General features: G+C 49.4%; 1 protein-coding gene across 1 annotated transcript; it reads right to left on the bottom strand.

Moving 5' to 3' along the window:
• Nucleotides 1–23,363: 23,363 nt before the first annotated feature.
• FNDC1 (fibronectin type III domain containing 1) lies at nt 23,364–92,233 on the bottom strand. The gene is given in 24 exon segments (XM_070417394.1): nt 23,364–24,490; nt 26,304–26,426; nt 27,788–27,949; nt 28,664–28,693; nt 30,775–30,854; nt 34,262–34,370; nt 36,919–37,149; nt 39,356–39,499; nt 40,842–40,910; nt 45,738–46,235; nt 47,086–47,197; nt 49,308–49,408; nt 51,011–52,632; nt 52,634–53,279; nt 54,644–54,832; nt 57,996–58,103; nt 59,044–59,231; nt 61,253–61,370; nt 63,074–63,172; nt 64,432–64,638; nt 70,592–70,660; nt 71,109–71,195; nt 73,885–74,079; nt 91,967–92,233. Coding segments are annotated over 24 exon segments (5,412 nt in total). The 5' UTR covers nt 92,076–92,233; the 3' UTR covers nt 23,364–24,374.
• Between the last annotated feature and the right edge of the window lie 51,946 nt (nt 92,234–144,179).

Below are 144,179 nucleotides of genomic sequence, written 5' to 3' on the forward strand. Positions count from 1 at the left end.
TCGACAAGATGCCTATCACTTGCCTACCGTTGTCAAGTAGAAAAATCGTTAAGTCAAACCATTATAAGTCAGTGACTGCCTGTATTACAAAGCTAGAGTAACAATATCAAATGGTAATGGCATAGAAATGGGCATATAGACCAATAGAACAGAATCAAAAACCTGGGGATAAATCCAAGCATATATGGTCAAGTAGTATTTGTTAAGGGAGCCAAGGATAGTCTCTCAGTGAATGGTATTAGGAAAACTGGATATTCACATGCGAAAGAGTGAAATTGGAGCCGTATCTTACACCACTCACAAAAATTAACTTGAAATGAATTAAGGACTTGAACATAAGACCCAAAATGGTAAAACTCCTGGAAGACAACACAAGGAAAAAGCTCCTTGACGTTGATCTTGACGATGTTTTTCTAGATATAATACCAAAAGCACAGGCAACAAAGGTGAAAATCAGCAAGTGGGACTTCGTCAAGCTAAGCAGCTCTGCACAGCTAAATAATCAAAGTGAAAGGCAACCCACAGAACGGAAGAAAATATTTGCAAACCATACATCTGATAAGGAATTAATATCCAAAACATATAAGAAGCTCATACAACTAAAAAACAATCAAATAATCTAATTAAAAATGGGCAAAGAGCCTGACTAGGCATGTTTCCAGAGCAGACATACCAGCGATCAACAAGCACAGGAAAAGGCCGTCCACATGACCAGTCACCAGGGAAATGCTAATGAAACCACAGCGAGATGTCACTTCTCACCTGCTGGCATGGCCTCAGAAACACCAGATAGCAAGTGCTGCGAGGATATGGAGAAAAAGAGCCCTCGTGCACTGTTGGTGGGAATGTAAATTGGTGCAATCAGTGACAACAGCGTGGAGGTTCTTAAAAAATAATAAACCAACTAATAGAACTACCATATGCTTGAGCCATCCCACTCTGGGTATGACGTATGAAGGAAACAAAATCAGTGTCTCGAAGAGCTGTCTGCACCCACGTATTCATTGCAGCATCATTCATATCAGCCAAGATATGGAAGCAGCCCAGGGTTCACTGACAGAAAAATGAATAAGGAAAATGTGAGATACACACACAACACACAACAGAATATTATTCATGTGGGGAACCGGCACGGCCATGGCATACTCAGCCCCACGGCACCTTATGTGCCAGGCCAGCTCAGCCTGGTTCAGTGACCCTGAGTGGGGGGCGGGGGGGTGAAAGGATTGAGAAAAGACAGACAAGAGAATGAAAGCTGGGTCTCAGTGGGACGCTGCTCCCTGATGAGGAGCCAGTGACAGCGCCCACAAGCCTCGTCTTTATTTTATAGCAGATGCCACGAGGCAAAGTAGGGGCGTGATCACGTTGTTTACAGCATTCTCGTGAGCTCCAACCCTACTCAACTACATGCACCTGAACTCTAGCACAAGGCACGTGGGGCCACGTGTTTGGATCATAGGTTCAAGCTTACAACCACAGCCGATGGCTATAATTGTGCTGGGAGGGCCCTGCCCTTCCAGCTGGGACTTGCACGTGGCAATGAGAGGACCCTGTCCTTTCATTAGTCCGAGGCTTGAACCTGACCAAAACACCATAACCGCGCCCCACAATTCAGCCACAAGAAAGAAAAGATCCTGCTGTTTGTGACCAGGGGATGGACCTTGAAGGCATTATGCTAAGTAAAGTAAGTCAGACAGAGAAAGAAAAACACTGTATGATCTCACATGCGAAATATTAAATAACCAAACTCATAGAAACAGTAAATGCCATTGCCAGGTGCCGGGTGGTGGGGGAAATGGGATGTTGGTCAAAGGATACAAACTTCCTGTTTCATAAGGTAAGTAAGTCGTGGGATGATGTACAACATGGTGGCTATAGTTAACAGTAGTACATTGTATACTTGAAAGTTGTTAAGAGACTAAATTTTAAATGTTTTCACCACTGTCACCACAATAAAGTAATAGTGATTGTGTGAGATGATAACAAACCTTATTGTGGTAATTACTTAATATAGATGAGTATCAGATTACCACATTGTACACCTTAACCTTACACAATGTCATTGTCAATTACATCTCAGTAAACCTGGAGGGGAACAGTGGTGTGGTGCTGACCTGTGGGTTTAGTTACAGGGTTAGAGGCGTGTAAGGAATTTGGGGTTAAGATGCCTATTGCTGTGGCTGGAATAGGGGGCAATCTTCAAGGTTCTGAGGCTTCCTGGACCCAGAGGTGTGCTTGGAAGGTCGAGCAACCCAAGTGCTAGCAGGTGGGGATCTCAGTGGGGCCGGGAGGAGTTCCTAGTGCAGCCAGCGGGAGCGGGAGCAGCGTCTCCGTGGGCTGACTATACGTAATCTATACATCCCGGGGAGGGCAAGTTGAAAGCCTGTTGATATAACCCTGACACCATGTAGACCATAACAAATGGAGCAGGCCAAGTAACAAAGGCAAGTAATTCCACGCCTGAACTTGAAAAGCATATTCTAGGTATATAAACATACAAAATACACATGTTTATAGGACTGCAACGATGACAATAATTTATCCACTTTTCCTGAGGACTTAAGAAAATAAATTGGGTCATCTTTTGTGCTCATTGTTTTTGGTAAAGTAACATAGATGTGCATAGATAAATATACAAGTATTTGCAGCAATTTGAGGTTTGCTACAATAGCCTAACTCTGTAAAACTTACATTGGTTCTGCCTCGAGGGCAGCATATTGACCCTGAGATGATGGTGTCTACAGCAATGCATTGGCCTGGCGGGGGGGTGGGGGTGGGGGGCAGCGCATATTCTTCAATAGGAGGACGCCACCCACTTGGCCTGGCTCTTAGGTGTGTCGGTTCTTCCCGAAGCCGGGGACTTGGACCCGTGAAACCCTCTTCCAGGGCAATAAGAGCCCTTGCACACGGGATACTCTTAACAGCTGTCACATTTGGAGAAGCCATTTAAGACAAGTCTAATAGAGCTGGTTTGACCCCAGTTTCCAATAACGTGAGAAGAGTTGCGATTCATGTGGTTCTGCAGAGAATTAGTCTGTTTCTCTGTTAATTCACTTTCTGTGGATCACCCAGTATTTCACTTCTCCTCTAAAACCTTTGAGAAGTTGTCCCTGATATGTATCCTCCATCAGCATGCTCATTCCCAAATGAGGCAGGCCAGAGTGAAGAGTCTGAGGTCAGCTTCACGCTGGAGTCTAGGCTCTGATTGCACCAGGAGGTAGAAAGGACCAGGGCCTACAGAGAAGGTTTGGTTTAACTGCCCGATTCTACTGCTAGAAGCATCAAGCCAAGTCCCCAATGGAGGGGGTCCATTACTCCTGCCGTGGCCTCAGGTAGATGCGTCCGGACGAGGATTCCTGTGTGCAGAGCTGAGGACTGTAATGCCCTGGCTTTCTCCAGACCTGGTGCCCAAGCTCTCCAGGGAGGAGGAAGCCCAGGGATCCAGGCAGGTCCTCAGTGGGGTTCAGGGTTCTCTCCGGATGCACGCAAGTCGACAGTCTGATAAAGAGTGCTCACTTCTCTTGAGAGACCCAGCGTTGCCTCGTCTGGCTTCAGTCCTTTAGAGTCACTGTGCAGGGACAATTGAATAGCCTGCTCTGAACCTTGGGTAAAAGGCTCCCGAATAAAGCTGACCCCCGTCAGGAGTCTCTCTTAAGGCAGCTCTTCTCGCTGATCCTCTCATCTGTGGAAGGTTTGCTGTCCTCCCTGATCCTGTCCCTGCTGGTCGGCTGGCTAGCGTCTCTGTCCCGGTCTACAGCCTCTCCGGGACACAATGCCCTCCGTGGGCCAGCTCACCCAGGGTGGCCTCGCCACCGGTATGATCAACTCTTTTGGATACTTTCAACCTAACAGCTTCCGAGTAGCTCTGGGTCCACCCTTGACTGACAAGTTGTTGAACCAACCAAAAGGAAGAGCTAAAAATTCATCTATAGGATCACACTCAGGATGTGAACAATGGTTTCTCTATCAGTTAAGTTAAAACACATATTTTCACATTACAAAGAAGTTCTTGTTTATTGTCCTATAAGGGAGAAAGTCTACATCATTCACACTCCTGAGCATCACTGGGTAAAGACACACCACAGGGGAAGGATTCAGTAGGTCCCTCTCCGTGGCTTCTCTTCAGTCACCCTGCTGCGTCCTGAGAGCTTGTTCCCAAGGAAACAGTGGGCAGGGATGTTCATGTCTTTAATGCTAACTTACCTTGAGGTTGTCCACACGAATACAGCCACCCCTGGAGTAAAGAGCTTTCTTCTAACAAGTTTCCATTTAGTGAGTGAGGGAAAAAAGGCATTTGATAATTGCTAGTCTGGTTCTCATGAGGTCTAAATGCTTGAGCTCAAATGTCCTTTTCTTACCTCACATGGTCTCTCTGTTCTGTTTTGTTATGAAATGAAGACTGTGCTAATGAACTTCTAATTGTGGGAAAATTCCGTGACCAGTAGGGATATAGAAATGGCTTTGGTAACTCATAAGAGTTCGTATTTATGAAGCCCTAGCCTGGTGCCAATGCAAGTCCTCCCTCCACCCGTCTCCCCATAGCTCTGGGAGGGGTCCTGTTTCGTCTGCTCTGCAGACAGCAACTGAGGCTCAGAGCAGGTAAAGAGAACCTTGGGGGTTGGGTAGCTGCTCAGTGGCAGTCACAGAGTTTGATTCCCAGTCAGTGCCAGACCCCAAAGCTTGTGTCCTACCCCTCTCCTTGCCGGGTGAAGCCATCACTCCCCACAAGTAAGCAAGGAACAGCCCCCAACCTCCCAGCCCGCAGTGTCGTGGTGCCACATGGATGGGGGTAACGTGGCCAAACTGGAATTTGCCAGCGCCAGGGCACTCCTCACAGAATAACCCAAGCCAGGGAGCAAGAGCGTTAAAGGGAAGAACAGCTGCTCGAGGAGCTTTAATAGTGACTATTAAGATTCCTGTTTGAAACCCAATCCGCCTGACAAATGGGCCTGGCTTCAGGCCTCTCCCAGTTTCCACATGGCTGAGGTTCCTTCAACTGCAGTGACCGTTTAGGGATCAGAATTGTTCCAAGTGCACTGTGAAGTGGAAAGTTTGTGGGACCCTCCCCCCCAGCCCCCTGCCCTGCCCCATCCCCATTCCCTTCCCTGTTTTCCCCAGTCCTGGCCCAGGACACGGGCAGGAGTCACGGCCACCAGAGCAAGCGGGCGTCTTGCTGGTGTGGCCGTGGGGAGAGACCCCGGGCTGTGTGAGAGCCGGTGGGGACGGTGGCGAGCCCAGCGCTTTGCTGGCTTCTGCGCCCTTGCAGACCCTCGCTCTTTCCTGCGGGATTCCGCCTACACACAAGGCCTGCCCGCTGTCAAGCTTGGACGCAAAGATGCAATTGGAGGCGAAGATAAAAACTAAGCTTAGTTAGGACTGGGGCCCGCCTTCTAGCATCCTGCGAGGAGGGAAACTAGTCACTGAGGTTTCAGGCAAGAATGTGCTGGAGGCTGAAGTGCAGGTTCCCTAGGAGGTGTGGCCAGGACTCGCTTTTATCGCTTTTATTAGAGTAAAGTTTTTTACTTTGCTCTAAGACTCATGTACGCTTGTGAGATTGCGGTGTTTAACATGTGTGTCATACAAAGCCTACCTCACCTTTCCCCCAGGCTCGCGGGTGCTGCTCCAGGGTCCTGTCCCCCCTCCTCCCGCGTCCAGTCAAGCCGTTTCCTCGGGTTCAGTGAAGCACATGTTTTCTTACCAAATCCTTTCACAACTGTGATTTCCTGCTTGTGGTGCCCAAAGACTAAACACACAAGGAAAGAGAGAGAAATACATGCATGAAAATTAACAAAAAAATCGGACCTTTTCAGTCTTTAAGGCTTTGAGTTTTTTTTTCCCCCAAAATGAATATTCTAGTTATTGTTGTCCAATTAAGGTAAAAACCGAGATTCAAGTGTTTCCTTATTCAACAGCATATATGTATCATGTCAGCCTGTGCTCTGCCCCGAGGACACTTGGATACACGCCCGGTGCTGGCATGGAGAGGGGAGCACATATGCAGGCACGTAGAGGAAAGGCATGACGAGGAGCCCGCGGGACACTGTCTGCAGGATGGGCACCGATGCTGAGGCTCCCAGCAGCACCCACCCGTGTCTGTGTGCCGCCCTCCGTCAAGAGTGGAATCGATTTCCTCCCTGGCTTGACCCACAGGATGTGGCAGAAGTGATGACGTGCTACCTCTGAGCCTGGCCCTCAAGGAGCCCCCAGCTTTCATCTGCACCCTCTTCAAAGCCAGCTGCCAGCTTAGGAACTCAGGCCAGACCGTGAACGGTGAGCGGTCACAGGGAAAGACAGAGGCCCCGTGGACTAGAAGGAGCCACCCCACTGACACCAGGTGAGGGAAGATTTAAGCTTCTCGTAAAGTCCTGCCCAAACTCCCCAGCACAGGATCGCGGGCAGTGAGGCGGCCGTAGTTTTGAGCCCCTGAGTTTCCGGTGGCTTGTCATTGAGCAAAAGATAACTGAAGCAACAAAGGTGCTGACCTGTAAATAGGGAGTGAAGGGACCAGGCAGCTAATGCTGCCTGCATCACCCGGGCCGGCGTCAGAGGCTGTGTGGTGACGGAGAACCGCCTCCTCATGGGTCATTCCCCAGCTCCCAGCTCAGGAGACAGGCTCCTGAGTAGCCACAGGCACACCCGCGTGATGCTCTTCCACGCCAGCCGCTGTGCCTGCACTCACTCACTCACTCAGCCTCACCACCACCTCCTGCGGCAAGGGCCCTGTCTCCAGTGGGAAAACTGAGGCTCGGAGAGGTGGAGAAACCTGTCCAAAGTCACACAGCCAGTGAGTGGCGTTCTGTCCGTGGCCCTCCAGCACCAGTTTGGGCTTTGGGCCTCCATGCATCTCTCTGCCGGGAGCCAGGGGTCAGGGAGGAGCTGGCCTGGTCCCTTCACTATTAGGAAGCTGTTGAGGGGGAGGCTGGCTGATGAAGATGCCGACCATGCCCTCCGCCCCGCTGCTGGGGGTCCCTGAGCGGAGGCCTCCTCTCCCCTCTCCCTTTCCAGCGGCTGCCTGGCCAGGTCTAAAAGCTCAGGCCCCGCGCCCGCATGCAGCCGGGTCACCCGGTGTGTGGGACCCTCATGGAGGCAGGAGTCGGGACGAGGTCTCTGCCAGTGACTTGCCCTTTACTATTCCACCAAACCAGAAAAGAACCGTGGCTGCAGTGCAGCCCTGCTATTTAGAATTTTGACGTTTTATTCAGATTTTTCCAAGAAAAGATAATTTTTAAAATTTAAAACATGATTTTAAAGTTGTTACATGCTTAGAAGTTTACTTTTAATTATTCAAAAACCATATCCATACTGGTCGGTACAGTTTGATAAAATTTACTTCTAAAGATCATACTGATGCCACAGAGTGAGGCATCCCCACGCACACGTGTGTTCTCTATATTTTATACCCAGTAGAGACTCTGACGCAGCTGAGTGCAATAGGTTTATAAAGCTTTCATTTCTCCTTGTCGCCTGGAGGCGGGTCCAGCGGGGAGACTGCGGCCCTGCCTCTCTGGACCGACGGTTGAGAGGCTCAGTCTCATCTGAAGCTGGTCAGGAACCACGCAGCCCCTGGGGCCCTGGGGTCAGGCCTCCTTGCACAAACACGTGCACACTGCCCCCTTCTCTTGGGGATCCCGCCTCCTCCCTGCTCTGGTCCTTCCCCCTACGTTCCTGCGGCAACGCGGTCCTGTCCTGTTCTCCATTAGGCGGAGGACCAGCCGCCTTAGATCCTCACCACCATCTCTGCAGCGAACCAAGAAAAACAAACCGCGGGTTGGCCACGGGCCGGACCTGGGCTGTGGAACACAGTCCTGATCATCTGACCCTTTACAGCATGAAATTACCCTTCTGCTTGCCTCACATTTTCCCCTCTATAATGTACTTTAATATTCATAGAGCCACCTTCGGGGTTTTTTTCTGATTAGTGTGAGCCTGGTATGTCTTCGTCTAGACTTTTACTTATGACTTAGTCGTGTCTTTATTATTAAAGTGTGTTTCTTGTAGACAGCATGTAGTTTGGCCTGACAGCCTCCGCCTTGTGGTGAGGCAAGTCCCTTCTGAGTACTCGACCCAGTGCCCAGAGGGGCGAGCGTGCCCAGCGGGGCTATTGGAAGGGTTTCCGTACACATCCCGTGTTAATTCCGGGCGCTCTCCTTGCATCTTTTTGGAGGTTTCTTTTCCTTGCCTCCTGTGTTTTCTCACGTGCATGACTTGATCCGTTCTTTGCTGAATACTCAGGCGTACTCTGCAGACCTACTAGGCCTGTCTCTCTGTGTGAAGTCCTTTCTCTTTCTCATTCATTCTCATTCTCTCTCTCTCTCTCTCTCTCTCTCTCTCTCTCTCTCTCTCTCTCGCATTTTCACTGTGAGCTCTCCCTGCCTTGGTCTCCCTGGACTTTAGCTCCAGCCTCTTCACTCGGGCTGGCTCCCAGTCCCATCCAGGTTCCCCTCCCTGACCTGCATCCTGGAGACCCAGGCATAAGCTGGGGCAATTGTAAGCCTTTCTTCCTTTGTTTCCCATTTCTCAAAGATCCCTGTCTGTCACTGCCCGAAGCCCAGCGTCTTGGGAAACATTTCTCATGTGTTGTTTCTGTTTTGTTAGTTGTTTGAGGCGGGTGGGTAAGTCTGTCCCTGTGGGAAGTGGGCATCCCAAGATAGGGAGGTCCCTCCCCGTGTAGTGAGCAGAGGCTGAGCTCAGAGGCAGATGGTGAGCCTGGGAGGAGTTTGATGAGTCTCCCACTATTCAGCTATGAAGAACAGTATGCTCTTATTTTTTAAGCAATTTATAAATCCAACAGATTTATAAATTGAATTAGGCCACTTAGTTATTCGCTATTTCCATCTTTTCTTAGACTTTTCACACTCTGTGATTTCCTTTTCTGTGGAACTTAAAGATATAAAATCATGGGAAAATAAGTTATTCTTGTATACAATTCCCAACAAACAAACAAACAAACAAACACATAAGACCTCAAGGGTATTGGGCAAACACTTGGGCCAACTCTGGGTGTCTGTTTTCACCTTCTAATCATGAGTCAAAGTCACTGATTGCAGAACTGCTGTCACACCTCACAACAGAATGAATCACCTCATCTAACTCTGAAGTGAAGGGACATAACTCTGTTGTCAATTTTCTTTATATATAAGGACTCCCTCCAAGTAGAAAACATACAAAGTTAAATCTTTCTGCGGGAATAATAGAAACTAGATTTGCTGCGGGTTTCATTCTTGAAGGAGAATGACAAGCTTCATGATTTTATCAGCCTGCCACTGAGAAGGTAGCAGGACCTCTCAGACCAGGGAGGCTTCAGGTTACAGACGCTCCACAACCTTCTTGAGAGGTCAGACAGATATTCCAGGGAGAGAATTCGGAGCTCAGGAAGGAGGAGTCCGAGAAATTGGACATGAGGAGAGTCTTCACTGGAAGAAGTGACAGGAAACCCGAAAAGCAAAGACTGAACTCTGAGAGGACTCCCGAGCTTGCTGATGGCAATGCGGCCCAGACGTCCAATCTCACTCACTCAGTTTCCTTTGTTGTTAGAAGAAAGACATGCAAACATAGTGTCTCTAAGGGTGTTTTAATTGCTCAGAACATGTGTTTGATTTAATGAGGCACCGGAACCCAGACATCTTCCAACTCAGCCTTCCACAGAGGATGATGTTCATACCTCGGATCTGGCTCACTCATTTCAGGTCCAGACAAAAGAAAAGATGAAAGAGTGGGTGGGACTTCAGGGAGGTCTTTATCTGAGAGAGAGGGGACATGATTCCAGCAGGAAAATACTTGCTGTTATCTGTTGTTTATCAATATCCAAGACAACCTTCCTTCCCTGACCCACAAAATACAGTACATCCAGAACTCGGCATTTGTAGAGGCCAGTTCTAGATAGATATGAAGTTGTTTTGGAGGGGTGCTTTACCTTTAAATCTTAAAAACAACAACAACAACAAAACCATGAGTGGCTGGAACATTAAAATAATTACAGGGAATTAAAAAGAATCTGTTTGGGGGTAGATTTTTTATTGCGTTAGCCTCCTGGAAAAGTCTCTTTATCTTCCTGGCAGTAGCAGTGTGTGTTACCTTGAGCTGCTCTATGCTGGTACTGTTAACAGTGGGGATTTGTAACCTACCCTACCATTCTTTTTTGAAAAATATATTTTTATTATTGATTTCAGGAAGGAAGGGAGAGGGACAGAGAGATAGAAACATCAATGACAAGAGAGAATCATTGATCCGCTGCCTCCTGCACGCCCCACACTGGGGGTTGAGACCACAACCCGGGTATGTGACCTGACTGGGAATTGAACCGTGACCTCCTGGTTCATAGGTTAACCCTCAACCACTGAGGCATGCCTTCCAGGCCCTACCATTCTTTTGACCTTGTTTCTGTAAATGTGGACTCTGACTAAAATGTAGCTTGCAGATAAACGTAAGAATCCTAGGAACTAACTTCAGAAGATGCAGGCTCTGACTTTCAGTCATCCCTGTTCCAGGAGATTTGCTGACCTTCAACAGAAAAACCAGGATGACCTTGGTTCCGGCTACAGTACCTTCAGAAAAGCTTCCAGATACACCTTGTTATGGCTCAACTCACACCTAATCTCCTCCACCTGCTTTTGTTCCTAAATGTTTGTCTGCACAAGTGGTTTAATCCACAGGCGACCACCCTATCAACACCACAGTGATGGCACCACCAGCTGCTCTCAGAAGCAGCGCTCCAGTAACTCCTGCTGGACTTTGGGCCAGAGGCATGCTCATCAGTGTAATAACTTAGCTCATTTCATAACAGCAGTTCAGGGACGATGGGCCAGGGTAGAGGTTCAGGAGGGAGAGCCCAGGTGCCTAACAAGGACAAAACTACAGGCCTGTGCACAACCACTCCCTGAAGCAGGAGCCCCTGGAGATGAGATGCAGGTGTCAGCTGTGGGTCCGCTCCAGGCCTAGCAAAGCAGCAAGACCAGGCAGGGCGACGCTATGGCTGACATTAGGACCAGCTGCCCTAACTAATGACCCTCGTGCCGACCAATCAGTGGAGACTATGACCCCGAGGAGACACACCAGGAGAGCTGGTGAATATAAAAGCCTCAGGATGGCCAGCCCTGTGGTTCAGGAGGTCAACCGTTCGATTCCCGTCAGGGCACATGTCCCGCTTGGGGGCTGCAGCCGATCGACAATTCTCTCTCATTATTGATGTTTCTGTCTCGCTCTCCCTCTCTCTTCCTCTCTCTGAAATCAATTTTTTAAAAATTTACCAAAAATAAGGCGTCAGGATGGAGGACCCAGCTTTCTCTATGGAACACGCCAGCACCTTTTTCACCTCCTTTCCCCAGGGGTGCTCCCCCCTCCCCGCCCCTGCGACTCCCCGATCCTCTCCTCCCTCTTTCATCTCTCTCCCTCCTAAGCTCCCAGCATCCATCTTCTGCTATAACTTGTTCCTGAGCTTATTTCTCCAGCTCACTTCTTCCTCTGTGACTTTCTAAATAAACTTTCTCCTATAATTTGAGTCTTGGCTCTGAATTCTCCCTTAGCCAGAACTCAAGAACTGAGGTTGCTGAACCGAGGCTGACGCCGGGTGCTGCTCCTCTGCTGACAGGGCTCCCCTTCTTCCAAATCTGAGCCGATCCAAGTTTATCTCTGTCTAGACAGCGCTAGGCCCTTTTGCTAGCACCGCCATCAATATTTTTGCATGTGAATTGCTCTTATGAAATAGGCTTTGCCAATTATTTAAGTGTTTTTTAAAAGTTAAGACATTTGTTTTACTTTTTAAATTTTAATACCTCATATTTTAATTTCCCATCGAGCACCATTATTCAAATGCCCGAGCATCCGTATTTATGGAGAAGGCACAGCACACTTTGGTGTTGGTTTGCTTTATGGGCCATATTAAGCCGAACATAAATGGCGGGCACTTGCAGTAGCTGCCCTGGGCTCTGGGGCAGATAAGACATCTCCCTGCAGGGCCCGGAACAGGAGCCCGGCCTACCTGCCCCACCACTGCCTCCGAGGTCAGAGGCCACCGAAGCTGGTGTGGGACCCTCTCCCGGCACAGCCACTGGCCGGCCTCAGGGGAGGGGGTCTGGCTCCAGCAGCCGCGTTGGCAGGAAGTGGGGCCTCTCGGCGGGTTAAGTGGCCCCATGTAGACATGATCCCTGGGAAGCCCAGCGAAGAAGGCGCACTGGGGGAGAAACACATGTCAGCATGTTTTCCCTCTTCAGTCATTGGGAGAAGTCGGGGCATAGATGACCGAGGGTGAGAACAGACAGATCTAGAATGGAGGGAGCTGAGAATGGAATCAGAGCAAGCGAGGCAGAGAGGAGGGGGAGGGGCGGGGAGGGGAGACCCGCCCATTCGTGATCGCACGTGCGCACCACTTCCCGTGGGAAGCGAGGCCACCTGAGTCCACCTAAGCTCTGCCCGGGCGGGAGTGGGGAACCTGGGCGTGATGGGGCGGCACGTGGACCGGCCTGAGGCAGGGCCAGACCAGACGGGGTGCTGTGCCCACAGCGCTTCTTGGTCCCCACCGGCCCTCACCAAGCCACCCCCCAAGTGGGGATCCTGGGCCCCAACAGCTGTGCCAGGAAGCCGCACCTGTATGGCGGTGCTGGGGGTCCCGAAGCCGAACACAACCGCACTGTCCCCAGAGAGCGGGGAGGCAAGGGCATTGTTTTCCTGCCTGCAAGCTCTGAGTCCCCGCGGGAGGAGCAGAGCAGGCGCAGCACCCTCGTGGATGAGAAGGTGCCCCTCCAGGTGGGTGGATCGGCTTGCGGGATGAGTGAGGAAAAGGCCACGGCTCCGTGCTCCGTGCTCCGTGCCTGGGATGAGGGGAGGCGGAGCTGGCCTTGGTGGGGCCTCAGCCCACAGGGCCCCTGCTCTGGGCACCCTCGTGTCTGGTGGAGTCTGCCCAGAGCATGCGGACCCCTCAGTGACAGTCCCTTCCTCCCGCCCCAGGAGATGGGGCAGGAGAAGAAAAGCAAGATGGATGGGTGTAGGAAGAATCCAGGGAAATGAGAGAGACGGGAGGCGATGGTTTTAAATTACAACTCAAGTTTTCCAAATCAGGGGATACACTTTCCACCCCGTTCACACAAGCGTCCCCTGAGCTGGTGGTTGCGACAGGCGGCTCGGCTCAGTGGGCCACACAGTCTGACCCGGCAGGAGAAGCTCCTGCCCACAGGCCATCTGTGGCCCTGCCGCTGAGAACTCAACCCGTGACCAGGCCCTTCCCTCCTTCAGAAACTGCTCCCTCCCTTCCCTCCTGCCTCACAGCCTCACGCGTGCCTTCGCCCTCCCTGGCCAGGCTCCTCCTCTGGTCCGTTGCCCAGCAGTGGGCCGGGGTGCAGCCTCCTGCATTTGAACACGAGCTCTGGGCTTCCCTGCCCCACGGTGTGTGCAGCCAGCGGCTGGCTAGGCCGTCCCGTGAGCGGGCAGTGGGAATTCCGCTGCCGAGTGGAGGGCTTCCGGGACCCATTCCCCTTCCCACCAGTGTCACAGAGATGCAGCAGCTCCTCTGCAGCCAGGCTTCTGAAAGGAATCACACCTGTCTAAGCTCTCAGTTTCTATGCTGTTGTTTTTAATGGTTTGATCAGTTACCCAGCACACGATGTTCCTGTAACCCTACCCTGTGCCCTGAGAAGAGGGTGGAATACCTGTCAGGCTTTCAGCAGAGTCTGTCGGCTGCATCAGCCAGAGCTTTATGTGACTCACTTCCTGTTCAGGAACCCGCTTAGCACATTTTCTCCTGTGTTCTCAGATTCAGACTCCCTTCCTTCCTTCCTTCCGTCCGTCCTTCCTCCCTCCCTCCCTCCTTATAGATTTGGTCACCCTGTCCATTGCGTCCCCACTGCGTCCCCACGATCCTGGTTCCGTCACACACTAACACTTGATTGCACGTAGAGTCTTACACGTGATTTCACTTTCCCAACCAGTGTCTCTCCATCTCTGCACTATTGACATTGTGGGCCAGATAGCTCTTTGCTGTGGGGGGTGTCCTGTGTGTTGTGGAATATTTAGCATCATCCCTGGCCTCTACCCATTGGATGCCACCAGCACACTCCTCCCTCCAGGGGTGACAACCAAAACTGTCAGACAGATGTCCCTTGGGAGGCTAATGGCCCTCCTGAGAACCATTGTTCTAGCCCAGCCGTGGGCAAACTACGGCCCGTTTGAAATGAATAAAACTAAAAAAAAAAAGACCGTACCCTTTTATGTAACGATGTTTACTTTGAATTTATATTAGTTCACACAAACACTCCATCCATGCTTTTGTTCCGGCCCTCCGGTCCAGTTTAAGAACCCATTGTGGCCCTCGAGTCAAAAAGTTTGCCCACCCCTGTTCTAGACTCTAAGGTCAGAGGGTGGTGACAAGGTTATACTTACCTTTAACTTCCTGGCACCTAGCAGAACCCCAGCTCTGAGAATCAAGTGAACCAACCCATGTCCATATGGTATTAATATTCAGTAAATGTTAACTATTCTATTAAACTCTGCTCTCATTGAGTTTTGGTCGGGTGGGAAAGACAGATAATAACAAATAATCATGCAAATCTACAATCAGCCGCCAATTCTATAGCAAAGTCAGGGAAGGCTACCTGAGGAGGCAAAGCTTAAGCTACATCCTGAAGGACAGTAGGAGTTCACTAAGCAAGTGTCGGCACACACAGGCAGCTTAACCACTTCCTTCTTTCTAGGAGCTGCCTGCAGAAACTAGTTCAGGAGGCCTGAGGCGGGCCTGGGAGTGGGTTTCCTAAGACTCTGTCCATGGGGCTGCAGAATTGTCAGCGTATCAGGGTGGAGACCAGACAAGGAAATGCAAGTTAGAGGAAGTCTGATCTGTTCTCCAGCTCCAAAACCCTCTTCCTGAGCTGGGAGCCCAACATATTACGATTCTCTCGGACTCCTCTCCTTTTCAAGAGACTTCTCATTTAAAATAATCTCTAACGCTCCTCACCTCCAGCTCAAGCGAGTGCTCCTGACACTGGTTCCCAGTCCGGCTGGATGTTGGCTAAGCTTCCTTATCCTCATGCTCTTTTTGCTACTTACTAGGATCTGTGTGAGGCCCCGGGTCCCCTGTGAACAATCCACTTTCTTCAGAAACGTAGAGCTTGCAAAATTGTGAGTTTATACCAGGAGGGGTGTTCTAGAGAGGTCTCGTTAGCTATTTATGAGTGAGCGATCAAAGAGCAGGATTTTGTGAACTGACTTAACTTGCCTTTTTTTTTTTTTACCTTGTGTGAGTTCAATTTCAAATCCAGCAAGACTGAATTCATAAATGGGATGGTGTTAGGAACCTGTAAACGCTCTCCAGCACTCCCCTGGCCCAGTGGTCGGCAAACCACGGCTCGCAAGCCACATGCGGCTCTTTGGCCCCTTGAGTGTGGCTCTTCCACAAAATACCACGTGCGGGCGCACACATACAGTGCAATGGAAACTTCGTGGCCCATGCACAGAAGTCGGTTTTTGGCCTGGACGAGTCTATTTTGAAGAAGTGGCGTTAGAAGAAGTGGGGGTACGTTCGCTGAGGTCGACCCCTCAGATTGAGGACGTTTTTAGCAAAGGCCAGCTTAGGAGTACCCTAATTAAGTTAATAACAATGTACCTACCTATATAGTTTAAGTTGAAAAAATTTGGCTCTCAAAAGAAATTTCAATCGTTGTACTGTTGATATTGGGCTCTGTTGACTGATGAGTTTGCCGACCACTGCCCTAGCCGGTCAAGGCCTGAGCAACTGGAGACCTTGAATGCAAGGACCAAATCACCAGACACCTACTATGCTTCATTAGAGCACAAACCTTTATAATCATGTATGTAATTACATATGATTTAAAGAAGGTATCCACACAGCACGTTTCAGAGGCCCTGACTCTTTGATAGCCCAGTGAAGCACAGGACCCAGTGAGTCTGTTTGTGGCATTACAAATACAGCCCCTGGAAGGTCTTTTAATTTGTTTTTGAACTGGTGTCAAGAAGAAAATGTCAAGATACTAAAGACAGAGTGAAGTTAACAATCTGGCCTCCAAGTCCATTAGAAGATTATTCATTCCTCTGATTTAAACACACAGAGGTGACCGCCACCTGTCACACGCAGTGGGAGCAGAGGAATATGAAAACAATCAGATGGCTGCACAGAAGGTCCCATATGGGAACCTTATGAGTGAGTGTGTAGAGGTGCGGGGCCCGCAGCAAAGCAGAGGCCTGGCCATGTGCTCCGTCTGCTCACCTGCCCCCAGACCCAGGAGTTCCGGAGTTGATTGCCACCCGTGCCCGGCACACTGCATTGAGTCGGATCTAGCTGATTTATGTTCATTAACACGTACAGAGTTGGAACAGTACTTAAAGAATCTCTTGTGTAGTTATCAAAATGTGTTCCTTAATTGCTAACATTCCTTGCAGAAATTCCAGAGGATTCCATAAGTTTGGGGTGGAGGCTGAGGGGAAGATAATGGGGGTCAGGGCCAGGCTCCAAGCCTCATCTTCAGCCAGACACTTTGCACTTTTATCTGTTATTTATATTAAGGTGCCGAATTCAGATCATTTATTTAAAAATGCTGTAAAAACATTACACTCCCTAATGGTGAAGCTCAAGTGCACAGAAGGGTTGAGAATTGCCCAAGATCACATGATTAATTACTGGAAAAGTACAATAGGAGCTTGCTCATCTGAGTCTCAATACACTTTGCAGATTTGGAAATTACAGTCTCCATTTCAGATTTCAAAACTCTCTCATTAATCTCCCAAATGCTTCTTTGTAGTTGTGTGTATAAATTCATGCTCGTGAGTCGACTAGAAAAAATTCAGTAAAGATTCATTTTCTTCTAATTCATTCTCAACCATCAAATCCTTGAAATTACCAAGCTACTCTGTTGTCTCAAGCACAGAGCCTACAGACAGAGGCCCAAGCGAAGTTCTCCCATTTTGGAATCCATCTGAGCATTTGTGTCATTTATTCCAGGGATGGATAAGGGCCTCAGGTACCATACCACTGCTGATCACTGGGTAGTGACTGACTGAGAAAGATCCTGGGACTTCACTGGCCACAGAGCTGATGCAGCGATGACCAGCAGTGTCTGCCACGGACGTGGAAGGAGAGTGAGGTGAGGCTGCTCGTCTTTGTCGGCCCTGTCCTCTCCTAAGCACCATGCTTTGGCTTAAAAATTATCTTAGAATTTCCCCCTCTTCCCAATTAGACTCTGAGTTTTCAAATTTGGGGACTGGGACTGAAATGCCTAGCAAATTGCTATATGTAAATGTAGGTATTAATAAATAATAAGTGTGATGGAATTTAGCTGAGTTGAACTAACTCAAATCAAATTGAATTAAATGGTTTATCTCCAATGAAACATCAAAGTAAACACTCAACAGGGAACACACATCCACTCAGAGGCCAAAAATATTTGCAGCAAAAATAAAAACATTCTAGATTTATTTGAGACTATCTCCCAACAAGTTAGTTTAAATTGGCACAGGGTTTCCAAAAAATTTCTGTCTGTAGGGTGTCAAAGCACAGGGTCTTGGAGCAAAATGAAATCTAAGCAAAATGAAATGTATTCTGTGGCTGTGCTGTCCTTGGCTGCCGAGTTATCAGCATCATGAAAAGCTGGGAAAGATCATGAGAAACTGATCCTCAGACACTTGGAAATGGATGGTTAGAAACAGGAACAAATTAGCTCACAGAAAGGAGCTGGCACCACAGATCTGCAAGCATCACGAGGGTGGGGTTTCTCTTCCCAAATGTCATTTCTGAGTTAACTGTCTCTTTCCAGAGGCCTTTGCTCCCAGTTCTCCTCAATAGCTTCCAACTCTCCACGCAAAGCAGAGAGGAGATGTTTTGGAGTCTGCTCTGGCGGCTCAAGCAGAATCCCATGGACCTGGGGCTTGAACATCAGACCTTTGCTAGTATTTCTCACCGTCTGGGGGCTGGAAGTCAGGGTGCCCACAAGTCAGGGTGCCCACATGGTCGGGTCCTGGGGAGACCCTTTTCCCGGTTCAGCCGCCTTCTGGCTGCGTCCTCCCAGGGCAGGGGAGGGAGGGAACAAGCTCTCTGGTGTCTTGTCTTCTAAGGGCTCCACCCTCACGAACTAATCACCCTCCAAAGGCCCTGTCTCCTGACACCTTCACATTGGGATTAGGGGTTCAACATGTGAATCCTGGAGGCACACCCACAGTCAGCCCACGGCCGAGTGTGGGAAGAGGGGCAGTCTAGCGTTTCTGACCCTTTTGAAGAAGGGACATCAGCAAAGGAGCGGAGGTGAGGTCGCAGAGCTGAGAGTCATTCACAAAAGTCCCTCTTGTCTCTCGGCTGCTCCAGCGCCTTCGCTCACTAATTCAGCCCATAAGACATTGGGGCCATCCATTCCCATGTCACTCAGCACACACTGTTGCCATCTGGTTACCTCTCTTACTTTGCGCCTAAGAGTTGTGTTGGGGAGCCCAAGGGATGGGCAAGTCTGTGACTCCTCCCACTGTTCATGGTTTTCCTAAGCGTATTCGTCAGGGTTGTTCTGTTTCAAGTCTCAAAACTCACCTCAACTTGATGCATGCACAAAAGCTCAGCATTTACCTGCGTAACTGTAAATGTGAATCATTAAATGTAAGTGTCTAGAAAATTCTCCTGGAGCTCAGGCCTGGCTGAATGCGGGTTGACAATGTTGAAAAAGGGTATACAGGCAGTCTCCACTCAGGGTTTTTTCCAAAAGACATGTATAGTGACGTTGGTTTTCCTGTAGAAACAGGCATATATAACGTTATAACCCCTCTCCTATATACATACTTTATTCCCACATGGAAGAAATGTAAGAACTCATTTTATGTCGGTGTCAAAATTCAGGGGTTTTCTTTGAGGAGGTACCATTGGCCATATGTGATGAGACATTGGAAAGGTCTTAGAGCATCTTGGTGGCTTTTGGGGGCGGGAATGAATCTAGAGATGTCTGTTTTGCACCAGTTATCGTAGCAGAAACAGAGGAAGTATGAATATTTTATAAATTGAGAGCTATCCCTTTAGGCCCAGGTTAGAAGCCTCTGAAAAGTAGTGAGTTTAGAATTTCAGACTGAATTCAGATCTTTGTTACTCCTCCGTTGCAAAAATATGGCGTTTGCTTTTATCACAAAGAAAAGGCAGTCTTCTTTGGCTCCAACTGAATAGAATTCTAGTCAATGAGATATAGGTGGATCATCAGTGTAGGGATCCAGTTTCTATTACCAGGTGGATGGCATTGAAACTGCAGAAAGAGGATGTGTAAATGCACTTGAATTTTAATCAAACCCCGAGCATATGAACAATGCTTTCTGAACAATTAATGAGCCCATAACAGTCTAAGCCAGTGGTCGGCAAACTCACTAATCAACAGAGCCAAATATCAACAGTACAACGATTGAAATTTCTTTTGAGAGCCAAATTTTTTCAACTTAAACTATATAGGTAGGTACATTGTTATTAACTTAATTAGGGTACTCCTAAGGCTTAGGAAGAGCCACACTCAAGGGGCCAAAGAGCCGCATGTGGCTCGCAAGCCGCAGTTTGCCAACCACGGGTAAGCAGTTCATCCACCATAACATGGCAAGTGAAGGAGACCACATGCATTTATGAACATGTGGTCGGCTCTTTGAGACCAGAGAACTGAGGTACACTGCCGTTCATCAGATAATAGTTGCAATTTATTGAATATTGACTACATGCAAGGCACTAAGTACCTTAAACAAATTATCTTGCTCAGTCCTCACAATGGTCTTCTGAGTAATTATCTCAGTTGCACCCCTGTCTCTCCTGCGTTGGGTTTAGAGCATGGGCATGGCCCAGCACGGAGTCCAGCATTCCCTGACCTGTGAGCCGGACATGGTCCAGGCGCTCAGCACGCCACATCCCCGACCTCTCGGTGTTCCAATTCACGATGGTGTTTCACGTGTCAACTTGACTTGGCTTTTGGCTAACATCATACTTGGCGGTGAAACACCAAAAGCTTTCCTTCTGGAATCGGGAACAAGGCGAAGATGTCTTCTTTCATCAGTGTAGAGAGGTCTTTGCCAGAGTGATAGGCAAGAAAAAGAAATAAGATGCAAATGGATTGGAAAGGAAGAAATAGAACCGTCCTTTTACATGACATCTAGATAAGGCAAGAACAGAGACAGAAAGCAGATCAGTTGATGTCAGGGGGGGCGGGGGAGGAATTTGTGTGTGTGTGTGTGTGTGGGGCGGGTAATGGAACTGTTGTCTGTTTTAATTATAGTGGTGCTTACATGACTATAAATTTGTCAAAATTCAGGAGTGTGCACTATAAATCTTGGTACACACACACACACACACACACACACAGTGGAATATTCAGCCTTTAATAAGAAAAACCCTGCCAATTGTGACAACATGAATGAACCCAGAGGACTGAGTAAAATGAGCCAGTCACAGAAGGACACATATCACATGATTCCACTTACCTGTGGAATCTAAAACAAACTCTTGAAGCAGCGAGGAGAATGGTGGTTGCCAGGGGTTGAGGAGGGGAAATGCAGAGGTGTTAGTTTTGGTCATGCAAGACGAGTAAGGCCTAGAGGTCTCCTGTACAGCACAGGGCCTGTAGCTAACAATACTGTATTGCACACTTAAAACTTGCTCAGAGGGCAGGTCCTATGTTCCGTGTTCTTCTCTCTCTCTCTCTCTCTCTCTCTCCCTCTCCCTCTCTCTCTCTCTCTCTCTCACACACACACACACACACTAATAAATTGAGAGGGTGGGAAGAAACTTTTGAAGGTAATTGGTATGTTTCTGGTACAGATGGTGGTGATGGTTTCACAGGTATATACTTATCACATTGTACACATTAATTGTATACAGCCTTTTGTATGCCAACCATGCCTCACTAAAATGGTTGGTGTGTGTTTTTTGAATTTTTTAAAAAAACACCAAAGAATAAATCTGTACTCAGAAGGGTCCCTGACACTTAGGAAGGACTTAATAAAGTTGTCTGTTACAGATGTACTAGTATATACATGGATGCATTGGTAATATTGACCTTGTATTTGAACCATGAACTAGGTTACAAGTTATTTTCCACTCACTAATTACACATTACTTCAGAAATATCCCTACTACAGAGAAAGCCCTAAATGTACACCAAGAGGATCTTCTGACTAGTCAACAAGTTCCGTACCTCTCAGACCACCATCTGTTCTTCATTAACTAGAACATTCCCAAAGGACAAACAGCATTTTCCAATTCAGCATCAAAAACAGAACGAAGCTGTGGTCACCAAACAAATATTTCCGATACAGCGAGGCAACCCAGAAATGCTGTGAACGGAATTTACCAAGTCTCCGAGCAGCTGTGCTTCGATGAAGCTAGAACAACAGAGATGTCAGCACCCAGAGCAACAAACACACACAAAAAGCCCATCACGTAGGTATCATCCTCCAAGCTTTCAAACCAGCCCAGCTTCTCAAGTGCTGTTTTAGTGTAGACTGTGAACGCTGAGGTGCACATGGACTCTTCGTATTCGTCATGCCCACACACTCCCTGGCACGGAGGCCACTGACAGCTGTGGAAGTCGAGGAAGGGTAGAGAAATGCTGGGCCACGAAGAGAGCCTGCCGTTGCTTCCAAACATCCCCACGTGCTGAGGGCACGAGCTGGCTGTGTCCATGCCCCCACATCCTCTCAGTCTGAGTTGGAGCCCACAGGTGCTGAGCCAGACTGGACACGTGGTGCCAGGGAGCTCTGAGCACCGCCCCCCGCATGAATCTCGAACGTTTTCCAGAGCAGGACTAGTTCCCATACAGAGCTTGCAGATCCACCTTTGAATCTGCCCCCCGCCCGCCCTGCCCCCCCCCCCCACACACACTGAATTCCTCGACATTTTTATCCTAAGCATATCCATCAATTTCCAAACATAAGTACGAGGAAAACAAACATCTATGAAGTCCTATGTGATGTGATAGTTTTTAATTAGGACTTTGCTTAAACCGTCTTTAAACCCCAGGAAAACTCTAACCTAAGGCTGTGCAAACTTTTTCTTACAGGGTAAGATGGTAAATATTTCAGGCCTGTGAACCACATATGGTTTCTGTTGACTAATACTGAGTTTTTTGCTTGTCCGTTTGTTTGGTTTACAGCCCTTTGAAAAGCCATTCTGGGCTCGCAGGCCACGTGAACACAGGCCGGGGCCTCCAGGTGCAAGTTTAGACCTTTCCCGTGCCATTTCCGGCTTCTCAGGGACGGGCTTCTCCCTGCTTCCCAAGGAGGCTCGCTCCTCGCTGTGCAAGTCACGTGTTCTTTTTCTTGAATCCCCACCTGTGCTACTCCTGCCTCTAGAGCTGGCAAACTCGCTGCTTCTTTGAGCCTTTGAAATAGACAAAGGCTTTAGGAACACGGCCCCATTAATGTCCTACTGACCTGACAGGATGTGGTTTTCAGGCCCATGGCATCCTGACACGTGGCCTCCTGAGTGGACACGGAGCCGGAGCTGGATGTGGCCACGAGCACTCATGTGAACTGTGACGTAACCACGTTTGGACAGAATTTTGGTAATCGTACCACCTTGGCTCAGAGCCGGTGTTTTTGTTTTGGCTGCTCTATCATCTGGGGTTTGTAGTAATTTCCATCAAAACTTGCAAACACTTTTTTGTTGTTAATCCTCAGCTGAGGATATTTTTTCCATTTCTTTCTTTTCTTTTTTTTTTTGAGAGTGGAAGGGAGGGAGAGTGGGGGCAGAGAGAAAAAAAACACATCGATGTGAGAGAGACACATCTATTGGTACCTCCCACACGTACCCCCATCGGGGGCCAGGAATCTGCAACCCAGGAACGTGCCCTTGACAGGAATTAAACCCACAACCCTTTAGTGCGCAGGCTGATGCTCTGACCACTGATCACACCGGCCAGGGCACAAACACTTCTTTCTAATAAAAGTGCAGATTTCTATAATGAAATACAGCCTCCGGTATCACGGGGCTCGGTGTTCATTGTTGAGTGAACGCCAGGGGATTCAGCGTATTTCTGAGGAGTGAGCAGGAAGCCCTTAGTGTGTGAAAGGAGCAGGGCACACGCCGTGTGGTTATGAAGAGTGTGGATGGCGAAGGAGAGAGGCGCCTGCTCCTCTGCTGACCGGATCCCCATCTCTCCCAGAGGAGGCCGCCACCAGGCCGGCTGTGGGACAGCCCAGCACGCCTGCTTGAGCGCACTGATGGCTAATGAACAATTCATACCCGAGGGAACACTCAGGAAATTGCAAACTGCAGGCTCTTCCAGGGGCCTCAGCCTGGAGCCTCTCTCCCTCCGATGGCGATGGTGATGGCCAGCTGGTGGGTGCCAAAGCCAGTTACCTGCTTATTAGAAAAATTCACTTATACACCGTGTTTTAAATAAACTCACGTGAGCTGCGGCGAAGAGGGGTAAGGTGCTTTATTTCAAGAAGCAGACACTGAGACGGGCAGGAGAGGGAAAGGAGTTTCTTTAAGACTGGATTTTCAAATCATTCGGGACCTAAACTCTTAATCTGCAAACATGCTAGGTCTGTCCCCACAGAGACAGCCGTGCGTTTCCACATGGGTGTGGGAGATCGAAGGCACTCAGTCTGCAATGAGTTTGCCACCCGTGCGGCAGTATCCCCGCCACCCACAGCTCAGCAGCACTCACAGGAAGGAGGCGTGGCTCTCCACTGCTGAGTGCGCATGCTCTGGACACTCAATAAGATGTTCGTAAACAGCACCTTTGCTCCCAAAAGTCCCACACACGTTTCTCTAGTAAACAGGTACAAATTTAGCGATTTTAATCAACGTTCTTGCAGACAAGTGTGGATATGTATATGCAAATATACATATATATATATCAAAATGAGATTTACCAAGATTTGATACATTTGGTCTAGCAGTGGGTGAGTCCATGGGATAAATCTTAAGCAGGATATATTTCCTTGGTGATGATTTGAGTAATTCAGTTCTCCTGCAGAGAAAGAGGCCAGGAGCATAACGTCAGCTAGTTTGGGAGGAGTCCGGTGAAAAAAGAGAGCGTGTAGCATCCCATGAAGCCAGCTTCTGCCGTTCTCTGGAGATACCGATGGTCTGGATATTGTGCCTAAGAAGTGTGAAAATCACCCTGAATCAGTGGGCACCCCGGGTAGCTGTGTGCTTTGGTTGTCTCTGGGATGTGCTATTATAAGCAAAACGTGTGGAGAAGCAAACTTAACAGCAACACTGAATCCCGTGTGTGGTCCAGGCCAGGAATGGGGCTGAGTCCAGACTGAAGATGCCCCAAATATCCAGTGTCCACCTTGTGGCCTTGCTGACACGGGGCAGAGGGGCTTGGGACAGGCGCCGTCTTCCTTTTCCTGCTCAGCCCTCAGTGCGAGTTAGTCCAGGGGGCCGGGCAGGGCGAGCTTTCCGCACGCTCGTCCCGTGGTTACCACTTCCCTGGGATGGAGACGCCACACTCATACCAGCCCACGTAGTAATAGGGGGTCCCAAAGCCAATGTTGCCAAAGCGGACGGGCTCCTGGCGATACTGGCGGTAGTAGCCTGGAACAAGAAAAGGAAAAAGAGGAGAGAAATGTATCTGTGATACTGCCATTTATAGTAAGAAATATGTATTTGGTCTTTATCCCTGTTCCTGGCACAGCGTTCCTAAAATCCATGGGGTTTCCTAAGAGATAACAGCAATAAAGGAGTCCTGATATTGGTAACAAACCCCTTTCCACCACACCTGTTGATGTTAGTAAGGTGACTTTGGAAAAGCACTTATACCTGTATATAGGGTGTCTCCCCAAAATGTGTACATGTTTTAACAGCCGATAGCTCAATTTTGAAAATGGGATGTATTTTAATAAACACTGCCTTTATAATTATTCAAAGTGTGCGTATACATTTGTTGGGACACCCTATATTTAATATGTTTATTTTGATGGTTAATTTTCTGTATTCAATTTGGTTAGGCTATGGGACCCAGATATTTGGTCAACTATTATTCAGGTCTTTCTGTGAATGTGTGTTTTAGATGAGATTAACATTTAAGTCGCAACACTTTGAGTAAAATAGATTACCCTCCATATTGTGGGTGGGCCTCATCCAATCAGTTAAAGGCCCTAAAGAGACTTCCTTCCCGTGTAGAAGACAGTGTTCTGCCAGCGACTCCCACGGAAACACTGACTCTCCCGGGTCTCTAGCCTGCTGGCCCCTGCGGTTCTGGGCTTGCCACCTCTACCATCACATGAGGCAATTCCTTGAAATAAGCACCTCTCTCCCTTCCCCCCGCCCCCACTGGTTTTGTTTTTCTGGAGAACCTTAATACACTTATTGTTTTATGTATTTTATTGTATTTTACTTCTTTGAAAATGAATAATTTTGTACCATTTTTTCCCCCGGAGCTAAAAATGTCGATGGATCAGAAAACATCTCATGTCTTGAAAATGCCAGATTGTTGAGAATTGAGTGCATAATGGGAAAAGTGCTGGACTTCGTTCAGTTCTGATTATTTGTTTGTTGGGGGAGTAACATATCGCAAGGTGTTCACCCTTGAGGTGAATACACTTGTCCCACCTTAAAACAGCCATCATCAAATAGCTGACAGACTGTCTCCGGAAGCAGGTCACGGTTGGTTTGCACTTGTTTATTTTTCTCTTCCTTACTGTTCCTGCCATTCTCCCCACAAAGGCCCTCCACTCTGTGTGTGTCGAGGCCTCTTTTGACTCTGCCTCTTCTGAAAACCTTCCCCAACAGTGTCCGATGGCCGGCCTCCCTCACACTCAGACGGTGGCTGTAACCTGCTCAATCGCCTGACAACAGGACGACCATGTGACATGACTCTTGTCTCTATCTACAGCAGGGGTCCTCAAACTCCGGCCCGCGGGCCACATGCAAATACAAATATTGTATTTGTTCCCATTTTGTTTTTTTTTACTTCAAAATAAGATATGTGCAGTGTGCAAAGGAATTTGTTCATAGTTTTTTTTTAAACTATAGTCTGGCCCTCCAGCGGTCTGAGGGACAGTGAACTGGCCCCCTGTTTAAAAAGTTTGAGGACCCCTGATCTACAGTTTAAGTTGTATCTGTTAGTTGCCTTTCAGATACTTAGCTTCTCTTTATGGTCATGGACCATCTTCCTGAGAGTAGGGATGAGGTCTTATATTCCATTGAGCTCTTCTTTCCCTAGGCGTACCCAACTCCAGCACACAGTAGGTGTATTTTGTTAATGTTTGATTGTCATGAGCTATAATGCTACCAACAACCTGTGATCAAGCAGTACACCAAAGGCAGGGCCACGGTGCATTTTCTCCCCATATCAGTCCTCCTCTCTCATCCCCAGTAGAATATGCCAGGTCTGTGTTCTCATTACCTTGAATGCTAGGGAGGGCCTCTATGTAGGAGTGAGGCCCCGTTCTCCCATCCAGGTGTGAATCCACAAATTGGCAATGGTCTTCGCCTCTTCCCCAGCTGTCTCCGATGCTGTAGAATGTGTCTTTGTGGAGGAATAAGATAAGTCAGTGACTGTTCAAAAAGTGCCGCAGCTGGTTTAGGAGTCTGCCTGGGCTTCAGAGACTATTTGAAGTGGGTACATTACTAAACTCTGTGTGTCATACTTTCCATGTTTGAAACTTGGTGATAATGGCACCAACCCAAAAGTGTTTAAGGTGTCAGAGATCATGTATGCTAAATACTTAACAAGTGTTCACTAAATGGAAACCATTAATATTACAGGCAGTTTCAGACTATAAATGGTATACTTTTTAAATCCTTGGTTTTTTTTTAAAAAAAAAAGGACAGATGAAACTAATCTAGTCTAGGGGCTGCACTGTGAAAGGTACAAAGAACTATAGAAATAGAAGAACCTATTTTCATTTATAACTAGTAGAGTGTGTGTCTGGGCCATGAGGCACTGTCCGTGGTGCTGAAACACAGCTGCACAGTAGGACAAAGTTGTTTTTCTCAACCCTTGGATGCTGAAGGCTGTGCACCTCTCCTAGGAATTCTGAATCACAGGAGGAGAAGGGCAGAGAGAGACACAGTGAGTGTTGGGAGAGGCATATACACTGAGGAACTGCCAGCGTGAAGGACTGTAAGGGAGATTTTGTTTTGACATTATCTTGAAATGATGCCACTAGCAAGAAAAAAACAACAACAAACCATAATAAAATATAGAGCAGCTGAGGAAAAATTGAAAAATGTATTTACTAAAATTGTGCAAATTTTGAAATAAAATTGGGGTCTGGGTGGAGGCAGGCAAAGGGTGGGGAAGGGGACATCTGTAATAGTGTCAACAATAAAAATAAAGGGAAAAACTCAAAAACAAAAACAAAAAATAAATAAAAACAAATTTGCGTAGGTGAATGAGGCAAAGCCAGCTGGGTCAGATGGCATTTTGGAATGTTAGTTGGTCAAAGTGTGCGTGTAATCCTTTGTTTTACTCCCCACCCACGATGAAGACGATGTACTTGTTATTTGGAAAAGATGGTACTGATAATGCATGTTTTACCATCTGTGTCTTTTTCTCTGTAAAGTTGTGCCAGTAGCAGGAAATGAAGGGAGTGTTTTCCTCAATGCTTCCAGCTTATACTCATACCTGTTATTGCGTTAACAGCAAAAACTGGCCTTCAAATTTATGTCAGAATTTTGGACTTCATTCCTAAAAGGTAGATTTAAAATATGTATCTTTCTGGGTGCCAGTGTAGGAACGAATCACCCTAAAACAGAGCCTGCCAAGCTGGTTTGTATGTGAGCTAAACCTAAATATATCCTCACACACCTGCTATGTCAAGTGAGTAGCTCATAAAATAAAAATTCTTCCTACCCTCCCACAGCCAACCAGCCTCAAAGACCTACCTTTCAGGTTGTCACTGAGGTAGATCTTGTACCGCAGTGAGTTACAGAGAATGACGCCCACAAACTTTCTGTACCACGTCCGCTTCACATACTGCCGGCCGTGGCAGTCCGTGTAGTCAGGGTTGTGTTTGAAAGCAAATGGGATCCAGATGGGCTCGCCGCCTTGACAACAAAAACACACCAGGGCATGGTGCTCCAGTGTTTATTCTCGCACCAAGGACCAGAGATCTGACTTATTTGCTGGGCCTTCCTTCTCAGGGCTTCCCTGAGCCAAGCTTTCCCACCTCCCAGTGGGCATCCTCTTTCTCTTTCCTTTGCCTTCTTAGGGCTGAAACACAGTTGTGGAGTTCCTTTTACTCAAACATAGTGAAGAGATTCTCAGAGCAAGAAAAAGGCATTATGCCTCAAGGGAAATAAGCTATAGAGGCAAAGTTGATCTTGCAAGGCATACCATCCTACCCCCCACCAGGTCCCTCTGCATAGACTCCTACTGTTCTTGTCACTCAGAAGACCCATCCTGAACTTGAGCAATAGAGCTTTCTCAGGTTATTTAAAAACAAAGTAAAATTTTGTTATACACTTAATGCATTTTGCTACCTTTTCAAATATTTAAAATATTCAAAGGGGGTTGAATGAAAATAAACTTATCTATTCTCAGAGAGCTTGGCCACCCATAATGGGTTTTTTTCATCAATATTGGCTGCTATTAAAAAATTCCCAGATCACTTTTCCCTGGATTAGGATGAAGGGAGTAAAGAAACCACTGATGTTGTCCTAATATAAAAATGCAAAAATGGTCCAGCACTTGTAATAATCTCATAGTCAGTGTTCGACATGATTACTCAAATATGGAGTTTATCAAGAAGACAGACTTACCTGGTGGCCTCACAACAAGCAGAGGGTTGTCTGTGGAATGAAAAAAAAAATGACTCCATTATCACATTTACAACCATGCCAGTGCTTAAATGTGTATTATAACCGAGAGGGCTAACCCAACTGGAGTAGCAAAGAAAAAATATACGGTTTCTTTGTCAGAGGCCAACATTTTTGTTAGTTTTTATTTTCTGAGCACTTTCTTTTGAGAAATACTTCATTATTTTTATAGAAGTTGTGGGTCTCTGAATACTTTGACACTGGGTACCACAAAATAATGAAATGAAATACTCATTATGTTTTAAAACGTGTCCATCTTGGGAAAACAGGTTGGTGGTTTCTTAAAAAGGTAAACATGTACCTACTGTACAATCCACCCTTTGTAGCCTTGAGATCTTATCCAAGAGAAATTAAAACATGTCCCGGCAAACACTTGTATACATGAATGCTCACAGCAGCTTTATTTTTCATAGTCAAAGAGCAGAAACAGCCCGATGTCTACCAGCAGGTGAGTGGAGAAGCTCACTGTGGTGCAGCCGCCGTGCAAGGAATGCTGCTGAGTAATGAACGAGAATGAGCTACACATGTGCCTTCCTGCCCTCAGATTTCAGACATCAGGTTCTTGATAGATGCTTACATGTGAATAATTTGGTTTTCTTCTTATAGATTTTTATCATGTTGATTCTGAAAGTTGCCAAAAGTCCATTTTCTTTTTAGGAAATGTAGCCATAAATATAGACACATTCCCCACGTTAGCACATTAACCACTGATAATGGCTTCTTCTTAATTACTAATGAGAAACACACTTCTTAGATGAAATAGGTGAAAGTGCTATTGAGGTCCTTTGCCTACTTTTCCAGTATAGAGCATATTCTCAAAAAGATTTCATTTTCTTCCCCATGTTTTGATGCAGTAGATTTCAAGTCATTACATTTAAAAAAATATCTTCCAATGACATATGTTCTGGGACCAAGCTACATGTAGGAAATAATATAACCAAATAGAAGCCAGAGTCGCTACCTCGGTGTGCAGCTGGCTGGGCTGAGCTGAAGGAGGCTTCCCACATGGAGAGGCTGCCGACCCAGGAACTGTCTCCAGGGGCAGCTCTGTGCGCTTCAGACCATGAACACGGGCACATTTAATAGGAGGGCCTCAGAGCTCTGCACACCAGCACTCCCGACACAGGGACACCCTCTGAGTGATGCTGCTTGTAAGAATGAATAGAATTTTATTTATTTGAGAGAGAGAGGGAGAGGGAGATCTATTTGTTGTTCCACTTATTTGTGCAATCATGGTTGACACTTGCATGTGCCCTGACTGGGGATTGAACCTGCAACCTTGGTGTATCGGGACGATGCTCCAAGCAACTGAGCTACCTGGTCAGGTTCTGAATAGCATTTTGATTAAACTCTCCATGTTAGGTCACGTCATCTTCATCTCCTGGTCTAAAAAAGCGTCTTCGCTCTGGCTGGTGTTGCTCTGTGGATAGAGTGTTGACCTGCGGACTGAAGGGTCCCCAGTTGATTCTGGTCAAGGGCACGTGCCTGGGTTGCAGGCTCGAACCCCATTAGGGGGCATGCAGGAGGCAGCCGATCAATGATTTCCTCTCATCATTCATGTTTCTCTCTATATATTTCTCTCCCTTCCTCTCTGAAATCAATACAAATATATTTTTAAAAAATAAAAGAAAAATCTTAAACAATTAAATAAGCATCTTAGAGACGTAACTCATTGTTAGAAGCAGCTGCCTCTCAGGCCTCAGGCTAGTTATGCTCTTCAGCTGTTTGCAATGAAAAAATTACCTCTGCCACGAAACCTTTTGCAGAGAGATTCAGACTATCTTTCCTGCATGGCTGAGAACTAGATCCCCCCTTTCACTGGAATTTGACCTTTCCATTTCCAAGGCAGTTCCAAAAAAGACTACTTTGAATATTATTGTCCAAGTTTTAACCTAGCAGAAAGTGATGTTTATTTAATAAAGCAATAGCCAATATGAATTCAGTAAATAGAAAAGTTAGGATTCTAATTTTCCAGTTTTTATTCTATTGCAGTCATTATTCCAAATTATTTGTTTTTGAGAAAAGGGAGAAATGAGAAGTGAAGGCAGCCGTACCTGACTCCGTGACAAATGAGACCGACGGGCTGATGGGTCCATAGCCCTGAGGGTTCTTGGCTTGAACTTTAAAATAATACCTGAAATGGGAAGAAAACGCTTGCTGAGAGAGACGCTTGTTTAAGTTCTGTAATAAGACAGACTTCCCAACTCCTTACTCTGTGGCAGACTTTGAGTCCTATTTTTTTTTTTTTTTTACTAATGCACACATCCCTGCTATTTCTTCATCGTTCTCTGAACTTTCTCATTTTCTAATAACTTTTCAAAACAATACAATGAACAGCATAGACCTGTGGCCACTGGGAGCAGACGGGGCGTCACTGAGAGAGTGTCCCTTAGGGCACCCGGTGGTTCTGCTGTGAGACTCAGCCCTGGGAGGAACCTCCTCTTGTCCTGCTCGGGCCCCGCTGAAGGGCCAGGCTCCGGAGGGCGCCGCTGGGCTCCGCCATGACCGCGGGCAGAGAGGGAGAACTGGTCCAGAGGCGGGGTCCAGAGGCGACCAACGTGTTTTGGTTGCATGACAAGCGCTGTGGTTGGCTCGGAAGCCTTAGAAGAGTTTCGAGCTTCTGCGCCTCCAGGAGAGAGGAGCGAGTCCAGGAAGGGATGGGGAGCAGGCCTGGAGAACTTCTCGAGATTCTCCTCGGTCTTGGAACAGAGAATGGGCAGCAAGCACATCGCTCGTCCACGTAGGGGGAGGCTGCTAGGCCCCCGGGGGTGGGAGTCCCGGGACACCTTGCTTTGCTCTTTTGGGAGCTACAGGAGGAATGCGGTGGCTGGAGAGACTGGGGCCCAGCACCACGGGGTACCCACTCAGTCTCTGTGAAGCTCTGTGTGTCCACCCCCCCCCCCCCCCAATGCCCTCCTGGGCCACTGCAGGCGAGGAAGGGGTACATCCTGCGAGTGTGGCTCTGCACCGCTTTGGAGAGTTCATGGCGAGTCTTTCCATGTGGCTCTGACCAGAGGAGTCACACTTCGTTCCAGAATTCTTCATCAGGCGCACAGATTACATGCGTTGACGAAAAGGCACTGGGTTTTAAAGGTGAGTTACTGACATTTGGAGAGCAAAGGCTGTGTCCTGGCGCCACGCTTCCGAGCATCCGCGATCACCAAGGAGCCCGCGGCCTCACAGTTACAGACAGGACGTGATTTTGTGTCTGATGAAACAGAGCTGGTCGAAATGGCTGAGCTGATGAAGCCACCCAGTAAAATTAGTCTTCTTTGAAGCCTTTTAAGAAAGTCATTCACATCTCATTAAGGGGAGAATTTTTTCTAAATTTCATTTGAGAAAAAGGTGCACAATTGAGCACACAAGTCTCCAGATCTCACGCTGCTCAGTTCACGCTTTCCCAGCGGCGTGCACTTTCGTGGGTGGCTGGGGAGGAATCAAAGGCGAAACTGCAGCTGGTCAAGTGGTGGGTCTGGCTGTTATGATTCTGGTCAAACTTTACAGATACTTTCTCTTTTCCTTAAGAAAAAGGAAATGAAAGCCCAAGGGATGACACATTCTGAGGCTACAGGGGACATTCCTCCTGACTGTTTCTCGAGCCACCACTGGAGCCGCCTGATGCCCCTTCCCCAAGCTCTGCGCTCAGCCGTGCACCGAGGAGACGCCAGTCCCCGAAGGGGAGCTGGTCCAGCGTCTCTGTTGCATCAGCGGGTCTCCCTCTGACACCTCAGCACCTCCAGACCCACCGTCCCGGCGCATCATCATCCCATCCTCCGCAAAGCCACGTGGCCCAACTCCAAGGACATGCTTCCACTTGAACTTCACCTAATGTGTCCAAGTAAATCTAAATAAGCTGCGCTGAAAAGCAACCTGGAATTATGAAGAAAGTGAAGCTCCTGTTTTCAAAAACCACATGAAGCTTTTGCTATGAGCTAAAATATACATTCATACTCTGAAGAGTGTCTGCCTCGCCCGAGTAGCAGGTGCGATCCATGCCTTGCCGCCTTACATAGGCTCTGGCCCTGCTTTTGAATCGACTCCACAGTGACAAATCATCGGACTTTGTGGATTAAAATACGCACTCCGGAAAGTGAGCTGGCAGAGCTGGGTGATATGCTCACGCGAAGTCAAACCCAAGACTCGCGATGAAGAGCCACAGCTGCATTTACACTCTGGCTCCTCTGCATCCATGGCTTCTTGTGTCTCTGATTCAGGGGGACCCTGAGGGTGGCGTCTGGGAAGCCTGGGGACAGTGATGAGGTAGGAAAACCTGGACTCCATGGAGGAAGCATTGGATTCCTAAAGGGAGTCCCCAGAGACTTGCTAGTCCCCCACTTCTCCTCCTCCTCCTCAGGGTCACACAGGGGAAAAGCATCCTCCCATCACAGCGTTTCCCTGGCCCGGAGAGTTTGGCAGCTGTTCAGAGCGGTTATGAGGAACCCGTGTGGGAGAAGGCACGGTGCTCGCATCCTGGGCAGCACTCCCCATCAGAACGAATGGCCGGGAAGGCACCCTGGGGAGGCCACAATAGCAGCTGCTGTTCCGGTCTGTCCACCAGGCAGCTGACGGTGGGTGGACGGTAGGACAGAGGCCCCCGGGGGCTCCGCAGGCCCTCTGGGACCAGTGTCTAGCCTCCAGCCTTCTCACCCCTCCTGCCTTCTCGGCCTCCTTTCCTACCTAGAACGCACCGTCTTTTTGAGCAAACTTTCTGCCTGGAACAACCTGGCCTTGCCCCACCCTCCTTCTCCTGGTTAACGGCGTCTTAAACCGATTTTTAGACATGAAAACCTCTGGCCCAGGTGGGAGCACTGGCAAACACCACGCACCAGGGAATGCTGTTTTCCCCAGAGAGCTGGTTCACAGGCACTCCACGGCTCGGCCATCCCGTGCCCGTGCTTCACCGTGTTCACCCACCAGGGAAGCTTTCCTGACAGTCATCACCTTCAAAACCAGATCGTATAGAAGCGGAAATGCAAACTCCCCCACTTTGGACCCTGGGGATGCATCCTGCATTTTTCACACCGAGGCTGTACACTCTGGCTCCCAGATGGCCCTCTACCCAGCCAGCACGTGCCCGGTGTAGGAAGACGTGGTGGTAACCTATTTTAATTCCTGGAATGATCTAAACTTTACATCATAGAGTTTGAGTACCAGCGAATTAAAACGTTTAGCAATGGCTGCTCCACTGACGTCATATGGGGAGGGTGTGCCGTCTAACGCCGCCACACGGGTGACGACAAAAGGATCACTTCCTTTTCAATACAGAACACCTTTGCTTACCCAGTGGTAGGCGGCGTTGAGTCTCTGGAAACCAGGGAACAAAATGTCCACACAACAGACTAACAATTGCAGTAACCACAGTAACTGCTTCCGAGGAGCTACCTGTGCTGTGTGAGTGTCCACGGCTACGCTACAGAACTAAGGAGGCAAAGGAAATCATAAAAACATTTTGGTCGAGCTTCTTCCTTTCCAGCCCAAGGAAACCTGTCACTGTGTCCACGGGCCTCATTGTTTGGTTTTTCAGTGACCGCCACGCCCTACCTTGTGTTTGGCTTCAGGTTCTCAATGGGCAAATGAGTGACCGTCGAAGCCTGGGTGGACCACTTGTTCCTGATGAAGTCTTCATAGGATGCGCTGTAAACCAAGTAGCCTGCGTGTGGGAAGAAGGAAGAACCCAGTGAGCGTGAAGGAACCACGCCCCGCAAAAGGTGTAGTAACCCGTGGAGGAGGGCGGGGGTGAGGCGACGGCCGCCGGCTCTGCGGGAGTTTCCAGAGAGCACACTGCGTGTTGGGTGAGGATGGGGGGTAATGTTGGGATCTTCTGGTGACTCCAGATGCAGGTGACAAAATTAAAGACACTTCCTGAGACTTGCTAGCCTCCCACTTCTCCTCCTCCTCCTAGTCTCCCACACCCCGTGGCCCCCTCATCTCCTCAGAACTAACCCCACCTCATCTTGACTGCCCAGGAGAAGCAGAGGGAGAGAGGAGTGACAGCCACACAAGTGGTAAGATTATTTCCTGGTAGAGACACACACAACCGTCCCTCACACGAAACAAAGACACTGTGGAATGCCATGTACGCGTGTGTGGCTGAAAGACCCTGGAGTCATTGAGGTCTTACCTGACTGGTGAAGGCTCCCCTACGATTTCTCGTGGTGAATACCCGTGCTTGCCCTTGACCTTGATGTCTAATGACAGCAGTCAGGCAGCTCTTCTTTCTGCCTCATCGCTATTCACAGAGCTCAGAGGGGGGGCCCTCGGCCCTGACACCTGCCCAGGCTGCCTCAGAAGGCCGAGCGAAGGTCATGGCACAGCTGCCCGCATCCTCTGTTCTAGATCTCTTATGTTACACACAAAGGGAGAACCCACTTGTCAAGCACTTCCTATGTCCCGAACATTATGCTAAACACTTCCTGTTTCTCTCTGGTTAATTCTCCTGGGCCTACTGCATGGGTATGAGTAGCCACACTTTGACATGAGAAAAGTGAGTCTTAGAGAGGGCTAAGTATCTTGTTCAAGTTCATTCATTAATTCATTTAACAGATATTTATTGCATGTCCACTATTGCTCAGACACTATACTAAGTGCTGAGGACTCAGGGAGCAGTAGAGCAGACAGACAGACCAAATAACACAGCTGTGACTGGAACTATGAAGGATCTGTCCACGTGCTCTCAGGGGTGTGAAGGGAGACCTAGTCATGGTGGACATGGAGAGCTTCCCTGGGGTCCTCAAATGGGGCGATCCCCGAAGGATAACTGATAATTCTCATCCTGCAGCCGTGTTTCTCAAATGCCCCAGGGCTCAGGGAGCAGTGGTATACTTATGTTAAGTAACCTCTGTTGTGCAAGAGGTCAAAAGCTAAACAGTATAAGGTAAAGTTTTCAATGATTCTTCTGTATGCTTGCTTGCTTGATTTTCAAAATTGCCCTTCATAAAACCATATTCAATGAAAAGAATTTTCTGGATGTTTTGACTGCAAGCTTTCCTTCTTCCATTGATTTACTGCTTCCTATTAGAAGCATGTTGGACTTTATAGATACTGGCTGCAGCAGCCCACGCAGCACGCACACTGGAGTAACCAGCACTGTTAGTTACACCTAAGGCCCAGACTCCTTGATCCTGCACCATCATGGCTCCTCTGGGCCCTGCAACCTCACCTGGCACAATACCCGGGCCATTCTTTCCTGTGTCCCTTATCCTGGCTTTTGCGCTACTGTGCAAACTCCATAAGAAAAGTTGCTTTTTGGATGTTCTTGAATACTTTTTTTCTCATTTTAAGAGATAATATTAGGGACATAAAGCAAAAGTACTATGACTTTGATGAACTACATTAGCATAATAGTGACAGATAATGTCAAACTATACCACCATCACCCATCTAGCCCGAGACACACACACATACATATCCCTTCCTCTTACACAACTTGCAGGCTCAGAAGAAATCATTCACAAAGGGTCTCTTCAAAAAAAATATCAATTATCTTCGGTAAAAACTTATTTCAATATATTTCTCCTCAAATATATCCTTGGCAGAGTCAGATGAACTCATGATCATCTCACAGGCCAAGAATCTAGGAGGCTCAAGATGCCTGGGCCTTTTTCCATCGCATCCAATTCCCACATAAGCAATTCAGAAGCACTAAGACTGATCTGGAAGCAGGCATGGAAAATGGAAGAGGGAGAGTCACAAGGTAGCACACGGTAGGAGCTCTTCATCATCCATCATACTGTAGGATCTAATTTTACAAGTGGCTACATGGACTCCCTGGCTATTTTGCAGGATTACAGAATGCAAAAGATGTAACAATGTTTTGCATAAGAGGAAACAAATGTCCAGGGAGATGAAGTAGGTAGCTCAAGGTCATGCAAATCTATCTTGGACTAGGATTCTGGACTTCTGACTTCATCCAGTGCTCTTCATACTGCCCCACAGGACTTCCCTACCTGCCTATATTTCATCCTTTTGAAAGAAGACATCTGCATTTATCCATCCAGTCCACCCACGCACCTACTCATCCATTCATCCAATCCACCCATGTATCCATCCATCCATCCATCTATCCAATCCATCCATGCATGTATCCCTGTATCCATCCATCCATCCCTCCATATACTCATCCTCATCTGTCATCCATTATTATCTGTATGTCCCACCTACATGGTGATGGGAACTCTGAACATCTGCCTTGGACACACCTGTTACCACGTCTCCCGGGGTGGCTTTGTCCCAGTCCACAATGACAAATGAGTGGCAGCCTTCCATAGCAACAATGGTGATATTGCGGGGCGCGTGCTGCGGAGGCAGGTCATTCTTCCTCATGTCAGTCGGAATGATTTCATCCAGGCTCTCCACTTGGAAGTGATCCAGAGCATCGGTCAGAGAGCAAGGGGCGGATGGGTCTTTACTAAGATACGTCACATAAGGAGCTGTAAAAGAACAGACACCCAGTCGGGTTGCTGAAGGCTTTCTCTGGAGGCAGAAACATAAGGTCTGCTCCATGGAGCAGACCAATCGTTCAGTCTCTCCCTGCTAGACAGAGGTTCCAAGGTCATCGGCCCTCATGGCAAACCCAGAAGCACATCCCTAGCTCTCCTTAACGGACCCACCCATTTCTATCTGTTAATCTCATGGTTTCAAAAGATGCTATTGCCCCATGAACATTGATGACTATGGCCTCACAGCTACTTTGAAAGATTCCCAAACTGCAATTCATTTAACATAAGTTAGATCTGCAGCATTTTACCATTCCTATGCCCAAACATTTGGAAAAGTGTGAATCAGGCCCAGAACAAAATTCATTCCTAGACAGTCTTGGGACCAGAAAGGAATATACACTATTCAAGATATACAGCCTCTGGCATCAGTCCTGGGAGGCCTTCTCTAGGGCTTCCATGACCCCCCATCCCCATCTGGAATGTCTGCAAAGGCCAGGCCTGAAAAGCCTTCTGCAACACTCTGCTCAGCACAATAATAGCTACCCACATTTATGAACAGGTTCGAGGTTTTTCTACACTAACCTCAGCGGGCACCAGGGCACCAGGAATAAGGCAGGACTTGGACTGATGTCCCATGCCCTGCTGAGTCTGTAGACACTGAGGGGGGGGGGGGGGCGGGAAACAAGGGCCCCAAGAGGAGGCTCTCCCTCCAGCCCACAGCTGTTTGAGATGCGCCCTCTATAAGTTGGAAACGCCAGGGACACAGGGCCGGGCTTTATGCACACAAAGCTCCAGAGTGCTCTCATTCTAGCACTTCTTCTTTTGTTCATCCCCACTCGAGTATATTTTTCCATTGATTTTTAAAGAGAGTGGGAGGGAGGGGGAGAGACAGAGAGACATCTATGTGAGAGAGCCACATCGATTGGTTGCCTCTCGCATGCACCTGACCAGGGCCAGGGATCAAGCCTGCATCAGAGGTATATAGGCCCTTGACCGGTATCGAACCCAGGACCCTTTAGTCCAAGGGCCAATGCTCTATCCGCTGAGCCAAACCGGCCAGGGCTCTAGGACTTTCTAAGTGTTCCATTGCATCTTTTGGTGCGGGTGCTCATTCCCAGTGGCCATTCCAACCAAAGGCAGTTTTTAGCTCCTCTATTTCCAATAGTTTGTATAAAATTGGGCCTTTAGGGCTTGTCCATGGATCTCATCTGGAAGTTTTGGAAAGTAATCTATGCTGTATAGATTACGGACACACAGAAACAGCCAGACCATGGCAGCCTCTCCGTCTTCAGCGGAGTTCTCGGGGACAGCTGATAACAGCGCTGACAGGAGTTCCGAGTCCGGCGTGCAACGAGAGAGTCGGATTTGGTGAATTCAGCCGGCTGCTGCCTGCCACGGGCCAGCACTGGCATCTCCCGCAGGAATGCCGCCGCACATTAATTACGCTCACTCTTCAAGTGCGTGTCGTCGAGACACTCAGAACTACATCTTGGCTGGCAAGAGCTGTTCTCTGCTTATAGCAGAGCATTTGTTTTGGAAACAAAAGAGTGTGATATTAGTTTAAGCTGTTGCCAGTCTACTTAGTCAGATATTATTTTTTTCTACTTAGTAAGATACTAATCTAAGTGCCTCGTTAGTGCAGTTCATTAAGGACGTGGGAAAAGAAGACTCCCAAAGGGAGTGGAACACAGTTTAGCAAAACAGTTTCCTCTCAAAACTGTCTCCGTAGCTGCCAAAAAGGAGGAGGATAAATTCATGGGTCCCAAGGCCTCGAGGCTAATGAGAGAGAGAGGCAGTGGCTCAGAGGAAAGCCCTGGCTCTGGGCGACCATCAGTCGGTCAGTGCTCATCTCTGTGAGCCCCGAGGAAGTCCCGTCTCAGACACCGGCCGCGACAAAAATACTCGTGTTCCCGACCTGATACTCCCTAGTGTCCCTTACTCTCAGGCCACACAGATCAGCCCATCTCTATCTACTCTGTCCAATTCCAAGTCCCCCGCATGCGCCCCTCTCCTGCTGTCCGCAGAGTCCCTGTGGTCGCAACAGGAGTGACTCGCTGGTCGCCCCAAGTGGAAACTTCACTCTGGGAAAGTTTCTGCTCCACATGGGCCTCCTCGGCCAGGCCAGGGGGCTGGCCATGCGCGTCTTCAAAGGGCCCAAGCTAAACCCCGTTCCTCTGGTTAAGAAAGTTCTATTTACCAACAAATCGCTTCTTCCCAGCCAGGTCGAACTCTTCCTCGGGGAAGGAGCTAATGGTGCCTTCTGCCGGGATGACGGCGGGCGTGGCGGCCGTGGTGGGGGGCCTGGTGGAGGCCGGTGGCCTCGAGGTCTCAAGTTCATAATCTGAAACGGGATGAAGGCTCTGTAACTGGGCTCACCCTGCAAAGGAGCACTGTTTGCAGCCAAAAGAGACTTTCTAAGATCCCACTCTAGATTAAGGCGTGCGCGCACACACCCCACTATAAATGCCATGCCCAAACATAATTTATTTCTAATAAAACAGTATTTCCCCCCATTTCAGTCCCCTCAGAAAAGCAGCTGCAGAGGAAAGAGAGGACGGGAAAAAAGAACCACATCTGACCAGAAAAAATGAAGTTTTTAAATCAAAGCTGAGCGAGCCTTAGAATTCACCCAGTTTAGCATGGTCCTGGTCCCTGTCCAAGGCCAGTCTCTACCTAAATCAGTTTCCCTCCTAGAGCATAACAGATTCCCATCAGAAAATAAACTTGATTGTTTTCCATTTATCATCTTTGGCTTTTTTTCTGAGGAGGAGGTGGGATTAATTCCACTAAGAGAAATAATCTTTTAACATTTAAAAAAGAAAATAAAACTGCTCCCTTTTCAGCTGCTCAAAGGTAATGGGAAGCTGCATAGTGTTTGCAAAGGTGCTAAGGAACCTTCCTCTGCGTTCTGACATTGATGTTTTCTCTGAAGTTAATTTTTGTTTGCAAGATTCAACCCTGCATCAAACTGTATTATGATTGCAGCAAAGGAGACACTGCTCCCACATTTGTGATTTCAGACCATTGAGCGATGGCTACTAGCAGGCAAGGTGAAGGGCAAAAGTGAGAACCTCTGAGTGTCAAAGGCCGGCACCCGGGTGGGGACAGGATGCCGACATGAATTTCTCCAACGAGCGCAGGGTGGTAAGTATAACAACACCACTGTTACCGTTCATTGAGAAACAGTTCCAGATCTACCCAAGGCATTTTGTACTCTTAATCTTATATGCTTACCCTTAACTAGAAAAGATTCTATGATTTAAAAAATCAACACATCTGTAGCATTGCATTTGCCATGGAATCAGAAAAAGAGAGAACAGGGAAGAATGTGAAGAGCCAAGAGAGGAAGCAGAGATGTTGGTCAGTTTTACAAAGAGCGGAGGAGGGGGAGGCTCAGACGGGGCAGCTGAGAATTCTGGAGGAAGGAGGGGCTGGAAGGGAGAGGTGGGGAGCAGAGGGAACTTGTTTGGAAGCTGTATTTTCAACCACGCACACTCTTCCTTTGGATCAAATATGTACTGGGGGCAACTCAGAAGTGTGGGGTACACACCTTCCCTAAGGCCGGCCACCGCCCCAGGGCTCTGAAGGAAACTGCAATTCAGAACATCCACTTAGGGATTAAAATAAGGTCCTCCCACCAGGAAAGAAATTATACAAATAATGTGCTTAAAACCAGTTAATACCTGCATCATAGACAACGTACGCCTCTTCCGTGGGTGTGGCTGTGTCCGTCTCCAATCCTGAGAAATCATCTAGGGAAGAGGAGGGGAGAGAGGGTCACCGGGGCTCCAGGCTCAGGATCGTGTCCAGGGCACAATGGTTCTCCCCCCGTAGCGGGTTCATGGGCGTAAGTCCTCAGAGTCAGGGCCTCCTGCACTTGCTCAGAAGATACCTGCAAGGACTCACACCCGCTTTGGCAGCCACGGACACCAAGGACTTACATGTGCCTGGGGCCCCACAGCTGGCACACAGGGTTTGAACTTCAAACCCTCTGGCTCCAAAGACTGTGTACTTTATCCTTCATAACCTGTCTCCACTTTTTAAATGTTCAACTAAGCCATGAAGTCGCTTGTAAACCTTAAGCTGCGCTACTAGAATCACCATTCCACAGCTTAATACAGGGGCAGGTGAAGTGGAAGGTGTAGAAGCCCCTCCCCTAAAAAATTACAGGCACCAATTTGAATTTTTCATTGTGAGACACTCATTGATCATTCCCCAGGATTCAGCCCACTGGCCTCCTTTGAGGCTGGTTTGGATAACATCATGAATGCAACGGCGCCAAAACAAACCCCGCCAGCGGAGGACCTTAGCCACCGGCCCTTCCGAGGAACACAGGGCAAAGCCCGAAGCCACCAGGGCCTGGGGGACGCCCAGCACCCACTTCACCCTCTCGGCGCTAACACCGGGCATGCTCTGATGGGGCCCATGGGTGTCCGCAAGAGAGAAGCGAATGATCCACCCTCAGGGCTCACAATGGTCGTTTCACGAAAAACCATTAGACATGATTTCCCTTCGGTCATTCCAATGTCAATACGCCTGGATCCAAGAGGAATTACTCCTGGGCTGGGTCAAGTCGGGCAGTTTTCAAGTTCAGGGCACCAAGCGTTGGAGGTCATCCTGCCATTGTTTCCAGGAACGCCTCTTTCTTTCCTTCGTCCACTGAACTGTTAAGAACAGAGTCTTGTTTTTCCTCATTATCGGTTCAGACCCGTTTTCTTTTCACTGTTATTTTTGGCCAACTCACAAATGAATTAAGTCATATAATTTTTGAATCTCAGACTGAACAAGGGAAGGGAAAGTGTAGGGTTTCCTTTGTGGATGCCCAGGGTGAAGTACAATTCCTGGAGGCGCTGAAGCACCCCAGCCCGGCAGCAGGTCACAGAATGGTGCCTGGGACCCGCAAAGCAGGGTCACCTATTCGGGCGAGCAACAGCTACGTCTTCTGGCAAAAGTAATCATCATATTGAGTAATGCAGTGCTCCTTCAAACAAAGTCAGGCAGCTTTTTCCAAAATAGCACCATCTTGATTCCAAGTAAAAGTTACTTCCAAGGTGGAATCAGTGTATTTATTTTTTAAGCTGACCGTCAGAATTTGCCCCTCCGGATGCCTTTCAACCACTTGGAACTACGTAAAAGTGGATGTTGTATGAGTCAACCTGCTCCAATGTCAAAAGCTTCCACTTCTTCGTGTACAAGTAACTGCCAGCCACCAACCATGGTGGAGGGTTTATTCTCTTGAGTGACTTACTCAAATGGCCATTAAAAAAACGAGTGCAAAATATCTCCAAAAATGAGGCCTTAGCTATATTTTTGAAAACTATAAAAACGATTCTCAGTAGAAGTTCAGAGAGGAGGTGAATGACGGTCATTTGAAACCAAGGACATTTGCAAAGTGTACGGTTGGTCCAGCTCCAGTGAATTTTTTATTATCCTCTTCGTCTTTTCTGTCTTGGGAGCGAGCGTGGCCAGTGGGGCCATTCCGACATGACTGTGTTTCTGAAACAGGCCCCACAAATGGTCAAAGATGCTCAGCTGGCGCCTCCCATTTCCAAACACATGACCTCATCAGACCCGCTGCAGAGAGGGAACCGGAAGCAAAGGGCACCGGCTCTGCCTCCGCAGGTAGAAACAGAGAACGCCTGTCGCTGAAGGTGGTGTTTAGATACCAAAGAGGAAGGATCCAGTACCGGGAGGAAGGCACTCTCTCTACTGCAGTCAGAGCAAGTAAAAAGGATGTGTGTGTGCGCGCATGTGGAGAGGGGGAAAGGAGCAGAGAAGTGGAAGCAGCAATACGCCGGAAACAAGCGTGTTCTGCTTCCATGGCCACAGGAAGACACGCAAGGACGGCATCCGTGACAAATGCAAAGGGACATAAACACTTGCATTGCTGGGATGGCTGCACGATACAGGTTATTCCAGAACGTCACTTGAACGCCGTGTTTCCAGGAAAAGGGGGCATGCTTTAACCAGGGGAGCCACGACCTGAGACTGAGAAGAAGATTTTAAAGTTGGAGGCCTAGAAACAAAACTTGAGGACTTTGCTAATGGCGTATGACAACTGTCCACCAGATGAGGGTCGGGGGGTGGGGCTTGGATAAGCAGATACGCATTCCCTGATCACTAATGCTGGTTCTAAACCGTAATTATCACAACAATAAACAAAGTGCTCGGTAAGTACTAATTGTGCCCACATGGACCCCAGGCCTTAGAAGTACGCACTGTATGCTCAATACAACAAAAGAGAAGGGTGTGAGAGAACACAGACTCGGAGCAGAGGAAGCAGAGGGAGCCGGGGCGGGTGGTCCTTCAGGTTCGGCCAGGAGGCCTAGGACGTGGCTCTGCTGCCATCAGCCCCTTCCTGGAAGCGTCTCTCCGCTGAGTCGGCACAGCGCGCACGGGTGTGTTGGCACATCGAGGCCACCGCAAGGTGTTCAGCCAAGAAAGGGAAAACGACTGCATGTTGTAGACAATGCACAGGATTTCCTAGAGGATCTGTGACTGATTTTCAAATTGCAGTTGATGCTTGAACAACGCAGGGGGTGGGGCACCGACCACCCATGCAGTCAAAATCTGAGTATATTTTGACTTCCCCAAAACGTAACTACTGAGAGCCTACTGTTGATGGGAGCCTTATCAATAACACAAATGGTCGGTTAACACACACTTTGTATGTTATATCTGTTACATACTGTGTTCTTATGATAAAGTAAGCTAGAGAAAAATGTTAAGAAAATCATAAGGAAAATACATTTATAGTTTTTATTGAAAAAAAAATCTGCATATATAAGTGGACCTGTGCTTTCAAGCCCGTGTTAAGGGTCAACTGTTTTTTTAAAGTAATGAATTGTAATACATTGTAATCTTATCTAAAGATGCTGCACTTTTTCCCTTACATTTAATTTTTTCCCCAGAACTTTGTATTTATTTGTACTTATTTTGAAAATGCTGCCTAGAGGCAAGTCATTATTGACACTTGAATATCAGGGAATCAGAAGGGACATGGGTGCAGAAAAGAATATACGTACAGGGGTGGGCAAAAGTACGTCTACAATCGTAATACAAACAAATAATACAAAAGTTAATAATATAAGGATAAACTGTGTTTTGTGTACTCACAATTGTAAACCTACTTTTGCCCACCCTGTGTATATATGAGGATTTGCAAAGAAAAGGAGAAATAACATGCCAAGAAAAATATCCACTTTCATGCCAAATAAGAGGCCAAAAATACAAAATAAATGAGGGAACAGCAATAAAGCCTATAAAAGCAACAAAAGAAAATTCAAAATATTGATAATGGCAATGAAAGCGAAATCCAAAGTAGTCACTCTTCTGCTTACAGCTAATTGTTAAGTCAACACTCTAATTATAGCTCCGTTTTTAAAGATAAGACGCTAATGCATGCAGACGAGGTCAAGGAATGTACGGAAGGTGCTGGTACCAGGAACCCGAAGGTGAGTCTAGCTCGCATGCCCTGGGCAAATGGACAGGGAGGTCGCCTCCGGATGCTCCTCCTCCTCGGATGCTTCCTGTTCTTGGGGTGGGCTTTTAGGTGGGAAGCAGTCCGGTTTATTTGGAACTTGTTCGTGCAAAGACGGACTTCAAACACAATGCCCCCCTCGGGGACGGCATTCAAGTCGACACTGACTGGACCCTGGCATGGTCAGCGGTGCTGTGAGAGAATCCCAGGTCTGCGAATGCTGGCTGAAAGGAAGGTCCTCACTCTGCAGCAGCTTAAAAAGACATAAGCTTTGCAGCCGACACGCAATCCACCCCTCTCAGCGGGGAGAAGAGGACTTCGCCTCCTCCAAGCCTGATGTAGTGGGGCGACCTCCACAGCGGCACAGACGACGGCGTCTCAGCTCCACGTGCCCTGACCCTGAGGGTCCCAGCTCCGTTGTCAGGAGGAAGACACGCAGGGGCAGAGCACAGCCCGAGTGGGTGTCCCAGAGCCGGGAGCTGGTGCAGTCCCCTCCCCCAGTGGAAGCCCCTCCTGCTGATCAAAAAGTGTCCCCCTGCCCAACGTGCTGGGGAACAACTTTCCCCGGAAACTCACAATGAGACTGAAAAACAGTTTGAATGGCCCAACAGTAAGACAGTCATTTAACCTTGTTTAAATCACATGACTACTCACAGAGCCATAGACATATAGGTTACATAGCTCTCTCTATCCATCCATCCATCCATCCATCCATCCATCTTTCTATCTAACAAATACTAACCTACTGATACCCAGGGACACACTTTGGAAATGCTAGTCCAAACTAATAACGTTCCATGTTTTAGCTAATTTTTTGACTTGAGCTGTGGAAAGGGCTGCCCGATAAAACACAGCATGCCCACTTACACTTGAATTTTAGGTAAATGACAAGTAATTTATAGTGTAAGCATGTCCTGTGCAATATCTTTATTTGCTAACTCTGACAACTCTGGCTGTGGCACAGTGCTGTTGAACAAACCTTGTAGGATTAGAAACACCCCCAGTTTCTGTCCCCCTGCCCCCCACCCTGCAGCCTGGGGGACCCCGCTGACAGGCAGCGAGGCAGTGACCTGGGCCACCGTTAGAAGTAGACAGTTACCTTCTTCAGGGAGGCACTCCGGGGCCCCACTGGAGCCCGTGACCAGGTTGCCGTCTTCATCATGCCGCTCCAGGGTCCCGGGGGGACAGGTGGGGACGGCTGTGGTGGGCTCGGGGGTGGTGGTGGTAGTGGTTGTCGGGGTGGTGGTTCGGGTGGTGGTGGTTGGGCGGGTGGTAGTGGTGCGGCGGGTGGTGGTGGTAGTGGTGCGGCGGGTGGTGGTGGTGGTGGTGCGGCGGGTGGTGGTCCTGGGCCGCAGGGTTGCCGTGGTGGGCCGAGGGGTAGTGGTGGGTCTCTCGGTGGTGGTGGTGGTGGTGGTGGTGGTGGTGGTGGTGGCGGCGGCGGCACGGGTGGTTGTTTTGACGACCTCCAAGCCCACCAGAGGCTTCCCTCCAAGACTCAAAATGGGCTTATCCTGGGCACTGGCCAGGGGTTTGCCATGTCGCCCCTGCCCGAAGAGGGGGAGCCCATCAGGGCTCACCACGGGGGTCCCTCCCAGATCTGAAACAAGATCAAATACAGTCTGTGCAACGAGGGGACACAATCAGAGGAAGTAAAAAGCAAGTGGAAATGTCTCCTGAAAGCTTGTTATTCTTGTATTTTAATCAGTAAAAAGGCAAAGAAAGGGCATTTGAAAGGCTATTCGCTGAGGCAGATATACCTGCTGCTACCCAGACATCCCTGGGCTCACCATCTTGCCCATTACTCTGTGCTACTTCGTCTAAATTAATAACATGCCCCATCACCCGATACAACGCTCAGTCTTTAGTAAGGAGAGTGATTCTCTCCCCTCTCATCCCTACACCGAGGAGGAAAAGTGCTCCTTGAGGCCCGGGGTGGCAAATGCTTTCTCTAACAAACCAGAGAGGAAGCACCTGGAGTTTTATGGCCAGACGCTGCCTGTTGTGACCGCTCAGCTCTGCCCTGCAGGGGACAAAGGCCACAGGCAGTGCACAGGCGAGTGTTCCTATGTCCCACGAGCCCCTGTGGGTGAACACGGAAGTGTGAATTTCATGTCATTTCCACATGTCACAAAGATTATCATTCTCTGAATATTTGTGCAATCATTTAAACATGTGAAAACTCTTCTAAGCTCACAGGCCATACAAAAACAGGCAGCAGGCAGGGTTTGGCCAGTGGGTCGGAGTTGGCTGACTCCTGCTCGAGGCTGCCAATTTCCAGAACAAAGTTGAGTGCCACCTTTCCTAAGAGGGTGGATTCCATTGGAAATACTGCTGACAGTTATACCCAAGGAAAAGCACGTGGTCAAAAGTAACTAGAACAAGGGCACCCACTAAAAATCAGGGCGAAGTCAGGACACTTTTGTTCTGTAAGAACCATTCTCACTTACCCACAATGGTTCGACCGTCTCCTCCTAGTTTAACCCGAAGAGGATTGCCATGTGAATCTTGGAGGTACCTTCCTTCTGCATTCAATACTAACCCACGATCAAGATCCACCACCTAAATCCACGACACAGATCAAAGACTATATTGGACATTCAAAACGGTCACATTCATCCAACTACAGGAATACATGCATGAAGCTGCCACAGAAGGAAACACTAATGTGAGCAGGAAACATTATTTTTGTCAGCATCCTTCATAAGGGTGAATGAGAATAAATGGTAAAACAATTGTATTTCCTATTATAATTGCTTACCCATACAGCATGTAAATTATTTTGTTTCTAGAATATACAAAATGTGTACAAACTACCATTTAGTACGATGATGTACTGCTGAAAAGTAGGAAACAACCTAAGTGTCCACTGATGGAAGGCAGAGATAAAGACACTGTGGCACATCCATGTAGCGGAATACTATGCAGCCAGTGAAAAGGATTGAAAATTTCTACATATAGTGGCATATACTGATATAAATTCAGGTTACAGGGACGATTATTTTTCAAAAATAAAAATATATTCATTGGAGTCTATAAGCTTAAAACTACAGAGAAAATAATCTAAAGGCTACATCCCAAACCGCTCACAGTGATGATCCTTAAAAAGTGATTTGGAATGCTTATTATGTTTTCCACATATTTCTGAATTGTTTCAACCTCTTGCAATGAACATGTCTTGCTAATATATTGAAAACATGATATGCTTCTATTTTACTGTTAATGTGAAAAATCAAGGTTACTATAACAAAAACAACTTAATTTGGAATTAAACTGCCCAATATAGAATGAATGCAAAAAGCTACTACCCAAAGGAATTATAAAACTTGAAAAAAAGGTATTGCTATCTCTATTAAGGAACAAACTCATGCTCCACACTAGCGGTTCTCAAAGTATGGTCCCAGGCCAGCATACTCAGTGTCACCTGGGAACTTGTCAGATATGCAAATTACCTGGCCATACCTGAGACCATATTTGGTAAATCCCAGGGATTCTGACACTAACGTTGAGAACCACGACTGTGCAGGCTCAGACCAGTGAAGGAGCCCCTGCCAGCAGGCCACTTTGTTGGGTCCTGACTCAGTAATTAAAGTAAGGCTCATTGATATAAACCAGGGGTCCTCAAACTACGGCCCACGGGCCACATGCGGCCCGCCGAAAACATTTGTCCGGCCCGCCGGGTGTTTTTGCCGCCGCTGCCTGTCCTGCTTAGCAGCTGACTCGTCCCGGGCCCGCAGTGCGCATGTGTGGAATGTCTGAGGGACAGTGAACTGGCCCCTTGTTTAAAAAGTTTGAGGACCTCTGATATAAACCCTACTTTTGAAATCTACCCATACAGTTCAATTCAAAATTGTTTACATGACATTTGCTTTACTGTGCATTTCTTCCTGGAATAAATATCAGTTCCTTTGAGAAATGAGAAGATCTATCTTTAAATAACCTGTACTGAACATTTCATGAAATCCAGTATGTTTTCCTAAACCTTATTGTTATAAATGGGAAGTGCTGACTGGGAATTCCACCATGAATACTTTTCTGATTCTTTGAAAAAATATTCCAAATCTCTGAATATTATAAAGTGTTCTTCTCATTACCCTCAAGCCACCTAAAATCCCTAAACATTTATCTTAAACCCAAGAAGTTAGTCATTTAACTTAAACGTACATCAAATACTGATATCTATTTGTTATTTTAGACAAACAACAATTACTGGAAGATTCAAACGGTGATCTGATCAAAATTGCCTGTTTGATTCAGGGTTTTCTTGCTTGTTCATTTATTTTCACTCTAATCCCTTTTGACAAATGGTTTGAGACAATTTGCAGAAAATATGTGTACTTAACTAAACAATAAACAAAAAATAAACTGGGAAAATAGAAGTTCATTTGAGAGGCTGTGCCGCAAGTTCTGTGTCACGGCTGTGGTGAGCCATGCCTTTGTCTGAGTGCCCTGGCCTCATCGTATTAGCCATGAGAAAAAAACTAGTTACTCAGGAGAATCATAGATCTCTGTGGTCGCTAGAAGAATGCATATAGTACAGCATATTGACAGATGAGTGGTTAAAACCAGAGAAAAAGAGGGGAAAGACTGCTTCGTTATTGGCACACAACATCCACCATTTTTCTCTTCCCAACAGCATGAGAACTGAGATGTGTAAAGAAGTTCACCCTACCCACTTTGTTCCTTGAGGGCCATTGATAATTCTTTGTCCGCTCGGTTTCCCATTAATGCCGGGCAGTCCTCGCCCCTCTACACTCGGCCTGCCATTATAACCTGCACAGGAAACAAGTGACAGAACCTGGTCAATGCCACCTGCCTACAGAGTTGGCTTCATGCCCATCTATAAGCGGTAACATCATTTCAAACAGAAACACGACCAGAACTTTAAAGCAACAGCTCATGTCCATGAGAAGATGATAATCTAAACTGTGACTTCTACATGACCAATACGAATGTCAAGAGCACAGTAAAGTCATGGTTTTCTGGCCGTATTGGAGGGATGGGAGTGTTCAGCATAAGTAAATTATCCAGATGAAGATTAAAGGCCTTAGGCGCTGTAGCTTTATGTTTCCGGTTGGAAGTTGGAGGGAGCGAGGGAGGGTTGGAGAAAATTGTCTCTGAAATGTGCTAGCTGCTGTCCTGCTCTCCTCAGCGGGGTTACTCAGCACAACTAGCCCCGGCCGACTCAGGTCCCCACCGTCAACCGCCAAGGACAAATGCACGGGGCTGACTCGGCTTGCTGAGCTCTGCCGGCCGCTTGGGAAGTACCTGCTCGGAGAGGAAGTACAGGGCCCAGCTGGCGGCCCTCTCGGTTGCTGTGTCCGCCTGTTCCTGTCTCCTGCCCTTCCTCTCCACCTCCTGCTATTTCTCAGCCGCAGGTCCCCTCGGCTCTGCTGGGAGCACTCTGTGGTCCAGCCCCTCCATGGGATCAAAGGTTTGGGCTCCCTGACTATGACTTATTTCTCTTGCTCAGATGGTTAATGAAAATTAAACATTTACTGAGTACTTTGTACAAGGGCATGTGAGTTCTGTTACCGGGGTCTTAGGCTTAATGGACCCTGAAGTCAATGTGAAGCACGTGTTCCGTCTTTCCATTGAGCTAAACAAACAATACCTTGTACAGATGAACAAATGCCAATACGTTCACTCAGAGAGGCTCTGTCAAGCCCTGACTCCATGCAGGGTGAGTGCAAAGTGCCACGTAAATACTTTACTTAGGTCCTGCCCTGGGGTCCATGTAGACTCCGGTTCACAGCTGTCTACCTTCCTCCTCAATGTAAGTCACACACCCGCCTGTTCCAACTCTAGATGACAACTGTCTTGAACATGTACTTCCCACCAGTTTTAACAACATCACTGAGTGCAACGTCTAAGCAGTTCATGGCCAAGACACCGGAGTTTGCGCGCGTGTTCAGTTGAGGGCTTTGCATGCAGAATCAACAAGAACACGGCCCAGGCACAGAGGACCACATTTCTTACTGACGCCTCCAATGTGCCGGGCACGGGAACAGCTCAAAGTAGCCCCAGTACAGGGACCTGCTTGGGGATCCTGGCTTTTCACGGTGAAGAGCAGGGCGAGTGGTCAGGGGCGAGTGGGGTTGTGCAGCGGCCAGGGCTGCGGGACTCAGTGCTGGGTTAGGACTGCCACTCAGCCCTCCTGGCTGTCTGACCTGGGCCAGCCGCACAGACCCCGCAGCCCCAGCCGCCTCAGCTGGAAACCAGGAGAAACCCTGGAAACCCCACCAGAGGGTCAAGAGGATGGGATCCCGTCACATCTGCAAAGCTGCAGCTGCGTACCAGTGCCTGAGCATCGCAGACGCTGGAAAACTGCGCACAGCACTGAAAACCACAGTGAGGATGAGACAAAACCAGTACCTTGTCTGAAAGAGGGCCGGGCGGGTGCGCGGGAGAACGGGTTCCGGAACCGCGAGTGCATCATGCGCTGCCGCAGCGACAGCATGGGCGTGGTGGAGGCGTAGGCGGGAGGGGCGCGCGTCGTGTACCCGGGCCGTGCCGGGGTGCCCACCGGGGCGCTGGCCGTGCTGGGGCTGCGAGGGGGGTGTCTGGGCGGGAGGTGTGAGGCTCTCGGGGCGCTGCCTGCAGGAGGAGGCCGCTGCGGGGGAGTGGGGCTCTCCTCCCGGGGGGAGCCCCCTCGGGGGGCAGCAGGCGCGCTGGCAGAGTCCGTCTCCGCGCTGCTCCTGTCTGCGTATTTGCTGCCCCTGGGGGCGGAGGAGGGGGGCCACTTAGAAACAGAGGCGGACAGCGCGTCCTCGTCCTTCCCTCCTTTCAGAAACCACGTGTCTTCCTCCTCCTCCTCCTCTTCCGCCTCCTCCTCGGCCGAAACGGACTGCGGAGACTTAGCGGTCAGGGCCTCCTTCTTGGACGCCCCGTCCTTCTTCCCCGCCGCCTGGGGCTCCGCGCGCCCGGGGACCCTGGCGCGGGCATGGGCATGGGGGTGGCCGGGCCTCGGCGAGGCGCCCGCGGGCCTGCGGGGGTGACCGTCGCCCGCGCTCCCCGTGGGGGCCTCCACCTGGCGGTGCTTGGGCAGGGCCGGGGCGGCGTCCTTGGCCCGGGCCGCGTGTGCGCTGGCGCCGTGGGTCTCTGCGTCTTTGCTGTCCGCGTGGCGCCCGCCAGAGTGGCGCTCGGAACCCTCGGGGAGGGACGACTGGCTGCCCCTGGACCCGTAAGCGTAAGGGTCCAGGTGGGGGCGCCCCGCCGGGGGGGACGCGGGCTTCCTCCTGGGGGCGCTGGACACGAGGTGGTGCTGGGACTGCGCCGTCCCCGAGTCCGCGCTCCGGGACACGTCCTGCGCCTTCGAGGACAGAGGTTTGTCCGGCAGGTGCGCGGCGGACCGGGCGCCGGCGGACTCGGGGTTCCCCGCCAGGGGGTCCCTCGGCGCCAGGCTCGCCCCGCGCTGGGGGCCTCTTCTCGGGTGGTCCCCGCCCCGGAAGGCGGGCTGCCTGGAGGAGGAAGGCACGTGGCCCTGCACCGCCGTGGCCGGAAGTGGCTTCTCGTCTTCCGCTTCGCTCCCCGGGCCCCGCCCGAGGGCAGGAGCGGAGTGGGCGCTCCCCCGCGCGTGCGCCCGGTGGGTCCCGGTGGGTGCCGGGGGGCTGGAGGCCTGGAGGCGGGGGCCTCGGCCGTAGCCAGGCCGGCTCGGGTACCTGCCGTGGGCGGCAAAGGGCTTGTTTCTGTGCGGACTGACGTGGCCCGGGACCGCATCGCCCGCGTCACTGTCACCATCCACCGTCCGCGCGGCCTGGGGCCTGGGAGCGACACGCGAGGAGACCGGTGAGGACGTGGTGGGGCGCGAGGGCGCGTGGGACCTGGCGGCGGGGGCGTCGTGGCCGTCCTTCCCGCCCCGGGGGAGCGGGGGCCCGGGCTGGGGCTCGGTGGGCAGCAGCCGGGACGCGCCCCCGTGGGGTGCGGCCTCCGAGTGGGGCGCCCTCCGCGCGGGCAGGGCCGGCCTGGCGCCCTGGAGCGCGGGGGCGCGGGGGGCGCGCGCTGGAGGTGGGGTGGCGGCCGGGCCCCAGGGCTGGCCGGGCGGGCGCGCTCTCGGGCCTCAGGCGCTCGGAGGAGGCGTCTTTGGGGTCCAGGGAGCCTGTGGCCGGCTCTCCTTCTTCTCCGTCCAGCGAGTCGTTGTCCACAGAGCTGGACGGCAGGTGGGCCGGGCGGCGAGAGCTGCCCGCGGTGGGCGTGTGGGGGACCCACGGGGATGCCCCTCGCGGGTGGGAGGGCGGCGAGGAGCCGGGCTTGTCCACGCCTTCCTGTCGGGGCAGCACTGGCGCTCGGACTCTCCCCGGAGTCCGTCCAGCAAGGCCGGGGTGGACGGGTCTGCCCGGCGGCCTGGGCTGGCGCTGCTGGTCCTGGGTCTCAGAGGGCGAGGTCGGGGGATCCCCTTGGGGGTCCAGTTCCTCCGCGTCCGTGAGCTCTGCCGCCTGGGGTTTCCTGGGCACCCCACCGTTGGCCGGTATTTTGTTCTTCAAGTCAGGAGGGTGCTTGGCATGTCTGCCTTGGGGAGAAACGGGCAGGTGGGCGTGCTTCGAGGGAGCTGCGGCCCTGGGAGGCGAGGCAGGCTGCGCGGTTTCTTGCTTCCAGTTCTCCATCGCGCCTGCTCTCTGCCGGGCATCGGGCTCACTGGTCCTGCCTGGAATAGATGGGAAAGAATTTGCCATCAAAGACGAAATTCAAAAGCTTTGCAACACAAAGTGAGTGTTAAAGGTGGCAGTGGAGGCGTTTCAGAGGAATTTGTAACTGACAAGTTCTCATTCTTAAGAACGTTGGACACTTCTCAATTACAGCCATCGCGTTGAAAGTCCTCTTTTGCTTTAAGCCATAGATACAGCTCTAAACAATGTGTGAGAGAATTTCTATGAATGCAGTTAGGTTAGTCACAGCTTAGTATTTAAAGAATTCTCAAATGAGTACTTTGACGTCATCCATTGGTTTTGCAAAGGCAAGATCTTACATGGGCTTTTGTAATACAGTAAAACGAATTCTCGGTATGTTACAAATGCGCCATAGCCCTTCTTGACAATGTAGGCAAGAAATTTATAGGGACCTGGTATGAAATGTTAAATGACCTCTACACACAAAGGCGTGGGGATGTGTTGCATGTCTGGGAAGTGATGGGCGAGCAACACATTTGTAATTTTTGAGCATTACAAAGAGTGCCTGTCCCCCCTAACATGTCCTTACTTGCTTTCTCCTTCTCTATTAAAATCTCTTTAGTAATAAATACATTTGTAATTCCAAAATAGAGCCCAAAATAAAGACTCCTGAGGTAGGCAGCACATTAAGTGCGCCCTATGCTTTCCCCTTTCTTGTGAGCAGAACTGAAGGAGGAAAGGGGTGCTGTCAGGGCTGGGAATCTGTATAGCAAAGGGGAGTCCAGCCGGGAGCAAACATCTATTTCATTTGCTTCCAAGACAGACTGTGACTTTGGGGTGCCCTGGGGATCCTCAAAGTACATCATGGAGGAGAGAGCCACCAATATGGTGTGAATGGGGGAGGCAGACAGGAGTCACCATCCAGAACCAGTCCGCTCCATTTCTGGGTTTCATTAACTTGCTTGGTTCTGATCCCGATCAGATAAACAAGGTACTGAAGTTCTTCTGAGTCAAGCTGCACTCCCAAGTAATGCAATGCAAACTAGGCATTTCAAATGCTATTTGGAAATTGAAGAGAGCTGACAACTAACAACGCCACATTACACTTGTAAAAATGCCCTTCCCCTGTCATCATAACCCCCAGTTACAGTGATATAAGATTAATCACAAAACTCATACTTTCATGTTTGTGTAATATCGTAATAGTGATTGATGTTATTAGCAATCAGTAACATTTTAGTCTTTGGTATGACTACTTTCTAAAGGGACTATCAAACGTTCTATAAATCACAGTGCAAACTTAGCCTAAAAAAAATCATGTAAGCCCAAGCAAGAGCCATGATTCGTGAGGAATGCACTGCATGAAGCAGAAAGAGAGGGAAGAGACACACGCAATGCTTACTTGTTGGCATAGCGACGATGAAGGCTTTGGAGTGAGGCCCCGATCCTCTCCTGTTGGCCGCCCGGATTTTGAACAGATAGCGCTCCCCAGGCTGCAGGCCGTCCACGAGGGCAGAGGTGGTCTCTCCGGGGAAGGTGAGGGACTTTGCTCCGAAGGGCTTGAGCGCGGGGGCGTAGGAGAGAATGTACTCTGAAATGATTGGTAGACGGTTGGAAGGAGGAGAGTGAAAACAGTGCTGTGTCCCGAACACGGACTGTAGGGGCAGGATGGACTGCAGCGCGTCACTGGGTGAATGGACCGTCACTAGGTGAATGGACCGGAGGGGCAGGATGGACTGGAGCGCACGTCACTAGGTGAATGGACTGTAGGGCGGGATGGACTGGAGGGCAGGATGGACTGGAGCGCGCGTCACTAGGTGAATGGACTGTAGGGCGGGATGGACTGGAGCGCGCGTCACTAGGTGAATGGACCGGAGGGGCAGGATGGACTGGAGCGCGCATCACTAGGTGAATGGACCGACAAGCACGCCAGGGCAAGTCGGAGCATAAAGGCGCGGGCAAGGGGTACTGTTCGCCCAGCTGCGGGACAGACTACCAATTAATGAGCTGGCGTTACCCATTCTCAGGACATTCAGCGTAGGGAACCCAAGAGGCCAGTCTTCATACAGTTTACAAAAGACATTTATGCCGTGTTTGGGTTTTCTATCCATCGTAGTTCTATGCTAATTTATTATGACAGAATTATCTCCTGAGTGGAAGAAGCTGTGGGAAAAGAAATGACAGCTTCTAGGAACTGATTCTGAATAGCTACTGACATCTCCAAGGCCTCCAATGAATTCATCTGGGCAATTCTGGTTTCGTTTAAGCCAATTAAATTTCATATTTGGAATATGATTTTACCTTTGTATGGATTATAAAAGCTCTGAATATATGCAGATAAGGATAGTTCACAGTATTTAAAACTGTAAGGAAAAGGTGCTAAGTAACAGATTTATGCATTATCTAATATTTCTATCTTCAATTGGCTACATCTATAAGCATTTAATGCCCTTTATTGGACATCATAGCAAATTCAGTCCAAGGATCTTATATATCTCTATGCTTATATGGAAATACTGTCCCATAAGGAAACCAAGTTTTAAAGCACAATTTTCACCCTCAACTAAAAACTGCCATGCCTATTCCTTCCAATGGACTCAAGATTCACAAAACTTATCAAATTAATATGACTGGGAGCTAACAAAAAACTGAATTACAGAAAAACCAAGCCATTGTCATACTTCCTATGGAGGCATGTAGGAGCTTTCCTTTTACCTAAGATCTAACCTTTAAAAAGTATTTTTTAAAGTATTTGTAGGACAAAAAGAAGTGTTCTTGTTGAAAATGAATAAACTGGTCATTTGTGGTGGTTAAAAGTCAAAATTAAAAGAATGCCTGTCTATGAAATTTGGTAATTCAGATATTTTTGTTTGTTTGTTTTATTGATTTTATTGATTTTTTTAATTTTGTTTTATTGCTTAAAGTATTACTAAGAGTATTACATATGTCTCCTTTTTAATTCAGATATTTTTTTTAATATATTTTATTGATTTTTTACAGAGAGGAAGGGAGAGAGATAGAGAGTTAGAAACATCGATGAGAGAGAAACATCGATCAGCTGCCTCCTGCACATCTCCCACTGGGGATGTGCCCGCAACCCAGGTACATGCCCTTGACCGGAATCGAACCTGGGACCCCTCAGTCCGCAGGCCGACGCTCTATCCACTGAGCCAAACCGGTTTCGGCTTAATTCAGATATTTTTATGGATTCACTTCATTTGGAAAAAAGTTAACCATGTCAAATTATATTCTATTGTGTTTTATATTTCTCATACATAAAAAATGTCCTGGTATAATTTTGAATTTTCAATCCCACTACCACACCTTTATGAAAATCTGTGAGTTCTTTTGGACATAACTCAGTAGCAATTATTATTTCTGGTAATATTGAATTGACTACCAGGGAGCTTCTTTCACCAGAGAGAGAAGTATAAACCAAGACGTGGAAGAGGGAAAGAAAATAAAAGTACCATGGTAATAATGTCAGGAAAGGAGCAATGATTGATGTTTTTATAACTAAAAAGAGTACTCTGCCAAAAACTGTCCTTATTCACTTCCCAGCATTCAATACTTAGTCCAGAAGGAGCCAATGTTCAAACTTTTATAAAAAGAATTATTTAAAAGAGCCAACTAAATATTCCTTCTCTTCATTTGTTTCTAATTTATTCCACTAGAGAAAAAATGAGTAAGAATAGTACAATATTTTCTTCTTTAAAAAACTAGAAAGTGGGAAAGCCTTAAGTTTAGAGAAGACTATCTCATGTCTACCTTCCTTCTATTGTCCCATGAAAAGGTTCTTACAGATCAACAAAGATAATGTACAGTTGTAAACAAAAGAGAACAAGTTATTTATTTCAGTTAAGAGATTCTCAAGGAAGATTGGTGGTAATTTGCTGGATTTCTTTAAGCTTACACAAACTTTTCATAGTTTCTGGACACGAAGTTTCATAGTTTCTGAAGACTTAAATTTGTCTTCCAAGATTGTGTAACAATAAAAAGTGCCCTTAGGGTACATTTGTATAAGTGATGTCAAGGGAAAAGTTCAGTACGCCCCTTCACAATATCTCCTACAGACTTCTGGAAGGTTCTTGGATGTTTTTACATTGAAAAGAAAAGATTTGTGCTTCTATTTAGTATTCTCAACAGACACTTTTGAATTTAACTATTTGTTAATATTTTACCCTATTTTTAAATCTACAGTATTATTATTTTAAGGACATATTTTCCTCAACTCCCCCAAAGTAATTAATTTTAAAAGCTGACAAATAGGGGGAAAAATTTCCATTTGATTTTAATACTTGAGTTCTCAATCCCATTAAAAAGATTTTTGGTCCCATTCAAGACACTCATGGTCCCATGGGGTTCCTGCTCACTCCTACTTTCCGGGATTTTACTGGCACAATGAAAAGACCCGAAACATGAAAAACCAGGGTCATTTGTGTGGGTAAAGGTTAGGATGTCACTCCCATACAATCAAACACAGAAAACCCCCTCCTGATAGCAGTACCCAGACCCTTGCGCATACAGAAGGTGGAAGTCACCTTCGTGACTCCCTGGATCTCACCGACAATGAAAACGCCCTGCGTGAAATCTCCTCGTCCGCTGGGTTAGCACCGCATAGACGTGTGTTGCTTCCCTATTCCTAGTGCAGCCACCAGGCCTGTGATTAGAACCGGTTCTTCTCAGAGTCAATACAGTGTCTGGGGGATTTCACTCCCACGTGCACCTCGTGCCCTCAGTCGCCAGGTTCCTACCTTTCACTTTGCCCTCAGTCTCAGGCAGCGCGTCCCAAGCTACAGTGACAGCTGTGGTTTTGCCATTGACTGGCCAGACTTTTAAGTTCTCCGGAGCCGTCGTAGGAGCTGCAAAAGGGAGGTCAAGGGTCTAAGGTTTGAAAACACACTTGTGCATCTTCTAAAGTAAACGGCACGGGGTCCTCACGTGCACAGTTTATTGCAAAGCCACCTGGTAACTTTTATCATAATGAGAGAAGATTCTACATTCACTCTCGTGTAACAGGGTGATTTCTATCAGTTCCACCAACCAGAGAGTGAGTGTAGACAGAGTTAGCGAAATGCTTTCCAGAATTCGGAATTTCTCTCACTGCTCAATATTGAAATATTCCAAGAAGATTAAAATCAAGGCTTTTATAGCCCTAACTGGTTTGGCTCAGTGGATAGAGCATTGGCCTGAGGACTCAAGGGTCCCAGGTTCGATTCCGGTCAAGGGCATGTGCCTTGGTTGCAGGCACATCCCCAGTGGGGAGTGTGCAGGAGGCAGCTGATCGATGTTTCTCTCTCATTGATGTTTCTAACTCTCTATCCCTCTCCCTTCATCTCTGTAAAAAATCAATAAAATATATTTTTTAAAAATCAAGGCTTTTATAACGTAAAGACAGTTTAAAAGGACATAATTATAACTTTGGATCCAGAACAAAATTCTCCCTAGTTCCTCTGGCCCCAGACTCAAATACAGCCTCAGCCTCCAGAAAGACATCTCCCTACACGGCAGGGCCATGGACGGCTCCCGCGTCCACGCGGACAGCGGTGGGTCAGTGCCCCACACTGGGATGTGAGGTGCTGCGCATGTCAGGATAACAAGCTCATGGAAACAGCCAGCGGAGGATGGGACATGGACCCCAGGAAACAGTTCCCTAGCTTCTCAGTGTTCAGACATAGACACACCACCAGGATTTAGGGTTGATTTCGCTTTTTACAATACCACTGCTGGCTGAAAGCATCTTTGAATCTTACTTTAGGGGAATTCCCAAACTGACCATCCACAAGCCATTGCGATACAGACCGGATTCCGGAGTCCTCTGGAAGACGGAGGTGCTCCACTTGCCATCTCTGTCCCCCTGTGAGATGCGGACTGCGAATTCATACATGGTGTCGGGGAGCAGGCCCTCGATCAGCACGCGCCGGTTGGAGCCCTGCCGGTAATCCCAGCGGGCCAGTTCCCCCTTCTCTCGGTAGCGCACTGTGTACTGCCTGTAAGGAGACACAGGCAGCATGCACCGGGGTTCTCTGCCGCGGAACGCGGATTCCTGATGCTCGTCCTGCCCGGGAAACGATGACTTGGGAGGGAAACAGGGAAATCAGAGCACAAAGACCTACACCTTGTACTATGGGGCTCAAACGTGAGAAGGTTCTAAAGCAGACAGGGAAGATGACTTTTCAAGACTGGAAACTCATACTGCTCAAAGCTGAAGCAGAGATTCAGAAGGGGGGGGGGGGGGAGGTGGTGGCTTTGATGAGGCACGTGCCTTATCAGGGGTGTGTGTGCACATGTGTGTGCTCGTGTTTGTGCACATGTGCAGTGTGGAGAGGGCAAGGGAATAATTGAAACTGGCCCAAGGTAGCTTGGCTTTCCAGAAAAGAAAGACAAAAAGATTCGCTTCATGCCAAATCAGGCATGTTTCCTCCAGGTGAAGGGGGAGGCAGCATGGGGTCTTGAGTAAACTTATTACCATGAGAAGGAGCAACAGTGTGTCACAGAGCAGAATGGAGGAGCGGATAAAAAGACCTCGAGTGTGAGGATGTCATGGAGAGAAACACGTGTGAGCGAGCATTCCCCAGCCCCAGAGGGAAGGCACGCCAGCTCGGGCGCTGCCATGGATCTTTGTGGACACTGTGCAGTAGGAAGCACTTGGTGCATGAAATGTGCTGTCATTAGGACAGTTACTGAGGCAGGACACACGTCCGGTGCAGACAGCACACCAACCAACACGGAAAACTCAGCCCTCTTTGTTCTCATCATGATGCCGGACATCAGAGCCCCCGGGAGCCAGGAGCCGTTGAGGAGACCAAGGGCAGGGAGAGTGTCACTATGAACCGTGAGAGAGTCCTAGGAGCCTCGGAGGTCTTTCCAGGAAGTAGATGCCTTTTTTCACTAACAGGCAGAGGCAGAAATTCAGCTAAATCAAATGACAGTACGTATGGTGCATGTATTTCTCAGCATTATGCCTCATTCGTTTTTTAAAGTACATTCACTTTTCCTGGTTGCAGACAGGTTCAAAGATTAATACATAACGACAAGCCACCAAATCTGTGGCTGTCTCTTGGCTGTATAAACTAGGAAGTCACTTGACACAGCAGCTTTTGGTGACTATGTCAATCTCCCACTAACTGGAACTGGTGTTCCCCAGTGGCCCTTTTAACACAAAAGTTCATTTAACTTTATGGTTGGTTTTTCTCCTATTGCTACTGCAAACTGATATCAAAATCAGAACAGCACCACGTCGTGGCTTGAGAAAAAATACATTCACCTGCTATGCACAGTGAGCTACACACGAGGCAGGGTGGTGCTTGGAGACGTCTAAAGAGGAACTGCTGGGCGCGAGGGTTAGACGAATGCCCACCACTCTCATGAGAGCCTTCCTGCTGCCCCTCTTCACGGGTAACAGGAGGGTCAGGCTCCTCCTCAGATGGGCCCGTAGCTTCTGCACGTGAATAGATCATTAATGCCCGGCCGGTGTGGTTCAGTGGTTGAGCATCGACCTATGTACCAGGTCACGGTTCAATTCCCAGCCAGGGCACATGCCCTGGTTGCAGGCTCAGTCCCCAGTAGGGGGTGTGCAGGAGGCAGCCGATCAATGATTCTCTCTCATCATTGATGTTTGTATCTCTCTCTCCCTCTCCCTTCCTCTCTGAAATCAATAAAAACATACATTTTATAAAACAGAGAATTGGCAAGGCACGGCAAAGCAAATGGGGGCAAAGAGAGAAATAGGATCTAGGACATTTGCAGACACAGGATAAGGCGGAGAAGGTGAGATGTGAGGTCCTGCCCTGTGCATCACACACGAGGTAGCATGTGGCCTGTGGGGAATGTGTGGCCACGCTCAGGATTAGCTGCATGGCCACAGGACAGTCTATTGTCCAGTCACAAAAAACACCAGCATGCCAATATGTCAGAAAATAAAATCCCTCAAGTAAATACATGTCTGTGTGGGGCCACAAAACTCACATCTCCCATGCATAAGAGAAAGACAAAGAAGTCAGGAAAGTACCTGGACGCAACAACTTTCTTCTGCTTCTCCACGACAGGGTCCACCCAGGCTACAAGCACAGACTGGGATGACATCACCCGGACACTGATGTCCTCAGGGACGTCCAGCTCCTCCTCCTCTGAAATGACAGTGGGCGCATGGGAAGGCTGTCCCGACAGTAGGCTCCGCCCTGGTTCCTCTAGCCCCCGAGTATATGTTCACCTGGGGCAGTAAATCGCTTATGCGTGATGTAGATGGAATGAAGTGAATAGGAAGTTAAGCAATGATTTGATTGGTCACTGCAGAGAAACCTGACTCTCCACTCTTGCCCTTCTCAAGTGCAGTCTAAGACACGGGCAGTTCACTTGCAAACTGCCCAGCCCAGTGGACATAAAGCACAAAAGGCAGGCTGTGCCTTGGTCAGAGATATACCCAGTAACTCAGTGTTTCCTCAACATACACTGTAAGTTTCCGGGAAATAATACAGTTTTTACAGGAAGCAAAACTTGAAGGGAAGAAAAGCTCGGGGAGGCATTGCCTCGGCGACCGTGGCATGAAGCGAAAATCCTGGTGCAAAAAACAGCATGAATCACGGGGCTCCGGGTCCTCACATTTCAGAGCATGGGGTGCCAAGGCAAGTGAACAGGTAGATTCCGGTACAAAAGGGAATTCAGCCTGCGATTTCTGATAGAATACGTCACAGAAGGCTCACAGTTCTGTTCAATCACTAACCAACTGAAACTCAAAAGATGTCTTCAATTTTGGTTTTGAGTCTCTTAGGCGTTTGGGGTGTTTTTTTGTTCTGTTTTTTTTGTGGCTTTAACTACAAGTAGGAAAAGGTGGAAATATTTAGCCTGTTAGGAAACTGATATAGTGACTTCTTGGAGAGCAGCAACTAATGACTAATAAAGGTGAAACATCCTGTATGTGGGCCTTCTGTATACAATGTAAAAATTATAATATAACATTATGTTATATAATAACATATTGTATAATATAAAATTATAATTAACAAATAAGTTGTAAGTTCATGAAAATAATTATGCTATAGGTTACCTCTTTAAGTAAGACCCAGGAACCAGAAAAGGTATATGTAATTTGTTAACACAAGAGTACTATAAAAAAAATCTGTGGACAAATGTGGAAAAAATATCTTAGATCAGGCTAGCACACTGATGGCGAACCTTTTGAGCTCGGCGTGTCAGCATTTTGAAAAACCCTAACTTAACTCTGGTGCTGAGTCACATATAGAAATTTTTTGATATTTGCAACCATAGTAAAACAAAGACTTATATTTTTGATATTTATTTTATATATTTAAATGCCATTTAACAAATAAAAATCAACCAAAAAAATGAGTTCGCGTGTCACCTCTGACACGCGTGTCATAGGTTCGCCATCACTGGGCTAGCAGCACACCATCCCTACATCTTTTCTCACTGCATTGTTACTCAAGTTTAGTGGAAATAAAGTTTCACTGCATTCTTGCACGCTACCCCATTCACTCCTCTCTCTGTTCACAGTCTATCACCAGGGGATGTTTCCGTGTGGATCACACTGTGCCCTTAAATGGAATAAATGTTTGGCTGCTCTTATTATGGCAAACCTAAGGCACAGTAAAGACATTCAGAATATACAGAGAAATATATTTCATCGCAAGAATACCTTACCCTCTGAGTAGAAAAGAAACACACTTGAATCTAAAATGTGGCCAAGCCTGCCCTGCTGTTTCCTTTCCCCTCAAGAAAATCCATGGAATTTGTCGCTCGGCCAGCATCATTTGGAAACAACACTGCATTCACACTGGACCGTGGCTGACCGGATGCGTCCTTAGAAACATACCTGAAATCTTCCGTTTCGTTAGGGCGGCCCTGTAGACCGGCTGGCTCTGGCCCCGCGAGTTCAGGGACTGCAGGGAGACCACGTACACCGACTCGGAGGCTGTGGATGAGGCACAGGCAGTGAGGCTCTGCGGCTGGTTTCGCGGACACATCTCTCTGTCCTCGGCCCCTCCCCCTCTTCTTCCGGACAATTAAATTTGAGCCCAAGCATGGTAGGAACTAAACTCAAGAAGAACACTATTATGGTAGGATACGTGGAGGTGATTTTCACCTGTAATTCCTGGAAAATGGGTTTCTATCTCATCAGCATCAAAGAAAGATGAATAAGGTTTTAAAAGGGATGGGATTGCATATATGCCCACTTAAGTCCCCCAATTTCCTTTTATTTCTAAATAGAGACAAGGGTGACTCTGTCTTTAGCTGTCATCAAACAGAAGGGCAGCCACAGTGCCCGGTCAGCGCCTGATGGAGGACTCACTTCAGATCCCTTAATTCTTTGGTGCCACTGACAGTGAAACCCACCAAGTCATCAAAGGAAGAACGCTGCCATTTATCTCCCGATCCAGGGACGTGCATGAATGGCTAAGTTTGGAGGGCGGTGGCCCAGCATGGACCAAGAACCACCAGAGACCGGCCAGAGTGGCTCGGTTGGCTGAGTATCGTACTGTGCACCCAGAGGCTGCCGGTTCAGTTCCCGGTCAGCACATGCCTGGGTTGCAGGGTCAATCGCCGGTCGGGGCGAGTACAGAAGGCAGTCGATTGACATGTCTCTCACATTGATGTCCAGGCCTGTCAACCACCAAGGCCAGCAAAGGCCAGGCCTTGACCCAGCCTGGAATGATGCACAGAACCTCTCCTGGTCACAGCGACTGTCCCCTCAGCATCCACGGCCAGTGCTTCCTCCCCCTAGTGAGGGTTTGCAAAGAGGGAGGACAGCAGGCCGGTTTGCAGGCTTCATCAGCGGCCCCCACGTTTCATCTCACGGGGACCCAAGGTCCAGGGTCCTAGGATCTGAGGCAGAGCTTAAGGAGCAAAACGGTGAAAGCAGAGCCAAGAGGCAGAAAGCATGAGCGCCCATCCCGTGTCCAGGAAAAGGGCCCAACTCCAGGGCTTGTGCTGCAGGGTCAGGAAGCAGCTGCCGGGCGAGCACACAAAGGTGGCCGTGTCCTGCGCTGACTGCAGGTTAAAGGGATGGAGGCACAGGCGGAGGGCAGGACAGAGAACATGATTCTGAATAACTATAATACCTGGAAAATAAACATTACAACTGAACTATGATGTCGGTCATGAACGAGCTCCTAAGTACGAAATGATGGGAAAGGTCATCAAATACTGAGCACCAGTTACCACTCAACTCACCCAGCTTTTTGATCTCATGCGTTCGCTCATCTCGTGTCAGTGGAACGTAATTCATCTTCCGGCCACTTTCCCCGTAGCCCAAAAGGAAACCCCGGGATCTGCGTGGACTCTTGGCTCCAGACAGGCGTGGCGCCTTCCACGCAACGGACAGCCGGTTGTCTGAGGATCGGACTCGGACACGCAAGGGCTTGTTTGGCACTTCCTTTTCTTAAAGAAGACACGACACAGAAACTATTAAACAGTAGACCCTCGGAGTCCACCAGCGGGTACGTGAAGTGTGTCTAGAGACTGAGCCACAACAATTGAGCAGCTGTATTTAAAACATCCATTTTCGTAACCAATTCCAGAAAGAACATTGTCCCCCCAAGGGCACCGACCCTGGGTGCACATGTTCCTCCCATATTTCAGGCCGAGAGGCCTGAGGACTTCAAATGAAAACATACCATGCATGAGACTGCCATCCAGAAGTCTTGGATGTTCTACAAATGGTCTTTTTCATCTACTTCCTTTTGCCCCTTTAAGTCCAAAACTATATATTTCTGGTGAGAGCTAGAGGTCATCATAACAATACAGCGAGCACACAGTAGGTGCTGCTATAGCTGCCCTACAGGAAGCCTTCTCGTTGTAAAGCTGGGAAGGGCTTTCCTGGCCTTTGCGGTGAATCACTCCAGCCCACATAGTAACTGGCTTCTGGTTTTGATCTTAATTCTTCTGACATGTCTAATCTGCCCTCCAGACAAACCTGGGCCTGCCCCGCCATTGCTGCCATCTCAGTCTCCGCTGTTCCTTCTTCTAAATTTTGAGAAATCCTCTTGCTAAAATGATCAAGCTCAAGAAACAGTCATCGTTAGCTTTCTCAAAGCAACACACTCTGGGGGCCAGTACTTAGTGTTTAAAGCTTTGCTTTTACATCGATGAAGAACTGATAAGTTTGGGAACAAGGGCCACAGACCACGTGATGACTACATTGTCCAATGCTGACGGTGGACCACCTCCTAGTCATATTTGGGGATCCCATTAGGCCACTGAGAGAATCTCTAGTTATGTAAGCCAGGGACTTCCCCGGCATTCTTCCTCCACTATAAACATTAGCCCCATCATCAATGCTGCCTAATTCTATTCGGCTGGAAAATTCCCAGGAGGCTACGATGTAAGAATACAACCTAATGCCATGGGTCAGTATGAATTCCAGTGACGCAATAAGTACATCAGTAGCCATGGGAGATGGCTCTTCTGAAAGCGGTACACCCTGTTCCAGTGTTTGCATCCGCCAAAGGGAATACCCCTTTGGACATTAGCTGGGGTTACCTGGCCAGTCCCTGGGCTTCCCGTTCCTGAAGCTCCTCAGAGCGTGCCACGGAGTGGTCCCGCAAACATTTCCCCACTCTACCAAGTAGGACTTAGTAAGGTTTTTGGTTTTGAGTCCAATGGTGTAGCCAATGGGCCGCCTGTATACAACTCTCCTCGCACCTGGGAGGGTAGCCACTTTCACTGGGTTCTGTGAATTAATCTCAGTTTTGTGCTCAGGTTCCAAGGTGAGCTCTCACTTCCAAGGTGTGGCTTCTGTAAAAATCAAGGACCTCAAACTGATTCTGGGAATGACAGGTATGATCATTCACATTGTTCAAGAGAAAAAGTCCCTTCCCCATTCTGGGCTATCCGTACCATCAGACATCTTTCATGGATCTGTTACAGCCATCTGGTAACCCTCTTTCAAGCGGATGTGCACACTAAGAAAAACTATCCAGATGGTTTGAATTCACTGGTGCTAAGATGTTTTAAGTGTTTGAGTAGCCTCGCAGAGGCTCCTGAAATTTTCTAATAAATCCCAGTGAGTCTTTTATCTTGAAAACAAAAGTCACAACTGCCGGGAGCAATCCCGTTCTGCCGAGTGGACTGTGACGTGACAGGACTCGGGACCTCCACCGCTCTCACCACATCACCAGGTGGGCCTCACTCAGAACCGGTTGATACCACTAATTACAGCCGTCCACTCGGGGGGTCAGCAGAGGAAACAAGGGCCGTCAAGATCAGAGTAGTCAGAAAGCCAGACCCCCATGTCTCCTAGGTTGTGTTGTCAGCTACACAAACTGGCAAATACTCTTAAACTGTACAGAATCAAAACCTGTTGATTGAAAAAAAATCCCAAATTCAACACGATGCTTTGTCCATTTAGGTTTACAATTCGGTGCCCGTTAAACTTGGCATCTTCTGGTTGGGGCTTCCACAGGCTCTCAGGTTGGGTCCCAGTCTGTGGCCCCCTGTCTGCGTGACTGTGAGGCTCCCACTGACCCTCATTTCCTCCCGTGGAGAGCGGTGTGTAGCGTATTGTGTTTGTAATATAAGTCACGTAAAGCATATGTGAAGCACACATTCATTGCTAATTGTGGTTGCGATTGTGATAAAAAACAAGACCCCTCATCAGATTCACTGGATGTGTGGGCAGCCCCCCCAGAATGGAACCCAGGGTCCCATTACAGATTCTACCACAATGCCTTGCACACAAGGGACACTAAATACATGTATTTCAAAGAACCAAGCATGAGAGAAAGAGATACTTAGTGTCACAGGTTTTTACAGTAAAACCTCAAATATGAGCTTGCCTGGGCCCTGTCTCAGCTGACAGGGCCTTCTCATTCTTCAGCAGAGTGTGAGGTATCATTCAGTCCACAGCTTTGAAGAGTAAGCAGTTTGACCCTCTCACCCCCTTGACACCCCACTGCACTGACCTCCAAGCTGTGCAAAGAGGGCCTGGATCCTCACCCCCTTCGAAGGCAGGCCCACGTGCTCACTGGCCTTCCGCTCGCCCATCCTCAGCCCCAGGCAGCGTCCCCACCATCCCCAACATCAAGGCTCAGGGCCACCAGGGACACTGGCTGTAGGGCAGGGGGCGCCCACCCCCGAGGCTGAGCGGTGGTCCTCACACTGCAGCGTGGGTCACAATCACCTGGACGGCTTGAAACCACGCCCTGGGCTCCCACCTGTCGGGCCAGGCGCCATTCCAGAGCTTAGTGCACTCTGCACGAGTCAGCAGAGGAGGAAGAGGGGAGTGGGTGGGGGTACGAGTTGGAGAGGGTGAAGGTGGTCGGTCACAGCCAGAACACAGGACATGTGCTTTGCTGTCCCCACTCAGAGTCTGAATTCCCTGCCCCGGACACGGGCCCAGGCCCAGAGCTGACTGACAGCTGCCAAGGTGGGTTAGCAAATGCCTCCCACCTCTGTCGCCAAGGGCTCCTTCCCGAGCGAGTTCTGACACGTGCCCCTTGAGACCTTTGTGACTCTCAGAAGGCCCTCCCACGCCCAGCACCTGGAACTTGGAAGCCGGACAGGTGGGCCCTCGGCTGGCGTGGAGCCGGGTGTGCACTCCTGCAGCCCGTCCCCCCGCGCCGCCCCTGTGCGGAGCCCCCGCCGCGCTGTGGCATGGCCTGTGCCTGCTCTAGAAGGAGGTCCCCCGATGCCTCGTGGACGCCTCTGGCAAAGGGTCTGGTCTGTGGCACCTGGAGTCACCATCCAAGACTTCCGTGCCACGGATCCCCACTTACAGGAAACGTCGGCTAAGTTTCCCGGGGCCTGGAGCTCCTCAGGGGAGGTCATCCACATGTCCCCTCAGATCCACCACTGCTCGTCCCCTGACAGGTGGTCATGCTGCAGGGTCCCAAGACCATCTGAGGAAGAGCCTGGTCAGCCATGCGATGGCCCGGCTGCCCGACTGTGGGGAGCAAGAGCAGAGCGGACTCACCGGACGCCTTTGACAATCCAGTGGGCTCACTGTCGCCATGACAGTTATGTCAAGTGCCGTGTCAAGACTGAGATAATGAGATGGGGCCCTGAGGAAGGGCCCAGAACACCAAACCACCGGTCTGGACACTTGGATCAGGACTCCATCTGGACACCAATGTGAGGGAACCCCCACCCCCACTCAGAGCTCAGCCATCCAGCGCTTGAGTGTGGCTGTACCAGGGTCACACTAAAGCCCTGCCGGGCTCGCACTGCATGGGCCGGGCCGCCACAGCCACTACACCCACTTCTGCACCCGCGGACACAGCCCGTGGCCAGGACTGCGCGCCGGCAGACCTGACTATAAACAGGTCATCTTCATAGCCCAGCCAGCCCTGAGGAATTCCAGTCCTCAGCTGCAGTCAGCGCCATTCCTCACCAGCCCCTCCAAGTGACCAGAGGCCAGAATTAGGACCTCATTTGAAGGAGAGCACCGCTCAGTGGCGGACAACCTGGCCTGCCCGGGACCACCCCAGCATCAGCAGCTGGCCGACAGGTGACCCTGACCTCTGACCCGGCCCTGCCTCGCTCAGCACCCGGCTCTGGCCCACACACACTTGCCCTGCGGGGCACACGCGGAGGAAGCAGCCTCCGACGCCTTTCCACCAAACACGTATTGATCGCGTGCCACGAGCTTGTCCCAGGCCCGGGAGGCGGAGATGAGTGAATCTAAGAGACCGGCCCTCAAGGGGCTCACCATCCAGGCCATGGACCGGAACTGAGTTTTGCTCTGCAAATTGCATACTTAATAAAACTTAAAATTGCACAAGGAAATAATGCCACAGACAGTATTCATTCCCCATTGGCCGAAGGCCTTAATTAAAAGAGGACACCGTCTGATTGGTAATTGGGCACTCAGCGGCCCCATGACCTGGCCCCAGGATTAGCTGAGGATGCCCTGAGGCAGTGGTAGTAAAACTGCATATGATCCCAATGAGGCTACAGCTTCCCAGGGAAGAGCGGGGCGGAGACAGGCGAACTGGCAGCCCGTGGCCTTGGCTGTGGGAAGCAGAGTGGGGCCTCCTGGCCCCGCCCCCCACTGCCTGTCTCCCTGCGTAACAGATTAGCTCAGATCCAGGGACAGGAAAAAGCTAACGCAACTTCAGAAGAGAAGCCTTCAGGGAGGTCAATAATGCGATCCAATACGTGACACCTCTTCCCTGGGGACAGAACAAAGGGATGTGGCTGTGCATCTCGAAGGGAGCTGTGTGCGTCTGTGCGAATGTTTACCTGTGTGTCTTCAGGGTAGACAACCTCTGAAATAGACTTCCTGGCCCATTTACACACGGCCGCGGTGTGCTACCTTCTGACTGTCTCACTACCACTGTCTTCCAAGCTGTGCTCCTCGCCTTCTGCTCATCTCTCCTAACCCTCGCCCCCTCATGTACCCTCTCTCCTTAACTCACTCCAGCTTGCCTCCTAAAGCCATGTCTGCCTCTGACTTCTCTCTTCCAACGTTCATTCCCTCCTCTGCGGCCGCTACAGGCATCCCCAGCACAACGCCCCATGCTCACCTTCCCTCCGGCATATTTGAAGAATGTGTCACCTCTCCTCCACAGCCTGTTTCCTTTTCTAATGTTTTATTCCGCCCTCCTTTTCCATGTAAAAAGACTGTGAATGCTGCCCACACCCGCCAAATCTTAACTGAGAAGCAGATTAGAGTCATTGGTTTGAATATACTCACCTTCCTCTCAATAGCGTAAGATTGATGTATTTAAATACATGGTTTATGAAAATAAGACACACTCCTCTCCCTGTGGCCTCAAGACAGTAGCCAACATACTTGAAAATAACTGCATGCGTTTTGCATCATTAATTAAATATATTCAAAGAACACACAGAAATGTCAACACTTCTCTCAACAAGTAAAACCACATGATTAGACAACATCAACATCCAAATGATAAAACATACATATACAAATATGGAGCAGAGATGGAAGGCAGGTCATCTAACAGGTCACCAACTAGCCCATGGTTTTACGAAAAGAAATACTTGATGCAGCATATTAGCCAATAAAAGCCACTGTTTGGTGGGTCCCATCTGCTCATGCCGTCCACAGGTCACAGAGCTGCAAACATCCCCATCAGGCCAGGACTGCCATCTCCGCCACCACATTTGCCTGTTAATAGCACAGGGTACCCCCAGATGTAGACACAGACACCTCCCCACACCAGGACACGAGGGAACAGTGAGAAGTGAGCGACACTGGCTGCGGGCTGGTCCACTGGGTGCACGGCAGATCGACCAACACTGTGGCGTGTGCGTTAGTTCAGCGATGGGGACTGGATGAAGGTTTGTGAGCACATGTGTGTGACAGAAGCGCGACCCTCTTGCGAGACGGTGCTTCAGTGAAGACATGGACCGGATGAGCAAATAGTACCTGTGACGGTTTCATTAAATGGTCCTGGACCCTTAATGGGGGAACCATCAATCTGGATCCATTCACCTCCTAAATTAGGAAAATGCAACCTGATAGTTAGAAACGAGAACCAGAGGAGCTTCCACATTTAAAGCATCCCTAACTGTTCAGAGCATCCCTAACATTGCTCTAAGTGGCCTTTTCAACAGCTTGAAAGGGATCGCCTCGGGCCATTTTAGTGACTGAGCACCTAAGCTCTATGGACAACACATCCTTTTAGTCTTTTGCACATGGCTTATTCTAGTGAGCACTCAAAAGTTTAGGACAAAACGCTAACAACCTACATTAACTGACTATGAAAGGAGGGATAAATCTCTCCTAGTTTTTAGTCTGTCGGCTTGTTCTATAAATCTAAAAATACTGTTGTTCAGGAACTCTTTAATAATTCTAAACTTGTACTGACATGAAGAAGCAGGGAGAGACATTTCTCCCAATCTTAGTAACAGAAACACAGCCTCCAGTTCTAGGTGAGACTTACCAGGCAGGCTTTCCGCTCTGTACACGGGCCGGCTCACTCCACTGTGGTTTTCTGCAGTAACCAGCACAAAGTACACTACCCCCGGCTCTGAAACACACGGTTCGTATCAAGCCCCGTTTCAAATCTCCAAGAACGACAGTTTGATTCGCTGTCTTCCTTATACCAGTTACAACCAAATATAAATATTTGAATTTAGTGACAAGTCTACCTATAGCTTTCTCTCTATATTTTTAATCAAAATACTAACATTCCTCCCATGCAACTAAAATACACCTGGCCAGAGAACACAACATTTATTTATTACAAAGTACGTGGCATGTGAAATAAACCTGGATTTGTGAGCAGTCAACAAGAAAGCTTTTAAGCCTTTTAATGTGACATCAATGTAGGAAGTAGGAACACACTGTCCACTAAATCCATGTTTCAACCTACCGTGTCCATAACTACAAACATTATTTCCTCATGAAAACCCCAAATGGAAAGCTTCAAAAAATAATTAGGAAATGTCAACATAACTCATAAAATTTAGCACCTGGGGAATCTTCACTGCAGTCAAGAAAGCTGCATGAAATATGTTCCTTCTCATAATTAAACAGTCCCCTTGCCCTAGCTCAGTGGTGAGCAAACTGCGGCTTGCGAGCCACATGCGGCTCTTTGGGCCCTTGAGTGTGGCTCTTCCACAAAATACCAACTTCTGTGCATGGGCCACGAAGTTTCAATCACACTGTACGTGTGTGCCCGCACGTGGTATTTTGTGGAAGAGCCACACTCAAGGGGCCAAAGAGCCGCATGTGGCTCGCGAGCCGCAGTTTGCCAACCACTACCCTAGTTGGTTTGGCTCAATGGATAGAGCATTGGCCTGCAGACTGTAGGGTCCCAGGTTTGATTCTGGTCAAGAGCACATGCCTGGGTTGCTGGCTCGACCTCCAGTAGGGGGCGTGCAGGAGGCAGCTGGTCAATGATTCTCTCTCATCACTGATGTTTCTATCTCTCTCTCCCTCTCCCTTCCTCTCTGAAATCAATAAAAATATATTTAAACAGTCCCCTTGCTGTGTCTGCATGTGGTCTTTGACTCTTCCAACAAATACCTAGAAAAAAATACTTCCTGGAATCTTGGAAATGCTAATCTTGAAATAATTTGGCTTCACTTTCTGACTTGGATCTAGGGGTCAAGGTCAAACGGCAGTGGTGTCTTTGGCTGAGCTGCTGGAGTTGTTGGGATGCGGAAGGGAACCCAGACACCAGGTTAGGACATGAGTGTCTTGAGCTTGCCACCTTGAAAGCAAAACTCTAGTGCTGCTGCTTTTCCTCGAGATGAATTATTATCTTAAGAAAGGGAAGTGGAGGTGCCAGCCCTTGCAGAGCTGGAAGCCGGCAGGCATTGGAGGGGATGGATGTTGGAGAGGTTAGAGTTAGTTCCATCAAAGGCCGTCGTGGTATGTGCATTCCTCAGTGAGGAACGGAAGTCCCCCTAACGGCTTCAGTGCTCCAGCCAGAGGCCCAAGATATAGCCACAAGGCCATACTGTTGGGGACACCTGCTGTCGGGACTGGTATGGCTTCTTTCTGACCGTGGCAGGGGCTGGTGGCATTTCGGGTTTGGCACGACCTGCCAGACTAACTGGGAAATGCTTCAGGTTCGGACTGAATGTAAAATTATGCTCTGCCAGGCACTTTCCTCTCTTCGTCCTGAGCTTATTTGTATTTCAAAGACATTTAATCCACGTCTCTGCTTCCGTTAACTTATCGGAGTTGCTTGGGAGACACTCTCTCTCAGTGAGCTCCAAGTCTCTCCGTTGGCATGTTTTTCTTCTCTGCGGCCACCAGAACAACCCAAGCTCTGAGCAAGCAAATGTGAGCCTGCACTTGCCTTTGGTCCAATAGAACCTCCACTTAACCCACAGTTGGACTCTGTGGGGCCGGGGGGATGCGGGAGAGATTCAGAGAAATGTATGGAACCATGAGGGAGGAACCTGACCCCCTGCCTCCCTTCCATGCACCTTCTGCCCCGATGCCCAGAAAGCCTGATGCTGTAACTCAGAGCGGAGAAGGGACGTGTGGTAGGCTGTGGCCAGGAAACTGGGGAGCACTGTTGATTCCGATCCTCTGAAGGAAGGCGGCAAAACGCTCCTGTGGCTCAGGGACACCTGGATGTCACACATGCTGACTTCCTCATGATGCATCTTAGGGTTGGGCCATGAGATGACTGGAGAGTACATGGAGCTGCAGGCTCCTGGGATCAATAGGGCAGAAGACAGAGGACCCACAGGAGGCAACCGAAAGCTCACGTTCAAAACCATCTGCACCTGCACTTGCACAATGTATTTGGGCAAAATTTAAAATACTCCGAACTTCCAGAATGAATTGCATGGGGAGAAATGTAACATCTTTGAACAGATGTGGCTAAGCATACACACCTTTATAGGTACATGTCACCTGAGAAATCCCTAATTATAAAATGGTTCATAACTGAGAAATCTCCAGATTAGTTGTCTAGTAGTCAAGTGTCCATGAGACAAAAAAGCACATTCAGAAAACTAAAAATTGTTTCCGGCATCAATTGGGAGAGAGGCCCAGAAACGCTAGAGTTCAAGTGTAGGGCGGGAAGGCCCATGGCAGGATGAAGGCCTTGACGCAACAGATTCCTGCCCCTGGCTTCCCGTTCCCAAGGAGCCGCGTGAGCCTGGCCACACCCTGGCTCACAGTCACCTTAGAGCGGGACTGGGAGCGAGGTGCACAGTCAGTTCTGATGGGAACAGGAGCGGAGGGTCACTTACCCACATCCTCAATAAGGAAGGACTGCGTCTCCGCGTTCACCTTGATGTACTTAAGGCTTTTCAGTGACTTCCCGTAGGCAATGTTGTAATGCTCCACGGGCCTACTGGTGGCATCTTTGGGTGGGTCCCACGTGACTTTCAGGCCCATCTTAGTGGACAGCAGTTTCACGTGCCTTGGCTTCAGTGGGTGGTCAGCTATGCAGACAGCGCAACTATCAACTGACGGGAATGGCAGGCGGGGAAAAGGCACTTTCCAATGTTCTCTGACATTGTTAGCAAGACAGCGAGTGGCTTTTACTCTGATCCTTTAGACTTTAAGCGCGGGCGTGTTTGGACATCGTTACAGTATGACAGCAACGCAAACATACCAAACCCACAAGCTTTGAAGTGTTTCAGATGGCTGTGGGTGGTAAGTTTGAACCAGAGTGAAACAAACCGAAAGAAACCCTAGGCCTCCTCCGCCTGCTGATGCTGCCTCGCTGGTGCTAGAATAACGAATCGGCCATTTGACATCTTCCCCAGAGGCGTTCATATATTCAGTGACTTCTTATCGTTAATACGTACGTTGCATGGTGCCGTTACTCAGCCTATGCATCGCCTCTGAGGAGAATGACCTGGCACGCTCCTGACCGGGAAGAATGTGCACCGCATCTGAAATGAGGCAGCAGAGGCACTGGCTTCTGCAAATACAACGAGCCAGAGCCGCCACCTGAAGAGGTAGGCGCGCCTCTGGTTTTATCTGCAGGCAGCGAATTTAAGTGTCTCCTGTTTTGTCACAGAGGAAAACCAAGTTATTAAGAAGGACATTACACTTTTATCTTCAGTGGTGAGGTTCTAAAAAAATTTTTTCTTAATTTTTAAAAATTAGCCAAAATGAAACACAATATGTAACTGATGTTGCAATGCCACATAACATAAATATATGCTAACAATTCACACAACAGTCCAATTTGGAGCAAACTGGGATCTGAAACTGATTATTCAACGATGCAAGGCATTCTCAGGGGGTGGAGAGGGAGTAAAAAAAAAAAACCAGAACCCTTTAAACTTAAGAAAAATGAATTTGGACACTCATGGAAGGAGAGAGGGGAGGGAGAGCGTTTGGTGATGACACACAGGGTGGTTAGTATGTGGTTTTAATACCGGATGGAAATCCTGCACAGGGTAAGTATGGCTGATTCTATACCCATCACGTACACTTCCCACAACTGCCCGACCACCTCTAGAGTCAAACATTTAGGAAAGGAGAGAGCTCCTGTGGCCTCCCTGCCAGAGAAACTCAAGGAATAAAAAAAAGAAAGAAAAAAGTTATGAAAATGATTTCAAAGCATCAGGGACAGGAAATGCTGCGTTGGAGCCGAAAGCGCGATGTCGGGCTGCGGGTGGAACCCACAAGCGGTCCCTCCCCGGCCTCAGCGGCGAGGCCCTGCGGACCATGATGGGAGAGGCCAGACGAGGACGCGGCTAGGGAGCCTAGGAGGACAGCAGGGCAGTGGTTTCTGGGCTTGGAAGGTGAGCGGCCACGGCTACTCTCCATTCGCTCTCTCGGGCCCTTCCTGGCCCATGAGGACCTGCAGGGTTTTCTGCCGGAGAACGGGGCTTCCCCTTCCTCGGTCCCCTGTGTCTCCCCTGAGGCTTCCCTACAAACTCCACCTTCTCTGCCACCTGCCGACTAACTTTTCTAGTTGCCATTAATCCCTATTTCCCGGAACAGCAGGACTCGCTCCAGGAATCCCGTGCTCCACACTGACCCAAAGACCGTGGAGACAAAGCAAGTCTCGGAAACCACAAGGCGATTCTCCCAGGAAGGAAACGAATGAATGCGCAAAGAGCGCTTTCCTTTACAGTCCAGTTTCCAATCTCCCTAAGAAACTGTGGCCCACACTCTGCAGTGAGAGGCCCCCCTACCCCCCACGTTCTCTACTGGGCAAGTGTGATCCAATCCACGCACAGCGGCCTGGGCCTGAAAACCAGCCACTCTTATCACCGACATCGGACAGAACAGCCTATCCATGCACGCAGGGGTCTCCCTGGCAATGCTTTGCATCCACCCTGGGACACGACATAGAATTTCTAACTCACACGAGAACGCACGCTGTAATGGTTGCATCAGCCCGGTGTCAGGAGAGATGCAGAATCTCAGAGCTGCAATAACATGAACACAGAGGAGGGCAAGGAGCAGTCGCCAAAACCTAATGACTGTCAGTTCATCCTGCTTACCCACCAGATCTCCATGTGTGTCCGCAAGTGAGTTTGTTTGTTCTCCTCTTTTTATTTTTTTATGTTTTTTAATCCTCACCCGAGGATATTTTTTTCATTAATTTTTTTTTTAGACTGGAGGGGAGGGAGAGAGGGGGAAGAGATAGAGAAACATCAATGTGAGAGAGACACATCGACTGGTTGCCTCCCACGTGCACCCGGACTGGGCCAGGAATCGAGCCCACAACTGAGGTACTTGCCCTTGACAAGAATCAAACCCGAGACCCTTCAGTCCTTGGGCCAACACTCTAACTACTGAGCAACCGGCCAAGGCTGTTCTCCTCTGGCCAGTGGTCAAGCACCATCAAGCAGCATCTCAATTCAATATGTGCCTGCACCAGCATTCGAACATACTTTTAAAAAGCCGGATGGTGTAAAACTACACCTAGTATTTAAAAATGGGCGCGTGAAATGGACAGGAAAAGGGGTCTTACTGCATGCCTACCACTTGCCACCCACTCAACCTTACATGGCAGGAGGTGCTCACAACACAGGCGACCTGCGAGGAGCTGTTGACTCCCTCGTGCTGCAGGTGAGGAAAGCAGGGCCTGCAGCAGGGAGGTGAGAACTGCCCAAAGCCACACGTGGCACCAGACAGAAGCCAAGGCCACTGCTGCTCTGCCCAGCTCCCACGGCTCACAGGACCAGTGACTACATTCCCTGAATATGAATTAAGCTAGGAAGCCACTGCCCTCCTAGAACCAACTGGGAACCCTCCATGGCTGTGTGAACCACGTCCTCCACCATCTACCCTGCCTTCCCACGCCACTCTCCTCTCTTGGGGGCACTCCTGCCCCCACCCCTAGTCACCTCCCCTGTGCTGGTGCCCTCGCCCCTCCTCTCTGGAATACATGGCGTCCATGACTCATGCCCTCTCAGGGATGTCTGCATCTTTACCGCAAAACCTTAGCCCGAGGCATGACTTCCCAACAGGAGCGTTTGAGGCCTTACACATTGACCCAGTGAAGGCTGATTTTGAACACAGAGGCCTTTGGGGGACCCTGAAATCATACTTGCAGGGCAACCTTGGGGTTAGTCTCCTTGTAAGATCAATTCTGAATGTGAGGTTCTCTGAGGTCCTTAGACCAATAAACCCCCACACCTCCTCTCGCCATAACCCCAACACACACAAACTGGGCCAAGTAAAAAGAAACCACAGTGACTTGCGTAGCAAGTGTTTTCATACCCCGAATTCCCACTTACTTTGATATTTCAGATTGATACCATGATTGATGCTTCCTAGTGACTGTCATTGTTGCCTTACTCAGAAAGGGCTGGACGAGAAGAGGAAGGACCAATGTGCATGAACTTGGATTCCGAAAGCTTATTCTTGGGGCTAGAAACATGACAATATGTTCTACTCCCAGTCATGCTGTGTAGGCCTCGTGACCTCACCCCTTAAGTGTGAAGTGAAGGCATAAGGAGATGAAGTTGGTTTCAGAGGCTGCGGGCTGCGTGCCGGGTTCTGTTACGGGATCCACACTCTGGGAGCTAAAGGTGAACAACATGGTTCCTTACTATGCTCAGGTGTCCTCAGAAATTTACAACAGAGCACCCTCTCTGCTGGACAAACGAAGCCCATGACCTTCAGTGTTCGGCATTCTCATCTTTCAGCATTCTGCAAAGCTCTGTTCCCATGAACAGCCACTCTACAGATAAAAAGGACAAACCCAGTCAGGGCCAGAGGAGTTAAAGGCCCAATAGGGAGATCAGTGGGGGTCCCTCGAAGCCCACATGACAGGTTAGGGCCCTGGCAAGCGGTGTTTTCACCTCCACGGGATGGAAAGTGAGGAAATGAGCTGCAGCTGCAGCAAAGGGATTTGGGGTGAAGAAAAAAGAATTTCCTGTCCGTGTCCTCCCCCCCCCCCCCCCCACCCAAGGCTGACTTTGATGGGGACAGATGCCAAGATGCTCCAGACAGAAGGAGGAAACCACTAGGTCTGCTGTGGCTCAGGCCATTTCATCCCATGACAGAGGCATTGCTATGCTTCATACAAGTGACCTTTATCCACATTCAACAATATTTTGCCAGGTGCCGAGTGGCAAGATGATATTCTGGTGACCTTTCAGATACCTGGCAACTGCCAAGCGAGACAGCTGCATGCCATGGCTCCCATGAGGCCTCCTCTGGTCTGCTGGGGAACGGAACATGAGGGCACAGCCAGCGCCTAGTTTTCACTCTGACCCAGCTCCAAACTCCAGGTCTTATCCACGCAGGCCACTTGGGTTCAAGGTCAAAGTATGGGTCTGCGTCTACTCTAGGATTGAAACCAAGATTCCAATGGCTCTGCAACATCTGTCCTCAGAGGGTCCTCAGCTTCTGCAGAGTGGCCTCAAGGGGTCCTCCAAGGCTGACAGCGCTCTCAGAAGCCTGAGTCCAGAGCTAGGTCCCCAGGGCCAGCCTGGCCTGACCAATATCTTCATGGCCCATGTATCATGGTAGACAGGGGCACATACCTCACCTGCCTCTCCCTCATCTTTACACTCTGGTATCTCTCTTGGCACCCAGTATGCCCACATATCCAGTACTCACGTAAAAGGCCGATGGATTCAAGAGAAAAAAATGTTAGGAGGATTTAGATCAATGAGGTCAACGGAGGGTCTCCAACCCAAACACCTCCAAGGACCAGAAAGATCAAGCAGATGAGTGAAGACATATCAAGGCATGTGCACTCCATTGAGAGGCATGATTTCGGTTTTTAGACACCTTTGAAAAATACCTCATGGAGGGGACAGACTAAGGGATGAGGACAGACGCAAGTTTCCTAATATCCCAGCAGGCTGTGCCCTGGGCATGACCATCCACCTGAGGTCCTGTCGTGGCTTCCCTTCAGAGCGAGGACCAGGACCACCTGCCTCTTCTTCCGGGGCCTCCCCAGTCTTTAGCACTGACCCGCCAAGTATCTTCCTGAGGTTATGGGTGGGGGTTGCCTTCCCCGCCCCCCAGTTTCAAAAATGAGGAAGATTCATTCTTTAGCCAATTCCAAAGCCAAGTTGACACCTAGGCAGAAAATCCATTCCTGGCCTGTCCCATTCCAATCCCAAATTTTGCCCAGCTCATGCCATCCACACAGCCCACCATAGTTTCAGCAAGGAGTTGAGATCACAGCACAGAGAAATCCAATAATACAATCCCAGCCACATAGCAAAGTCCTAATTTCAACAGAAGTCCCTCCCATGACAGAATTCCCAGGTATATTTAAAGTCCGAGAGTGAAGCCCACTCAGTCTTACGGCTTCATTTCAATCTAAAGAAGTTAACGTCCACATTTCTTTCCTCTCAAATTGACTCTACTTCGCCTCAGCCAGAGAAGACCCATTGAACTGCCCAGATAGGGTCTGGGTTCCCTGAGCAAACTCGGTCTCCACCACCTTTTACTGGACTTGGTGCTGAATCTTCAGGATTCCTGGGAGTAAAATAACTGAATCCAAAGCCTCCCATTCGCCTAAATTCTTACAGCCCAAGATGCTAAAATCTCTGTGAGGCAGCGCATCCAGCATGTGCTGTGTGCAGGGCACATCCTAGCTTCGTCTACCAGCAAAGCCCTGGTTCAAGGCATCCCCGGGGCCCACTCAACCCCTGCACTTCCCAACACCCAGCTCCAAGCCAAGACATTCTGGGATTTAGATTAGTTCAACTTGGGTTTTTGCCACTCAAAGTCAGACCCTAACGGACAAAGAGACTATTAATCAAGATCTTCTATGAAAGTTGAAAATAACATTTTGAAGCAGCCCCAGCAGCCAATACGTTTAGTCCCAAAAGGCTGCCAGTGCAGACACACCCGAAGAGCCGAAGGCACGAGCCAGCCCAGTGGGGACGGCTGCCATTCCCAGCCGAGCGCCCGGGCAGCCCACCCAGCCTGACCCTCGCTTGGGAGCAGGAAAAGTCAGCCTCGGTTAAGAAGAAACCCTGAAGGAATGCTAAGGGCTTTTGAAATAAGCTAGACCCTTAAAACCCCAAAAATTCAAAAATCATTTAAGTATTCCAAGGATTGCTCTTTAATGCAACAAACCCTCGTGTTTATGTAAGTCTCCCTGCTTCATCTTTGTTTGAAAGTCTAGTTTTACTTTCCACTGGAAACCGCCAAATACTTCCCAGACCCTGAAATGAAGAAAACACAAATCTCAGTGAAACCGTGAGTGTTTGACCAAAAATCCAGTCAGTCGGCCAGGAAAGGTCGGGATGTGCTAACATCGCAGGACAGCTCAGGGATAGGCATCAACATGACCTTCAACTTTGAGATGGATTCCGAGGAGAGGTGGGAAAATCCAGCTATTGTCCATAAGACACCAGACAGCTCAGGAAAAGTCCAAAATGTAGGCGCAGCCAGAAGGTTGGCAGCATGTGGGCAAAACACTGAAATGATTGCGTTTTAAATAACTTTTCAAATGGATGTTGGGATTGTATTTGCCAAATAATTATGACCATTCCCCCCCCCCCCAAAAAAAAAAGAAAGAAAGGAAGAAAGAGCAGAAAGTAGAGGTTGTTTTGCAACCTGGTAGAATAGCCTGGTCCCAGTGAAATTTACAGCTGTGAGTGGTGGGCTGCTTTTCCACCTGGAGGGCTGAGTCCTGAGGTAGTGCTTGGCTCCTCCGCTGGCCTTTCCCAGCATGCCCGGGGCTCAGTGGAAGTTTTTCACAGTTGGCGTGGCTCTCTAGGGGTAACAGTATAAAGAATGAAACCAAAATCTAGGTCTTTGGAGTCTTTACACTTAAAAACCACTCCAGGGAGCGGAAAGAGCTTTGCAAACAGGGCCTGTGACCCCACCACGGGAGGCCCCACAGCACTGTCCTCCAGTCAGAGAGAAACACCAAGGCCAGCAGCTGGCCCGGTCCCTTGGGAAGCCAGGGGACGCAGGGCTCTCCAGACTTCACCCCTAGCCTACAGTCCTCAAAACCCAATCCATCGCCCCGTGTCACGTGACTGACTGGATTCTACCCCCATGCCCAGTGTGCTGTTCTGTTTACCTAGTGAGGGGGTAAGCCAGTGCAGTGAGAGCCTAGAAGATTCCAAATGTCTCAGGCTGCTGTGTGTGGCTGGGTACCAGTCCCTCACTGCCCTCAGCGCTTCCTAATGAACAGAGATGCCAGCTGGGCCGCTGGGCTCGATGTGTCCTCCTGCCCACCTCTGCCATGGCCTCCTCGAAACCTGAGTTCCATGGTTGTTTCCCACTCTCAGGCCTTTTCCAGTATTTTAATAACAACAAAGCATCACTTATTCTCACTAAAAGGCCAAATTAGCATGCATACATGCCAATGTGCTTATAAGGGCACTAGATGGCCACTGAATACAATGGTGATCACATTTTTCCCCATCAGCTCAAAGAAGCCAAATGGTAGAGTCATCAAAATCTCCCAGCTGTTAAGGACAGCTTGTCTGAATTCATGTCTATTCTCGCCAGACTGCTAGCGCCACCACCACCCTCGTCGGTCTCTGTGAGTGTCTCCACCGTGGGGAGTCTCAGGTGGCCATGTGTCACAGAAAGAAGTGGGCCTCGCACTTGGCTTCAGTATGGCTCTCCCTGGTGCTGCTCACAAGCCGGCCCTGCCCAGGTCACCAGGCACTCCGGTAGGCACGTGGGAACCTCCCAAGGACAGAGCCCTGACGCTGCCCGGCAGCACTTTCTCTCCTTTCCCCTTCTCCTCAGGCGTTGGCCCCAACCTCCCACCCAAGGTGCCCTCGATGCAGCCACCATCCTGGGATGCTGGTAAACAAAGGCTGTGGTTCAAAGGCTATATTGTTACCTGAAGGGTAATGGCTCCTTATGGACAGAGTTTGCCTAGAATGTGCTAGATTCCAGGTTATTTGTATGTGGGGAAAACAGGTGAAGAGAGAAAGACCAAATATTTGTTAATATAGTTTACCTCACATGATTCCCCTTCATTATCTTTTCAATCTCCTCTCACCCCCTAACATGGGAAAGATCCGCAAAGCAGAAAAACCACAAAAATGGACAATAAAATGAAGCAGTAAGAAATTCTGTTTCAAAATAGCAGTGGAAAAACTAAAATCAAATTCTCAGGCCCAAAGGTTATTCTAAAAAGGAATTTGCCTTCCTCCTCGAGATGTTTTCTAAGATAGTTAAAGTTTCTATTAGTCTTTTTAGTCAAGTTTACCAACTGATTTATGACAGTTTCGCAGCTTGCTTTGAATTCAGACACTGCCATGGCAGACACTGTGGGTTGGGTACCCCAGAGCCATCCCCAGCTGCTGCTGCTTCCCTTGCCTTCTTCTACAATAGAAGTACCCTCCGCATCCCTTGCAGCTAGGGGTGGTCATGTGATCAATTCCAGCCAATGACACCTATGAGGAAGTGACTGCTGCTGCCACTACCAGGAAAGCATGATAAAGGGGTCAGGATCTGCTGTCATGTGCTTTTGGCCTTTTGTATCTTCCTTCTCTTCCCCTCTCTGGGATGTCAGCATGATACCTGGAGGTGCAGCAGCGTCTTGGAACAAAAACTGATGAGTCTGAGAAGGATGACCTGGCCTGGGATGCAGGAGTGGGAAATGGGAAGGTCCAGGGTCCCTGAGAGCTTCTGCTCCCTGGCTTATTGGCAAGTGAGATAAGCCATCCCCTGACCTGTTCAGCCACCGTTACTAAGACATTGTGTTCTCAGCAGCTCTGTCCATTGCCACCTGGTGGCATCATCTCTGAATCCATAAAATCAAGTCACCTTTCTTCTTGATTTCTAAGTGCAAGCTGCTTTGTTTTAACTTGAATTTCTTTCTGTGTGCTGTTTCTAAAGGATTTGGTTTTGACAATGTCCGTGCTTTCTTTGTCGCTACGCCACGGACTTGAGTAAGTACATCTGTCCAGAGAAGGATGCAGCCAGAAATTAGAGTGAATTTCACCAGCAGAGCTGGCGGAACCTGATCATTAGGATTTAAGGTTTTTAAGCTCTTGGCCATTTTATTCAGGAACCAATGTAAGCGAAAGCTACTGTTCCAGAGAAAAAACGAGGATGTTTCCCATCTAAGTCACGAGCTTCCCGAATGGTTTAGGGGAAATGAAGTTGGAGGAACTCCATCGATATATTTAACTATAACAGCGACGATAAAACAAGGGGCCCTGCAGAGAAAACGCCTCCGGATGGGCAGGGAACGCAGGGCTCACGCTGCTGTTGAGCATCAGAGACCTGCACACGGAAGCCAGTCCTTTCCAGGTTTTTGTGGGATCTTTTGCACATTTTTCAAATTCAACTCGCAGCTGAGAAATCGTTTCTTAAAGAACTACCATGGCCTGCTGGTCCGGCTTAAACTCAGCCTACTTATAAACTGCCCGCCAAAAACAACTCCCTAAAAATTCATTCCTTTTCCCAAAATGTGAAAGTCATTGTCTAACTATGCTAAACACTTGGGCATTACTGTCGTTAAACTCACCACTCATCTTACCCAGAAAGCTCCCTGAGAAACAGCCTGAGAAAACAGGCCAGACAAGTGTTGTGGTGAGGCAGGTATGAAACAGTAAACGAAGCAGACGTGGCCAGAAGCCACAGGCAGATGCTTCGGTTCCCCATCCATCAGGAAATAATAGGAGGAGACTGGGGGGCGGGGCAGAAAGTGGCATTTAAAACAGCAGGGCCAGGGCATCTGCCAGCCGGAGGCAGCATGGCGGTTTCCCCAGCGTCAGAAAGTCAGAGAGTGGGGCCTCTGTGGGAGAACAAGGCTGCTCATCGCACCCGCTACCAGCCTCAGCTGGAGGAGGAAATCTGTGTAAAAGAAAGGCAGACATTTTACTGGAAAGGAAAAAAAAAGAGGCGTAGATGGAGTCAGCATCAAAGTGCGCCCTCCAGGCACAGTCCTCAGACAAATGTGTGGGTCCTCTCGCTGACCTTGGAATTCTACGTCCGCCCTTCGTGTGAGGCATTCAGGGCTGAGCACTGGCCACACTGGCCACCGTGATGCGGTTATTTCCGGGACATTGGCCCCAGTGTCTTTGTTAAGTGTGTGTGGCCTGTGCCTCCAGCGGGGCAGTGCGTCGCCCACAGAAGCTCTGAGTTGATGACAATCGCTCACTTTATGGATGAAGGCCCTCGCCAGGCCTGAGCTGCGGACGGCCCGCTGGATGTGCGTGGGACTCTGGAGCTCGGGGCTGACGGCGCAGCCCACGCAGTCCCGCCCGGGGACTCGCCCCGGCGCCGGGAGCCGTGTGAACTTCACCCACGCACGGGGAGCACGCGGGCCGGCATTCCACCTGTGATGGGTGAATTGTGTCCCCCCACAAGGATATGCTCCCGGGACCTGGGAATGGGGTTTTTTTAAGGTGTCATCAAGTTAGGATGACGTCATGCTTGATTAGGGTTGCCCTTAACCCACCAGGACCAGCCCTCTTAAAGAAGACACGGGGAGAACCGGTGGGAGGCACGTGGGATTGCTGCGTGATTTCTTACAATTGCATGTGAATCTTCAACTATCTCATAAACTTTTAAAACCGTTTTTAAAAATATTAGTGGTCTTCTAGAGCTATGGGGACGTTAAAAGCACTGGCCGCATGCCCGGGAGAAAGGGGTGCACCACGGTCGGTGGACGCCTGATAAATGGCCACGCCAGGCTTCCCTGACACTGAGCCACAGTAAACGCACTAAGCCAGGGGATCACAGGGCCCCGCCGCCCCGCTACCCTCGCCAGGCCCAGAGGAGGGCCCTTCTCTCACGCTCCTGGGAGGCCACACCCGACCATTGGGGCCCCTGGCCTCCCTCACCCTGCCCAGCCCCGGGGGTTCTGGCCACAGGTGACTGACTGTCCGTGGAATTTCTTCTCCAGCCCAGCTTGGCATCATCTCAAATTAGGAGCCACCGATACACACCCTGGTCACACTGTTCACTACGATGCTAACTAGTTCCAGCAGCAGCGCTGGCGCCAGGGGACCCACTGCCCACCCTTCTTCCGAGAACAGCACAGCCTCGACCCCGTCTGGGTCTGTGGGTTCTACCCAGCGACCTGTCCACGATGAAATGGCTTCTGAACCCTGAAAGGAGTCGATGCTTAGCTGACCATCACTACAGCTAGTATCATTCTCTAGCTGTAAAAACCTGCATCTGTTATATCTACTGCTTTCCTCTTTAAGCCAATGACTTAGCGCATGGAGTTCTAGCAACTCCTACAATTACACAGATCTTCCCCTTATAAACTATGTGGAATTCTGTCCACAGACCCCCTGGTACCAACTGCTCAGTTCTCTTTAACTGTAAAGTCTGCCCATGTGCCCACCTCGAGTGCATGGCACTCCCAGCACCCTGGAACCCGCTCCAAATGGGGCTTTTCTAGAACACATGAGCCATTTCAGAGAGGGCGGAAGGTGAAGACCGTCAGCGTGTCTATGTTGTAATGAAGAAACCCCCAAAGTCCAGGTGAATAAGAAGACATGACAGAGCCCGCAGCGCCATGCCGGAGGCACCATCCGCCCCTCTGGCCTGCCTCCAGCGCCCTCAGCTCAGCGGCCATGCGCTCCCACCCAGGGCGCCGCACTGCGGACCCTCCCGCAATGCTTTGGATTATGGCCAAACTCCAGGACCTTCCTGGGCTGGTGGTTGCTGAGCCCCCAACCCTGAATGCCACTGTCACCCCGGGGGCCACCTTGCAGGAGCCACCCGAACACTCCTGTTTCCTCAAACATGTCACGCAGCTTCTGGCGTCTGTGCCTTCGCACGTGCAGCATGGTGGCTCCTCCCCCTGAAATGCCCTTCCTTGCCTTCCTGCTCTGACTGATGCCCGGCCGCTGTCAAGACCCAGCTCCGCACAGGAGACCCAGCAGGGAATGTGGGTCATCCGTGCAGCTCGCAGGGTTTTGCTAGTTATAAACCTACCTTAGAATCTGCATCACTCTCCCAGATACAAGAAGAATCCACGAGGGTGGAGGGGGGACACGTCATGAGACCGATTAATCAAAACTCGCTCAAAACTGTTATTCATGCCCAGAGGCAGTTACACCCCTCGGGTGGCCCCGGTCCCTCCTCAGTCCAGTGGCTGCAGCTTTGGCAGGAGCCTGCTAACGGGCTGCTGACCAGCGTTAGGTTTAGGCTTCGAATTCTTTCTCACCAATGGTCAGCGGGAAATGAATAACAAGTAGCAACACTGAAAAAAAGGACAGACACTAGGGGAAAACCAAAGCAGATAACTGAACGTTTGACCTAATTCTCTGAAATCCAGAAAGCCACAGCTCCTGGGGTCAGCGGGCAGTGGGAAGGCCGCCGGAAGGCCAGGAGCGCCCTCTGAGGGCCGAGGGGCGCAAGCGCTGCCGGGCCGGAGCGGAGAAGAAAGGAAGTAGGAGAAAATGTGGTAGAAAATCTGTCTTCCACGTGACGTCACCTAACACTCAGTGGCACAAAAACGCCACATTCAAAACTTCTAAGTTTTAACCCTCTGTCCCATACTAGGGAATATTCCTTAGTAATAACACAACTCCCCAAATTTGAATTAATTCACATTCCTTGTAACTAAAACAAGGATCACTTCTAAAAGGAAAAGAGAATGTCTGCTCATATGTGTAACCAATACCTCCCTGTTCCAAATGCTCTAGCATGTCTACTAAATTAGGAAAAGAAATAAGCAAGCAACATGCCTCCCAGCCCCAGCTACCCCGTCCTCCCCTAAGGCCCCCACACTCCGTTTCTGGTGTATCCTAACATAAGTGTTCTATTAACAAGTAAGTACCTATACACATATATTATTTTATCGCCTATATGTGAATACCTTTAAATACCCCCTCTATATTTTCTAACTAAAATAAAAGCTCCTGATGAGAGGTTTAATTGTAGCTCAAGAAATCTCCAGTTTCCACAAGGAACGGTGAAAAGAAGTCTGCTCCCCAACCAGCACAGCGTGGGGTTCCCCTTGAAACCCACCCTCACCCTGCCACAGCACAATAATGGCCCCCAAAGATGGCATGGCCTCATCTCTGTAACCTGTGAACACGTGAGCTCCCGGGGCAAAAGGGACTCAGCAGGTGTGATTAAATGAAAGGTCTGGAGGTGGGGAGATTGTCCCTGGGTCCAGTGCAATCACCAGGGTTTTGTAAGCGGAAGAGCAGACAGGAAAGTGGGAACCCTATGGATATAAGGGGAATGATTGCCAACGGGGCTCAGAGTGGAGGCACATGGGCGCCTCTAGAAGCTGGGAGAGGGGCTGGATTCTGCCCTGGAACCTGCAGAAGGAGCACAGCCCTTGGTGTTAGCCCGGGAGACCCTCCGAAGTTCTAAGAGAATACATTTGTTTGATGTTAAGCCCCTAAGTTTGTGGTAATTCGTTACAACAGCAATAGAAACTAATGCAACCTGCCACTCCCCTGCCTGTGTTCAGGGGATGGGCCCTGATGACTTAAATAAAGATATGGTCTTGGTAGGACATATCGATAATGCTCTGGAACCGTCCGGTGATGTCCCTCCAGGCACATGAATGGTCTCTCTCCAATCCTGTTACAACCTCTAATTGCACAGCAATGAACCGTGTGCTCAGCTGATGAGTAAAACAGGTCTTTCATGTGTGTGGGCTCCAGTGCACAGGTACAAGGGAAGGGTGTGCTCACCCCTCCTCTCGAAGAGAACAGACGGAGGAGGGACACGCTGCAGAGCTGGAGGCAGGCTGGCCCAGGAAAGCCCCTGAGGCTTCTACAGACATTCTTGGGCTAGTGGAGACTGACTCACTGCCTGAGGCCACCAGCGGGTGAATGACAGCCCCAGGCTCCAGCCCTGCGTCTTGATGCTGAGCCGACTTCCCTCCTATAAACCAGTGGGTATCCAACTTTCCGTTCTCCAGATCCCTTCTACTCAAAGGAATGCAGATCTTATGTCCACGTGGGTTTTATCTACCGATAACTACTGACCAGAAATTAAAACTAGGAAGAGGTTAAACTCTGTGTTGATTTCTTTTTAAAATAGCAAGAGTAAACCATTACATGTTGACATGAAAATACTGTATTAGGAGTGCCCTTGGCGGTCCCAGCTGTCTCCTGCTTCAACAGTGTTTGGACAGGACAGGCCCAGGGACGCCCCTTCTTCCAGCCTCCGGCCACCCTCCACGGTCTTTCCCAGTCACCACCTTCAGAACCACAGCAGCCATCTTCAGCCTCAGAGACCAGCCAACACCATTTTTGTTTATTTTTGTTCGTTTTTTTACCTTAACTTATCATTGCTGAACCACCATGAGCTCCCAAATTTGTCAGAATTCTTCCTCTGAGGTGGAGGCTGCCGTCAACCGCCTGGCCAGCCTGCGTCCGCGGGCCTCCCGCACCCACCTCTCTCTGGGCTTCTACTTCCACCCACCAGGATGATGTGGCTCCTGAGGGCGGGGCCACTGCTTCCCAGCAAGGGCACCCAGGTCTCTTAATGATGCAAAACCAGCGCGGTGGCCACACTCTCTTCCAGGACACGCTGACGCCTCCCCAAGATGAGTGGGCAAAACTCAGGGCGCCATGGAGACGGCCTTGGCCTTGGAGAGGAACCTGGCCCAGGCCCTTCGGGAGCTGCAGGCCCTTATCCCTGTGACTTCCTGCAGAACCACTTCCGGGTGAGGCGGTGAAACTCATCAGGGAGATGGGTGACACCTGACTCACCTCCGCAGGCTGCGGCCCCCAGGCTGGGCTGGGCGAGTATCTCTTCCAAAGGCTCCCCCTCAAGCACGGCCAGGAGCCTGTGGAGCCCAGAGGCCGTTGAGGGGCCCCTCTGCCTTCCCCTGGGGTCTGGCTTTTGCCTGAGCCTCTTCCCAAAACCACTGGCCATTCTTTTAACCACCCTGGAGCCCTCTCCCATGCATTGGACCAAATGAAACAATAAAGCTTTTTGCAGAAAAAAAAAACAACCAACTATTTTATGAAAAAAAATAACTGTTTTCTAAAACAAAAAGAAATAGTGAGAAGAGTGGCACTGTTTTGCATTTTGGCAAATCTCTTTAGTAGAAGACGGCAGGACCTCCTGTCCACTATCCCTCAGTCCACGGCAGCATGCTGTTTTGGTGGAAGTATCTGAAAAAAATCTAGCCTCACAGAGATCAAACTCTGTAACAGCCTTATGGGTAATTCTGGAAAATCTTTGATACTACCCCAAAACTCATCAAGTAGAAGTTTCTTCAAGGTTAGTTGCAATGTAGACTCTGAAACCATGTAAAGAAAGTGTTGACATTTTGTCACGTTAAAAGTCCATTGGGCTCGCTCGAATTTCGGATGGACTGTTCAGACAGGCAAGACTTGGTAACACCTCGCATCGGTCACTCGGATTTACAGGTTCGCTTGATCATGCGGACCAACTACAAGCTGACGTGTTTTATAACACAGTGTCTAAACATCTCATCCATTCATGCCGCCACTGGTCTTGTTAGAAAGGGTTTTAAGTATTAAAGAGCTTCTAAATGTATGATGTTGGAGATGGCAAAATTCTAAGTTTCACTTGAAAGCTCAAATGCTACCCCTGGCGGGACCTCCCAGCAGTGACTTTCCTAGCAGTGGCCGGCCCCCCTTCATTCATTTTTGAGAAGCCGTCTGCGGAACACCCAGGTCAGAATAGCTGGGTTGTCTGCAGTCATTCTTTCTGGAGAGTGTGGTGTTCTTGGGGAAAAGCAGTAGGTTCTGTTCACAGCTCAGACCGTCGCACGAGTGCTTGTCCTGGGGATCACCATTGAACTTTGCGGAAAAGACAGACGTGTCTTAGCATCACTTTGAAAATAGTTTTGATCTTGCGGGTTCCCTGAAAGGGTCTTTAAGCTTTAAAGAAAAAATTAAAATCGCCCACTACTACCCTAAGAAAACCACTATACATGTATGTGAGTGTGTGTATCTCCATATGTTTTCAGAAAAAGGTCTCCTGGCAAGCACCAGCGTGGTGTGTGTGTTGGGGGGGGGGGGAGGTCACTTGCTTGTTTTATGTTTTAATTGACCACCAAGTTGAAGGGCTTATTTAGATCCTCAGTGCGCCCTGCAAACCACCTCTATTTTAAGGCAAGTCCCTCAGAGCTGTGGGGTCTGTCACTGTTACCGTGGTTTCATTGGAGGGATTCTGGCCCCAAAGGATTTGGGGGGCAGGGGAGCTCCCGGCTCCAGCAGCTTGCTGGGCGTTGCACTAATTCAGCCAGAGAGGGAGCACCGTGGCCATGGCCTTGCCGTCAGACTCAGAATGCAGACAGGACGCCTTCCAGAGCAACAGATGAAACAAATTATGTGCCCCCTGATCTCTTTCCCAGCCCGGGAGCTCGCCACAGGGCGCGTCTGCCTCTTCCTTCCATCCTTTCAGTAAGTGCAGTAAATACCTATTTCAGAGCGTGCCTGTCCCCCTTTGTCCATTTCTAGTCTGGTCATCATTTTACTGCAAATTCCACGTCAACACACGAGAGAGAAGTGCCAGCAAGGGTTCCAGCCCCAGCATTTCACAGCTCAGCCATGTAGGGTGGAGGCCAGGGGAGGAGATGCGGGGGCAGCCCCCACCTCAGACACACCCAGGCGGAGCCCTGGGCAGGTGGCAGGGGAATCTAACAGGGACAAAGCTGGAACCATCGAGAAGCCCGTTTGGCATCGGCTCCATTGCAGTCCGCCTTCTGGAACAAAAACTCTTTCAACATTCAGAAAAGGTTTGTTTAGGACAGAGAGAAACGCATGGGTTGTAGGAGAAGTCGAAAGGCTTTAGTTTTATTCTTCTTAGATACTGAGCAACAGACTCAGCGACTGCTTTCCCAGAGAGGCTAACAGAGAGAAGAGCAACTACAACTGGGATTGTCTTTTATGAGGAAAGTGGCGTTTGGTGCCCCAGCCCGTGGCGCAAACCGGCAGCGAGCATTGTGCAGGATGCACCCTCCGAAAAGAACCAAAAGGCGACGTGATCCCCCACCGTCTCCCTTTCCCTTGTAACCATGGGCAACAGAGGCCCTAAGTAGCGTCCTTTAACAAGGAGCCCTCACTGGAATCTGAATTTTCATGGCCCAGCTGGGAGGGAGCAGTGTCGACAAAAAAGTCGACTTCTTAGATTCCTGCAAACCGATGGCACGAATAAACGCCGCAGGGCTTCAAGCGTGAAAATGCCTGCCCAGGAGGTGGGAACCAGGGCCACCAAAGGCGCAGGGAGAAAACCCGAACCCCCGCCGCAAACGGGTCTCTCCGAGGGAGACGGGCAGGAGCGCGGACAGAGCGCGCTGGCTTTCTCGGAGCAGCGCCGCTCACGCTTCAGTCCCGCAGGGAACAGCCACCACCCCGTCCCCAGCCTCAGCCTCCGCCTCCGGGGAAGGGTGCGCTTCTCCGGAACCGACTGTCCCCCGGCCCTGTCCCTGCGCCCGAGACCAGGGTCCCCTCGCAGCTCCCTGGTTCCCGCCGGGATGCGCGGCTTCCCTCGGGCGCCCGGGTCCCCACCGCCCGCGGCAGCGCGCGCCTTTCCCCGCGCGCTTCTGGGGCGGTCAGTCCTGCCTCTCCGCCACCGACAGGCACCCCGCCTCGGGGCAGGTGGACGGAGGGGAGAAGGATGCCCCAGCGGCAACTCCAAGAAGTGGCCTTCTCCCCCCACTGCACGCTTGCTGAGTCTCCCCGGGAAGTTAACTCCAGTCTCCCGACTCCTGGGCGCGGAAACTTCGAGGTCAAGGATGAAACCGAGGGCCCCCGGCGCCGACGGCGTCCCCGCTCCCTCCTCCTTCGCGCGGGACTCCGGGTGCCCAGATCCCGCGTCCCCATCCGCCCCTTTGCGCCCTGGCCCGCGAGCGTGGAGGACGCACAGGTTAGTGACACGACACGCAGCCAACACGGAGCGGGGCGGCGGTCCCAGCGCGACAGGCGGGCGGGCGGTGTGTGCAGGCGGACAGAGAAGCGGGAGGAGGCGCACAGAGCCGGGCAGCCCAGCCCCGGCTGCGCGTACCTGGAGCTCCCGCCGCGGAGACCGCTGGCACCAGCGCCGCCAGGAGCAGCAGCGCCGCCCAGGGCAGCAGGCGCCGCGCGCACGGGGGCGCCCCGGCCTCGGGCGCCATGGGGAGCCCGGGCTGCGCGGCGGGCTGGGCGGGGGGCGGCGGCTGGTCGGTGGGCGCTGGGCCGGAGTCACGGCTGCGGAGGCGCCACCGTCGGGTCCCGCCGTTCGTGCCGGTGTGTGCGCTCTGCGCTGTGCCCGCCGCGCCCCTGCCCGCGCCGATCTCTCCCCGCCCGCGTCCCGGCCGCCCAGCTCCGCACTGAGGCCGCCCGCCACCGACCGCGCCTTTTAGTCGCGCGCGGGCGCCCCCTGCCGGCGGCTGGGCGGCGGGGCTGCTGGGGTGGCGGTGGCGGCAGTCCCGGCTCCGGGTGCCCGATAGCCCCGAATCCCGCGTGGCGTTTCTGAAATTCGGTGATTGCGGTGCGGACGAAGTGGCCGCGGAAGTCCCTTCCATTGTCTAATCGCTCGTTTTCTGGCTCGGAAATGGTTCGTTGCGTCCAGTTGCTGCCACACCCACAAATGCCCCTTGTCCCCTTAAATAAATGCCTCTGGTTTCAGCGTCAGCGACAGGGGACAGTCCCCTGCACCTCCATCCGCACGTTGTGGTCTTTCCTCCCGCTCCCCCCGCCTTCCCCGCCCCCCTGCCCCAGGAGGGCCTTTATCAGCCTTAGATCCTGCGCTCCTGCTGCCGCGCCAGCGGCTCTGGATGGCAGGTCCCTAAGCGCGCGAGGAGCCCCGTGGGCGAGGCCTGGCCTCGCTTCCTCGGTTCCTGCCATGTGAACCCGCCTGGGGTCTCCCTGCTCGGAATCCCACCTGTGTGTGGCCAGCTCCCCCTGGACGCCTCCGCGTGGGTCGCAGCGCCCCTGGAGGCCACGAGGGCACCTGCGCCCCGCGCGCTGCTGTCCACCCGCCCGGGGTTCCTCGCAGACCTGCTCCGCTGAAGCTGACAACCTGAAGGTGAGTCAGCCCTCCGTCGTGACAACCCAAAACGTGAGCAGATTTGTGTCGTTCTGCAGAGAGGGAAGGTCCTTAGGTGAACTGCAGCCGGATGAGACAGAGAGGAGCACCATGCCTCTAACCCCCAGCTGTGCGCTGGCCCGAGGAGCGACCACAGAGCAGAGCCCTGCAGCCGTCTGTTCCAGAAATGTCCCTCCTGGTTCCCAGGGAGTGTCCGCTCTCCATTCGTCTGATAAAAAACGTCAAAGGTGTCACCACTTTTAGGCTTAAAAGACTCCAAAAACCTGACCTAAAAGTCAGTCATCTGTCCTGAGCCCGGGCATCTCAAAGACATACTAGTAAGCTCTCCGAAGTCCTCTTCCTTTCCAGTCACTATTGTCCTGACAGACATGACCGTTCTCACACGATTTCTGAAGCTCCAGGTTGTTGCTTCTATTTTGTTTATCAAAACCAGAGCGTAAGTCGTCAGCGTTTTCGTTGCGATCCTTCACCAGCCTGCCCCCCATTTATTCCTATGGCTTATTCCCAGCTTCACGCGTCAGTCTGTGATCACACAGCATCTCTGGTTCTGGTTGTTTATCACCACACACAGAGCCCAGCACTCGCCATGCATGTTGGTGAGGCAGTTCTGGACGGTGGGGCTGATTTGAATGCCAGTCTCGGGTTTTGTGTGGATAAATGACAACCAAGCGTGAATAACCAGGAGAAACTCCGGCAGAGTTTGAAAGCCCATGTCTCATGCCATCATCCGACATGAGAGCCTTTTGTCCTGTGCTCTTTAAGCCCGTTTGAAGCACCGCATTTGAGTATGTCGTATGTTGGGACAGCAACAGGACATTAGACAAGGCTCCCACACAGTGATGTGCACTCAACTTTTGAAAGACCGAGTCGAGTGGAATGAGAAGGAGTACCCACCGTGCTTAGTGGCTGGGGGTGATCGTTAATTCAGATCTGGAGGAAAACGGTCGCCAGGATTCCATGACCAGTGGGGAAAGGGAAAAGAAAATAGAGGTCGGCATGTAGACTTCTCCTTGACATGGGAGAAGGAAGATCGAGATTGCTTCTCACCAGCCATAAAATAAAATAATGTTGGCCAGACTTCTCTTGCACCCTCTCCACTTTGCTCTGGTTCCCACAATGCCCTTAGAGGCACTCGTCTGATTTTAAAGAGAGAAAACCAAGGCTCCGAGCGGTTGTGTGGCTCTGCCACCCCACGGTAGGGACTGCTGAGGGTGAGAGTCCAGTGGAAACCATCTGACGCCAAGTGGGCGCCCATTTCCATGGCACCGTGGCACCTCTGAGCATCCCCCTGTCAGATGTTCAATGACAGCACCGGGGTCGAGCCGAGAGCCCGCGTACGTGTCACAGGCCCGGTGTCCAGTACAGACTTATCCGAGGCACCTCCTCACCATCCACGTGGTGAGCGATCCTTAGCAAACCATTGCACAAGACCTCAGTATCACACCACTCATCTTCCCAGGGTTTGGAAGGTTTGGAAGGTTTGGAAGGTTTGGAAGGTGTGGGAAAGAAATGATGCTCCTCAAAAAAAAAAAAAAAAAAAAGCCATAAATCCATCATTGCGGCAACGAACTTCCTCTGCACAGAAGTCCGAACTTGTTTCGCTGCGAGGCAGTGCCGAGGCAAGTCCTCTTGTGCAAATACACTGGGAATCAGCGGAACCCAAAGGATTAAGATGTCTGGTGCCCGGCCCAGCGTACGAACGGTTAAGGACTCGAACTGAGACCGTTTCTGTGGCCGTGATGTGAAAGGCCACAGGCCTGCGTGCTGGCTTTCTGTCCAGGGCCCGGGCCCGAGGCACACACTGCAGTGGACGAAGCTACATGTTCCAGTTTTGTCGCCCACCACTTGTCCGTGGGCAGGGGCTTGAGCCTCAGTGAGAGCCACCTCTCATTAATCTCTCCTTTACGCGACCTGACAGAACACCTGTTTTTGTGTCAAGTAAAGTGTTAGGACCTGGGGATCCACAGGTGACTGAGACGCAGGCAGCTCTTGCCTCAAAGAACTCACGATCAAAGTAAGAGAAAAACAAACAAATAAACAAACAAAATTACACTCCAGATCGCCAAGGGAGTTAGGCCCTGGCCTGGCCAGTGTGGCTCAGGGGTTGAGTGTCGACCTATGAACCAAGAGGCCCCGGTTCAATTCCTGGTCAGGGCACAGGCCCAGGTGGAGGGCTCAATCCCAGTGTGGGGCATGCAAGAGGCAGCCAATCAACGATTTTCTCTCATCATTGATGTTTCTATCTCTCTCTCTCTCCCTTCCTCTCTGAAATCAATAAAAAACATATTTTTAAAGTTAATTTTTACAAAGATAGACCATGAAGTTGATGGGAATGGTTCTAAATGTTGCCTCTCTCTTCTCTTATTTTCTTTCTTCCCCCAGGAGGGCTTTTAACCGTGAGCGTACCTACGTCTGTAGGCAAACATCAGGGTACGTTCCCCTAACGCTGTGGGCTGCAAGAGCCCAGTGTGGGAGGAGGCGTTAATAAATCAGGGTGGGACAACATCTCAAAAATGTACAGTCTTCGAGTTGCAGTTGGCAGATTTAGAAGTTGGCCCAGGCATTGTGCTGGGGAAACACACCTCTGGCTGCCCTCCAGCCTGCGTTGCCCTGGCTGCCCACCCTCGTGGAGAGCGGGCCCTGCGGCTGATGGGCAGGTACCCGGAGGTGGGCACCGAGCTGCTGTGCATGAGGCAGGTACCTCCAGCCACACGTGTCTTCGACCACGCGCACTGACAGCGTCGCCATCCGCACTCCGCGGGCTGCCCCCGGCAAGCCCTCGAAAGGCCTGGCGAAGTCCTGGTGCCCGGCAGGGCCCTTCTCTCCCCGAGGAACCCCCACCTCCGGCTGAGCAACATGCTGCTCGCATCACCAGCGCTGGGGAAGGTGATGAAAACAGCGTGTCGGTGCCCTCCCCCCGCCCCTTTCCTCCTGGGTGGTGTCCTCTCTCACACTCACCGGGCACGGTCCCCGTTGGCATCCTGCCTCCCCCGCCCAGCAAACATTCCTTCCAGGGACGATCTGATCACCTCCTGCCAGCTGAGATGTGAGTGACTGATAGGGCTTCGGTCGTGGGTACTCGGGGCCATGTGCCAGCCCCTGTGCACGCAGCAGGAAGTGCCAGGCCAGGGGCGAGCCCGATGGGTGCTCTATTTGCAGACTCGGTGGGTGCTCTCGGCACCACAGGCCAGTGGCAAACCAGCTCCCTGGGCTAGAATGAGCCGCGAGGACATCAGCGGGGAGGCTTTGGGGACTAAGGTCTCTATTTACGCTTAGGTGTCCTGGCTTTACAAAACGCACCCTTGTCCGCATCAGCCTTCAAACCAAGCCTCTGGGGCCACACCTGAGAAGCACAGTAAGCCCGCTCCCCTCGCCTCCTTTACCATCGGCGTGACCACCGGCGTGGCCACCGGCCTCCAGGAGGAAATGGTCCAGGAGTCCGGGCCCATCAAACCCGCGCGCTTCGCTCACAGAGCTCCCGCGTTAGATTTTGTCATGTTTTCCGTGACCTCTCAGGAAGAAGGGGTGCATGCGTAGTTCTGTGGGTCCCCTCCTGGGAGGACCCTGTTCCTCTGTCCCAGCTTCAGCCCCTGCGTAACCAGCGACTCTGTGACCGCTCAGTAGCACCCGGCCCCACCTCTTCCCTGTTCTGGAAGCATTCTCTCCTTTAAGAGCCTCTTAGCTCTTAGACTTAAATCCACTGGGAAGAGGGCACGGAGGGGATAAAAATGTAATGGGGAAAAAGAAATAATAAAAATGTAAAAGGATTAAGCCCACTGAAGCCGCCCACTGACTATCCCTGCGTCAGCCCCAGCCTCCATGCAGAAAGGCTTCGGGCGCTGCTGGCCGAGCCTGTGCGGTTCTGACCACTCGTCTCCCAGGGAGGCTCCGTTGTGCTTCCTTCAACACGCGCAGGACCCTCCGGCACATTCCACCTGCAGCTGAAGAGTTATTCAAGGTGGGGCCGGATGAAGGAACAGGGATAGGCTGCAAAGAGGCCATGGAACCCAGCCTGACAAAGCAGCGTGAGAGCAGCAGGGAAGGGGGAGAGGAGCTCTGAGACCAAATACAGAGCAATTAGTGCCTGAGGGAGGCTGTGTGTGTGTGTGTGTCTGTGTGTGTGTGTGTGTGTGCTATGTATGTGTGCTGTGGGTGTGTCTGTGCTGTGTGTGTCTGTGTGTATCTGTGCTGTGTGTCTGTGTCTGTCTGTGTGTGGTGGAGGGGTGTCTGTGGGTATGTCTGTGCTGTGTCTGTGTGTGTGTGTCTGTGCTGTGTGCTGTGTGTGTCTCTGAGTGTGTCTGTGCTGTGTGTGTGTGCTGTGTGTGTCTGTGCCCTGTGTGTGTGTGTGGGGGGGTGTCTCTGGGTATGTCTGTGCTATCTCTGTGCTGTATGTCTGTGCTGTGTCTGTGCTGTGTGTGTCTCTGAGTGTGTCTGTGCTGTGTGTGTGTGTTTCTGTGTGTGTGTCTGTGTGTGTGTGTATCTGTGTGTGTGTCTGTGCTGTGTATATCTGTGCACTGTGTGTGTGTGTGTGTGTGCGTGCACACACTGCTTAGTACCCAGGAGAGAGAGCATGTCTAGCTGAGGAGGCAAATGGACCGGTCAGCATTTGAACCAGACTTTGAAGGAAGGATAATCCAGAACAGATGATAGACATGCTCATCAGAGGGACCAACAGAGGAAGGGGAGGGAGAGGTTTGAGAAGCTCAGGCTGGACTGAGGGATGCGTGAAAGGGATTAGCAGGCAATGCCGGTTTAAAGGTCGTATGGAGCTGGTAATAGAAGGGCATAGAAACAGTCCTGGGGAGATTATATTTACTCTGAAGGCAAGAGGGGGCCCCTGAAAAGGTACCATATAGATTATGTTCTCTTATCATAGTGCAATGAAATCAGAGACCAACATCAAAATATAACATTTCAAAATATATTTTTGGAAATTGAAGATTAACAAAATCATAACAGAAATTTTTAAATGCTCAGAACTGAACAATAATAAATCTCTTCGTATCATAACTTGTAGGATGTTGCAAAGGTGAAAAATATATACCCTTACCTACTTACATATGAGAAAAACACGTAGCCTAAACACTTATATTTAAAATTATAACATTGAAAACAAGCTGACTGTCCAATTAGCAGTTAGGACAAGAACAAGAGAATAAACTCATTAAAGAAAAAGGACAGACATAATAAAGACATGAATACACGTTAATGAAAAGGAACACGAAGTTACAATAGAGAGCAAATCTTGAAAAAAATGGTTTTTAATACATATAATAACCAAATCTTTAATGAGATTTATCAAGAAAAAAGGGGAAAAGGCACAAATAAAGAATAACAGGAATAGAAGACAGACACAACTGCGCAAACATCAGATATTAAAAGGAAAAGAAAATATTATGAATTGAGAACTTATGTGAAATAAATTCCTGGAAATTTTTGACCTATTTAGTTTGACTCAAGAAGAAAAAGAATGCCTGAATGGTCCTGCAATTATTAAATTTAATCAGTAGTTAAAAATCTTCCCATAGTCCAGGCCAGTAGCTCAGTTGGTTAGAGCATCATCCTGATACACCAAGGTTTTGGATTCAATCCTGGTTCAGGGCACATACAAAAAGCAACCAATGAGTCCATAAATAAGTAGAACAACAAATCGATGTGTTCTCTCTCTCTCTCTCTCTCTCTCTCTCCCCCCTCCCTTTTCTCTCTCTCTTTCTCTAAAATCAATACATTTAGAAAATAAATTTAAAAAATTTTCCCATAAAGAAAATAGCAGGCCTAGTCAATTTTATGTGCAAATCTTAAATAACTTTCAAAAATTTGTTCCAATTTTCTAAAAGATGGAAAATGCAGAATTACTCCTCTGGCAGCATCTCATGAAGTTAAAATAGCCTTGATGCAAAAACTAGATTAAAATGGCATGATAAAAATAATTACAATCTAAGTGGTAAACATTGATAGAAAAATCCTAAACAACACTAACAAACCGAATCCAGAAAAGCATAAAAAAGAAAATATATCTTGCCCTAATTTTCTCTTTACCAGGAATTCAGGAGATTTAACATCAGAATAAGTGTAATTTACCACATTAACAGCTGAGAGGAGAAAAGCCATATGGTCTTCTCATTTGATTCAGAAAAATCCTATATAATAAAAGACTAATATGCAAATTGACCAAACGGTGGAACGACTGGTCGCTACGACACGCACTGACCACCAGGGGGCAGATGCTCAACGCAGGAGCTGCCCCCTGGTGGTTATTGCGCTCCCACAGGGGGAGCACCACTCAGCCAGAAGCTGGCAAGCACACACAGCAGCTGTGGCAGGAGCCTCTCCCACCTTTGTGGCAGCATTAAGGATGTCTGGCTGACGGCTTAGGCCCATGGGGAGTGGGCCTAAGCCATTAGTCAGACATCCCCCAAGGGCTCCTGGACTGCGAGAGGGTGCAGGCCAGCCTGAGGGACTCCCCCCACCCCACCCCCAGAGTGCACAAATTTCTGCACCGCGCCTTTAATATTAGATAAAATTCATTATCCCCTCATGTTAAAAAAAAATGTTTAGGACACTCAAAAAACACAAAGGAGATTGAATAAATTGATGAATAGTATCTATCAAAAATCTATGTAGGGCAGACACCATTCTTAACTGTGGAATGAAAGAAGCATGGATGTCCACGCACATCCGCCCGCCATTCAGGAAGCCTTGGCAACCAGCCTTGGTCTATTTCAGGCGCTTGGCAATTTTTTCCGGCTCTAGGCTGTCAGTTGCACTGTTTGGCACAGGAAAGGCAATCTTTTCTACGTATCTTAGTAACAAAACAACACAATTTTATTTACTTAAGTAATCTTCCTTTCTAAGATCTTATAAAACAGGCGGTGGTAATTAATTTAATTCTACTTTACATGATAATTTACATTACAATACTCACTGTCAAATATTTTGAATAGCACTCCTGCTCTTCCGGAAAATCTCTGGAGACCCCTGCCCCAGCATTATCATTCTCTCTCCTCTGGCTGCTTTCCACTCTTCTTTATTTTTCAGCAGCAGTAGGTGGAGTGAGGAGAGAGGTGACAGTCAGAAGTGTACATTAGTTCCTTTATCCTCCCTGCAGGACATGTGTCGAGAAGTGGGTGGTCAGCATGACTGCATTTCTCCATACTCTCCCTGGTACACACGATTTTTGGTGGTCGAGTGCTCACTGTCATTCATCTTTATGTTTGGTTCCCATTGTCCTTAAGTTACCCGGGCATGTTTCTTCCTACAGGCTAATAGACCTACATGATTCCTTTTAATGATGGCATTTGCCCAGAGGAGAATCTGAATTCTTTTTCACATGCTTTCAATTCAAATCACCTTGTTCTACTTTGACAGCTGGTTTTTCCAATATATATTTAAAGTAAGAATAAAGTCATCGGCAAACATGATGCTAAGGGAACTTTTTGTGGCATGCTTCACCTTTCTTGTTGCTGGCATTTCACCATGACACCATTATTTACAGTTGCTAAGGTGAGAATACTCAGTTTGGGGATACTTGGAGTCCAAGTGTGTGGCTCATATCCTTGTGAATTACTCCACTCAGAAACAAAATTAATTTGACACCGAGCCATTTCATCAACTGCCTTTGGCAACTTAATACAAACCAGTTATAGTCTAACAATACTAAATGAGTTATTAGACAACCCACCATAGGAAATGACATTTCAGTTATTTATAAGTAGGCAGAATCACTCTGTAGATAGATGAAAGATAGGGAGATATATCTATTTTCCCTAGTGTTTCTGCTTCTCTGATCAAACCCTGACGGACACAAGGAACTTGTCAACCTTATTATTGTCAACATTATTATTGTCAATATCATTTTCAACATTATCACTGTCAATATTATAGCCAACATTACTTACCTAGAAAGCATTGGTTTTCTTCAGTCAAAGCCAAAGTCTTTAAAAGGATTAATTTATTTTCTATTGCCTTGATAATTAGCAATACCAATATCATTCTCCCCATATTATAGATAGGAAACAAAATTGATAACAGATGTTCCTTAAGAAACAAGGGTCTGACACACCCATCTTTCATTTCAAGAGTTACCAGGAAGGGAAGGTGAGGGGGAGTCACTAGCCAGGCAAACAGGCCCCCACCTTGTTTATCTTGACAAGGTGAAGAGGCCACCTTGGCTCTGGTCAGATTAAGGACTCAGTAAACATGAGGCATTTATGTGCATAAAAATTAAGTCCCTTGGATGTTTTGCTTTTAAAAGGCTGGCCTGGCCTGGACAGTTTGGCTCTGTGGTTAGAGCATTGGCCCTTGGACTGAAAGGTTGTGGGCTCAATTCCAGTCCATGACATGGATCTCGGTTGTAGCCTCGATCCCCAGCCCTGTGGGGAGGCATGTGTGGGTGGCAATCAATGTTTCTCTCTCTGTGTCTCGCCCACTCCCTGCCACTCTTTCTAAAAATCAATGAAGTAAATATCCTCGGGTGAGGATTAACAAAATAATAATAACAACAACAAAATCAATGGGGAAATATCCTTGGGTGAGGATTAATAAAAATAAAATGAAATCTATATAATAAAAGCCTAAGTGACCATTACAGTGGAATGATAAGAACAACCAGTCACTATGATGTGCACTGACCACCAGGGGGCAGATGCTCAATGGAGGGGTGCCGCTCAGCCAGAAGCCGGGCTCACAGCTGGCAAGTGCAGCTGTAAGCAGCAAGCAGACAGGTGGTAAGGAGCAAGGGATCCCGGATTACAAGAGGGATGTCTGACTGCCGGCTTAGGCCCCGAGGGGTCCCGGACTGTGAGAGGGCACAGGCTAGGCTGAGGGACCGCCCCCCCCCCCCCAGTGCAGGAATTTCGTGCACCAGTCCTCTAGTAAATAAATAAAAATAAGAGGCTGCCCTGCCTCTGCTTTGTTAAGACTCCTCTAACCCACTCTGAATTGGGGATGCCTTGGCCTTGGGCAAACTTACAAGTAAAGCAAGTCAAAGCAAAGCATAAAATCAGGACGAGATTTCTGCATAGGGTTTTTCTTATTTATTGGTTTAACCAACTCTTTTACTTCCCTGGTGGTCTGAGACATTAGACACTTTCTACAAGAAAACACACACATCAGAGCCTCTCTGACCCCATGAAAGTGCCCTATGCCCACGAAACGACACGGGGCTGCCTCCCGCTCCACCGGTTCGGCCCTTACCCCTGTATGTAGTGGGTATGGGTCTCCGGTCTTGCTTTCTATACCTCAGCTGGGTTTCTCCTTTGACTCCCCGTCCTGCCAAGGTGAGAGCAACATGACCTCAGTGCACCAGGTCTCCCTCTCCTTTCCTGGGAGTTGCCTCTACATTTAGGAAGCTTTGAGGGTGCAGAGCCCATTGGGCCCCCATTGCACATTCACCGGATCCCCATGAGACACCTCCCACTCCTGACACACCAGCCTCCATCCTGGTGGCACTCCTGGGACTTCTGTGTCACACTTAGAACAGAGCGACCACCTGGCCACTTCAGCTCCAGCTCCCACGGGGGGGGGGGGGGGGGGGGGGGGGGCGATGCAAAGAACAACCTGCCTATATAATAAAGAGGTAATATGCAAATTAACCCTCATGTCCTCACAAGATGGCTGCCTACGACCAGGCCAGCAGGACAGTTAGTGAGGGATGACCAAATGACTGAACAGCAGGCTGTGTGGGGCAACTAGGTCAGCAGGGGGGGCCGTGAGGGGCGACCAGGCTGGCAGGAAGGGGGCAGTTGGGGGCAACCTGGCCAGCAACGGGGGGCAGTTAGGGGTGACCAAGTCGGCAGGGGGGCAGTTAGGGACAATCAGGCTGGCAGGGGGGGGCAGTTAGGGATGATCAGGCCAGCACGCAGAGGCAGTGAGGGGCGATCAGGCCAGCAGGGGGGCAGTTTGGGGTGACCATGCAGTCAGGTAGGGGAGCGATTAGGAGCCAATGGTCCAGGATTGTGAGAGGGATGTCCAACTGCCTGGGATCGGGCCTAAAATGGCAGTCGGACATCCCCCGAGGGGTCGCGGATTGGAGAGGGTACAGGCTGGGCTGAAGGGACATCCCTGCCCCATGCACAGATTTCATGCACTGGGCCTCTAGTGTCTCACATAATACAGGGGTCTTACACCCCCAAACAGGATCCAGTTCGCTCCAGGACATCAACTCTGCCTTATCTCTCTATGTGCCCTTACTGGTCGGGGCAGAGTTCCCACCGGTACATTTTTTTAAAATATTTTTTTAATTAATTTCAGAGAGGAAGGGAGGAGATAGAAACATCGATGATGAGAGAATCATTGATCAGCTGTCTTTTGCAGCCCACAGCCGGGCATGTGCCCTCTCTTTCTCCCTTCCTCCCTCTCTCCCGCTCTCTTCCTCTCTCTCCCTCGAGCAAACAGAGGCCTGAGAAGGAGGGCACTGCCTACCTCCCCGCTCTTTCTCCCTCGTCCCGCACCCAGTGCCAAACCTTAGAATACATGCCAGGAACTCAGGCAGGAGGGGGTTGCAAACAGGAAAAAGGTGATAATACAAACTCTTGTTTCTGAGCCTCCTCCTGCAGTTTCTGTGTCCTGCTGGCCCCTCTGGAAAAGTAGGCCATGCTTTCCCTTCCCGGTCCATCCATTGCACGGCTGGACGGGACTCCCAAGCATGCAGACACCGCCACTTCCTCCTTCCGGGGGAAGAGAAACAGAGGAGAGGGAAGGAGTAGGGAGGGAAACTGAGGCGCGTGGTGGGAGGAGAGGATGAAGGGGTGGGCAGGAGGTCTGTGTCACCAAGGAGCAGAGGGCAACATAAATCTGTCGCCTCGCGCCCCGTCGCCAGGAGCACCCGGCACACTCAGTCCCTGGTGGGGACACCCTGCAGCCTGTGCCTCCATAAATCCTCGGCCTCTTTGCTTTGCAACCTCCAGCAGAATCCGCTCTGCGGCCGTGGCTGCGGGCCACAACAAACACATCTCGGCACTGTCAGCTCTCGGGGTTGCCAGGATCCTCGGGCCAGATTTCAGCCAAAGCGCCGAAGCTGCAACCGCCTCAGCTACAAATTTTTCAGTGTTTTCCTTTGATCATATAATTGGGATGCGGAGGGGAACTCCCACCAAATAGCAACATCACCTAAAACTGAAAAGGGCTTGAATAAATCACCTCAGACAGCGCCATAAATCCATCCACGTATTTTTCATTCTACGGTGTCACTGACACCAATAGATGCCGGGGGGGAGAGGGGGGAGAGCTGTACAAGTTTTTGATAAACTTGCTGGTAAAATTTCAAGAGTCACCTGAGCAAGAATGTGAGAGAGACTAAGAATAGCATCGAGGCAGCTCCCTCTCTGCGCTAAAGCCAAATGGGCCGCAGCTGCCGCCTCTCCTGGCAGCCCCCCGCCCCCCCAACCGGCTCCAGCAGCCCGCTCCCCACCCCAGACACCGGTGCTCCGTGCTGCCTTGCCAGGTTGCAGACCTGCCCCCGCCGCTCAGGGCACTGGCTGGGGCCTGCAGTCACCCTCCTAGGCACCTGCCGGCGGTCTCCGCCCACCACAGGGGCCTACTGGGGGCGCTCTTGGCTTGAAGCCTGACACTGGGTCAGGGCACCCCGACTCTGAATCTAAGAGGGTGGGGAGAGTGGTTTCATCTTTGCTCTTTGGATGTGGGAGCGTCCCAAGGAGTCCCAGGCCCTCGATGCACGCCCTCTGCCACGTGACTCTGTGGCTCCTCTGTCCCCGGCGCCCCCTGAAGCTGGGCTTGGCACGTGATGTGTCTCGGCCACGGGGACATCAGCCAGGTGACAGGTACCTGGTGAAGGAGCCCGGGCCGGCCTGTCAGAGGACGAGGGGTGGCATCATCCCGCGGTCGGCCACGCCCAGCTGGCCTACCACCCAGCGGAAAGAAACGATCAAACGCCCTGTCTGGAAAGAAGGGACCTTTGCACTGGGAATGAATGGGGCCGTCCTGGCTTTCACAGACTCCGGGACCCGTGCACACTACGCATGTTGTAGATCCAGGACGTGTGTGCCTTCAAAGGACACCGCCTGGTCTGACAGCTGCTTAGCCTGGGTTAGGAACCCCTGTGTGGGGCTTGGGGTGGAGTCACATTGTCTCTGAGAGTCCAAACTGAGTCAGGGATCCCCCACCGCAGTCACGACTCCCAGGGCCCCCCATGGAGCACCACTCGCTGCCCGGAACACCCTAACTCTACCCTGAGCTGTGTGGAAACCACCAGGCTGCCCACACACATGTGTGCACACACGCATGCATGCACAGGCACACCGGCACGTGCGCACGCAGGTGCACATGCAGGCTCACACGCACACTCTCGTGGTAGCAGTGCTTTTGGCATGTGCAGCCCTGCTGGGGGGTGACAGGGCCACTGGCCACGCACAGGGAGCTGGCTGCTCCTAGCCGGTCGCCCGGCGGCTGAGGGCTGCGTAATTGCTGAGGGAAGAAGCCCACCTCGGCCTGCAGGCCTGGACTCTGCCCAGGAGCCTCATGGCAATAGTGTCTCGTGTGGTGTGGTCAGCAGAGGCCGGCTCCCCCGGAGGCCAGTCGAGGACATTCCCTCGGGGGGCTGGGCGCGCTCCCAGCGCTGCTGGGGGACAGGCTCGGGGCAGGGCCTGGGCAGACACACCTGAGTTGCCAAGGGGACGGGAGACCTTACAGAAAGGTAACTGCTGGGATGCAGGATGGAACGCAGCGTTAAGAGACACCTGGCGGGGGAGGAGGGGGAACCAAAGGTGCCAGGGGACCACTCACAGGGGGATCCCTGACTGCGGTGGGGGATCCCTTGCTGCACTTAATTGTTTTAAAGTTCCATACATGGTTTCCCCAAATTTTCTTATAAAGTGTTCCCGGGCAAGAGTCGCGTATGTCTTATGGTGCTAAGAACAGTGCGCTGAGCAATGAGAAATACATTTTGACTGAATCAACATGAAGAGGAGTAACATACCCCAACTATCTGTTCTTTTTAAATGGTTACGGATCAGGTCTCCACCGACAAAGGGAAGCAAAGAGCAGGGCTTGTCTACATCAACATGGGTTTTTTAATCCAGATCATTCGTTGGCCCCTTGGAGGGAACACAGGCCTGTGAGCCCCCAGGCTCTCCCGGTGCCTCTGTCCTGCCACCGCCCGCCCCGGGTGCTGCGGAAGACATCACTCCCCGGCTTGCGCTGCATACGCTCACCTGGGCAGCAGGGGGCCCCTTTCAAGGGAGAATCTGCAGACCTGCCCAGTTGGATTCCTTCATGTTTACTGTAACACATAAATACGCACAGTTATAAGAGCAGGTGTAAACCATGCAGGCTTATAGATCTGTAGTATCACCAAAGCACATTTTAAGAACATTTTAAAAATAAATAATAGCAACACTACACACCAATAGGACTCAATAGGGGAAAACCTAGTATGAGAGAGAGTGTCACGTTTCTGAACGACCCTGCCCCGGCCCCTGCCCCTGCCCCTGCCCCGCAGTCGGTGCTGACAGGCAGGCCTTTCTCATTCTGCAGGGTGCTGCCTGAGGTTCTCAGCCTGCGCAGCCTTTCTTGGTACAAGGAGCCCAAGCCTCACGGGGCCGCCCGTGGCAGTGGAATTAGTAACATTGGCACCAGGAGGCCACAAGCACACACACACAGGGGCAGACAGAGTTTCAGAGTGATGCGTATCAGAAAGTAGCCGTCCACGTAACTCGGAATATGCTTATGTTTTAGATCATCGCCGAAATGCCAAGGTTTGATCCTATAGGGAACTCAGAGGTTTTTCAGAATTGGCCACAACACTTCAGCCGGAGAAACAACGGAATAAAAAACTTCTACAGACCCTGACTGTCCAGTCTATCGAAGCTCACTGAGGCCTCAGGAATACCCATGGCAGTGCACAGACCTGCCACCAGGGGGAACTAGAGCTCCATCGTGGGAAAGATGAGGGGCACAGACTGGCCTCCTGCCAGCGGAGCGCTTGAGGTGTTGGTGCACCCGGCACCCTGACCCCTGCTGTTTCCAAGTCTGTGCCCTTTTTTCTTCCCCTGGAGTCCATGCACTTGGGGAAAGATCCAACCAATGAGTTTTGGAGAGAGACTAGTCTCTCTGAGAACTGTCAGCTCAACTCGGGTTAGACGTCTACTTAGAATCCCGTGGACAACTTTTGCTTCTCATGTGGCTCTTTCCTGCACATGGCAGGCACTCAAAGTTCAATAAATACAAATACAGAAAGAGAAACTAACAAGGAGGGAAACCCCTCCTAGTTTAGCAGAAGAGCGATGGGTAGTATTTGCACAGCTCGCGCGTGTCGCCGGGTTGGGCTGTTTGGTCTCTAGGACCCGCAGGAAGAGAGCAATGCTGCGCCTCTTGGTCACCCTAAGTGTGTTCCTGTGGGCTCACGGCTGAAGGAATGTGTGTCGAACGACTGCGTCAAGGGCTAGGCCAGCCGTGGGCAAACTACGGCCCGCGGGCCGGATCCGGCCCGTTTGAAATGAATAAAACTAAAAAAAAAAAGACCGTACCCTTTTATGTAATGATGTTTACTTTGAATTTATATTAGTTCACACAAACACTCCATCCATGCTTTTGTTCCGGCCCTCCGGTCCAGTTTAAGAACCCATTGTGGCCCTCGAGTCAAAAAGTTTGCCCACCCCTGGGCTAGGCTGTGCCATGTCATGACACAGCAGTGGATTTCCTGTCGAAACTCAGACTCACGACGAGAAAGGAAATGCCCACCCAAACCCAGACATGCGCCCTTCGTGCTGAGAAGGGCCTGGCTTCGCCTATCCAGCCGTCACCCTGCAGCCGGCAGAGGGGCCCGGTGCCCGCAGCCTGCCCACCACATGGCGGTCCCACTTGGCCGCACCAGCCAGCTGGCAGCGGTGGGGAGGAAGCCACGCAGCGCAGCGAGGGCTCCGGGACTTCCCTCGCCTTCTTCTGTCATTTGAGGGTGAAAGTCACATAGCTGCTGCCTATGGGTGCCTTTGAGTCATGGGTTCAACGTCACAGCTTTTGTGAAGGGAAGGGGAGGGGCCAGGAGGGCAGGCGGCCTTGGGGACACAGCTGGCCCTCCCCGCACCATCGGCCAAGGGGGTGGTGCTGGCAGAGACCGGTATGGCCTCTCGGGGTCCCAGGGCAGCAGGGGAGGGAGGGGTGCAGAAGAGGGGCCTGGGCAGAGCAAGGCATTCCCATTTAGGGCTGGAGCGGCGTTGAGCTGGGACCCTAATAGGGTCAGTGACCCTCAGTCCCAGCCTCGCAGGAGCAGAGGGGAGGAGAGGGAGTGATGGGAACTCACTGTCGTCCTCGGGCACTGAGGGCTTCCCCCAGCTCTGCACACAGAAGGGAAGCTGCCCGGTAGGGCACTGGCCCCGCAGGGGCATGCATGCCAGGGACCACGCGTCCCCACACTATTTGCTCCCCAAAGGCCACCCCTCGCCCCTCCACCCTGGAGAGGATGCCGTGCACCGGGAGGAGGGGTGAGGTGGGAGGTGGTTGGAGCCGGGAGGCGGGGTAAGTATCTGCCTCCATGGCCATGGTGATGTCCACACGCACCTTCAGTGGTTAAACTTCAAACAACAGGTTCCTCAGTGCACGTGGGTGCGAATGCTCTGTCCCAGCTCATACCCACCGAGGGGGGGCAGGTCATGGTGGGGAGCGGGCACAGGAGAGCCAAGCCCCGGCCGGTTTGGAGTCAAGCTGCTTTCGCGGTGACTGGTAGTCAAGGCGGCAAATGAGCCTGGTGAGACACAGACAGTGCCACGAGCGAGCGCAGGGCATCCCCTCTCCCCCGGGTCCCCATTTGCAGGTGCTTTCACGGGCTGCCGCCTGGGGTCGGTACTGGGGTATACAAGTGACCTGCCTCAGACACTGAATCCACTCTCCTTCCTAAGACATTTGAGAGGAGCCGGCTGACTGGCCAATGGCTGCTTCGTTTTAGGAAACGCAGAGTACCCGCAACAGCATCGAAGCCCAGAGCGCGTCACACCCGGTGGTGGAAGTGGCCACGGACTCAGGCGAGGTTCCTGGCCTTAACCTTCCATGAGCTTTCCCGAAGCCACAGATCACACGTCCTCTTAGAAGGGCCTCCAATTGAGGGCTCTGCACACAGTAGGTGCTCCATACATCGCTGACATGTCTGCCCTGGTTGTCATGGTGACTAGACCATCCAAATGCAAGTGAGGATGTTCCTATGGCCTGTAAAGAGTCTGTGTGGATCAGGCTGCCCATATCTTCTGAGCTGATTTAGCTCAGGATTGGCTTCATGTCTGCTCCTAGTAGCCTAGGATGTCAAACACAGGCTTACTGAGCGCCTCTGTGTTCCTGGCACAGAGCTGGGGGCTGGGGGGCAAAGGTGGATGACAAAGGCTCTGCCCTCGAGGTGTCCTAGCGTCGACAGGTGTCGGAGCCAGAGCAAGGTGCTGGGGGCTGAGGAAGGGCCCAGGGAGCCCAGACAGCTGGAACATGGGTGAAGTCTGAGTTGGGTTCTGACGGGGGCGGGGGGGTGGGGGGGGTGGGAGGCGGCCAGGCTGGCAGGGCCCCTGCAAGAAGAGGAAGTCGCGTCCCCATGGGCGGCGCCTGAAGGGCAGCAGGAGACACTGATGTCTCAAGGCCAGCCGTGGGCAAACTACGGCCCGCGGGCCGAATCCGGCCCGTTTGAAATGAATAAAACTAAAAAAAAAAAGACAGTACCCTTTTATGTAATGATGTTTACTTTGAATTTATATTAGTTCACACAAACACTCCATCCATGCTTTTGTTCCGGCCTCCGGTCCAGTTTAAGAACCCATTGTGGCCCTCGAGTCAAAAAGTTTGCCCACCCCTGCTCAAGGCCCACAACAACTGATCACAAACTGGGAGAATTCAGGCCCCTCTGTTATGGAGGTAGTCAGGGTATTCCTATAGAACCGTGACTCTTACACGCCTGGGGACATGGCGCCCTCTGAGAATCTGCTTTTTAAAAACCAGCTATGCCCCTCCCCCATGAAGCCACCCTGGGACTCCGTCTAAGAAACCCTCGTGGAAGCTGGAAAGTGCGTGGAAGCCAGTGAATCCACACTGACCCTCAGCCACAGCCACAGGGCACCTGGGCTACGGTCCCCGCCTCTGCCTCCCGGGACCAGCCCGATGTCCACACCCCCCCTCCCCCCCCAGAGCTGCTGGAGGGTGACAGTGCGCCCTGAGGGTGTCCGGGGGCAGGGACCAGGCAGCCAGCTGCAGGCCGGCCCAGGATGCCTCCTGTGCAGGCGCGTGGAGGACCTGCTTCCTACCCGTCACGCACAGGGGGCGTCCGGCGGCTGCTCCCCGCGGTGTTTCCCCGGAGCCAGTCAGCGCCTCAGCCAACGGTGTCTGCAAACAGAACCTCCCACCACGGCCTCCTGCCGTGACGGCTCTGGACACGGTCCATGAAGCGGTCAACAAGTAAGCAGACATACTGGACAGGCCGAAGTGCTCACGTAGGCTGAGTGTCTGGGGACCTGGACCTACACCCTCCTTCACCACTGACCTCTCTGTCCCTCCCCTGCCCTGAGCTCAGGCTGCCCCTCTGTGAAGAGGGCCTGAGGGTTCCCACCCATCCACAAGGTAGATGAGAATTAAAGCCAAGTGAGCTGATAGGGTGAAAGCGTTTTGAACTCTAAACCTTTTTATTAGAAAAAATATTAAAGGACGAATGATAACATCACAGGAAAAAATTGGCAACTGTAACCCCAAAATAAAAATTTGACATTAAAAAAATTAGAGGCCAGACACCCAGTAGAGAGAATAAACAGCATCTGCCACTTGCTGTAAGGCAGTGTTTCTCAACCTTCCTAATGCCACGACCCTTTAATACAGTTCCTCGTGTTGTGGTGACCCCCAATTTCATTGTTACAAATTGAACATAATTAAAGCATAATGATTAATCACAAAATAATATGTAATTATATATGTTTTCTGATGGTCTTAGGTGACCCCTGTGAAAGGGTCGTTTGACCCCCCAAAGGGGTCGCGACCCACAGGTTGAGAACCGCTGCAAGGTATCACAAATACTTTTATTTGTTTATTATACCGTTTAGAAAGGAAAAGGAAAGAAAAGGACCCCGGATATAATTCCAGGGGAGAGTTCAGCGCTTCCTGGAACACTGGCTGAACAGAGGAGGTGCCCAGCACGTGCTTGTTTTTGTTCTAAAAGATGTGCTGAGCTCAGTGAGACTGCGAGGATGGGGAGGCTGTGTGGGTGAGCCTGGCCAGGCCACCCTGTAATGGGGGCCTCCCGGGCTCCATTCTTGTCCTCGTCACCCCACTTTTGTCTGCTCGAGAGCAGAGCCCCAGATGGAGTCCGCTTCCCTGTGGGTCCACCAGCTGCTGCTTCTCCCCATCAGGCCACCGCGTTGCCCCGGCTTCACAGTGGTTATGGGGGAGCAGCCAGTGAAGGACAAGAGACATCCAGATGGCCTCAGCGGAAAGCAGATTAAGCAATGCACATACAAGTTCAAGTGCGGTTCAACACGTCTGTGCGTCGTTCATTCATTTATTCGTTGTGCGTTTTCCACGTCCAGCTCCTGGCTGGGTGTGGAAGTGAATCTGCATGACAACGGAGGAGACAGACAGACCAGCAGACAATCAGATGAGGGACTGCCAGGCAGGAGGCCCTCACACAGAGTCTCGGCGGTGGGAGCACTACAGGATTTAAGTCTGGGAGGGGCTTAAGCTTTAAAAAAAATTCCCCAGCTAGTTACGAGAGAGATGGCAGGGGATATGGAATTGGAAGAGTTAAGATCTGAAGCAAGAAACCATCAGAAGCTGTTTAAGTAATACAGGCAACATGCCCGAGAGCTTGGAGCTTGAGATGAAAAGGAAGAGGTAAGTGAGAAGGATCTGGGAGACAGAATTTGGACACGTGGAGAAGGCAACGTCCTGCCTCCAGCTCACAGCTCTGCCACTTGGTAGCTGTGTGAGCTGCAGAGGACGGGACAGCACTGAGCCTCAGTTTCCTCATCCGTAAATGGGTCTAGTTATACGAAAATGTTGTGAAGATTACAAAAGAATGGGAGTAGCGAGATTAATCTGGCACATGGCAGGCATTCAACAAAGGTTAGCTCCCTCGAAGGATGTGGTAACTCATGCTATCGGTTAGAGTCAAGCCTGAAAATAAATAGTAAGAAAAAGGGAATGAGTAAAGATGAGCTGCTGGGCAACCCTAGTGGTGGGCAACAAGGCCGCACAGACCTCAGGAGAAACCACATTAAAATATGACCGCAGAGCCTGGCCAGGTGCTCAGTGGTTAGCGTCGACCTATGAACCAGAGGGTCATGGTTCAACTCCAGATCAGGGCACATGCCCAGGTTGCAGGCTCAATCCCCAATAGGAGGCAGCCGATCGATGATTCTCATCATTGATGTCTCTCTCTCTCTCTCCCTTTCCCTTCCTCTGTGAAATCAAATATACATACAAACAAACAAGACGTGACTGCAGAGGCAGACGTGTGCCCGTGGCCTCACTCAGAGTGCCTGCAAATGCGGGCAACCCCGGTTGTGTGGAGTCTCTAGAGGACCCATCCCCATGCTGCCTCCAACCCCAGCCCCGAGGGAAGGTGGGCTTTATGCTCAGGCTTCTTACTGCTGAAATCAATTTGACAGCACTGCTCCCCTTTCACAAGGTCACCAGTCATTCAGGGAACCCCCAGATTCTTCGTCGCCCTCCATCCCTTTGTGCCAAACCCACAGACACAGGAGAGGAGTTCGGGTCGAGGAAGAGCCTGGCGCAATGTGCCCTGCCCCTGTGAGCCGCACATCGGCCATGGAGCATGTTGACTCCACCGCCCTGAGGCACCAGCAGCCTTCCCGTCCCTCTCAGGCCTGCTCCCCGAGCTTGTTCAGGCCACACGCTGACCCTGAAGATCCTCGATCATTTCACATGTCGGGTCTGGGGATCAGATTGGGTGTCACTAGAGCGAGGCCAGCCAGCACTTTCACTATGAGAAGCCACATCCAGCCCCCAGGGCTGGAAATTCAGCCACGTGGAAAGGCAAAGGGGCAATTATTTCCGTTCACCAGGTACTTGCTACATCACTTGTTTCCTATTTCAGTGCGTTTCAAAAATTTCCCCCGGGTGAGAGCGCTGAGGAGGCTTTGTTGTGAAATATGGTTAACACGGGTTGCTTTCTGTTTCATGACCTCACTCAGATTCGTCTCTGGGTGTGGAACTAAAGCCCCGGGCGGGGGTGGGGGTGCTCTTCTGGGACCTCAAAGAGATGCAAAAAAGGGGAGGGGGCAACTAGGGGAGGACAGCAGTGAAAAGAGAAGTGGGGGGGGAGGTGTCTAGAAGACCAAGATTAAAATGTGGAAAGCCACTTGGCAGAGCAGAGTTCTGAAGAAACGACTTCCTTTTACTGGTCATGGATTATCTGTGTCCATGGTTTTAAAAGCTCACATGAATAATTTAGACTATCAAATAGATTTAGATCTGTTACTCTCAATATGGTTTATAAATATCACATTAAATACATTCAAACATTTTGCCCCAATCACCAGAGGCTCCGTAGCATCTGAATGCTTTCACGTGCTCTAAATCTGCACATGACACGATGAATTAGGCCAGAGGTCAGAGCGTTTCTCCCCGCTGTGATGAAATAAATGCTTAGAAGTAGTTAGCATTTAATAGAATTTTGATTTAATTGGCAGTAACACTGAGTGCAAATTCATATGTGGTGCCAGTGAGCTGCCCCTTTGGACACACAGCATGGCTCTGCCATTTCCACAATCCCCCCACTCCCTGTCACTCACTTCACCCATTCACCTTTCCTGCCTGGCCCCCCAGGTATTTGAGGGTGCAAACTCTGGGTTAGGCAGTGTCTGATGGGTATAGACAGACAAAGTTGTACTCCAGTAGTCAATAATAACTGTAATAATTACAATAATTGTAATAGCTATGCACCAGGCCAGGTGGGTACTGGAAATATCTTGGCGGGGAAACACTTTGTAAAGTATATGATTGCCTAACCACCAGGCTGTACACCTGAAACTAATACAAAATAATGTAAACTGTAATTGAAAAACAAAAATTAAAAAAAGAATAGCAAAGTTGAACTCCATACTAGTGCATTATAATCCTTCACGTATATGGATATCATCTGGCATTTTCCCAAGTAAAGAGAAAACCCAAAGGCATTTACAAACAGAGCAGGGAGTTCTAGTCCCCACCCCTGCGGCCTGTTCCTCTCCCTAATTCATTAGCCACCAGGGGGCGTTGCAAACAGCTCACTTCTGAACCCCGGCTTTCCTGGGGGCGCAGCACATGAGGACACCTCCTTCTTTTGCAAGAAACTAGACTAGGGCAGTGGGAGGTGTGTGGTGGGCAGAAAGGTCAGAGCCGAGCGGCGCTGGAGCGGGAACTTCTCATCAGGAGCTCAGCCAGGGCCTTGCGCCACACCACTCATTTCTGGAGAAGACTGGGTGTCAGAAATGGTCATGTTTGCTTTTCATAACAAAACCGTGTCCTTAAGCCCAACACAGCTTTGGTCAAAGACCACATTCGAATTAAGCAGAAGGTTCCCTAAGAGAGCTGCCGCCAGGACTTAGTGTTGCTGTCTTGACAAGGAAAGGAGGTGCACGTGAGCAGAAGTCTTAAGAGCCAGCAGGTGGCCATCTTTACGGCCTAATTCCAGAGCGCGAGAAAGGTCTCTACCGGGCCCTCCTTTTGCGCATGCGCACGCACAGCACGCACGCCCGTGCCGCTGCCTGCTCAAGTCCTCAGTGTGTGCCAGAAACAGGGTGAGTGACCCGGAAGTGAACAAGCTGTGAGGAAGCGGCTGGACGAAGCCGTTCTGGGGTTGCAGGACTCACTAGGGGACGATTGCGAGTCCAGCCGGGAGTTCCGACCGCTCGAGCGGGAGCTCCCGGGTGCGGTGAGCGCTGCACTCCTGCTAAAGGACAGTGGGGACGAAGACCACTGATCTAGTCGTTCGTTTAGATTCACAGCAGGCCGACCTCGGCCTCTGCAACTTCAGGGAAACCTCCCTAAGTACGTGAATAAGTCAGCGCTTCCCACCCAAGTGAGGCCCCAGGTGAGTGGCCGCCATGCCCGCCACGCTGCGCCCGGTGGGCCAGTGGGCCTTCCCTGCCTGTGCTCCGCGGGGCGGGTGCAAATATCATCATGTGAATAGTGTGTGCTACGAAGTGACAGTCTGGGAAGCATTGCCTTGGGTTAAAGTTCTCAGAAACCCTGCATATGCAATAGCAAGCGTTCTTAGTGCTCACTGAAGCAGGACACCCCTCCCCCCCCAAGTCTGCTCTTCATTGTGAATCAGTTGTTTAAAGTTCGGGTTTGAGGAAAACAAGCTGCGATTAGCCTCTGGGGTGTTTTCTCTGCTAACTTCCACCCCAGTCAAGTCAGCCCCGTGGCAGCTTGCCGTTTGGGGGCCTCGCTCCTCACCCGCTGTCCGCCCTCGGTCACATTGCACACACCAGCTTGCTCAGTCCTCACACCGTTGCACAGATGGGGCGGGTGAAGCTCAGAGAGGCCGAGTGCTGGCCCCCAGTCCCACCAAGAGGAAGCAGGCCGTGAGCCTGCACCCCGTTTCTCCAAGTACAGCACTGCCCCCCGAGGCACAGCCCCCTCTGATCCTGGGGGCCCCGACTTGAGCCAGGCTCCCCAGGGGCACAATACACATCAGACAGGATCGCCCGTGTTTCTCAGAGAGACATGGACAGGTGGAGGGAATGAGTGTGCGGCGAATTTCACGCTGGCAAGACAGGCAGGGGGATAGATACAGGCGTTGGGCTGTGCGATTCAACAGGGAAATAGTGGGGCTCCCGGAGGGAAAGCTCTGATGTGCCCCCGTCAGCAGCAGGGACTTCATACAAAGCCTGGCCCAGAGCTGCGGGAAGGAGACGAGGACTCGGTGTGCGTGGACGATGACCGCCATGGAGGGGCTGTAACATTGTGCTTCTGTTTTGTAGGAAGAGACATCTTCAAATTTTCTATACTTGAATTTCTCTTGAAAAGTTCTATTTTAAGCTTTAGGGGGAAGTGTGCCACGTTTTAACGAACTTCTCACACCTACCCATCAGGATGATGTTTTTTAGAGGCTTAGAGATTTCAAAGAATTAGAACGCATCTGGCATCCTCCCCCCGAGATCCCTCCTGGCCAGGGATGTGTTGTTTTCAGAGCCCTGAGAAATCCCCGGAGACACAAACAGTCGCAGGGGAAGTCCTGCCCGGCACATCCCGAGAGCATGAGCCAGCCCCTTCCTGCCTGGTCTGCCCAGAGCGCGTGCTGAACCGCAGCTCGGTTTCGTCCCAGTGACACCCTGAATCCCTCCTCACAACAGGCTGTACTCACCGTGGTGAGGGATGCCGGGGAGGACAAGCAAGGGGTGCTAGGCCCGCTCAGCTCCAAGAGCCCAGCATCTGTGGAGACCCATTGTCAGCTGTGAGCGCACCCCATGCACTCAGAGGCGCTGTGGGCTGGCTGGAGGCACCAGGTGACTACAGCTCAAGACCTCACCCGACCTGGCCACTCCCTGGCTGCAAGGCCCATAGCAAAGCCAGCACCCCAGGCCCTGGACTGAGCGTTCAGCCCCCTGCTTCCAAAGGATAACACGAGGATCCTTCTTTTCTGCTTCTGCAAAGGAAAACTAGGGCGCTAGCACTTTCTAGGCGTATTAGATGTCCACACACTCCCAGGCCCAGCCCTCTGCCACATCTTCATCCCCTGTAAGAGCCCAGCTCCTTCTGGCCTCTGCACCTCTGTTCCTGCTGCTCCAGCCACTAGGGAGGTGCATTCTCTCGCTGTGGCCAGCTCTAACCCATGCTCGGTACTCAATCAAAGCACACACCCTGGAACTACACTGCTCAGAGCGAGTCCCTGCTCTGCCATTCACTAACTGCCTCAATTTCCTCATCTGTAAAATGGGATGAAAATACTGTTTACCTCACAGGGTGGATTGGGACAAGGAAGAAAGGTGTTGAAGTAAGAAACGTCCAAACCCGTAGGGAACTTTTATCAAAGTTTATGTGAGCCAAACTGATGACATATGATGGGGAACAAGAGCTCAAATAATAGTTTTGCAGCTTCTTTTACTTAGTGGAAATTAAGGAGGGACGGTACATGAATGTAGGAGAAAGCAAGGCAGGGATTGGATTACAGGATAGTTGACAAGATTATGTGCTCTCTTGAGGGTTAATATCCCCTTCAGGTATTTCAAAGATGCGTTGACCTAGGTGCACAAAAACAATGGAAGGGCTGGGGCATGGCTACCCATCACACCTGCCCAGTTAGGAATTCATGATCAGGTCACCCTGTGAGGTTACTTTCCATAGAACCTCCACAAAGGAAAGACTACATGTACAAAGCTTAGAAGTGGCCTGGCACATGGAAGTGTTTACTATGAAAAGGAGTCACTTTCTTTAGTGCTTTCCAGGAAGGGTTCTGGGGCCACACCCTTGGCCCAAAATGAGAAGAGAAGGTTACACCCTGGTATGTAAGACAGAAGGTTTAGGCTCCCCAGCAGTTGATACTGTAGTAGGAAAGTTTAACGTCCACCAGCCTTGATGGGCCAAGCAAAGGAATGATGACTAACTCATTAGTTCATGTGTTTCTTTAATTCAAAGAGTGAAACTCCTGTTTAATTTAGAGTAGAATCTTCTATACATTTTCAAGATGTACTTGATACCCTATTAAAATCTATAATAAAAGGGTAATATGCTAATTAGACCAGACATCTTCTGGATGTCCTTCTGGACAAAGCCATGGTGGCGGGGGCCAAAGCAGAGGCGGTTAGGGGCGATTAGGCCAGCAGGGGAGAGCAGTTAGGGGTGATCAGGCCAGCAGGGGAGGGCAGTTAGGGGTGATCAGGCTGGCAGGGTGGAGCAGTTAGGGGGCGATCAGACCAGCATGGGGAAGCAGTTAGGGTGCGATCAGGCCAGCAAGGCATAGCATTTAGGGGTCAATCAGGCTGGCAGGGGAGCAGTTAGGGGCAATCAGGCTAGCATGGGGAAGCAGTTAGGGAGCAATCAGGCTGGCAGGGGAGCAGTTAGGGAGCGATCAGGCAGGCAAGCTGTTAGGAACCAGTGGTCCCGGATTGCGAGAGGGATGTCTGATTGCTGGTTTAGGCCCGATCCAGCAGTCGGACATCCCCCTAGGGGTCCTGGATTGGAGAGGGTGCAGGCCAGGCTAAAGGCCTCCCCCCCCCCACGAATTTCCTGCACCAGGCCTCTAGTATTATAATAAGAAACTATTTTAAAGATGTTTTAGTATATTTTTATAGGATTCTATGTCTGATTTTTATAGCACTGTAGAACTCTGAGCCAGAGAGTTATTTTCAGACCTGTGTGATTAGCATTCGTGATGAAAATCAATGATAGCCTCTATTGACAAGAACACACACACCCTTTGCCTCCACAGCCAAAGGCAAATGCTTTCGGTTGCATTTTACTATAAATAGTATGAAACACAAAAAATGTGTATTTCACAACACACCCAGATGGTTTTGAAATGTCCTTTTACCCCAAGGCGGTAGCAGTTCACAATGGATAACTACCCTGGGCTGGCTACGCAGAGTTGAGGGCAAAATGAAAATAGGAGGTGCTTTGTTCAAAGAGCAGAACATGAAACCAAGCACAGGTACTTTCTAGGCCTGGGGACCTGTGTCCTGTAAGGTCACATGTCCATGAGGTTGGTCCTGGCTGCCCCTTATGGATTTGATGTATTTTAACATCATCATTCACGTAAGAAACTTCCAAGCTTAAGGCCTTTACTTGACATACTTACCAACATTTATCAATATATCACATTTCCTTCACTCTGCAAGAGGTCATTTCTTTTCCAAAAATCACATTTTAGAATAAAATAAATACAGCATCAACATTATTTTTAAAATAAAAGTTATATAAGTACATTTCTCATGTTTTCTGTGAATTTAAATGAATGGTTTTCATTGTTCTAGTCTGAAAATGTGAGTTCAGTGTAGATGTCACTATGCGCTCTCATTCACTGTTGTCATAGCCCATCCCAGCACTCCTACAAGGGCTACGCTATAACAGCAGGGTTTAGAGGAAGTTAGGTTACCTGTTTCTGTTGACTAAAGTAACAGACACCTGTGTATTCCCACACCTTGGGAAATCTTCCTCATCAAGGCAGCCCATTTAAAAAGAGAGATTTTCGGGGCTGGCCCAACGAGGAACCTGCTGACTATTGCAGACGTAACAATATGTGCTCACTTTCCCTGTAGTAATTCATTTAGTTCTAGAAAAAATTCCCATCGAGTTGGAAATGACATCCCATCACTTGTGCCATAGTCTGTTCCTAGAAGCAAGTTAACAAGTCCAGCCCACACTCAAAGAAAAGGAAAGGTCAGCTTCACCTTTGGGGGAAAGATATACCAAAGGGTTCATGAACAGATTTTTTTAAGCCATCATATTAATATATTATATTTAAAGGCATGAGACCAGATACAATCACCAAAAAAGTGAATGTGAAAAGAGAAGAGACCAAGGACTCGACCCTTGGATGCTTCAACGCTGAAAAGCTATTCTGTTTTATAGGTACGCATGGAAGTTATGCAGTTTCCCAAGGTCACTGAGCTGGCGGTGATAGAGCTGGACCCAGGACCCAGGCAGGTAGGTTTCAGAGCTTGCATTCTTTGTTACTCTGCTGCTCAGAAGGAACTACAAAGGCCCAAGTTCAGCAAATCAGCAAACTAATGGAGGTGTATAAATTGATATTTGTCATTTGATCTGGTGTGTAAGATCCATGGACAGTATTGTTTCTTCTTAGGTTCTTGGCCTTGATGTTTCTGCCACCAGGCGATAGTGCTAGTTACGTAACTGTTCATTCAGTGAACATTTTGAGCATCTCTGTATGGCAGGCACTATTCTAGGCACTTGGGATAAAATAGACAATGAATTCTGCTCTTACGGAGCTTTGTTCTAGCAAGGGGAGATAGAAAATACTCAAGAAACATATAAGTGATCTAGTATTTTGGAAAGTGGTATGTGCTTACCGGGGGGGAAGTAGAATTGGGTAAAAGGAATTGGCAGGTCATAGCGAAGTAGGTTTATAGTTGTGAGCACGTGAAACAGTTTATTCTCATATTATTATTTATTACTTTTTGTATTATTTTCCATATGAACAACTTTAAAGCTACTTTTGCCTCGCCCTCCTCCCCCTTTCCCGAGCGAACTAAAATTTGGGAAGTGTTTTAGGTGATGGGAGGTCATTGGTAACCAGAGGAAAACATCTAATTAGTGATTTAAGATTATCTAATTGGAGTTTACTGTGAGGCATAAATCAGCACCCTTCTCATTCAAAATGTATTTGTAATGAAAATTATTGAAGAGCTAATTAAAATATTAACTAGTATTAACATAATATATTAAATAACATACCAAATTGAAGTCAGATTTTAAAAATCTCAAAAACAATTAGTTCACTAAGTTTTAGCTCTTGTCAGTCTCTGTTTGAGGTAATCACAAGTTGTACTAGAATTTGAGTGCACAGCTTTAATCCAGACGCACTTGATGAATTAGGGATCTTGAAGAAAAAATGGCCATTATAATGCTACAGGATCAGTAGCTCTTCTTGTCGTTGAAAGAAAATAATGTGACAAACTGGCCAAAAGAACGTCTTCAATGTGATTCAAGTAGATAAAATAGAAACAGACATACCAGGATATTTATTCATAATTATTCATGAAATGCGTTTCGTTTGATAAATACAAAATCTCCCATGGCTGCCCCGCTCTCACCTTCTCTGCTGGCCACTGAGGAAGGAGTGACCCACTGCACTGTCTCCACTTAGCTTATGCAAGTTTACATAACACCTGTTATTGACCTGGCCCTCGCTGGCCAAGAGGCCCTGTTTATCACTTTGCACATCTTCCTCATTGAGGTGCCCCGGCAGCTCTGTGCAGTGCACGGTCCCTGCATCGCACCTGCTTACCTGCTCTGGTCACAAAGCTACAATACTGCCTCCCAGCGCATGGCCATTTGTCAAGTGACAATTACCCAAGGTGAATCATTAAAACCAAACGCTGGCACCTTTTGGGCACTATTAAGAAATGGGAAGCTGACATTAACTTTCATTCTACTTGTGTTAAATATTCTTTTCTTGGGTCATTGGCTTCATTGAAAAAGTAATCTCCATGCACAGGAATAGGGGATTATCTGAACTACTCCAGTGAGCACTGGTGAGGAAAAAGACAGTAGAAATAAAAATTATCTCTAAATTGTTTATAAGAGTCTCTGGAGTGAGTAGTGTTCTCATTTTTGCTAGCGGAAACTATGAAGTGGTTGTATGATAGAGGGTCCTACTTATAGGTATCAGCCCTCTGACTGTGGGGCTCTATCTGAGGAATCACCCTGGGGTCATGACCACTGTAGGGACATCTGGGTGCCTTTCACAAGAGAGTCACACACTGGAAAAATCACGCACTGGGAGGAGGCAGTTAGGAAGCCAGGGCATGACAGAAGATTGGGAAAGACCAAAACCTAATTCTCACTGAGCGGTTACTGTGTGATGAACACGATGCCCTTTACAAACTGTTAACTAATTTTATCTTTACAATCATCTTATATATCAGGTACTGTATTAGTCAGCTAAGGTCACAAAAATGACACAGAATAGATCTCTCAAAAATACAGTAGCTTAATGCAAACAGGCATTTACTTCTTGCTCATGCATCTGCAGGTCATCTCGTTTCTGGTTGGTCTAACTGGGCTGAGCTGAGCATGGGCATCCACCACACAGGTCAAGTTCATGCATTTCCCAGTGTGAAGTATTCTTCTGGGACCTTAAAGGTTTATGCTTCTAAGGATGATGGCAGAAGTGTGAGAGGGCACACCCAACTCACGAGATTGCTTCAAGCCTTTGCTTGCTTCACATACACTAACATTATATTGTCTACACAAGTCCAAAGGCCAAACCCAAAGTCAAGGGTCAGGGATGTACACTCTGCCCACCAGGCGGCCACATCAGGAGTATTGATGTGTAATACTACTGCAGTGGAGTGAAGATGAGGCCAAAAACTGAATCCCGCACAGGTGCTATTATTATACTCACCTTAAAGATGAGGACACCAGGAGAGGTTCGGAGACCTGCCAGGGTTCCACTAATGTGAAGTGGAGAGGTGACATTTAAACCCAAGCAGACTGGCCCCAGAACCCAAGCTCTTACGCAGGGCAGCTTAGTGAGGAACTGGAAAAAGCTCATGTGGGCTGGGAAGACACATGAAAGGTCTGACACAGAGTGGAGAAAGGCCAGGGAAGGGGAATCTAGAGATCGTGGCTCTAGAGATCACTTACCTGCAGGCTTGTTCAGGGCACCTACTCCAGGCCAGGGGTGGAATCATCACTTGTCAAGCTTATACCCCCAAATAGAGGTTACTCCCAAAATCTTTATAAAATTCCACTACTTACCCAAAACTTTATTCTCTTTATATTTTTCTATAGTTTCAAATTGTCTGCAATGAGGAAAAAATAAAACTTCATAATTATAATTTATAATTTATAATTTTTAAATATAACTAGAATTTTCCCACTGTTTGAGAATTGATTCATGGGAAGTTTTTCGGTTTTACTTTGACTATGTTTAAATATAGTTTGAAATATATATTTTTTTTAATTCGTGGAATTCCAAATATTTTACAGATATTGAGTTTAATTTTCGAGAATTTTTATTAGAACCTACAAATCTACTCCATTTGCATGTATAAGGAATAAATTTCTAAAACTATTTTCTACATTTTGTAACCAATTTTGTAGGCAATGGATAAAAAAGTAATGATATCAGAAAAATGAAAAATTTAAACTTATTTTTTTAAATTTTTAATAGCTGTACATTAAGTGCTTATAACAAAAATAAGATGAGTATAATTAAAATTGATGAGAAAAGGGTTTTTTTGGTCCTTAAGTAACTTTTTTTCAATTATAGTTGACATTCAGTATTATATTAGTTTTAGGTATACAGCATAGTGGTTAGACGTTTATATCACTTATGCAGTGATTCCCCCTGGTAAGTCTAGTATCCACCTGGCACCGTACACAGTTATTACTGTACTAGAGGCCCAGTGCACGAAATTCGTGCATGGGTAGGGTCCCTAGGCCTGGCCAGCGATCAGGGCTGATCAGAGCCTTCTGGCTGCTGGCCAGGGTCTGCCTTCATTCTGTGCCACCCCCTGTTGGTCAGCACACATCATAGCGGGTAGTCAAACTCCTCCCGGTCTGTCAAACTCCCAAGGGGACAATTTGCATATTAGCCTTTTATTGTATAGGATTACTGACTATATTCCCTATGCTGTACTTTACATCCCAGTGACTACCAGTTTATCCCTTTAACTTTTCCCAGACCCCAAGCACCATCTCCTCTAGCAACCATCAATTTGTTCTCTGTAACTATGAGTCTGTTTGTATTTTGTTTGTTCATTTATTGTTTTTTAATATTTTATTTATAAGTGAAATAATATAGTATTTGTCTTTCTCTGTGTGACTTATTTCACTTAGCATAATACCCTCTAAGTCCATTCATGTTGTTTCAAGTGGTAAGATTTCATTCTTTTTTATGGATGAGTCATATTTCATTATTTATATGTGCCACATCTTCTTTATCCAATCATGTTGAGATTCTTAAATTCCTTTCATATTTTGACTATTATAAGTAATACTGCACTGAATATATAAGGCTTCATATATCTTTTTTAACCAGTGTTTTGGATTTATTTAGGTAAATACCCAGACGTGGAATTATTGGGTATTTATAAGGCAGTTTCATTTTTAATTTTCTGAAGGAACTCCATACTGTTTTTCCCTATTTGCAATCCCACCAAGAGTGCGCAAGGGTTCCCTTTTTCCCATATCTTCACCGAAGCTTGTTGTTTGTGGATTTATTGATGATAGCCATTTTGACAGGTATGAGGTGATATCTCATTGTTTTAATTTGCATTGATGAGAAGGATTTTTTTACATTTAAAATTTTTGACATTTTGATTTTCTGTAAGCAAAATGATTCGAATTTGGGCAATCTTAAAATTTCAGGGAAATATAGTCATTTGTATTCTATCAATGAGTTTCTTATTCCTGACCAGATCAAATCATAATAGGCTAAAGGGTTATGAAACATAATTCAAAGAAAACGCCATTAAAGGAGAAATGACAATCTTGTATTAACCTCAAAATAGATGAAGTTGTAATTACTTCATATGCAGGTGATGCAACATTAGTACTTTCATAGACACAAAAGTATTCTTATGACATGTCATTGCACAATTGAGATACACACCCTATATCTCACTTATGAAACTTCTACCTTAATTTCTATTCAGCTACAGATAATTCCATGTATAAATTGTATCTTTGTTTTCAAAAAACTTTAAATATAACTGTGGTAAAAGTTCCAACCATATTATTAAAAATAAATTTACTATTTAAAAATAGGATCTCTTGTTTTACTGTTAGATATAAAATTTTAAAACTAGCCCATGTTAGATTTTATTTTAAAATGCAATTGTTAAAATATAAAAGAGAGTGATAATACATGAATCAATCATTTAACTAAAAAATATAGAGAATCAAAATTAAAATACATCAAGGTGAATAGAAAAAGAAAAAATAAAAGTTGGAAATAACAGTTTTTAAATGTAAAAATAAAAATAAGGAAAAATATCTAGTTTGAAGTAGCAAACAAAATCATTAAAAATATAAGAATAAATCTTTTTAAATGTTCAGACTTTATAGAGAAAGCTTTAATTAAATATGAAATAAAAGAAGGCTTGGATAATGGAGCACCATATTCATGAATGGGAAGACTCAATTGTGAAGTTATTATTTCTCCTCCAAATTACTGTATAATTGTGCCAGTCAATATCCCCAGGGGATATTTAAAGTACAGCTGATTCTTAAATTCTTAATGTGCAAAAACAGTCAAGACAAGCTTTTGAAGACTATTTCTCCCCTTTGTGGAACATTATTAGACTAGCTCAGAGGAAAGAAGGGTCTTTTCCTTTCTCAAAAGCTAGTGTGTGCACCCACAGCCCTTTCTATGAGGGGAACCCCGTGACCAGTCCCCGGCCAGCCCACTGTCCCACTACCGGATGTGGGCAGTTAAGTGGCCCAGTGTCAACAAAGGAACTACTGTACCTCCAGCCATGCACAGATGGGACAGGCCTAGAGGTTAGAGGGGGAGGGGACAGGGGAAGCCCAGGGTTATTTTATGGGCCCCCTGCCTCTGGTGAGGCACTAATGTGCTGTTACAGCACGACCTGAAACGCACCTGCATGTGTCCAGCTCTGTGCTGCACGCACCTTGGCCCAGTCTGTTTCCTGACCACAAGGAACTGTGGCTGCCCACCTCTCCCCAGAGAGAATCTAAGTGGGGCAGCTCTGCTGGGCCAGAGCCCTCTGTGAGCCTACCAGGGCGCCCAAATGCCACTGCCCATGAGCTTGGTTCGTATGGGTTGAATTTACTCCGTGTTGGTTATTTGCCAGGCTCTGTGCTAACATTTTTATATTTATGTAATTCGATCCACACAACAACCGTCATTGGTATTTTTATTCTCAGTTTGAAGATGGGGAAGCCAATGCTTGGGTGGCTTCCCTGCCTAAAACCGCAGCACGAGTAGGCAGTGAAGTAGGATTTGAACCCAGTTTGCCCAGCCCCCGAGCCTATGCGTTCCTGCTGCATGGGGCCTCCTAGGTCTGGGCCCCAATGTGACCTAGGCTTTCTTCGTAGAGCCAGTGGAAAGACTGTAGAACAAACTGAAGGAAACATTATAAGATAAACTATGGGTCCCGGGAGGCTGTAGCCCAGTTTTACCTCGAGTCTTTAAAGGGGCCTCTGAAATTTGCCTTCCCCGCCTCCCCATCTTACAGTCCGCGTGTCCTCTGACAGCATCGCTTTTCATTCTTGGTGATTCAAACGTCCTGGAAGAGAGGTTATCCTTGAATTGTCCCAGGTTAACATTTCCTCGTCGCATGTCTCTCACATCTATTTCTACTAAGTGCCAGATGTTTTCATTTTCTGCCAAACCGAGCCCTGAATGCTAACCTCCATAACCCAGTGGAGCTCCCACAGCGGTGAGTAGGCGAAAGGTGAAAGGCAGAAAGGGAGGTGAAGCCATTGCTGCCAGTTGAATCCCACTGACTTCCGACCAGGAAACTGCCCTGTGCCCTGCGCCTCACTCCAGGCCCTCATCCTCCCTCCTCTGGGATTCCCCTGGCCTCGCTGCCTGCCAGCCCCATCTCATCTGCAGCCCATCGCTCTATGACTCCCATCCCATCGAGCCTCCCACCTCACCTCCCTCCCATCACTTCCAGTCCTCAGTGTCAGACATCAGCTCAGTGAAACTGCCAATCACGTCACACGCCTTCTGCTCGAAGCCTAACAACTTTGGCCTGGAGGTCACTTTTCTCTCTGGTGTCCTGCCCTCCCCACCCCGTGGAGAGAGAATGATGAAAAATGTTGACCCCAGTGCCAGGCCATGGAAGGGCCCATTAAATGCCACCTTAAGAAAAAGCTCTGGACCCATGAAGCTCTAATTTTATTATTTATTTTTCCTTAATCGCTTACAAATCAAAATCCGACTTGAGAAGTGCTTTCACTTTTCAGTGAGAAGGGGGCCAAGTGCCCGCCTCCTCAGTGAAACGGGCAGCGGGAGAGGCGTTGGGCGGGAGGCCACAGTGGGGTGGGCTGTGGAACTGAAGGTCTGGAAAGCCCATGGTTTACCACGGAAACCGTGACAGAGCCTTCACGTTCACACCCGCCTCCCGGCCTCCCCCGCCTCCGGAGCCCCCTCAAGTGAAAGGACAGTGGCCACTGCGCCAGCAGCCCAGAAGCCCACTCTGTGGTTTGACTTTTCCTGTCCTCCCACTCGCTGCAGGGCCGCTGTGCTGCTCGCTCAGGGCCGCCCCCTTGGAGCCCAGGGCAGCGGAAATCACAGGCCGAGGTCTGGGCAGGAGCAGGAGCTGGAGCCCACCACGCTGCTCCCCTCTCTTCTGAACACTGGGTCCTCTCTCTCCTGCAATGGCTTTCCCTGTGGCAGCACTGTTTCCCCCTCAGCACCCCATCTTTTTAAAAAATATATTTTTATTGATTTCAAAGAGGAAGGGAGAGGGAGAGAGAGATAGAAACATCTATGATGAGAGAGAATCATGGATCAGGTGCCTCCTGCACCCCCCCATCCCCACATTGGGATTGAGCTCACAACCCCGGGCATGTGCCCTGACTGGGAATCAAACCATGACCTCCTGGTTCATAGGTCGATGCTCAACCACAGCCACACAGGCTGGGCTACCCCATCTTTTAAGAAGCTATTGTCATCCCATTTGAAGAGCTTCAGAAAGTGTTCTAATAACTGAAGACCTGGTAGAATTTTCTAAAATCAGCACAGGCCTTAAAACATCTCTGCTGCCCAGAGGTTCCAGCCCAGTTGTCAGCGTTGGAATCCTGTGCGTTTACCTTCCCCTGCTCATCTGGGAATTGGTCCTCACGCAGCTCTTGCCTCCGGGAAGGGTGCACCTGTAGAGGTCAATGGTAGTTCCACAACCAGGCTGGATCTCATTCGACTTGAGCAGGAGGCATCAGGTACTTAACTTGGTCCCCAAAGCAAGAAACTGGTACTGCAAATAGAGAAATGAATCATTCACAGGGTGGACATGGAGGTGGCAGGGATGGATGAAAGCTTTTTTATTTCCAGCAAGCTGTCGTTGAACTTCATCCTGTGCTGGCCACTATGCTCATTCCGGGGTGTACACTGGGGGCTTTCAATCTCATCGGAGAAACACGAGCACCGTTTACTTGTCTTCTTTGGAACAGCTGTTCAACCCCAACAGATGCTTCAGTGAAGAGCTCGCTGGGCACTAGGACCGGGAAAGGCAGTACACTCATCCCCATCTCATCTTGAGAGGCCGACACAGCAGTTTTGTCAAGGATTTGCGGAGTCTCGCAGTGAAGAGAGTGCGATTTTCTGTATCGGTCAGGGTGGGCCAGCTTATGCTGTGAGAAACAACGCAAATTATCAGTGGCCGAGGACCCACAAGTTTATTTCCTGCTCCTGCTGCATGCCCACTGTGGGGCAGCTCCTTCACCCCAGGACACAGCTCAGGAAACAGGCTCGATCTCGAACGTGGCTGGTCATATGATAAGGGAGAAGAGAAGAGGTGAACTCGGGCGGCTGGTCATGATAAGGGGAAGGGAAGAGGTGAACGCTGCTGGTCATCATGATAAGGGGAAGGGGAGAGGTGAACACATGCATGGCAAGTCTCTCACGGGTGAATGATGGTGACGTGTGCCTTATGGCAGCCTGGGAGCAAAGGGAATGTGCTCTCCCCCAGCTCAGGTTCTTTGCATTTGCTGCTCCCTTTCTTGGGAATTCTCGCCTCAGCCAACCCCACTGATACTACCATTCTCTCACCAAGTTGCAGCTCATGACTTTGTCGCCTTTGCAGAGAGCTCTGCCATCTCATCTAGCATCACTGGAGCAAATGGATGAGTGAATTGCAGGAAGAAGATGCACAGGCAGATGGAGAGCCTAGATATATAGAAGGATGGATTTCTGGACTTTAGCACCCACTACTATGATTGGGGTTTTTGTTTTTTTGGGGGGGGGGAGGGTTGTGTTTTTTTTTTACTTTTCAACAAGATATCTCCATATTATTCATCTCCATGAATAATTAAGAATTCAAATATCCATAGATTTTTTTAAATACATGTGTAAAGTCTGATAGATTGTTTTTTTAATCTCCAGTAAGCTCCAATGAAGGTAGAGACTTTGTTTATTCCCTCACACCTAGTATAGTTTCTGACACATAGTAGGCACTCATCAAATATTGACTGAACAGAAGAAAGTAGACCACTCTTACAAAACACAAGAGAGCTTTCGCCACCAGGTTGCTTCTGTTACTGCTCTCCTAGCTCTGCTTGCCAAGTCACAAAAGATCAAATGTCAAGGTTGTGAAGCTGGTGAGAGTGTTAGAACCAGGGGGCAGACACCCTGTTCCCTGTCATGTTAGTTAACTGCTGTGTGTGTGACCAGGGACAAAGCATCGCTCTGCATCAGTAATGTGGACATAGCTTTTTATTTCTTCAATGACTTCGAACCCTGGTTGTACTCAATAACAGAGTACTCCCAGATTAATTCAAATACTAAAGTTTTGTTTTGTCAAGTCTGAAATTTAGACACCATTGTATATATATATATGTTCTCTGTTGAATTGCTTTTATTCTTGTTTTTCCCCTGTACTAGGTATACCGGTTAATAATAGCAGATTTCATAATCAAAGAAAACATGATAATTTCAAGAGAAACATCAAAAGTGTTTTATTCAAAGTAATGTCCATTGCTAGCTACACATTTCCCCCATCTTTCAGGTAATTTGTGGATACCGTCCCAACAGAACTTTTCTTGTTTTGAGGCAAACCATTCAGAGACCCAATTTCCACTTCTTCGTATGGTTGGAAGTACTGCTCAGAAAGTGTGTGTGCCATTTATTGGAACTAGTGGTCATCTGAATACAGCGGGTAGGTTAATACTTCCCAGGCAAGATCTTTTAACGTGTCTTTAGCTGGTTTTGAAGTGTGTGATGGTGCGTCATCATAAAGCAAAATTACTTTGCTGTGTCTTCTAGAACATTCTGGTCGTTTCACGATCAAAGCGTGGTTCAGATTGATTATTTGTTATCAGTAGCGATCAGTATTAATGTTTTCACCTGGTTTTAGAAGCTCATAATACACCACACCTTCCTGATCCCACCAAACGCAGAGCATTGTCTTCTTTCCCAAGTGATTTGGCCTTGCAGTCGATGTTGATAGTTGACCTGGATCAGCCCATGATTTTGTGCATTTGGGATTCACAAAATAAATCCACTTTTCATCGCCAGTCGTAATTTGATGCAAAAAAGACTTCCGTGCCGTTGAAGCAACATTTTACTGATGACTTTTCGGTTTTCCATTTGTCTTTCGTTCAGTTGATGTGGCACCCATTTTCCTTCCTTTAAAATCTTTACCATTGCTTGTAAATGATTGGAAATTATTTGCTGAGCAATGTTTAATCTTACTGCAAGTTGTTTTTGAGTTTGACACGCATCTTCATCCAATAATGCTTGTAATTGTTGGTCTTCAAACTTTTTCGGTTGACCTGGACTTTCTTTGTCTTTCACATTGAAATCATCACTTTTAAAGCGTTTAAACCAGTGTTCACAAGATCTTGAGATGGAACATGTTCACCATAAGCTTCCCGAAATATTCAGCAGCACTTTTCTTCAAAATAAAGTAATGAATTATAACTTCCCGCAAATGCTCTTTTTTTGGCATGAAATTCAACATTTTTAAGTGTAAAAATATCTATGATGTTAACACCTTCAGCAAATTTGACATATGAAGTTTTGAAGCTTCTTGTCAATACAACAAAATAGCATACATATCAAATCACATATATATCAACATATGTGTAACTCCATCTATTGAAAAAACTCCGCATTATTACCCAGTACACTTGGTAAATAGGAAAAAAGACAAAAGAGAACCACACAGTGGAATGTATAGTGCTGCTCTGTAATCAGCAACAAAAACCAAAGTTGCCTTGCACAAAAATGTGAGATATTTCTGGAAAACATGATAGTCCGTCAAAATATGTCTCACCAAAATTTGTCCTTACCCTATTAGTTGTTGTTTTGAATTATTCTTTCTCTCTCTCTCTCCCCCTTGCACAACCCCTGAAGCATTTCTCTACTGGGTTGTTAGCTCTCCAGCCCTTCTCTCCTTCCCAGAGGATGACGGGGGGGGGGGGGGGGGCAGGATTAAGAAGCTGGAAATGCCATGTTTCTATTCATGGCCTGGTCTTTCTGGTGACCAGCCCCCATCCTGAAGCTTTCCAGGAGCCCACGAAGTCACCCTAGTAGAACAAAAGACACCCCTATCACCCAGGAAAGGCCAAGGGATTTAGCAGCTGAGTCAGGAACCGGGGAAAAAGGCCACATAGTAGAATCAGAGATGCTCCTAAGTGCTCTTATCACTCAGGACATTACAAGGATATTAGAGCTCTGTGCCAGGAACTGAGGCAGAGACAAAGACATATATGTTTTGTGATTTCACAGGTAGTCCCCTTTTTTCCTTTTGGTTCAGTGACATGAGGAGCCCCAACTAATCAGATGGCAGCCTCAGCTGCTGAATCAGTGGGACCACTGCTGGGCCCCTTGGTGAAGCATTCCTCCCTTAATAAACCAGGGTCTCCAAGAAGAGCTTAAATTTGGGGCAACAGGAAACAAAAATTCTAGAAGTGTGGTATTAGATATAATCATGAGATTCCTGACCCATGAATACTGGCTAAGGCAGAAACAGCAGTATTTGATGAAACCCAGTGAACTAGCAAGATCACATTCATTTAACTGGGGAACCCAGTTTACTTTTACCTATCCCACCCCATACATAGGCAACCCCCACCCAGCTGTTCAGTCAACATCACTAGTGAAAGCTTACAGATAATCGACCTTTTCAGCGATGTCTCCCTAGCCTGAGGGAATGCCGGCCTTGGCCTCTGCATTTCTAACCTCTTCCAAGGCAGCACACCCATGCCGCTGCCATCTTTGCGTGGCAGAGGGAGGACATCCCTGTTGCACAATCCCTGACTCCTGGGGCTTGTAAGAAAGGTGTCTCCCCGGAACAGCAATGCAGTGCTTTCCACGGGCATGTGAGAGTCCCCGGGATGCTCCGAGCTGTCTCTCAGCTGAGGACACACGGATTGAGTCAACTGCACGTGGTTTCATCACCTCCTAGGAGTGAGGCAAGGTGGCAGGCACTTCAGAGGGTGCCGCGTCACCACCCCACACATCCTGGGGACCCTCTCCAGGGAAAGACCGGTCCTGTGCCTTCCCCTGCCTGCCCAGGCCATCGAAGTTCCCCCATTTGCCTTCATGCTTTAATGACGACATGTGAAGGGTAGTTACAGAGCAAGGAGACAGCTTTCTGTGTCATTTCTGGCACCCATATCACTACTTTATAATCATATGTCACTGCTTGTGGTTTTGTTTTGTTTTTCCACAGCTTGTGTTTACATCTTCTGTCTTGGTGCAGATAAAAACAAAGCCTCCCACCCCCCGAAAAAGCCAAGAGCTGATTTGGGGGGATAAGCACCCCCCACTACCTCCCAGAAGAGAAACCATTGACCATTTCTTTACATGAACAAAAGCATGGCCTCTTGCTGGGTTGAAGTATCCTTTTGTCTTGCTGTCAGCTAAGTTTGTAGAAAAGGGCGAAATCATGGATTTGGCTTGTCGTTTGGAGAGCCACCTAGAGACAAACCAAAATAACACAAACAAACACAAAATAAGCCGGCCTGCCGCCCCTGGAGAAGGTGGTTGGCAAACCCCATCGTGAAGGTCATAAAACACAGCGGCTGGTGTGGTGGGGGCGTGGAGTGGAAGAGGGGAGAGCCCCTGTTGAGTTTCCAGAGCATATTTTTAAATTTCACATTGTAGAAGGATGTGGAGTTGAGTTTAAAAACACCAGCATCTCTCATTGCTCTTGACAGGCCACAGGCAGTGAGGGAGGGATGTGTTACTTGCAAAGGGTGCCCGTGCCAAGACACAGCTCTCTTGAGAACAAAAATGTGCGGGCCGGCGGGGGTGGGGGGGGTGGGGGGGATGGTAGGCACTGAAGACAGCTGTTCTCGCCAAGTCTGGGTCCTTGAGGCTCTCCAGTTCTCAGAGGAAGACGTAGATGGCTGTTTACCTCCAAAGAACAGTCTCATGGCTCAGAGTCTGTGACATGAAGGAGAATGAACTTGCACAGTGATGAGAACCATAGAAAAATGTATGGTAACTTGTGTCCTTGGTACCTAACTTGGGGATGCCATTGGCCACTTGTCCTCAATCTCGGCAGTCTTAATAACCTAAGGGCCGAGGTAACACAAATGTGAGAGAAAAACTAAATGCAGCCATAGTCCTTGTTTATTATTTTAAGCAAAAAAAAAAAATGTTGTTGCAAATATATATATATATATATATTCAGGACTGACAGGTCAGCCTGCCCTACAGATAGCTGGATTTTTTTCCAGATGGCCAATAGAATCCCTTCCGTTAATCTTTGGGAAAATGAGGGAATTGCTACGATGATTTGCCCCTATCCTCTCCTCTCTCCGCCCTCAACCTCTCCTCCACGACAAGCAGAAGTCTTTCTGATGCCCTGGGTTTGCCCTAGGTGTTGGAGCGGCCATGTACTTCTGGGGTGGCTGGGATGTTTTGAAAACATGCTGAGGCTACGTGATATTTATGGGTCCCTTGTTTTGCACTTGCTGTCTATTCCACTCCTCTTCTCCAGCTCAGATGTGCTAGTGAAGATAAAGCCATTCTTTCCTAAGTCTGGGGAGGAGGAGGCCCCCACACCCTGGCTCTCAGCATTTTATTTGGTGCCAAAGCCACAGTTGTTTTTCTGCCAGCAATTCTCATGTTGAGTTGAAAGAACTGGGAGTCCAGAAGTCAAGAACTATCTTCTAGGGTGAATATTTCTTGCATTTTCAGAATTTGTTTCCCTGCCTTACAGTATAATAATTATGACATGGCACATGGCACATGGCACATGGCGGTGGCCACTCAGATCGAAAAGGGAACTTTCAAGTTTGCCCTTGTCCAGAAGGCATGTTTCAACACTCGTGTGTACCCTTGAGTTGTTCTCTCTCTCTCTCTCTCTCTCTCTCTCTCTCTCTCTCTCTCTCTCTCTTCCTAATTGAATGTATTGGGGTGACATTAGTTAATAAAGCCATACAGGTTTCAGGTGGATAACTCCATAACACATCATTTGCATACAGCATCCTGCACTCACTCCCCAAAGTCAAGTATCTCCACCACCATTTATCCCCCCTTTGCCCTCTTCCACCTCCCCCACCCCCTTTCCTTCTGGCAGTCACCCTACTGTTGACTGTGTCTTTGTTTTTTCTGGGTTTTTTTTTTTTTTTTGCTTAATCCCTTCACCTTTTTCACCCAGCCCCCCAACTCTCCTCCCCTCGGATAGCTGGCAGCCTGTTCTCTATCTAAGAGTCTGTTTCTGTTTCATTGTTAGTTTATTTTGTTCATTAGATTCCACATATAAGTGAGATCATATGGTATTTGCCTTTCTCTGGCTGGTTCATTTCACTTGGCATAATGCTCTCCAGGCCCATGCAGTCACAAAAGTTAAGATTTCCTTCTTTTGATGGCTGAGTAGTATTCCACTGTGTAAATGTGCCACCGTTTTCTTATCCACTCATCAACTGAGGGGTACTGGGGCTGCTTCCAAACCTTGGTTATTATAAATAATGCTGCAGTGAACCTAGGGGTGCATATATTCTTTCGAATGGTGTTTTGGGGTTGGGGATATATTCCCAGAAGTGGAATCCCTGGATCATAAGGCAATTCCATTTTTAATTTTTTGAGGAATTCATCCTTCAAAGTGCCTAGTAAGTTCTGATTCTTCCGTAAGTTTTCTTTTCATTAGTAAGGGCCTGCGGTCCGCCTGGCCTTGTGCTTTTCTTTCGCTCTATCACATCATGCTTTTTATTTATACCTACAGCATAGCTAGGAGTCTCTTCATTAATAGGTGGGGGCAATGGCCTTTGGCTGACTTCCTTTTTACTTTTGATGCTTTCAAAGAAAAGTAATGGAGAGGACAATCACCCTCATTATCACTGTTGCTTTCATTACCAAACACTTGGCCCCTGAGTCAGTCATTGCATAAGATGGGGCTGGGTAGGGACGTTCCCTCCTCGGCCCTGTCGAGGGGATGTGTCCCTGGTGCCAAATCTCAAGCACAGTCCGTTCACTGAACCGGGGACCTGGCGGGTGAGCCAGAGGACGATGGCTCCTTCCCCAAGCGCACACCTGCAGACCCAGCAGTGTTGGCGGGCGCTGCCCTGTCTTCTGGCACTGTCAGGGCTCTGCAGTGAGGACTACTCAGATGACAGCTGTGGGTAGAAAAGAAGCGACAGGACCGAGCTTCTAAATGGGGTTGCTCGGGAGTTTCACGAGGTGGCTGGCTTTCCTTGGAGCTTTTCTGCTGAACATCAGAGTCGAACAGGGACTATAAGGTTAGGGTTAGGGTTAGGGTTAGGGCTAGGGCTGCTACCGAATGTTGACTGTTGTAAATAACGCTGCAGTGAACAGAGGGGTGCATGTATTCTTTCAAATGAGTGTTCCAGGGTTTTATCACGTCTTCTAAGAGCTGCAGATTCAAACCGAAGCCACCTCTCTCTCTGACTTAGGGGTCTCCCGTGACAAATGCGGAGAGTGGGATGAGGACACAACCTCCTCACCAGCCGAGGAGACGCTGTCTTCTGCACGGTGGCCTCTAGCCTTGTGTCACCAAGTTTCCGTGAGGTCCTCCACGTTCAGTGGCGGGTTTACAGCACCAGGATCCTGGCCCCTTAATTACTCAGGACTGTCCTGTCCTCACCGCAGAATGTGAAGACGTCTCCCCTCGAGAATCAGAGGAGGGCCTGCACTGTCACTGCCTCTGAGTCTGTTGCTTTTTCCTGCATTTCCTGCCAACTCGTTACTTTCAAAGGAATAAAAAGCAGATTGTGAGCAAAGATGAGAAAGGAGGACACCCTGTTGACTTTTGGTAATTCACTACTGATTCTCGGACTCAGGCCCACTCTGAGTTTTCTTTCCCTGTAAGGTGTTGGTTAGACAAACAGGAGCATTTCTGTTCCTTAGAGCCCAGGTGTGAGCCCTCAGCCCAGTGAGGAAGTCTGTCACTCAGGAAGGTTGGCATGGCAACGGAGCTGCCCTCTCCCCTCCTCTAGGAGAAGGTCAGAGCGACCAAGGCTTCTGCCCACAGAGTTGCAATGGGGTGCTGATTTCTTGATTCCAGTCACGCCACGAGAAGCCCGCTTACGGGTCGCAGGCCTGTGTGTGTCGAAGCCCTGATGTCCGTGTGCACAGCATTATCCCAGCAGTCCTCCTCTGTGGAGGAAATAGCTGTGTCTGCTGTACAGCATTGTGAGGAGGAATAAACAAGCTGCCGGCGCATGTCGTTGAGGATGGAAGAGTGAGGCAGCTTCGATGAGATTCTGAGCGCTTAGCAGGTGCCTGATACAAATGGCGCTTGCTAAGTGTTTTTTCTTGGAAGATAAACTCCAGGTCAAGGAAGATGGGCTTCCTGGCCAAGATGATTGATAAGGTTGGATTGTCCCTCAAAGTTTCTGATCTCGGTCTCTTCAGAAACTTCCCAGCAACTCCCAGCTTACTTCAAACTGGCTGGAGAACCACTGCATGGCAAAGTATGGACACGGGTTTTGTGGTGCAGAGCACACACATGCACCTGCAGAGGGGGGCGCCCAGAAGAGGGGTCCCTCTGCGGCCGTGAGGAGGTCCGGCGTGTACCTGAGAGGTTTGGGGGTCACATGTAAGAACCTAGATGCTCACTGAGCATCACTGTACTGAACTAGAGCCGCAAAGTGTGTAGCCACAGGTTCGGGCTTGGCAGGAAGCGGCCGGCATTGTGTCACCTTCCTTTACTTGCTACATTATTCTTTCAAAATGGTTTCCACTTTACCCTGCAGTAGATGACTGGGGTCGTATAAACCAGTGATGGCGAACCTATGACACGCGTGTCAGAGGTGACACGCGAACTCATTTTTTTGGTTGATTTTTCTTTGTTAAATGGCATTTAAATATATAAAATAAATATCAAAAATATAAGTCTTTGTTTTACTATGGTTGCAAATATCAAACAATTTCTATATGTGACACGGCACCAGAGTTAATTTAGGGTTTTTCAAAATGCTGACACGCCGAGCTCAAAAGGTTCGCCATCACTGGTATAAACTATAGGGTCAGCGCGCATACGCAAGGGAGGAGCTAAACCTAATGCTTGTGGCACATGCCCCGGCAGAGACTTCTCAGAGCAATACTGATAATAGCAGCCAGCAGTTACACAGGCTTCGCACGTGCCCAGCACCGTTCTCAACACTTGACCTACAAGCCATCCACTTCCCTTCTTTCACAGACACCCCAGTGTCATGTGGAGTAAGAGGCTTTCAAACTGGGCATCTCATGGCTCTCCTTTTTCCATAACAGCTTCCTCTAAATCACAAAAATGGTTTCTCTTACTGTCTTCGAAGTCCCACCCATCCAATATCAGGTGACCAAGAGAGGCCCCGGTGTCATGCTGGACCAGGCTGGGGTGCCCACGTGGTCACTGGGACATCAGGAAAGCATGTAACTGCTCTTCTTGGTTCAGCCAGGCGAATTCCATTGATAATGTCAGTACAGGCCAACCAGCACATGCAATACTTCTTTTTATGAAAAGAAACTCCCAGGTACCGTGTTGTTATGAGAATTAAATGAGGTCGTGTACGTAAACCTCCCAGCACAGAGCCTCCCACGTAACTGTGCTCAGCAAGAGTTGAGCTTTTCCATGTGTAGCATGGACGGGCATCCAGCACATGCAAAGGCTGGAGGGAGGGCTGGTGTCTGAGAACTCCAGCGTATTCGTCAGCTTTCGCTGCCATGTTAAAGTACACAGACTGGGGAGGGAGGGGGTGTTTGAAACAGCAGAGCTTGTCTCACAGTTCTGGAGACTTGAAGTTCAAGATCAAGGTGTCAGCAGGACTGCTTCCTGCGGAGGGCTGAGGAAACCTGCTCCAGGCCGCTCTTTTTGGATTATAGGCAGCTGTCTTCCCTGTGTCTTCACATCACCTTCCCTCGCGCTGGTCTCTGGCCAGATTTCTCTTCTTATAAGGACGCCAGTCCTAGCAGACTAGGGCTCACCCTGATGACCTCACTGTAACTTGATTATCCCTGTAAATATATTCTCTCCAAAAAAGGCCATGAATCTGAGGGGACAGGGAGGGGGAGCAATTCAACACATAACCAGGAGGTTGGCATCACTGACTGGCAGTGGGAGAGTTTAGGCCAGGGGAGGGGCAGCCAGAATGAACAAATAAGACAGAATGATCCTAAAAAGCTAATTGGAAACCAATCCTTAAGGGCTTTAAGGGATGTTCACTGGACATTGTTATGTCATCAGTACCGAGCTATGGAAATTCAAAGAAGAGGAAGTCAGGGCCTCTGGCCTCAGCCTGCAGCGCGTCTGGTGAAGGCAGGGCTTGGGGAGATCATTTGAAAAATGGGCAAAGTTTCCAATAAGGACAGCAGGAGGCATGGGTTGGAGCCCCTCATCCAGGGCTGCCTGCAGTGCACTAGCAAGACAAGGGCACCCCAAAGTCTTGACGTGACAAAGGGGCCTCAGAACTGGGCTGGCTCCCGCCATGGAGGGAAGAGCCACACGGAGGCCAAGCCTTCTTCCGAGTTATTCCAGTCCCTTTCAGAGCATGAGCCCGTCTTTGCTCCAACTCCCTGCGCACGCCCTGCAGACATTGTCAGAGCACCAGCGCTGCAGAAGGCCTGTGAGAGACCCGAGGGTACCTGCTGGATCTGCCAGGAGAAGTGGACATGGACGTGAGAAGTAAAACTCGGAGTCACATTTGATGGGTCTCTCAAGAGGAAGTCAGGTGGGATGATGGAGAGTGCAGAGAAAGGTAGGGTAGTAGTTTCCTGTGGCTACAGTAACCAAGCACCACAGACCGGGTGGCTTGAAACCACAGATGTATATTATCTCACTGTTCCGGAGGCCAGAAGTCCAGAGCGGGGTGTCTGCAGGGACAGTGCACTCTGGAGGCTCTGAGCGAGAGTCCGCCAGGCCGCTTCCTCACGTTCGGTCCTGGTAATTCCTGGTGCTTCTGGCTTGCCGATGCATCAGCCTCTGCCTCCATCTTCGCATGGCTTTCCCGCGTGCCTGTGTCTCCTAGCTCTCAGACACACACCCCACCCTGGGATGATCTCATCTCAGAATCCTTAGCTTAATTACATTTTCAAAGACTATTTGCAAATAAGGTCACCCTCATAAGTACCAGTGGCTAGAATTTAGACTTATATGGGGTGGGGAGGGGCAATTCAACCCAGTACAGGCAGTTAACCTCATGATGGAGAAGTAGGGGAGGACTGGGGGGTGGGGAGTAGGTGGCATCTGAGGTGGGCCTTGCAGGGAGGGCAAGACTGGATCATGGGAGAGGAGTAGGAAGGGCATTCCAGCAGAGGGACGAGGCACAAAAGCCATGCACACACAGACGGGCCAGCCATGGCATCGGAGGGGTGGGCTGCACTTTGCATCTGAGGGTCCTTCCTGCTGTCCCATAAGTTACCCCCATCATGACCGCAGTCCTGCCATGACCCAATTCTGAGTTCAGCAGTGAGACAGAAATGGAGGACATTGCCACCCCCATTCCTGCGGAGCTGTTCCAGCGCGGCCTTGCCCTGAGTTGCTTAGCTCCAGGCCCTCACAGACATTATGCTCAGTAAAAAGGATCCAAAGAAACCACGTGACCCAGGAATAGCATCTATCTGCACCTCCGCTCCACTCGGTACCTGAGAGCATAGGTATTGTTCACGTTAGAGAGCAAACCCTGGTGTCTTCAGGAGGAGCCTGCAGCTGCACCAGGAGGTCTGAGGGAGGCGGAGTACTAGCTCCCACCTCCCAGGTCTATGGTTAGGAGCTTGTTTCATAAAGTCTGTACATGCTTAAGAGAGCTCAGCCTATAGGAAGAGCCCATCAGTGGAAGAGAAGCAAAACCCGGAAGAGTTTGGGAGACTCTTGGGCTCCCTTTGTGATTGAGCCTCTTCTCTGGAGGCATAAGAACCCCGGCCCAATAGAAGGCACGTGTGACCTCATCAGGAAAGGGCTTGCATGGCGGCCTGAGGGCTTTCTGCTTTATCACAGGGCTGATGTGAAGCTGTGGGTGAGGTCAGTGTTTCGTGCCAGATTAAAGTACAGCGAAGGAGTAACAATTATTTGATGCATTCAGGCTGGGTCAGTAACTGATATGTCCCAAGACACTGTTCCCACTCCTTTCACAGTTGATCACACAGAACGTAGTATCACCTAATGAGAGACAGTCAAGACCATGCAGGAAGTAGTATCATCTAATGGGAGACACGGTCAGGCCCATGCAGATCATAGTATCGTCTAATGAGAAATGGTCAGGCCCATGCAGAACGTAGTATCATCTAATGAGAGACAGTCAAGACCATGCAGAACATAGTATCATCTAATGAGAGGCGGTCAGGCCCATGCAGAACGTAGTATCATCTAATGAGAGATGGTCAGGCCCATGCAGAACGTAGTATCACCTAATGAGAGGCGGTCAGGCCCATGCAGAACGTAGTATCATCTAATGAGAGATGGTCAGGCCCATGCAGAACGTAGTATCATCTAAGGGAGACCCGCTTCCTTGCCATCACAAGGAAGGTTGATTTAGAAAGTTGTGTTTGCAGGATGAGCCCTCAGACCTTGCTATCAAGACAGTCCTTTTCAGCCAGTCACTTTGCTGCTACTCATTTTGTTACCCACGGGGACTCTTACTGTTAAGCATTTGTTCGTTTTTTCTTTAAAGCCCGCATTGAGTCAGCCTGAGTTAACTCTGTCGTGGGCATTTCCACCACTCGCCACCGACACCAAGCTTCTCAGCAGCAGCCGGAGGTGGGGCTTTTTGGCAAATGCTGTTTATCCATCTTTGCAATGAGACATTCACTGCAAACAGATTTAAAAGGCAATTCCTGGAAAAGCAGTTTTTTTCAATGATAGGCTTTTTTTTGTCACTTGCCCTGACTTTCTGGAAAAATTCTTCTTTGGGCTGAATTTTCTCATTACTGTTTTCAGTATAAATTTGTTTTGTTTTTTATTAATGGAAAGTTCGGGGGGAGGGGAATTCCTTGGTAGCTTTTATGTTACGTGAATATGAGAAAAATACACTTTTCCAATTAAATCTTTGGCCTTATTTTTTTTATCAAAACCTTTGCATTTGAGGACTATGGTTTACTTTAAGCTTCCCATTAGGACTCCTGAGGGCTTTGAAAAAATGCGGATGCTAAATCCAAGAATTACAGAGAAACTGGCCTGGTCCTGCGGGGGCAGGGGTGCTCCGACAGCCTGGAGCGCTCTGATGTCGGGCAGCCGCGCCCCCCTGTTCTAGGACACAGCCACCCCGTCTCCAGACTCAAAAGGACGCAGAAGACTGGACCCAGCAGAAGGGGAAAGCAGTTCCTACTTGGGGATAGTTTTCTTCCTCGTAAGAGAATAACAGGCTTATTACTGTGAGAAACACCCAGCTCTGAGAAAGATGTGAAGGAACTTGAACTCGAAAGCTTTTATATCCCCTCCAACGAGTCAAGTGTCACTAGTGTTCACAGCATATCACTTCCTGTTGCTGGGGGGAGACTGGCTCCTCTCGGTCCGCAATAGTGAGGCAGCCCCCGTCCAGCTCAGACCCGGAGACCAGGCGCTTTCTTGCTCTACGGCCGCCTGCTCCCACGGCAGAGGCTCTCTTCCTGAGCTCTCGGAAAAGTTCCTCCGAGGGGCAGCTGGTCACACTGTCCGAGTCACTTCCCAGATGGAGCACAGAGAAAACCAGGCATAGGAAATGCCCTCTCCCCTCCCACTCAGCTCCCCCAGCTGGAGCATGACCGGCTCCTCCTCCCTGCTGACGGGGCTACCACCTGGATGGGCCCAGCTAGTGATGCCTGAGATCTGACCGCCTCCCGTTTCCATCAGCTGCAAAGTCATGGCTGCGTGCTTGATGCTCATCAGTGGCCCCTACAGGGATCCATTTCTTCCCCCTTGATAACTGGATGCAGGATGGCAAACAAACTACAGAACTAAAACCACGTTGGGACTTGGGTGGGACATGGGCATGCACCAGTCTCCTGGCATAACCTTTGCCTCCGGGACTCAGTGCCTGCAGGGTCTGAGGTTTTCATCTGGCCGCTTTTGTTGACAATTCCAGTTTGAGGATGGAGATGCAGGTGGTCTCACTGTGTGTTCCTGGGTAGGCTTTTCCTGTTTCCTTTCTGGAACCCTGTCTCCCCCGCTCCCCAGCCCGCAGGAGGGCGGCCCCTCCCACTGCCATGTCTCCAGCCCCTCGTGGGGGAAGCCTGGGAGGTCTCTCCGGGCGCCTCCCAAAGGCTCTTCCCGGGAAGAGGAGCAAGGGTCTGTGGACTCATTTGGGAAGAGGCCCCTCAGACAGGAGTATTGGATAGATTCTCTGACACAGCCTGTTGAGTTTGTGCGTGAACACACAGTGTTGGATTCTCGCAAGCACCCTCCCTCCTGCTCCCAGGTTTCCTGTTATCTGTGGAATTCCCCTGCAGTTAAGAAACGTTTGACTGGTATGTCTCACAACCTGGCCTTTTATCTGAAATGCCTCCAGCTAGAGAAAATGGGAACTAAGCAACTGGCTTAAGGAAGTCCCGTCTGCCTATCACAGAAAGGAGAGTTTTAAAATGAGGAGGGAGAAAAGAACCGCCAAAATTGTAATTTCCTCTTTGATGATTCTTTCTGAATAGGAACTTGAGCAACCTCGCTGAAGGAGGTGGGTTTGTGTCCCGGGGAACGCACCCTGAGGGGTGGGGGGTGTGAAGATGCCAGCGGGTGTGGGATGCGCTGGGCTGTGTGGCCTCCAGCCCCCAGACTTCCTGCAGTTTCCCCGGCCTTCACCTTCGGGGATTCAGGCGTGAGCATGTGCTGCTTCAAGACACCTGCTTCCCTCTCCCATTTGTCTGTCTCTGTAGGTTTTTCATTTTTAATTTTGTTTAATATATTTTATTGATTACAGAGAGGAAGGGAGAGGGAGAGAGAGATAGAAACATCAATGATAAGAGAGAATCATTGATCGGCTGCCTCCTGTATACCTCACACGGTAGATCGAGCCCACAACCCTGACCGGGAATCAAACCTTGACCTCCTGGTTCAGAGGCCGATGCTCAACCACTGAGCCGTGCCGGCTGAGCTGTCTCTGAAGGTTTTGACATAAGACACAGCAATGCTAACCCCTTGACAGAGAAACAGATGCAGGCACACTTACTGTCAATGTGAATAGATCCACACATCTCCTTTTTTTCACAGCACCTTAGGAAGTGACTGTATTTTGAGAGGGCTTTCGCCGGTGATTACATTGAAATGAGGCCATGAGAAAGGGCTCTAAGCCAATAGGACTGGTGTCCTCCTAAGAAGAGTAGATGATGCCAAAACCAGTTTGGCTCAGTGGATGGAACGTCGGCCTGCGTGCGGACTGGGGGGTCCCAGGTTCGATTCCGGTCAGGGGCATGTACCTGGGTTGCGGGCACATCCCCAGTGGGAGGTGTGCAGGAGGCAGCTGATGGATGTTTCTCTCTCATCGATGTTTCTCTCTATCTCTCTCCCTTCCTCTCTGTAAAAAATCAATAAAATATATTTCAGAAAAAAAAAAGAAGAGTAGATGAGGCCATGCAAGGAGAACAAGGGATACTCAAGCACAGAGGAAGGGGCATGTGGGGAAAGGTGGCCATCTGCAAGCCAAGGGGAGAGGCCGCAGGAGAAACCAAACCTGCAGACACCTTGACCCTGGACTTGTAGCCTCTAGAGCTGCAAGAAAAATTTCTGTTCGTTAAGCCACCCAGCTGGTGGTATTGTGTTATGGGAACCTTAGTGAGTGTGTGTGTGTGAGTGATCCATATAAGGTGATACAATTGGAGTGGTTAGTGTCCACGCAAAGCCTTCACATTTAATTAGTTCTCGATGCTGAATTACATGAGTATATTGCCCAGGAGAAGCCCCTCAAGGTCGTTGGTGAAGGTCCCACTCATTCCTGATCCGGTCTCCAATCCTAGAACTTGATGGGAACACTGCCCCGCCCCCCTTTGCACTGGAGAACGCGGGACCTTCCACGAGAGCCAGGTGTGACTCCCCTCGTAGGGACGGAGATTGCATGCTGTCGGCAGCTAATGGCTTGGGAAACCGAAAGGACACGATGGGAACACGACACGGGCTCCTTGGGCTTGGGAACCATGTCCTTTTCCTGTCTCTCCACACCCAGTGAAGCACCTGTCCTATTGGACTCCAGCACTCACACCACAGCCCTTTTGCTGCGTTCTACTGGTCAGAGCAAGTTACGAAACCAGCCCAGCTTCGAAGAGTGGGGAAGTGGGAGCCGTCTCTCGATGGAAACAAAGACTTTCTGGCCCCGTTTAATCAACCACAGGATTGCAACAGATCCAAGTCACCCCAACTTTCTCACTTTCTGTGTGAGTCAGGGAAGCCCTCCTGAGCTGGCGCTCATCTGTGGAGGGAAACTGAGCCCCACCTCCCACCCTGGGCAGGAATACACCTGCTGCTTCTAAGATTGGTGCCTGCTGAGATACGGTTGACTGCCGGGACCACTGGTTCTGGAATCTGACTGCATATTGACGTTCTGTGGAGTT

The sequence above is a fragment of the Myotis yumanensis genome, unplaced genomic scaffold (genome assembly GCF_028538775.1).
Source record: "Myotis yumanensis isolate MYYU_CA2020_CCGP unplaced genomic scaffold, mMyoYum1.0.hap1 SCAF_6, whole genome shotgun sequence".
NCBI lineage: Eukaryota > Metazoa > Chordata > Mammalia > Chiroptera > Vespertilionidae > Myotis > Myotis yumanensis.